Below are 144,179 nucleotides of genomic sequence, written 5' to 3' on the forward strand. Positions count from 1 at the left end.
AAAAGTCAAGAAACAGGATCCTGACCGTGCCTTTTCCCTTGTCCAGGTGTGAGTGGGCTCTGTGTAGGAGGTACAGGATGGCATCCTCCACACCGACATCTGCCTTGTAGGCGAACTGTAGTGGGTCCTGGGCATGTTGTACCTGTGGTCGGAGGAGGTTAAGGAAGAGCCGCTCTAGAGTCTTCATAAGATGTGACGTCAGTGCCACCGGTCGGAAGTCATTCAGCTCATTGGGCCGGTTCTTTTTGGGGACCGGGACGATGCAGGATGTCTTCCATAGGGCGGGCACTCTCCCCAGTCGCAGGCTGAGGTTGAAGACTCGTTGTAGCGGCTCCCCAAGTTCAGCAGCACACGCCTTTAGCATCCTCGGACACACCTTGTCTGGACCTGCCACCTTTCTGGGGCGAAGCTTCCTCAGTTGTCTCCTGACCTGATCCACTGTGACACTGGGAGATGATTGGAAGGGGGGGAGAGAGGCTGTCGTGCTGTTTAGAGAGGGGTTGGAGAAGGAGGAGGGGGGGATGTCATAGTGTCAGGGAGGGGGGGAAGCGAGGGAGGTAGGAGAGTAGGGAGAGGGCTCTGTAGTAAAGGTGAGGGTGGGGGGGTTGTGGGCTGGTCAAACCTGTTGAAGAAGTTGTTGAGTTCGTTTGCCTTCTCCACAGTCCCCCCCACTGTGCTTTTCTTGGTGTTGTGGCCTGTGATGGTTTTCACACCATTCCAGACCTCCCTCATATTGTTCCTCTCCAACTTCTGCTCCACCTTCCTCCTGTAGGTGTCCTTTGCTTCCCTCAGGCAGCGTTTCACCTCCCGCTGTGCTGCTTTCATCTCCTCCTTCACTTTGCTCCTGAAAGCCTTCTTCTTCATGTTGAGGACAGCTTTGACTTCCTGTGTTACCCACGGTTTGTTATTAGGATAACACCGTACTGTCTTAGCAGGGGCGACCGTGTCCACACAAAAGTTGAGGTAGTCCGTCAGACAGTGTGTCGCCCCCTCTATGTCCTCACCCTGTGGGCTCAGGAGCACATCCCAGTCTGTGGTGTCATAACAGTCCCTCAGAGCATCCTCCTTTTCTGGGGTCCATCTCCTAATGGAGCGTGTTGTGACAGGCTGCCTTTGGACGAGGGGTGTGTATTGTGGCTGTAGGTAAACCAGGTTGTGGTCTGACTTCCCTAGTGGGGGGAGGGGGGTGGCTCTGTATGCATCTCTCACATTAGCATACAGTAGGTCAATTGTCCTGTTGCTCCGTGTGGGACAATTCACAAACTGGTGAAAAGCAGCCAGAGTAGAATCAAGTGTTGCATGGTTAAAGTCTCCAGATATAATAATGAAAGCCTCAGGGTGTTGTGTCTGTAGTCTTGCTGTAACTGTGTGTATTTTCTCACAGGCAGCTGTTGCGTCGGCCCTCGGAGGGATGTAGACACACACACAGATCACATGACTAAACTCCCGAGGTAGATAATATGGCCGCAAGCTAACAGCTAGCAGCTCCAGGTCCGAACGACATACAGATACTTTAACGGAGACGTGTCCAGGGTTACAATATCTGTTGTTAATGTAGACAATGAGTCCCCCACCTCTGCTTTTTCCGCTGGCCTGTGTGTCCCTATCGGCTCTCACGGATGTGAAACCGCATAGGTCTACGTTAGCCTGCGGCGTTAGCTCGGTTAGCCACGTCTCCATGAAGATAAACAAACTGCACTCACGGTAGAGTCGGTGGTTGTTCAGAGCGCACAGTTCATCAATCTTATTCTGTAACGAGTTCATGTTGCCCATGATCACTGTTGGGATTGATGGTTTGAATCGCCTCCGGTGATCCGCTTTCCTCGCTCCAGCCTTGCAGCCTCTGTAGCTCCTCTTTAGCTCGGCCGGGATATTGTGTCTGATGCCAGTCTGTGCCTTTGTGTTAAGTGCCAGCAGCTCCGCTCTTGAGTAGATGAAGGAGCTGGTTCCAGAAGTTTTAAAAAGTGCGTTATCCATAGTATATCTAAGAGGTAGAAAGTAGAGTGACTAAAGGAAGTTAAAAAAAAAGTTTGAAAGACTAGTCTAAAACAGTTGAAAGTTAAGAAACAAGTTCAGTGTTGCAGAGGCTGCCGTCACTCCAGCGCCATCTTGGAGAAATTTGGAATTTCTGTCATTGGTGGCACCCACACCTGAAGGACATGGTAAATGGCCTGGTAAATGGCCTGCATTTGTATAGCGCTTTTCTAGTCCCTAAGGACTGGCGCCACCGGGCCCTCTGACCACCACCAGTAGGCAAACATGGGGTTAGTATCTTGCCCAAGGATATTTGGCATGCATCCAGGAGGCAGCCTGGGATCGAACCACCGACCTTCTGATTAGTGGCTGACCTGCTCTGCCACCTGAGCTACAGCCAGGTGGCAGTCCTCACATGCGAGAGCATGTGAGGACTTGCTTGATCTGTGGACAGTAGAACTCCAAACTAACAATGAAGCCTGAGATGGGTACGTTTCCCCTGCTCCAAAGACCCGGGCAGGAGATTGTAATCGATTACACAGACATGGGGATGTCCGCAAAAGGGTTCAGATATCTGCTGGTGTGTGTAGATAATCTGATAGGGTGGCTGGAAGTATGCTCGGTGAGGAGCGAAGACAGTAAGACAGTGATTAAGTGCTTGGTGAACCATTACATTCCTTGGCATGGTTTCCCCAAAAGAATCAGATCAGACAATGGGACTCATTTTAAAAACAGACAGATACAGGAGGTTCAACATATGTTGGGACTCCAACATAGATTCGGGACTGCTTATCATCCACAATCCCAGGGAAGAGTGGAAAAAATGAATTGAAATTTGAAAAACAAATTGGCAAAAATCTGTGCACAGACAAAAATGGATTGGGTTGATGCGCTCCCAATGACCCTATTAAATTCTGTTCTTTGTATTCTTTTGGCGGCCAAGAAAGACTCAAGGCTCAAAGTGGTCTAACTCAAAAATGATCTTTATTTTACATTCCTGGGAACGGTGAACTGAGCACATGAACACAAAAGCTCAGGTCTGAAAGCAGCAGCAGCCAACATGGTTATTTATATATTTCCGCTGCACGTCACACAATCTTAAGTTTCGATCCAAACACTCTGCTTAGTTTCATTTTCTGTCTGCTCTGCAGAAGCATGCAGTTTCCTGTCAGCCTGCGACCTACTTTACACTCAAAGTTGGCCCTCTCTTATTAAAATACATAAAACAATATAATCAGTAAATAAGCACTAAGAATATATATATTTCAATCCCAACAGCCCTGATGAGCATTAGATGCTCTGTAAATCAGTCTACTGGGTTCACTCCTTATGAGTTGCTCACGGGGAGACAATTTCCTGGGCCCACTGCAGGGGTCCCAGCTTTGAGGGAGGAGGCACCTGAGTCAGAACATTTAAGGCAATTTAAAGCAGTCAAGGCTCTTGTCTCGAGTTTTACATCACAGGTAAACGGAGATCAAGGACAGGAGCAGGGAGAAATCGGAGAAGTGATCAAAATGGGATTGTGGGGAAATTGGAGAGTAATGGGATTTTTAGGTGTCATTACTGTTGTTATTGTAACTGTGATTTTTCTTGCATGTGAGTTGCCCCGAGACAGACCTCAGATCACACCAGTGACTCTGACATCCCAGGCCACGGTGAGACTAATCAAGCGCAGCACATCAGGTAAAACCGACACCTGTTTAAATTACTATGGCGGAATAGAGTTGGACTTTATTACAGGGTCCACGACTTTGTTCACATTTGATCTCTGTGCAGTCATAAATTGTGGGGGCCGAAGCTACAGGATATATGATATTTGGGTGTGTTATCAACTCTTGGTCAATCGCTTCTGCCAACAGGTGTGGACACGCGTGAGCGGGAGATGTGTCTGGTCGCAGACCCCCAGCTCCCTGTCCCCCCAAGGGAGCTGGGGGGACAGGTTCTATATACAGCGAGATTTTAGCACCATGCAGAATCTAGTTCAATTCAATTCAATTCAATTTTATTTATATAGCACCAAATCACAACAAAAGTTGCCTCAAGGCGCTTCATAGATACAGAGAAAAACCCAACAATCATATGACCCCCTGTGAGCAAGCACTTTGGCGACAGTGGGAAGGAAAAACTCCCTTTTAACAGGAAGAAACCTCCGGCAGAACCAGGCTCAGGGAGGGGCGGCCATCTGCTGCGACCGGTTGGGGTGAGAGAAGGAAGACAGGATAAAATACATGCTGTGGAAGAGAGACAGAGGTTAATAACAGATATGATTCAATGCAGAGAGGTCTATCAACACATAGTGAGTGAGAAAGGTGACTGGAAAGGAAAAACTCAATGCATCATGGGAATCCCCGGCAGCCACGTCTATTGCAGCATAACTAAGGGAGGATTCAGGGTCACCTGGTCCAGCCCTAACTATATGCTTTAGCAAAAAGGAAAGTTTTAAGCCTAATCTTGAAAGTAGAGATAGTGTCTGTCTCACGAATCCAAACTGGAAGCTGGTTCCACAGAAGAGGGGCCTGAAAACTGAAGGCTCTCCCTCCCATTCTACTTTTAAATACTCTAGGAACAACAAGTAAGCCTGCAGTGCGAGAGCAAAGTGCTCTAATAGGGTGATATGGTACTACAAGGTCATTAAGATAAGATGGGGCCTGATTATTTAAGACCTTGTATGTGAGGAGCAGGATTTTGAATTCAATTCTGGATTTAACAGGAAGCCAATGAAGGGAAGCCAAAACAGGACAAATATGCTCTCTCTTTCTAGTCCCTGTCAGTACTCTTGCTGCAGCATTTTGGATTAACTGAAGGCTTTTCAGCGAGTTTTTTGGACATCCTGATAATAATGAATTGCAGTAGTCCAGCCTGGAAGCATGAACTAGTTTTTCAGCGTCACTCTGAGACAGGATATTTCTAACTTTAGAGATGTTGCGCAAATGGAAGAACGCAGTCTTACATATTTGTTTAATATGTGCGTTGAAGGACATATCCTGGTCAAAAATGACTCCAAGGTTCCTCACAACGTTACTGGAGGCCAAGGTAATGCCATCCAGAGTACGAATCTCTAAGAATTTCTAAGATTTTCAGGGCCGACTACAATAACCCCAGTTTTATCTGAATTAAGAAACAGAAAGTTAGCGGCCATCCAGGTCTTTATGTCTTTAAGACATTCCTGCAGTTTAACTAATTGGTGTGTGTTATCTGGCTTCATAGATAGATAGAGCTGGGTGTCATCTGCATAGCAGTGAAAATTTATGCTATGTCTTCTAATGATGCTGCCTAAGGGAAGCATGTATAGTGTAAACAGAATTGGTCCTAGCACTAAACCCTGTGGAACTCCATAATTAACCTCAGTGTGTGAAGAGGACTCTCCATTTACATGTACAAATTGGAGTCTATTAGATAGATATGATACAAACCATTGCAGCACAATACCTGTAATACGTGCAGCATGTTCTAATCGCTCTAATAGGATATTATGGTCAACAGTATCGAATGCTGCACTAAGGTCTAGCAGGACAAGCACAGAGATGAGTCCACTGTCAGAGGCCATAAGAAGATCATTTGTAACCTTCACTAAAGCTGTTTCTGTGCTGTGATGAGCTCTGAAACCTGACTGAAACTCTTCAAATAAACCATTCCTCTGCAGCTGATCAGTTAGCTGTTTGACAACTACTCTTTCAAGGATTTTTGATATGAAAGGAAAGTTGGAGATTGGCCTATAATTAGCTAACACTGCTGGGTCTAGAGATGGCTTTTTGAGTAAAGGTTTAACTACAGCCAGCTTGAAGGCCTGTGGTACATAGCTGATTATTAGAGATAGGTTGATCATATTTAAGATCGAAGAATTAATTAATGGCAGGACTTCTTTGAGCAGTTTTGTAGGAATGGGGTCTAAAAGACACGTTGATGGTTTGGAGGAAGTAATTATTGAAGTTAACTCAGAAAGATCCATTGGAGAAAAAGAGTCTAACTTAACATCAATGGTACTAAGAGTAGCTGTAGATAATATTACATCTGTAGGATGATTATTGGTAATTTTTTCTCTAATGATAACAATTTTATTTGTGAAGAAGTTCATGAAGTCATTACTAGTTAACGTTAAAGGGATGGTTGGCTCAAAAGAGCTCTGACTTTTTGTCAGCCTGGCTACAGTGCTGAAGAGAAACCTGGGGTTGTTCTTATTTTCTTCAATCAGTGACGAATAGTAAGATGTTCTGGCTTTGCGGAGGGCTTTCTTATAAAGCAGCAAACTATTTCTCCAGGCTAGATGATGATCCTCTAAATTTGTGACACGCCATTTCCTCTCCAGCTTACGAGTCATCTGCTTTAGGCTACATGTTTGAGAATTATACCACGGAGTCAGGTACTTCTGATTAGAGACCTTAGTTTTCACAGGAGCTACAGTATCCAGAGTCGTACGTAGTGAGGAGGTAAAATTATTAACAAGATAATAGTGACTCTGTCGTTGGGGAACTGGATGGCTCTGCCACGCACGGGGATCACCAATAGGGAGGTTTATTTTAGTCTAGGAGTAAATGTCATTGGGAGTGACCCATATGGGGTGATCAAGGTGAACTTTAGAAGTCCACCACAAAATTCGACCTTTTTGTCAACCCAAGTACCACTTTTACCTTTAACAGAGAATTTTACGGGGATTATTGAAGCAGATTACACTAAACAGAAACCCAGACAACTGATCTATATGGCTACTGGCTATAGGGATAGTAATTTGTGGTTAGATTGGCTAATTCAAAACTCCCAAGAGCAAAATGTGTGGCCTGTGCGGTGGCCACACCACATCTGTTTACTGAACCGGCACCCCTCTATCTAGAGGACAGCTGGGGATTTAAGTGTATGGTCAGATTAACTAGGGAGGCGGTTTCGAAGGGTAACTGTACCACACTAGCCAGCCTGTTTCCCCCAATTGATAATAAAACTGTATTAGGACCGTTCACACAGAGAAAAGCAAATTACACCTGTTTTAACTTTACTGTTTCTGGACTTTCCAGCCACAAGCATGATGCCAGTGAAATTCGAGCTGACTGGTGTGTAGAAGTCTATCCAGCCAGGGGGAATGCCTCACGGGACAATGACACGTATATTGGTTCATGGGCACGATCTGGTTTGTATTACTATTATGGAGAATATTGCTTGTTCGTGAATCCCAAGGGGAACATCTTGCCTGTGCGCGCTGGTGCTGTTGGGGGCCCCATTAATCCTAGTGGGTGAAAAGGGGGTGAGACTGGGTAAACCCGGCACTACCCAATTAACGGCGAGGTGTAGACGTCATGTTTTGAGAAAGTGTTCGACAAGCTTGTTTGTTTGACCTTTCTGTGGGTTCACCAACGTATATAGACTCTATTGGTGTGCCCAGAGGGCTGCTGAATGAGTACGAATTAGCTGACCCAATTGCGACTGGGTTTGAGAATTTGCCTGTAGTTGCGGGGATTATTCCAATAACTCCAAATAAGAATGTGGATCGTATTAACTACGTCCACTACAGTATCCTTAGATTGGCAAACTTAACCCGTGATGCAGTAGAAGGATTAGCAGAGCACTTAGGCCCCGCTTCTCTTATGGCTGTGCAGAATTGAATGGCATTAGACATGTTGTTGGCAGAAAAAGGGGGCATTGCGCGATGTTTGGCAATATGTGCTGTACTTTTATTCCTAATAATACAGCCCCTGGTGGATCCGTGACCAGAGCATTGGAAGGCCTGAAGACTTTGTCTAACATCACGCATGAGCACTCGGGAGTCAATAATCTGTTGGAGGAGTGGATGACCTCTGTCTTTGGGCAATGGAAGGGTTTTATTATGTCTATTATGGTTTCTCTATCCATTCTCTATCCATTTTTACAGCTATTCTGGTAACTTGTGGTTGTATCAGAGCATTATTGGTGAGATTGATAAACCACGCTGATACCAGGGCAGACAACATGATGCCGCTGTTGGGAAATGAGGAGAATCAAAATGCTGATATTATGTTTGATGATTTGCAGTAGTGTTGATCTGTCATTGGGGCAGATCAAAAGGGGGAATGTTAAAATGATGTTTCTGAAGTGCCTTAATGCTGTGCTTTATATTGACCAAAATGTAATATAATCATATAGTGTAGTATTGGAGTGGACGCGGCCCTGATAATAAAGGCATTAAACTATGTGTCCTTTAGTAGTAGAATGATGGAGACCACACTTGTCTGTAGCAGTAGATAACAGGGAACCATCTTTTAGTGGAAATTTACTGAAATGCTGTTGTTTAGACTAGAATGGGACACCTGGTAATAAAACTGTTAGGGGTGCACCGCCATTTCGAGATCTGTGGCAGCGTGTCATGCATGACGCATCTCCCTTCTAGAAGTGTTTTGTGAGAGAATAAAAGTGTTAAATGATCTACTGAGTAGTGTGTTGTTCTCCATCGGATGCCTATGAGGAATCAAAAGAACCTGGTGAAATGTTGATATTTAACAGTATGCAGTTGTACCTGATGACTTAAAGTTTTAAGGTCAACTATGGCTTGTGCAAGAGACTGAGCATTGAAAGAAGCCTCAGCTCACTCTCTCATCCCCAAACACATGGCCTTGTTTAGAAATGAAATGGTGCAATTCATTTTTTCTTTAAAGTTTGTTTTGTAACTACCTCACAAAAGGCTTTATTTCAAGAAACACATTTCTCTAATGCATGATCTTAAGTCATTTCAGATTGCTCAGTAAACAAGTGGCTGGCGAGCCAAAGAGCTGGGAGAAATTTCTTTCATCCATCAGATAGCTGACTAAAAGCACAGTGGAAAGGTATCCATCAGAGATCCCAGAGGTATACGAGAGAACAAGCTTTAATATATTAGACAGAAAATGTTTGGATCCAGCTGCAGTTACTCATTAATCTGTTTTTGCTGGCTAGTGAGGAAAAGGTCTCTAGTCCACTGTGATGGCATTGGACGTCTGAGTAGAATTTGTTAAACTGATTTGAGTTTTATTTATGTAGAGCCAAATCACAACATAAGTGGCCTCAAGGAGCTTAACATTATAAGGTAAAGACCCTACAACATGGGCGTCAAACATAAGGCCAGGGGGGCAGAATGGAAAATGTAAAGGAAGGCATACACTTTGGACTTTTAATTGTATAAAAATGACCAATAAACAACAGAAATTTCTATTTAACATTTGTTAATATATGATGATATTAGTTATGAATGCATTTTTGAAGTAGCCTCATGCTTAGTATGCATAGCATGAATATTACCAAGTGTTGGTTTTTTGTTTGTTTTTCTTCTCTTTTTTCCCCACCACAACAACAATAATTAAAAAAAAAAAAAAAACTAGCGGTATTTAAACCAATCCCACAGTCGTCACAGGACAAATATTGATCATGTTAATGACTTGATCATTCGGTGGCAGTTTCCGAAAAGCAAGTCTGTTGGGTCTGCGCTTCCACAGTGTCAGGAGTAGTGTCGTGGATGAGAGAAGGAGGACCCAAACGCTGGACTCACAGGTAGGTAGGTGAAGGTTGGTGTTTATTGTTGATGGAGTGAACAAACAGAACAGAGGTAGGAAATGGCTGGCTGGCTGGATGACTGACTGAATGACTGAAGGACTGACTGACTGAAAGACTGAATGGCTGGCTGACTGATCGCAGGCGGAAACGACAACATAACATCAATGACACGACAAGGGCTGAAGGGAAGAGAGGGCTTAAATACACGACTAACAATGACAACGATTGGAGACAGGTGAGTGAACAGCTGAACCTAATGAACTAATGATAAATGGGAAGAGGACTGAACATAATGCACACAGACCAAGGCTAACACAATAAAACAGGAAATGGAACAGGCAGTAGATAAACAGTGAACGTGAACTGAAAATACTGGGTCAACGACCCAGAAACCCTGACAGTACCACCCGACGGCCAAAAGAAAGAAAAACCAGAACAGGGCGGGCGGAGGGGGCCCAGGACGGAGGGACGGAGTCCAAAACAAAGACCGGTCTGGTGGGCGGCCACGTGGCCGGTGGCCGAGACGGGACAGTTCTGGCGGGCAGCCCCGTGGCCGGTGGCCGAGACGGGACAGTTCTAGCGGGCGGCCCCGTGGCCGGTGGCCGAGACGGGACAGTTCTGGCGGGCGGCCGCGAGGAAGACGGCGGCGGCCACTGAGCAGGTCCGGCGGGCGGCCACGCCGGCGATGACGTCCAGAACGTGGCTGGGGCGACGGCGCGGCAGCCGCAGGACCAGGCGAAGCAGAAGCTGAAGCTGAGGCTGAGGCTGGACCAGACGAAGCAGAAGCTGAAGTTGAGGCTGAGGCTGGACCAGGCGAAGCAGAAGCTGAAGCTGAGGCTGGACCAGGCGAAGCAGAAGCTGAAGCTGAGGCTGGACCAGGCGAAGCAGAGGCTGAGTCTGGACCAGGCGAAGCAGAGGCTGAGTCTGGACCAGGCGAAGCAGAAGCTGAGTCTGAGGCTGGACCAGGCGAAGCAGAGGCTGAGTCTGGAGCAGGCGAAGCAGAGGCTGAGTCTGAGGCTGGACCAGGTGAAGCAGAGGCTGAGTCTGAGGCTGGACCAGGCGACGGCACGGGAGCCGGGGGTGCCGGAGCCACAGCTGTAGAGCCAGCAGGCGCGGAAACCTCTGGCTGGAGACAGGCAGGGCCAGCGGGCGCAGAAGCCCCTGGCTGGAGACAGGCAGGGCCAGCGGGCGCGGAAGCCCCTGGCTGGAGACAGGCCGGGCCAGCGGGCGCGGAAGCCCCTGGCTGGAGACAGGCCGGGCCAGCGGGCGCGGAAGCCCCTGGCTGGAGACAGGCCGGGCCAGCGGGCGCGGAAGCCCCTGGCTGAAGAGCGGCCGGGCCAGCGGGCGCGGAAGCCCCTGGCTGAAGAGCAGGAGAGCTCACAGCTGGCTCTGGGTGCTGTGGCTGCAGGTCCGGGAACTGAACAGGATGGTGGACGGGTGACTGGGAGATAGGAGGCGACTGGATTACAGACTGGACAGGAGGCGACTGGACTACAGACTGGACAGGAGCAGACTGGACTACAGACTGGACAGGAGCAGACTGGACTGACTGGACAGGGGCAGACTGGACTGACTGGACAGGGGCAGACTGGACTGACTGGACAGGGGACCGGAGGACAGGAGACTGAACTGGAGGGGACCGGAGGACAGGAGACTGAACTGGAGGGGACCGGAGGACAGGAGACTGGACTGGAGGGGACCGGAGGACAGGAGACTGGACTACAGGGGACTGGAGTGAGTGAAGGCTGAACAGCAGGTGAGTGAACTGACTGGAGTGAAAGCTGAACAGCAGGTGAGGGAACTGACTGGAGGGAATGCTGAACAGCAGGTGAGGGAACTGACTGGAGTGAAAGCTGAACAGCAGGTGAGGGAACTGACTGGAGTGGAAGCTGAACAGCAGGTGAGGGAACTGACTGGAGTGGAAGCTGAACAGCAGATGAGGGAACTGACTGGAGTGGAGATGCTAAGGGATGAACAGAGGTAGGCGAGGCTGACGACGGAGCTGAGGTTGGTGTGGCTAATGGCTGAGCTACAGACTGAGCTAGTGATGGAGATAAAGCTACAGCTTGGGCTAGTAAGGCTGGTGCCTGGGCAGGGGACAGGTCAGCTAATCTAACTAGGGATAGTGCGAGGGCGTGAAAGGCTGGGTCAGGAGGTGGATGAAGTGGTGAAGTAGCAGGTGAACCGGTTAGCTCTTCCAAGCCTCTAGGGGGGTCAGGCTGGGTTCTGGCTGCCCTCAGCCTGGACGCTGGGACAGGCACGGGAGGTGGCTGGACACCAGTCACCCCCACCCGAGAAACAGAAGCGGGTGTGGAGGTAGACTGGGTTGCAGCTGCCCTCCTCCTGGGAGCTGGCACTGGTGTGGGTGTAGACTGGGCCCTAGCCATCTGAGGAGGTGAAACGGCTGAAGGGGAAGGCCGAATCTGGGCCGCCGTGCTGGTGGGAAATGGCTGAGTAATGGGTGTGGAAATAGTGACTGGGTGTGTGATACTGGCGGGTTTATCGGGGATTGTTCTGGTTTTTCTGCCACCACTATTTACAGTCTTTGGGGGAGCAGAGCAGAAAAACTCTTCCCAGTCCACGTCCTCGTCTAGGAGGGAAACTCCCCATGAATCAGAGATGAGTCTATTAGTTATTTGAGGTGAAGAATCAAATGAGGAGGGTGGAAAACAGTCACTGGAACTCACCACCGGGAGTTGCTGAAAATAGTCCTTGTTGTTGCGGCGTGTGCGCCGCTTTTTCCGGGAAGAGGAAGCGGGCGGGGTACACAGCCGAGCCTCTGGCGCGGGAGCCTCTGTTGAGCCGAGGTGGGAGGCGGAGCCGCTGTGCCATGGCGAGGTTGAAGGTCCGGTGAATGAGGCAGGTGGCGTGTGAGCGAGGAGCGGACCCGCGAGAGAGGGAGCCGCCGAAGCGTCTTCCCTGTCTCCGGTGCATGGGAGGTAGCAGGTGGGTGAACGCGGCGTCTCCGAGGCCCGCCCAGAGCCAAGCGAGTACCCTCGAAGACGTGCTCTCGCTCCGCGAAGAGCCGCTGTCTCTCCTTAAGCTTTTCCGCCCACAAGGAGAGCGCTGCCTCCTGCCGCTCAAAAAGGTCAGAGTCCGCTGGGTCCACAACGCGGGGTCGTGTGATTCTGTCAGGAGTAGTGTCGTGGATGAGAGAAGGAGGACCCAAACGCTGGACTCACAGGTAGGTAGGTGAAGGTTGGTGTTTATTGTCGATGGAGTGAACAAACAGAACAGAGGTAGGAAATGGCTGGCTGGCTGGACGACTGACTGAATGACTGAAGGACTGACTGACTGAAAGACTGAATGGCTGGCTGACTGATCGCAGGCGGAAACGACAACATAACATCAATGACACGACAAGGGCTGAAGGAAAGAGAGGGCTTAAATACACGACTAACAATGACAACGACTGGAGACAGGTGAGTGAACAGCTGAACCTAATGAACTAATGATAAATGGGAAGAGGACTGAACATAATGCACACAGACCAAGGCTAACACAATAAAACAGGAAATGGAACAGGCAGTAGATAAACAGTGAACGTGAACTGAAAATACTGGGTCAACGACCCAGAAACCCTGACAGTACCACCCGACGGCCAAAAGAAAGAAAAACCAGAACAGGGCGGGCGGAGGGGGCCCAGGACGGAGGGACGGAGTCCAAAACAAAGACCGGTCTGGTGGGCGGCCACGTGGCCGGTGGCCGAGACGGGACAGTTCTGGCGGGCAGCCCCGTGGCCGGTGGCCGAGACGGGACAGTTCTAGCGGGCGGCCCCGTGGCCGGTGGCCGAGACGGGACAGTTCTGGCGGGCGGCCGCGAGGAAGACGGCGGCGGCCACTGAGCAGGTCCGGCGGGCGGCCACGCCGGCGATGACGTCCAGAACGTGGCTGGGGCGATGGCGCGGCAGCCGCAGGACCAGGCGAAGCAGAAGCTGAAGCTGAGGCTGAGGCTGGACCAGACGAAGCAGAAGCTGAAGTTGAGGCTGAGGCTGGACCAGGCGAAGCAGAAGCTGAAGCTGAGGCTGGACCAGGCGAAGCAGAAGCTGAAGCTGAGGCTGGACCAGGCGAAGCAGAGGCTGAGTCTGGACCAGGCGAAGCAGAGGCTGAGTCTGGACCAGGCGAAGCAGAAGCTGAGTCTGAGGCTGGACCAGGCGAAGCAGAGGCTGAGTCTGGAGCAGGCGAAGCAGAGGCTGAGTCTGAGGCTGGACCAGGTGAAGCAGAGGCTGAGTCTGAGGCTGGACCAGGCGACGGCACGGGAGCCGGGGGTGCCGGAGCCACAGCTGTAGAGCCAGCAGGCGCGGAAACCTCTGGCTGGAGACAGGCAGGGCCAGCGGGCGCAGAAGCCCCTGGCTGGAGACAGGCAGGGCCAGCGGGCGCGGAAGCCCCTGGCTGGAGACAGGCCGGGCCAGCGGGCGCGGAAGCCCCCTCCCCTCTTCCTCCATCGGCAAAAGGGTTTACGAATTCAGAGTTGTGCACCGCTTTATGGTTATGTGTGGTTGTAAGAGTAGCAGTGGCATTAAAGACAAGTGTCTTGCAGGTGACAGAAATGTCATTTTAGTCTGCAGCAGTAAAACATCTATCTCATGTGGAACTAACAGTGTCAAAGGGTGAAATAAAACTATTTCCCAGAACATTGTACAGCTTGAGCCGCTGCACATACTGATCTCACACACGGAGGTAAAGCGCAAGTCTTACTGCAGATATCCAAGCTATCCATAACTCGTTACAGCTTAACAAATAGCGCCTTCTCTGACAACTAGGTGGCGATCCAAATGCGGCACAATCCTGGATGTCTTTACGTTGTCAAGTCCTATAATGGGCCACCATCACTATGACAACTCCCGGGTTTTTGCGGTTGACTGTAAATAAGCGGTAAAATCTCAGTAGGGTGGGTATTGTCCTACTGTTACATTGTGCATAATTGGGGTTGCTTATATCTCGCCTGTTGCTGTAAATGATTTTTTGATTCACAGCCTGTGCATTTTTTTAGTGTTTCAAATCACATTTTATCCACCATTAGATCAAACATTTTGTAATAAGCATGGCTGTGATTAATTTAAAAAAAACTTAATTTTAGACATGCTCGTCTAAGGAGCTTGGAAAGAAAACCGTCTGGACTTCTTTAAGTTGCTTGAAGGCGTTTCACCTCTCATCCGAGAAGCTTCTTCAATTCTAAGAGTCAAATGGTGGAGAGTCCCAGATTTAAACCCACTGCGCTGTGCACATTGAAGAGAATGGCAACCTCAACATTGAAGCCCCCACACACGGACCAGTACCTCCTCTTTGACTCCCATCACCCTCTGGAACACAAACTTGGAGTAATTAGGACCCTACACCACCGGGCAGAACATGTTCCCTCTAAGCCTGAATGGAAAAAGAAGGAACACACGCATGTAAAGGAAGCACTCAAAACATGCGGTTATCCTAATTGGGCATTTATAAATTCAGCAAAGAGGCACAGAAAAGAAGATCAGACACCAGCTAGGGAGAATAAGAAAGACAGACGCAACAACATTGTCATCCCCTATGTAGCCGGTGTATCAGAGAAACTCAGGAGAGTTTTCTCCAAGCACGACATCCCAGTGCATTTCAGACCCAGCAACACACTCAGACAAAAACTGGTTCACCTGAAAGACAAAACTCCAAAACACAAACTTAACAATGTGGCGTATGCTGCACAGTGTAGCGAGGAATGCTCAGACCTCTACATTGGAGAGACCAAACAGGCACTTCACAAGCGCATGGCACAACATAGAAGAGCCACCTCCACAGGACAAGACTCAGCAGTCCATCTGCATCTAAATGACAAAGGTCATTCCTTCAAGGATGCCAATGTTCACATTTTGGACAGAGAGGACAGATGGTTTGAAAGAGGAGTGAAAGAGACATTTACATCCACTGTGAGCGACCATCTTTAAACAGAGGCGGTGAGTTACGACACCAACTGTTTGCCATCTATAATCCAGTTTTGAGATCCTTCCCAGACGCCTTAACGCCCACTCACATCCTGGGCCATCTGACCTCAGGAAATCACATGATAGGGTGGGGCCAGGTTTCACAATGAGCTCACCCGAAACCCTGGCTGATTGTGACCCACACTCGTTTTCACACCTTGGCTCATGTGATTAGGTAGAGGATCACCAGGGTGTCCTAAATCTGGGACTCTCCACCATTTGACTCTTAGAACTGAAGAAGCTTCTCAGATGAGAGGTGAAACATCTTCAAGCAACTTAAAGAAGTCCAGACGCTTTCCTTTCCAAGCTCCTTAGACTACGATGACCCGGATGACTGAGAATCTTCACAGACATTTAGACATGCTCAGTGTTTTATGAAAAGCCACGATAGCAGAACAGGTACTTACAAAAAAAGCTATGCATGCTTTATGCTATGTTGTGATTAATACAAAATGTAAATAACTGAGTTTAGATATCTGAGGGGTTATTAAAAAAATTATTAGTTCTCTTTATGCATTTTATAGTGACCTTAGAGCATACCACCCTGAGCACACCCAATTTTGTCTGATCTCAAACGGAAAGCAGACAGTCAATCTTCAAGCTTGCAGGAGTTAAACATACTTAAAAACCCATCACTTGACTGTCTTAGGTAATTATAGGCCAATCTCTAGCCTTCCTTTTATCTCAGAAATTCTTGAAAAAGTATTTGCAAAACAGCTAACTGGTCATCTGCAGTGGAATTGTTTATTTGAACAGTTTCAGTCAGGTTTCAGCACTCACAGTACAGAAATAGCTTTAGTAAAGGTTACAAATGACCTTATGGCTTCTGAGTGGACTCATCTCTCTGCTTGTCCTCCTAGATTCGATTCGGGAGAAATATAGCCTTTCTACTTTTAAGATTATGTTTTAAACATTCCTTTTTGTTAAAGAATATAGTTGGCGCTGAATCAGATGCACCAATAGGTTTAGGCTGCTGGGGGATTCCCATGATACATTAAGTGTTTTTATTCTTCAGTCAACTTTTTCACTCTCTGCACCTCTCTGCATTTAATCATTATCAATCTCTGACTCTCTTCCACAGTGTGTCTTTGTCCTGACTCCTCCTCTCAACTCAACCTGTCGTAGCAGATGGCCGCCCCTCCCTGAGCCTGGTTTTGCTGGAGGTTTCTTCCTGTTAAAAAGGAGTTTTTCCTTCCCACTGTTGCCACTGTAGCTGGACGATTGCTAGTTTGTGCTATTGCTAGTTTTCTTGGTAGGCTGCCCTGGGCAGTCATTGTTTACTAATACTCTTTGTTTGTCACCATCATCAAATTTGTCAGACAAGGAGACTTCTTTCATGTCTCTTAGGAGAGAGAGTATTGACAAGAGTATTGACAATTTAGTGATCGTAGATCAAACATAAATTTCGAAGTTCAGGTATTTAGGGTAACTTACTTATTGTTTCTCACATTATTGTGGGTGAAGTTTGGCCCACTCATCTTTATGATGTTGCTTCAGTTCAGATCAGTTGAGGTTTGCTGGCATTTAATTCGGCTCTCTCCTGACACAGCATTTCAGTCAGGTTGAGGTTTGACTGGGCTACTGTAACACATTGATTCTTTTCGTTTTCAGTCATTCTGTTGTAGATTTATTGATGTGCTTGGGTTGTTTTCCTGATGTATGACACAGTTTTAGTCTGTGAAACAGATGGTGTTACATTTGACTCTACATTACTGTGGTATACAAAGGAGTTGGTTGACAGAATGGCTGTACAGATCCTGTGGGTGCAAAACAAGCCCAACAAGCTGTGTTAATGTGTCATATTCTTTTTAAAGAGAACAGGCTTTCTCCTGGTAACCCGTTGAACAAACCATAAAATATAATTAAGAGACGTAGGTCCTGGGTTTTTTGCTTTTTCTCTGATCGTTTTTCTCTGTCTTGAATCCTTTTCACTTGTGAGTAATCTATCTTGAATTTAAAAGTGAATTGAATTTCTCAGTGTAGAATTAGATAGTTCACATTTTTTCGATATGACCTTTTCCACAATGATGGGAACAATTACTTCTCTAAGATCACTGGTAATGTCTTTCCTTGTTGGTATAGTGTTTACTGAGTGCTCCACATCAGCAAACTACCAAAACTTTCTTCTATAGAAGTGCTTGCCGATGAGCAGTTAAACAAGTGCATAGCAGCAGCTTCTACATACCCTCTTAATTCCTATGCAAGCAGTAGGAGTCTGCTTAGTTTAGGGCTACATTAAAAAAAACCTTCTTTTTGACATGACTGTATCAGCTCATTGTGGAAAATAAGAAAGACCATAAGAGCATTAATGAATATAGGTAAACAAAGTAAGAACTAAGAAGTTGGCAGCTGTCTTTGGCTTTCTTAACCCCCCCGTACATTTTTATTTCAGTGTGACAACTCCTGAGTCTCTTTTCCTGTCTCACACTGAGACACACAAAAAGAAACAGGATGTTGTGAGCAATGTGAGCAAGGACAATTTATCCAATGAACAGGAGGTGGTGACGGGATTAAATATGTTCAGACAATCCCAGCTTAGGTTAATAATGTCAGGTAGAAATGGCTGACATTAAGTTAACCACAGTGGGACACCAGGCTAATATGGAACAACAAAAGCTTTGCTGAGCTCTGTTTTTGTCCTCACGGCTGGGTTTGCTTGGAGATTCCAAAACACAAACAACTGGACTTTCACATGCTCCTTTGTTCCCGCTGACCCTGCATTCCTAAGGTCCACTCTTCGCCCACAGGTACACATACTTGGAGTCAAATCAATAGATCAGAGTGTAATTCCTGCACTTTTCAGCAAAAAAAAAAATCACTTTGTCAGCTGTCCTGGCTTTATGTCAAGAAATGTTTCACTGCTTGACCCTGGGGCTCGGTAGGAGTGTGATAAGAAGGGTGGGTGTATAAAAATCAAGTCAACAGCACAGGACCACAGTCTGCGAGCCTGAGGAAACTATCTTACACATTTCCAGCAGAGAAAAGGTAAGACACAAGTTAGCGGACAGTAACTTTCAGAACGCTTGTAGGTGAATTTTATATCAAACTAAATTAAAACATGCATGATTTCAGGATACAGTCCTCCCATTCAGCTTATATTCTAAACTGATGGGGAGATTAACAAAAATGTGACAAAAATTTAAAATAGGAAAGTTTTAATCTGTTGTGTTTTGGCTGTGGGAGCTTTCGGAGTACACACATCTAGTGTAATAAAGTAATAATCTTTTTGTGTGTGTGGTTTTGCTGATTTTGTTTCTGACTCTTGTAACAGATGAACCCTCAAGTCCTGCCTTCCATCCTGCTGCTCATTTCTGCTGCCCATGCTTTCCAGTACACGGAGCTAGCGCAGTATGTTGACAGCCACCAGGACGAATATGTGGAGGTACAAATATCTGCTCCTTACTCTAGCAGCACTGAACTCTGAATGCTAGAACTGTTGTAATCTATGCCGTTAGGTGTATTGGGTTTAGACAATTTACTTTAATATCTGAGCTTGTGAGTCAAACAAAATCTCAATCATCATCAATAATGACCCTGGTGCCAGCCCTAATCCTAACCCTACACAGATTCAAAATATATGAATTTTGGTTTTATTAAATTATTCTGTCAAGTCGTCAAGGTTTATTGTCATTTCGTATGGTATCTACAAAAATACACAGACTGAAATTAAATGATTATTGCAGCCTATATACTGCAATAATCAGTAAAAAATAAAAGTACTGTATAACAATCAGCTTGCCGAGATACTCAGCAAACTCAAGTGTAAAACAATCACACTCATTCCGCTAGCAGCGGTAAGCTCAGAGAGGGATTCAGTTAGATCAGCTAAGTGTTTTTATGAGGAGAATGTTGTATGTGTGTGCCTGTCACAGTCCATTTGTTGGTCTTGCAGTGTGGCTTCTGTCTGTCAGTGTGTCATACAGTTTGACAACCTTAAAGACCTTGGCCAAAAAATGGCCTCCATCTCCAGTTCATGCAAATGCATAAATGTATCAATATTATCTTCAAACCAAAATGTAATTATTTTTATTTAAAAAAAAACAACAACAAAAAAAACACCACCAATATATATATATATATATATATATATATATATATATATATATATATATATATATATATATATATATAAAATCCATGTAGCTGCATATTTGGCAGCTACATGGATTATTTCAACTAACTTAATTTCTGTGGAGACTAGGACTTACAAACTGCATGTACACAGTCTCCAATCAAATGTAATAATTAGCATAACTAATAATAACAATCATGGAAAGCAATCTATGTTGTTACAAAATTCTCCCATTGATCTCAATAGAGCATACTTATAGTTCCATATTTCACTCTAGACCATTATTAGACAAGAAGAAAGAATATAATTTAATACCAATAGATAGTGCCATTAGAATAAGACACCAAATAAGAAATAAAAGTAAGGCTAATTTGCACCTAAGCGTGCTGTATATAATCACAAACTACAAAAGAATCTGCATGTGATATAAGTGTGACTCCTTGAAGATTGTCCGGGCTGAGGTCAAAAGTACACTGTAATGATTCTGGATCACTTTCTTTACTCAGCATCAACACGGAAAGACAGTAAGGTGAGGTGCTGACTCTGAAGTAACAACCACAACTTTTACCTGTACAATATCAGCTGTTGTTGAGAAAAATAATAATACTCTGACTACTTGAATATGAATGTGTGAAGAGAAAAGTTATTAGAAAGGCAAATGAAGTCACACTCAGATATCTAATTTTTTACATGCGCATGGGCGGTCAGTCCGATCTGCTCTGCTGTCAAAGTGCGCACAACAGATGTGACAGAAAAACCGCCCAGGGCTCTCAGCACATTCTTTATTTATACTCCAAGTGAGCTTTCAAGGAAGTAGGAGTGGTATGTTCAGTATACAAAAACGTTTCCATAATAGGAGAAACCTTTAGCTTGTCTGTTGAAATAGGAGATAGCTTGGTATGTATAGAAACTTAAACATTTCCTTAAAAGGAGAGTAAGAGAGGGGGGTGACCGTTAACTCAGGATGTAGTATGTATGTCACCGCATTCCTCTACACATCTGGTTCCACTTTCCTTTCCTGTGGTGGTTCCAACTCACAAGCTCTCCTATCTTAAATGAAGCTACAACTAAACAATAATCACAAAACTAAAAAATCTCTTATCAATATGAAAGCAGTTATTCCAACTAAAGAGACATTAAAATGTATTTTTGTCAAACTTTTGACAAAATGTAAAACAAAAACATCAAATAAAGGCTCAGGAGTTAGGAAAAAATGGGGTAGAGTTAGGGCTGCTCAATTAATCGAATTTTAATCTCGATTACGATCTGGGCTTTCAACGATCATTAAAAATGACTGAGCCGATTATTAGCCCCTCCCTCGTGCTTTACTCTCGCGCTGCTACCTGTGGCAAATCGAGCGCACCTCTCTGCATTTCGAACACGTGTCACAACAATTAAGAGCAGCGGTCCCCAACCTTTTTTGCGCCACGGACCGGTTTATGCCCGACAATATTTTCATGGACCGGCCTTTAAGGTGTCGCGGATAAATACAACAAAATAAAACTTGTACCGGTACCGAAAAAAGAAAATTTATTCATAACACACGTGAAAAGACCAAGGAAAACCGAGTAAACGATAAAAACGATAACAAAATAAAGCTGAAAACCGATAAAAACCCTGAAAACTATACATTTCACACCTGAGCCTCAACTCTCGCGGCCCGGTACCAAACGACTCACGGAACGGTACCGGTCCGAGGCCCGGGGGTTGGGGACCGCTGATTAAGAGGACCCGAGGGAAGCTCGGAAAGTGACTGCCGTTGGTTGAAAAGAGAGGTAAAAAAAACTTCAGTGGTGTGGAAACATTATGGGTTCGCGGAGTCAGACGTGGATCAAGTAGACATAGTGTGTAAACTTTGCTACAGTGTCGTAGCTGCACCAATTCAATTCAATTCAATTTTATTTATATAGCGCCAAATCACAACAAAAGTCGCCTCAAGGCGCTTCATAGATACAGAGAAAAACCCAACAATCATATGACCCCCTATGAGCAAGCACTTTGGCGACAGTGGGAAGGAAAAACTCCCTTTTAACAGGAAGAAACCTCCGGCAGAACCAGGCTCAGGGAGGGGCGGCCATCTGCTGCGACCGGTTGGGGTGAGAGAAGGAAGACAGGATAAAAGACATGCTGTGGAAGAGAGACAGAGGTTAATAACAGATATGATTCAATGCAGAGAGGTCTATTAATACATAGTGAGTGAGAAAGGTGACTGGAAAGGAAAAACTCAATGCATCTTGGGAATCCCCGGCAGCCTACGTCTATTGCAGCATAACTAAGGGAGGATTCAGGGTCACCTGGTCCAGCCCTAACTATATGCTTTAGCAAAAAGGAAAGTTTTAAGCCTAATCTTGAAAGTAGAGATAGTTTCTGTCTCCCGAATCCAAACTGGAAGCTGGTTCCACAGAAGAGGGGCCTGAAAACTGAAGGCTCTGCCTCCCATTCTACTTTTAAATACTCTAGGAACAACAAGTAGGCCTGCAGAGCGAGAGCGAAGTGCTCTAATAGGGTGATATGGTACTACAAGGTCATTAAGATAAGATGGGGCCTGATTATTTAAGACCTTGTATGTGAGGAGCAGGATTTTGAATTCAATTCTGGATTTAACAGGAAGCCAATGAAGGGAAGCCAAAACAGGAGAAATATGCTCTCTCCTTCTAGTCCCTGTCAGGACTCTTGCTGCAGCATTTTGGATTAGCTGAAGGCTTTTCAGTGAGTTTTTTGGACATCCTAATAATAATGAATTACAGTAGTCCAGCCTGGAAGTAATAAATGCATGAACTAGTTTTTCAGCGTCACTCTGAGACAGGATATTTCTAATTTTAGAGATGTTGCGCAAATGGAAGAAAGCAGTCTTACATATTTGTTTAATATGTGCGTTGAAGGACATGTCCTGGTCAAAAATGACTCCAAGGTTCCTCACAGCGTTACTGGAGGCCAAGGTAATGCCATCCAGAGTATGAATCTGGTTAGATACCATATTTCTAAGATTTTCAGGGCCGAGTACAATAACCTCAGTTTTATCTGAATTAAGAAGCAGAAAGTTAGCGGCCATCCAGGTCTTTATGTCTTTAAGACATTCCTGCAGTTTAACTAATTGGTGTGTGTTATCTGGCTTCATGGACAGATAGAGCTGGGTGTCATCTGCATAGCAGTGAAAATGTATGCTATGTCTTCTAATGATGCTGCCTAAGGGAAGCATGTATAATGTAAACAGAATTGGTCCTAGCACTGAACCCTGTGGAACTCCATAATTAACCTCAGTGTGTGAAGAGGACTCTCCATTTACATGCACAAATTGGAGTCTATTAGATAGATATGATACAAACCACTGCAGTGCAGTACCTGTAATACCTACAGCATGTTCTAATCGCTCTAATAGGATATTATGGTCGACAGTATCGAACGCTGCACTGAGGTCTAGCAGGACAAGCACAGAGATGAGTCCACTGTCAGAGGCCATAAGAAGATCATTTGTAACCTTCACTAAAGCTGTTTCTGTGCTGTGATGAGCTCTGAAACCTGACTGAAACTCTTCAAATAAACCATTCCTCTGCAGATGATCTGTTAGCTGTTTGACAACTACTCTTTCAAGGATTTTTGATATGAAAGGAAGGTTGGAGATTGGCCTATAATTAGCTAAGACTGCTGGGTCTAGAGATGGCTTTTTGAGTAAAGGTTTAACCACAGCCAGCTTGAAGGCCTGTGGTACATAGCCGACCATTAGAGATAGGTTGATCATATTTAAGATCGAAGAATTAATCAATGGCAGAACTTCTTTGAGCAGTTTTGTAGGAATGGGGTCTAAAAGACACCACAGAGCAACACTGCAACGTTCACTAAACATAGATTTTTACATTTTTCATTTATTTTTTATATTGCAAACATTTGCACTGTTATCAGTATTTGCACACTATTTTATATTATTTTTTGACAATCTTTAAAGTCATTATTCAATACATTGTTATTGTTAAATAAATATCGTCAAATAATCGAGATCTCAATTTCAGTGAAAATAATCGTGATTATCATTTTTGCCATAATCGAGCAGCCCTAGGTAGAGTAATCTCCAAATATCATGAATAGTACTTTTAAAAATTTTACTATCCATTGGTATCCACGAATACATCCGCTGAAGCACAAAGAAAGTTTGAAGAAGAAATTAGCCAACTCTCACATTCAGCTTATTCCAAGACATTGCAGGAGACTTGAATAAATCATCAACAGTATTTCACACTTTTTGTGTGTTTTTTTACATATTGAACGCAGTGATTTTCCACAGGGGGAAATGTAATATGTAATGTGGTGGCCAAAGTCAAAAAGTGGCAATATAGCAACTGACTATTTCTGAATGTCAGTGTTGCAAATAAAATATGTCTTTAGAATCAAGTGCACATTTTGCGAACTGGACACTAGTTGAGGGCAGGAGTATTAAATAACATAAAACTCAGTGGCAGGTGGATTAGATCAAGTCCAGTGACGATGTTTTGGATCTTGGTTGTGTGTTTCAGATGCTGAGGGACTGGGTTGCAATCAAAAGCGACTCCAGCAATGTCCAAAAGAGACCAGAGCTGCACCGTATGATGGAGACTGTGGCTCAGAAACTCCAGCTGATGGGGGGGACTGTACAGCTGGTGGATATCGGAGAACAAGAAGTCAGTGAAAGAACCACCTATCTTTGCAATATTACCCCTCCCTGCTCTTTAGAAGTGCTTGTTGATATTGGAGCTTTGTATCTAATTGTCAGTCTAATTGGCTGGTAAATGTGGTGGATTTCTCACAGAGGTCAGCTCATTGGCAAACTTCAAAAAAAGCAGGAGAGGGCTCAGGACTAGCTTTGCCTTCTTATTACTGACTGGGCCACAACAAAGCCGCTTTCCACACTCATTAAACACACTGTGTGTGTGTGTGTGTGTGTGTGTGTGTGAGAGAGAGAGAGAGAGAGAAAGAGGCCATACTAGAGGGCCTAGCTTTTCACCATTAACCATTAATTAGGTGCCACCCAGTGTGAACTGTTACTGTACTACAGGGAGTGCAGAATTATTAGGCAAGTTGTATTTTTGAGGAATAATTTTATTATTGAACAACAACCATGTTCTCAATGAACCCAAAAAACTCATTAATATCAAAGCTGAATGTTTTTGGAAGTAGTTTTTAGTTTGTTTTTAGTTTTAGCTATTTTAGGGGGATATCTGTGTGTGCAGGTGACTATTACTGTGCATAATTATTAGGCAACTTAACAAAAAACAAATATATACCCATTTCAATTATTTATTTTTACCAGTGGAACCAATATAACATCTCCACATTCACAAATATACATTTCTGACATTCAAAAACAAAACAAAAACAAATCAGCGACCAATATAGCCACCTTTCTTTGCAAGGACACTTAATAGCCTGCCATCCATGGATTCTGTCAGTGTTTTGATCTGTTCACCATCAACATTGTATGCAGCAGCAACCACAGCCTCCCAGACACTGTTCAGAGAGGTGTACTGTTTTCCCTCCTTGTAAATCTCACATTTGATGATGGACCACAGGTTCTCAATGGGGTTCAGATCAGGTGAACAAGGTGGCCATGTCATTAGTTTTTCTTTTTTTATACCCTTTCTTGCCAGCCACGCTGTGGAGTACTTGGACGCGTGTGATGGAGCATTGTCCTGCATGAAAATCATGTTTTTCTTGAAGGATGCAGACTTCTTCCTGTACCACTGCTTGAAGAAGGTGTCTTCCAGAAACTGGCAGTAGGACTGGGAGTTGAGCTTGACTCCATCCTCAACCCGAAAAGGCCCCACAAGCTCATCTTTGATGATACCAGCCCAAACCAGTACTCCACCTCCACCTTGCTGGCGTCTGAGTCGGACTGGAGCTCTCCGCCCTTTACCAATCCAGCCACGGGCCCATCCATCTGGCCCATCAAGACTCACTCTCATTTCATCAGTCCATAAAACCTTAGAAAAATCAGTCTTGAGATATTTCTTGGCCCAGTCTTGACGTTTCAGCTTGTGTGTCTTGTTCAGTGGTGGTCGTCTTTCAGCCTTTCTTACCTTGGCCATGTCTCTGAGTATTGCACACCTTGTGCTTTTGGGCACTCCAGCGAATTTCCCAGAGGAACCCACCCGAGGGATTAATAAAGTTTTATCTTATCTTATCTTATCTTATCTTATGTTGCAGCTCTGAAATATGGCCAAACTGGTGACAAGTGGCATCTTGGCAGCTGCACGCTTGACTTTTCTCAGTTCATGGGCAGTTATTTTGCGCCTTGGTTTTTCCACACGCTTCTTGCCACCCTGTTGACTATTTTGAATGAAACGCTTGATTGTTCGATGATCACGCTTCAGAAGCTTTGCAATTTTGAGACTGCTGCATCCCTCTGCAAGATATCTCACTATTTTTGACTTTTCTGAGCCTGTCAAGTCCTTCTTTTGACCCATTTTGCCAAAGGAAAGGACGTTGCCTAATAATTATGCACACCTGATATAGGGTGTTGATGTCATTAGACCACACCCCTTCTCATTACAGAGATGCACATCACCTAATATGCTTAATTGGTAGTAGGCTTTTGAGCCTATAAAGCTTGGAGTAAGACAACATGCATGAAGAGGATGTTGTGGACAAAATACTCATTTGCCTAATAATTCTGCACTCCCTGTATAATGCCTCCAGAAAAGCAGATCTTCTGGCCTCCTGGAGGAGTATCCCTTTTATAGTCTTACACACAGTGCATTGTTGAAATTTCATTGATATGTGAGAGAGACATAGACCAGCTGAATACTATTGCAAGCGTTTTGAACACACTTTAAAATCAAAATGATTGATAGATTGATGGAAAAGAAATTGTGTGTTGATCTTGACTGTACTGTTGTATGTGCAGCTTCCTGATGGCCAGACATTAGAGTTGCCTAAAGTGGTGACGGCTCAGTTTGGTAATGACTCCAGCAAACACACAGTGTGCATCTACGGCCACGTGGATGTCCAGCCAGCAAAACTGGAGGACGGCTGGGCAACAGATCCATACAACCTGACTGAGATCAATGGTAAGAGCCTTTAAGCTAATTAAAAATACAAAGGAATGCTATCCAAACTCACAAATTTCATTTGATTCTAAAAAAGAGGAACATGTCTGGGTAAATGTCAGGGCTCTGTGTGCGGGCAGGTGGATATGAGAATCCAAATGCAGGACTCGAAAACAGAATGCAACTCAAAACCTCAGCTTTATTGCTGGCATGAAAACAAAACATGAAGTGAACACGGAATGCAGAGACCAAAAACACACAGGCATAATCTGAGGGTACGACGCTACACTGAGTAAGGGCATACACAGTAAAACTGAACACATTCACCTGAGACACAGACCTTCACAATAAAACAGGAAACAAGAAACCACTAAACAAGGACACAGACTGAGAGGCAGACAGAATATAACACATGGAACTCAAACAAAACATGAGACAACAAATCCTTAAACATGAATAAACAGAAACATGGAACTCTAATAATTATCATCATCACTACAAGATAATAAGAAAACAATCCATAATGCAAAAACACACCAAAACATAACAACTCAAAATACTGGGTCAAACTGGCCCAGAACCGTGACAGTAAACTTTTGGTGAAGTACAAATGCTGGACTTGTTGCCTTCCTAAGATGATGACCAGAGGGGCAACTGGTTTCCTGTTCAACAATGTGTGGTGCTGTGATAAAGAATAGAAAAAGGGAGCTGATGTCAGTTTCATAACAGGAAGGTTTATTCTTCACAAGAGCTTCAGGTATCACCACACTAACTGCAAAGAAATGTCCTTATGCTTCAGTCCAATTTACAGTACATGGCCACAGTTTCCTGAGCTAGAGACTGTATTAATCTCTCAACACAACTTTGACAAAGCATAAACAAAATGTTGCTTAAATCCATCCACAATAAACACATTTGTTTTACAAAGATAAACAAAATACAATAGTGTACTTCATTTTTAACTACATTTACAAACATCATAAATGAACTCATTTTTAAACATTTTAATTCTCGTTTCAGCACTAAATTATTTATGTGAAATGTATTTCCACTCTACTGACAATGTAACTTCCATTTTTTATATATAACTATTTTACTCTTTACAAAAAAAATGTCTTTGACATACAACAAACACATTCACTGTTGTTATACAACCTGCAAACTATATAGAGTGCAATGCTCCTTTAACAGCGTTCACTACTACTATGCAGTCACCATTGATCCATAAGTTTCCTTATAACACTCTATAGTCTTTGGTATTAAACCACAAAATTTTTCTTCTAAACACAACATTAACCAGAAAAATAAAACACTGTATAAAACCCATTTAACAGAGAGCATAATACATTAATGGTTCAGGGTCCAGCAGTCTCTCAGAGGTTAGATTAGCTTCCCCACACACACACACTATTCCACGTCAGCCAGGTCCGCTAGCATTAGCATTATTTAACCTACAGCCTTAACCCATGATTCAGTCACAACTCAAAACGAACCCATTTCTTTAGCGAGTTGCGCTTATTAGCCACATAAACAACATCCTCTGTTTGTAAGGTCTGCAGTATACATTCATTTAAATGCATTTACTAACCTGTAATAAAGAATAGAAAAAGGGACACATGTTGAGCTGATGTCAGTTTCACAACAGGAAGGTTTATTCTTCCTCTGTGCCCCAAAACGCTACTCGATACCACTGCGCACAATACCCCCTATAGCGGCTGGATGGAGAATAGTGTGTTTAAATGACAGGTACACAAATACAATCATAATGTGTTGGGCAAGTTACTTTGAAAAAGTAATTAATTATAGTTACTAGTTACTTCTTCAAAAAAGTAACTGAGTTACAATATTCTAAAAGTAATTAATTACTTGAAAAGTAACTATTGCGTTACTTGCGTTACTACTAAAATGTTTAACCCTCTGGGGTCCAGGGTATAATTGGCCATTTTTGACTTCTTTTGATTTTCCCTCTATATTTTCCCTTTAAAAACTATTTACTTTGCCTTGTTTGGTATCATTCTTTTCAGCACAACCTCACGTGTCTGAATTTACAGTTATGTTTTCATTTTGACATACTGTATTAACACAATTGATCTAAAATCAGACAAAAAACATAAAATCCGAGTAGAAAGTTGTTGTTTTTTTTTACTGTAACAACCACAAACATGTTTATTGAATCAGATTTCATAACTTTAAATATAAATTGTCAATTTTAAAATCATATGAACAAGTTTTACAAACAACAAAGTTATTTGCAGCCATTTACCTTTTACCCTTTTTTAAATAACCATTTCAACAATCAGGCATTCTGCATTCAATAAGATGCCACACAAATTATTTGTGCCACTCCAAAAAAATAATTTCTGTCCACTATAAAGGAGAACATCACAGCCTGATACCTGCAGGTCTGACAGCAGCAGGTGTATCACTCCTGTTTTCTACCTGGAGACAGCAGTCACCTCATTGTTCTGACACACAACACAAAACTATCCACAACACTACACACTAACTACACAAGACAGCACATTAACTACACACTGCAAACACGCTAAACGTCACAAATCTCTCACATCTCAAAACTCGCTCTCTCTCTTTTTCTGCTCTTTTTCACTCTCTTGCCGTCACTCCTAAAAAATATCACGTTGCCATATCATTTTTGATTGGCCGACATGGTGCATTTTTCCACCAACACAAATAGGGTTTTTTGTTTTGTTTTTTTATTTTTTGGTCATAAGCAGAAAGTGCTTGCTATCGCTGTCCTTAGACGTTAAACGTGACGAAACTATTCAGAAAAAAACACACGGCGTATATATTGTTTATCATGACCGGAAGTAGACACCTTTCGCACATGCGTGGTACCGATCAGGTTTCCGGTACGGATCAGGTAGTGACAGCCCCATTAGCTCCAGGTGTTGTGCCAGAAAGTGATCATGATTGCCGTCCGCGGGAGCGCGCGCAGCTGCTTAAAGCTGTAGCGCTCAGATTACTTACAGCGACTTCCGTGCAACTGATGTAAGGTGCGGTAAGCTGAACACAACTTCAACCGTCTGTTTGTTGAAAAATAGTAAAGTGACCGCACCGATTTTCTTGTTAGTAACCATAACGGCGTTGTAACGATAGGAATAGTAATTAGTTAGATTACTCGTTACCAGTGTTGGGTAAGTTACTTTAAATTAGTAACTTAGCAGAGGTGGAAAGTAACGAATTACATTTACTTGCGTTACTGTAATTGAGTAGTTTTTTTGTGTATTTGTACTTTTTAAAGTAATTTTTCAAGTCTGTAATTTTACTTTTACTTAAGTATATTTTTTAAAAAGTATTGTAGTTCGCTACGTTTTCAATCACACCCGTTACTGAGTAAATTAAAAAAAAAAAAAACTAAAAAAGAACTACTTTGAGATTTATATCCCACTGTCTTTTTTTGCACTACTCAGAAGCGGCTGTCCTCCTGCTGACAGAAAAGTAACTATGTAACTTTTACTCTGAGTACATTTTAAATGAGCTACTTTTTACTTTTACTTGAGTACATTTTTAGACAGGTAATTTTACTTGTACTTGAGTAAAATTTCAGCAAAGTAATAGTACTTTTACTTGAGTAAAATATTTTAGTACTCTTTCCACCTCTGTAACTTAGTTACATTACTAGTTACTTCTATCAAAAGTAACTCAGTTACTTCAAGTTACTCGTTACTTTCAAAGTAACTAGTTACTAGGGAAAGTAACTTTGGTTTTACTCAGAATTCTCTTGTTAATGTGTTGCTTCCGTAACTGGATACCCAGCCAGACTGCCAGTCTTCTAGCTTGCTTACTTGCCACAAGTGCACTGTGCCACCTACCAATAGAAAGGAAAAAATAGTGTGCATATTTCCACGAGAGGAATCCCACGCCTGGACCGTCGTTGACTGCCGCCATGATTCTAGCCAACGTCACAGCGTCATGTGCGCTTTTTACATCCAACACAAAAACTGCAGTCGTGGTCCTTTGATTGTACTCCGAACTCGGAAATTCTGCCTTCCGAATAGGAAGATGTAGGTAACACCAGACTGCAGATGAGCTGCATACAGGGCTGGTCTGGGACAAAAAATCGGCCCGGGCATTTTGACTATAGACCGGCCCACCATTATAGAAAAAATCATAAAGCCTTTGAATGAAAACAAATGCTGTTGTGACAGTGATGTACACAGTTTTGATGGTATATATGTATCAATCTATCAATCGTTTGTTGTAAGATTCAGATAATTATTTTTTAAAAGCTAGATATTTTAAATGAGAATAAGAAAGAAAAGTATTTCTTTGTGCCCCCCTCGTCCTGTTAATGTCCTACCTGGCCCCGCTGGCAAAACTTTGCTAGACCCGCCCCTGCACAGTTACCAGCTGTGAGCGTAAAAAAGGATCCTGGTGTTATTTGTCTCTCAGAAACAGTTCATAACTTCCCTTCAACTCATTCATGTTAACTAAAAGGTAAACCTGTTTCTCCATCACCTGTTCAGCTCTGATGATTCAGTAAGGACATCTCCTGGTTTCATCTTCATGTTTCCCTCTCACCAGATAACCAAACCGACATCATGACCAGCAGCTTTACAGCTGTGGCTCCAGCAAACATCAGCTGATACTAGAAAGTAATATTAAATAAATTCTAACAACAGCTGATCAAGCTTAAACGTGCTGCTGTTGTTTAATGCGACCTCCACTGGTTTCTTCTTTCTGGCGCAAAGTGGGCGATACACAAACAAGAGAGACGGGACTTGCGACAGAAAAGCCGATCAGCTGATCATTGATCAGTTTCATGATTGAAGTAGAAACAGGAGAGGGAGGGGGAGAGAATGAGAGAAGAAGAGGCAGCTGCAGGGTAAAGAAACAGAATATCTCCAGCTTTGTGTCTTTTTCATTGTGGCTGAAGTACGGGACAAACTGTGTTCCTTTTCACCTCAATACGAAACGCATAATATTTTCTCTGAATACGAGACGATTCCGTTTTTTACGGGATGGTTGGTAACTCTAATAATTAACCGTATGAACAAAATAAAGTTCAACATCAGTAACATCATAGCACCCACCCAGCTGTATAGAAACTCCGTCATGCTAGCTAGCACGCAGTACGAAAAAGTCAGTATAACAAAAATAAACTCCACCTAAACTTGGTTTATATCTGACCCAGATAGACTGCAGGTCATAACTTCTTACCTGAAGTTCAGTTCACCTGACACTCGGACCGGCGGCCACCTCGGCTCTCTCTTCCTCCTGCGTCCCCTTTCTCTCATCCACCTGCTGGCCTCCACCACTTGCTAATGTTACAGAATCTGTGGAAGCTCCGCGACAGCTACCACACGAAGTAACAAATAACGACCCTATCTAAATCCCAGTAACGATTAACGCGTTACTGATTTTGGCATAATAACTAGTTACCGTGCTCGTTACCACAATAATAACGTAGTTACTGTAACGCGTTACTTAATAATGCGTTAGTCCCAACACTGCTCATTACTGAAAAAAGTAACGCCGTCAGTAACGCCGATATTCCCATCACTGATCATACCAAAAAACTTTTTCCCAGTCTATTTCTGATACCAGATTTTAATAGAAAGCTATTTCCAACTTTCTACACACTAAACAGCTAGAATATTCTCATGTGATGAAATGGTGCAGCCAAAAAAGCATAAGAGAAGCATGTACAAGGAAATTATGGGTGCTCCATGCCAACTGTGTAGGGATAACATACAAATAGTAAGACAGCAGGAATAAATAACAAACAGGATAAATATATGCAGTTAAGATAAATATATACAAACTAGAGGAATATACACAAAACGAGAAAGACACACATTGGAGTGCAAAGTTGAAGTAGTGCAAGAACTTGGTCTGAGTATAGTCCACATATGAGTGGCTTGAGTGATGAGGGTTACTCAGATTGGTGAGGTGAGTCGGGAGGGTAATAACTACTCATCACAACCAAGCTATGTAGAGTATATCAACCCGTAGGGCACCTTTGGGACTGTTCATCTAGATGTAGCGTTTTCAGTGGGAAAAACGTTTTGTCACTCATTCAACTGACTTCTTCAGTCTTAACTGACTGCAGCTTTCTCCAACCTTATAAACAGTACTTTTGCACAATGGCTGAAACTAGCACCACTGGTGAACAATGAGCAGTTGAGTTTCTTGGGGAAACCTTGAGTTGAGACTGAAGAAGTCACTTGGATGGCTTACGAAACTCTTCTCCCACTGAAAATGCAATGTCCAGATGAACAGAATCAACTTTTGGGGTTTTATGTAAAGAGTCAAAACGAATTGGAAGGTGATGCTTTTTTCATATGAGGCTTCATGGATGCATGTAGATACATTTAAAAAAATAGGATGAAAAATAGAATGCAAAAGTTTTATGTACATCATTAATAAATACAGTGATATTGTAATTTTTATACTTTTAGGCAATCTGTATGGACGAGGAGCATCAGACAACAAGGCCCCAGTTTTAGCCTGGATCCATGCTGTGGAGGCTTACCAGGCTCTCAGTATGGTAAGAGACTGAGTTCACCATATTGTTAGATAGGCTTTCATGTCCCAGCTGAATGGAAACATTTAAAATGCAAAGAGTGGGAACAGAGAGAGATGCCTTCGGCAGGCTAGATTCAAGAGATAACTTCTATTGCTGTAGCAGACTTTTTTAAGCTGAATGAAGTACTCAGCAGATATATGGGGAACAAAGTGCGTACCCTCAGGCTAGTGAGACAGCAGAGTCAAGTCTAAGGCAGACTAGTTGTGTGGAGTCACTAGAGCAGTCTGTTCCTGCCATCCATGCTGCTTTGTTGTCATGTTAAAAAATATGGCGCTATATGCACACATCAGAAGGCCTCAGCCACATGCTGAGTGCACTGTGGAAGGAGAAATGCGTTGGTGTGGACGCTGAGAAGACTGATTCAAACAAAGCTAATCACTCACAATGTCAAAAAGACAATTTAGGTTTTTATGGAAACAATAATTTTCTGCCCAGAAAGCCTGTTTGTTTGCTTCCTACCAAACATCATGGAGCTGTTCCCCCCATTCACCAGGATCTGCCAGTGAATGTGAAGTTTGTCATAGAGGGCATGGAGGAGACGGGCTCTAACGGCCTGGATGCCATGATCATGGCCCAGCGAGACACCTTCTTCTCAGAAGTGGATTATATCATCATATCAGACTGTGGCTGGCTCAGCAGACGCCCCGCCCTCACCTATGGCACCAGAGGCAACTGCTACTTCTTTGCTGAGGTGGTGTATTAAGAAGCATCCATCCATCCTTTATTCAAAGAGTCACCCTCCAGTCTTTGATTTGTGCTGCCATGTTTGCAGGTTGAAGGACCGAAGCAGGACTTGCATTCTGGCGTTTATGGAGGGACTGTGATTGAACCAATGACCGACCTCATTGGAATTCTCGGTGAGTCTCATATTTGAATGCGCGTAAGTGAGCAGCCTTTGTTCATGAACCGCATAATTCAGTCAAATGTATGAAGAACTTCTCTGAATGTCCAACACATCAGACCTTGAAGCAGATGGGTTACAGCAGCAGAACTGGGTGCCACTCTTCAACCAAAGAAAATTGGAAAAATGTTGCCAGTTCTGATGAATCTTAATTTCTTCTGTGACATTGATGGAAGTGTCTGAATTTGGCATTAACAACATTAAATGATTCTTAATCCTGCCTGTTATCAACATTACAGTACTTCAGTAGATACTGCCCTTAGTACCAGTGGAGCATAGTTTAAATGCTGATTTTCTGTACTCTTCTGCATAATGCACCATGTCATAAGCTCACATCATCTCATACTGGTGTCATGAACATTATAATAACTGAATCTTACTCAAATGGCCTCCAAATTCACTAAATCACAATCCAATAGAGCACCTTTTTGGGATGTGGAAGATTCACAACACTGTGAAATGCCATCATGTCAATACAGCCCAAAATCTCAGGAAATTCATGAAGAATTAAAGCAAATCTGGAGGCAAAAGTGGGTCCAACTACCAAGATTTACCTAATGAAGTGGCCAGTAAGGGTATATACTTACTGTAAAGGAAACTGTTATTTTAAAAGTACTCTTGGCTCATCAGCAGAATACCAGTTATCTCTCTCTCTCTCTCTCTCTCTCTCTCTCCCCCCCCCCCCCCCCCCCCCCCCCCCAGTTATCATGCAAATGTACTGTTATATGGTTGGGGAAACCTGCAGTCAGCTGCAGAAGTCAGTTGGATGAGTGACAAAAAGTTTCACTTCACTGAAAATTAACAGAATCAACTATTTTTTTAGGATTTACTTACCTAAATGATTGAGCATGCATCAATACATAGACTTAAAGAAATTGTAGAAGCTAAATTGTTATCAGAAAATATACCCAGTACTCTCAACATTGCATTTCCAGTTCCCTGGATGCAATAACTACAAATGGAAACTGGAGGAGCTCTCTGCAACAAGAAATCTTTTTCCTACCTTCAGATAACACAGAGATTGCTAATCAAGCGTTCTGTCTGTTGCTGACAAGTCGCTGTTTCATTGATTTTGTTCAGCAGGGTTTATATGAACCCAGTGGTGATAAGGTTAACCCTTGGTGCTTTCAAACATTTTGAACTCACTGTGATAAGGAATCCCACTATTCCAGCCAGAAATGTGAAATGAGACCACATTTCCAGAAAGATTGTCTTCTTAGGGTGCCGTTTTAGCTCAGTGCGTTGAGCAGGCGCCCACATGCTACATGGCTGAGAGCGGCCAGCCTGGGTTTGAGTCCGAAGTGCGGCCCTTTGCCACATGTCTCTCCCCTTCTCTCTCTACCCCCGCTTTGCTGTTGTTTCTTCACTGATCTATCTATAAAGCCGAAAAAGGCCAAAACAAAAGAATGTGTTCTTGGAAGGCTGTGCTATATCAGCATTAGGCAAAAACAGTTCTGACAGTACCAGATCTCCTGGAGACAGGAGATTGAGTTAGTGTGTGTTCATGGCATGCGATTTTGTACAAGCTACAGTGTGTGTCTGTGTGTATGTGAGAGAGAGAGGTGGTTGCATATCAGCATTCTTTGAGGTTTGCGCTCCTCTGGGAAATTTTCTGTTGCATACAAGCAGACGTTCTGATGGTGTAGATCAGAGATTCCTAAAGTGAAGGTGTCCCCTTGTGGGTTATGTAGGTACTGCATGTGGGCCGTAGCCATAACAGAAGTTTTAAATTAAAGCATAAAAGTATGTACAGTTCTATATTTTTATAAATGTAATTATTTATATAAAACATGAATTAAAATTGTTAACAGGAGGTGATTAGTTTGTGATACTAGTCATTTCTGTGACCTTCATTTATTGCTCTTGTATTAAGTTTGTGTCACAGTCACACACTGGCCTTAACACTTTACATGTGATTGGCCAGCACTAGCAATTTATTGCCAACAGCCTGTGTTGTTTATGTTTTTTTAAAATAAAACATCAGGGAAGACCGTCACATTCGCTTGCATTTTGATTAGACTGAAGCTTTAAGATTGGGCGTCTGTTTTTTAAGTGGGCCACAGCATTCTTGTCTGTGTAGTCATAGACTCGACTTTACATTAAACTGCTTACATGGTGAGAACTGAGCTTCTCAAGGACTTCAGTCCTTGAGCATCAGAGCAAAAGAATTGCAACGAGAGTTTTTTATTTACAGTTTGATAAATCTTTGTAGCCCTATGACAGGCCTTGGTTGCCTACTGCAGCCAAGGCCTGTCATAGGGCTGCTGCAACTTTAAATCTCAGTGAAGTTTGAAGTTTAAGTTTACTTTAGTAATTACAAACATGCATTTTTTAACCTCTGGCTCTAAGTTGGCTATTTTAAATTGAAGAAGATGGGGATTTTAATAGTAAGAAAATGCTCTTATTTCATTTCAGTTATCATGCACTCATTAATTTTGTTCATTAGATCGTATTTAGCACATTCACAAGCAAATTCATGTTTTGTCAAACTGACAAAAGTCAGGCGACAATAAGCAGTGCTGGTGTCCAGTCACATCTAACAATATATTTATCATCTTTGTCCTGTGTCTTTTCAACAATGCAAGACTTCCTTGTTGACAACTCCAGCTGACATTAAATTTAATAAAAACATTCAGTAAACTACATTCTCTTGGATCAGGCATAAGAGGCATGCGTAATAATCAGTGGGACTCAAGCATCAGGAGGATCGGGTCTCATCAGTACGTGTTTAACCCTGTGAGGCCTAAGTCAGTGTCAAAGATGAGAAGTAAACCAAATATAAATAAAATCTAAGATTTGGTTGAAAAATGTTAAAAGTGTTCACTGATTTGGGAGTGGGAGAATTTTGTTACATTTTCAAATGTCATATACAGTAATCAGTAATCATAATAGAGATTTTTTTTTAGTCCTTACAGCGTTGAAAGAATCTTCCCTACTGAAGTCCTTGAGCAAAGCATCAAATAAGTATTTGCAATAAACCAGTCCAGTCTTATCTTTGGAAAATCTAAGTTTAGTTCCATTAACAATAGCATCATCCTATTATTACTTCATTAGACACACTGATCAGCCCCAGTGGAAAGATCCTGATTCCTGGGATCAGAGAGGCTGTAGCTCCCCTCTCTGATGAAGAATGGAAAATGTACCAGGATATCCAGTTTGACATGGACAACTACAAGAATAAGATTGGTGTTAACCAACTCATGTACAGCAATAAGGTAATGTAAGGCATCCTTGGTGTCAGAAGACCATTAAGAGCAGGTGAGTACAATCCAGAATTTAGATTGTCATTACCCTTGCTTCCAATGCTACTGTGAAGAACCTTTTTAACTACTGTTTAAACAAGTCTCTCATATGGCTTTATTTCTTACGTAAAACATTACCAGAACTAGGATGATCCTGAAAAAATAGTTCATCTATTTGCTTCTCTCCATGAAAGTGCTTGGTCATAGGAGATCAACGCTTACAATCTCGTGAGATCTTTACAGGATAAAGCTCCTTAAAATGAGTGTTGTTTTCACTGACAATATATAAGTAAAATTATTAGTGAAAATAAAGAATTATATCCCTCTCCCAAAGGTGGACTTGTTGGCTCACATGTGGCGCTACCCCACAGTCTCCATCCACGGTATTGAGGGGGCCTTTTCAGACCCTGGGACTAAGACTGTCATCCCTGCTAAGGTTACTGCTAAGTTTTCAATTAGGCAAGTTCCTGACATGGACCCTGCTATGGTCAAGAAACAGGTAAAATACATGAAAAGTATGTACGTGCTCTGTTCTGTTGCATTTACTTTTTGTAAACTGCTTCTGCTGTTTTCTTGATGTGCTCTTCTTCAGGTAACAGACTACCTTCACTCTGTGTTTGCCAAAAGAAAGAGTCCCAACAAGCTCAAAGTCACAATGGTGATAGGAGCCAAACCTTGGCTGGCTGACACTCACCATCCACTCTACGAGGCTGGAAAGGTTGCTATTAAGAGAGGTATTGACCGTTCACCTTACTTTAATCACCGGTGATGTTGCTATCAGAATGTCGGGTCTCGGGTTTGATAAACTGCAAATAAAATTTCACCAAAACTGGCTCTTACAAGCCAGACAATTACTGACAGTTTTTACCCAAATAATCTTCATTTTCATATGTTAACATTACTAGGCAATTTTTTTCATTTTTCGGTCATTTGAATAGACTTTAATGAAACGATAAAGAATTGGGACATTGTGTTGATACTGATTTTCCCTGTCCCACAGCAGTTATAAATGACTTTTGTTGGCATAAGGCCACTCTGTTTTGACAGGTGTACATCCTAAACCTAGTGGAATTAGTAGTAATAATAACAACGATTTCTTAGTTATGATTATGATCGAATTGGTGTTTTGGATGGCAGTCTTCAGTTTCCCTTATATAACAGTCTCCTCAAGGCAAAGACTCTAGAGTATTAACGAAAACTGATGACATCAAAGAAGTGGGTTGGAACAGTGGGAATGAAGAACTCTTTTTAATAGGATGAAACTTCCAGAACCAGTCTCAGGGAGGAGCAGTCATCTGCTTTTTCATCATATTTGAAAATGATTCTTGGTGGTTATAGTTATTGTTTAAACTAGTGCTGTCAGCGTAAATCTCGTTAAAATGATGTTAACGCCATAACCGCGTTAACACGGCAAATCTCCGTTAGTGAGTTAACGCGGATCGCCCCGTGCAAGGGCTGCACGGCGTCAATGTGTTAGCGCAGTTAGCCTGTTAATCCGTTAGCGCTGTGCAGCCCCTCGCATGGGGCGAGCCGCGTTAACTTGCTAAGGGACATATGCCGCATTAATGCAGTTATGACCTTAACGTCATTTTAACGAGACTAACACTGACAGCACTAGTATATACACAAAGTATTGTAGCGTCTGTTGTATGACAGAGAACTAGGCGACAGGAGTTAGAAACTGACATGATATAGGTGTATGTACTAAAAATCTTCGATGAGATCAAATCCCAGTGACCTTGATCTCAAGGCCAAGGTCAGAGGTCATGTTTTCGAAAATCTTGCGAATGCAACAACGTAGGACCTAGGTGACTTAGGATTTAGAAATTGATACCATGGGTGTATCTACTAGGAGGCTGAGGGGTAGCACTATAAGGCCACCAGTATTTTACACCAGTAAAATACAAAACCTGGAGCTTTTAGTTTAGTAGAAACACAAGAAATGCATTTTCAGTGGTTTTGACACAGCCTTAAGATATTGGCTAACTTTTAACTTTTGTATCCTTTTATTATTATTATAGCTTCATTCCTTTGTAGTGTGCTTTGTTGCATGTATATCCTGCAGGAGTTTTGAAAGGTTACCAAAGAAACAGTGTATGTTTTCACCTGTCCTTAATTGTTTAGTATTATAGGAATATAAAAAAATGTGAGACAATGTAAAGAAAACAAGTTAGTCTTTCAATTTTCACAATTAGTCATTCAAACATGCCAGAATAGTTCCCACTTAGTGTTCATGTCCACTTTACTAGCAGAAAATATTCTGTCTTTGCGCTACCTTTAGTTTTCAACACGGATCCTGATCTAATCCGTGAGGGTGGAACCATCCCAATTGCCAGGACCTTCCAAGATGTGACGGGAAAAAGTATCATCATGATGCCCATCGGAGGCTTTGATGATGGTCTGCACTCTCAGAATGAGAAAATGAGCAGGTTAGACTGTACTGTCTGTACACTCCTGCAGTTTTATTCATTTCACAGGAATGTTTAAAGAAATTAGCTTGTACTGAGTCTTTCTGAGTGTTTAACACAATATTTAAGAGAAAAGCTTGAGGGAGAAAGCTTTGCAGTCTGTTAGAACCATCCACAACTGAAAAATAATTTAACTACCATAGAGACACCATACAGGACCTGGACACAGGAAATTATTTTAACACTGAAACATTAAGCAGACCCAAGTAGACAAATTTTAGGGGCAGATTTGTTGGAATCCAGCATAAGACAACAAGGGTAAATGGGCAGATTCTGGAGAAATCAGAAAAGATGGTTAAAAGCAGACTTCTCCGATTATAAGGTGGATGCTGTGAGACTTAAGCAGCAGATATAAAGACATACTGGTCTGTTTCCAGAGGGCTTTGTAAGTCTTACAAGCTGCTGGCAGCAGAAAAGTGGAACAATGCTTTGGGGACTTCTAAGAAGGTGTAATGTAGCCATCTATTGCTGCAAATAATAGTGTATGTGAATTTATTGTATTTATGTTAAGGAAACTTGGAAATTTGCAACCCAACAAACAGGACCTTTAACTCTGCCAACCATATTTTTTCTCTCTCTCCTAGGTACAATTATATTGAAGGAACCAAGTTATTCATCGCATACCTGAATGAAGTGTCCCAGATTAAGAGGACTAGTGTGTGATGTTTTATGGTATGATCATATGACCTCATCAAAAACATTCCAGCTATAGAAAAGTGTGTTGTGATATTTTTACTGTGCCTTTATCTTTATTTCATAAGGTTTTGAAACTTGTGGCGCATTTACTGATCTGCACCTCAAGTCTGTCTATCTATTTTTGCATTATCTCATGGTTATTTGGCTGTTTCCATCTCTTTTGCCAGTGTTTATGTTCACATAAACTTAGGCAGCACTGTGAGTGTGTTTGTATGTGTGTCATGTAGTAAAAGCTGGACAATGCAATATTACGAATACGTCTTTTATTTTATGAGAAATACAAAATGTTATTTTATGAATGTTAATAATACGAGAGACATATACAAATACTGTTTCTTTAGCCATTAGTCATTTATTCACTCCTGAAAAATTCACTCTTATAGTATGTCATTCCTTAATCAAATGATTAGTTCATTACCAGGCCTCTGGAGAACTCCAAAACATGTTGAGGAGGTAATTACGCCATTTACAGTCACTTTGGTGCGTTTCTCACATCACTATTAACATTTGCACAGCACTTAGTGTACTTCTCAAAACAATTGGTGCAAACTGCAAAACCTAGTGGATAACCTGCAAAAGCAGGTCACTTGCTCAAAATCGATAATCCATTCCTCAAAAGCAAGTATTCATGTCAATGAAACTGCCAGTGTCATCAAAATGAGAAGTCGTGACACCATCTTTATGAACAAGAAGTCAAATGGCTTGTCATGTTTTCATTATGACAGTGTACAGTATTCTCTCAGTGTTTTCCAATGCAAAAAAAGGTCAGAACTTGGTGACACTACCTGAAAATGCTCAAGAAAATGCTCCACCCTCTCCATGACTCTGCTGTGATGTTGTCACATGCTGCATCCATGGCTGCTAGCAGGGCCATTTGCACATGTGAATGCCAGTCATAAAACTTCCACCTCCAGGCAGAGAAAAACTCATCTATCGGATTAAGGAATGGGGAGTAGGGAGGGAGATATTGAACCAGCATTCTGTCATGTGCTGCAAACCACTGTCTGACCAGATGTGAGTAGTGAAAACTGACATTATCCCACACAACAACATACTTGTTGAGTTGGCCTCCACCCCTCTCATTCCCAGGGACTATGTCCCTGTAAAGAGTGTCTAAAAAAGTCAGGAGATGTTGTGTATTGTATGGGCCAAGAAGGGGAATATGGGTGAGAATGCCATTGTCTGAGATGGCTGCACACATTGTAACATTCCCTCCGCGCCGGCTTGGGACATCAGTGGTTGCTCTCTGTCCAATGCGATTTCTTCCACGCCTTCTGCCTTTGGCCAGATTGAAACCTGCATCATCAAAGTATATTAATGTGTGCAGTGGTTCCCTGGCTTCCAGCTTCAGAGAGAGAGAGAGAGAGAGAGAGAGAGAGAGAGAACTGTAACAACTTTTCCTGTGTAACATAATGCATTTTGTATGTTCTGTGAATATATATACAGAATTGCTAGTCTACTGCATGAAACTACACAAAGTAAAACAGTTTACAGTGCTGAACATTAGAGTATACATTGAAGACATGTTTTACCTATACATACTGGTGACGGATGTCCTTCACTCTTTCACTGTTCCGTTCAAATGGCACTTTGTACAATTGTTTCATGTGTATTTCTTTTGTCTTGAGCACTCTGTCAATTGTTGCAATTGACACAAATCTAATATTGCCAAATACACCGTTATCCTCTATGACAGCGCTTTGAATTTCTTTCAACTTTATTGCATTGTTTGCAATCACCATTGCACAAATGGCTTCATCTTGCTGCGGGTTAAAAAAGGGCCCTCTTCTACCTCTGCGAGGTTGTCTTTCAATCCGTTGTGGTGCAGATTACAGTAAAATTACAATAATGTACACTAAACATGAGATATTAAGAGATGTTGGATTACTGTCCAATACTATACATACCTGTTCTCCCTACGAAATGTTTAAATGATTAAATTCACAGTGGTTCTTCCAATACCCTCCGACCAGCCTCATCCATTGTGAGGCCGTGATTGACAACATGGTCAACAAGTGTTGCCCTAATTTAATTAGGAATCTGCCTGTATTTGGCATCTTTTCCCTCTTCCCCTGTTTTGTCCCCCCCGCATCCTCACCCATCCTCCACGATGCTGACCTTACATTTCTGTGTGACAGAATTGTAGAAATGGTACACACTATGTCCTGCTCGGTTCATATATGCTTGCCAATTGAGGGTTCATGGGATTGATCCATGAGTGACTGTGAACAAGTGGCTTGTCATTGGTTACAACTAATACTTTCCACACCTCCTCATCAGTGAAAGCTGAAGTTCACCTGAGAGAAATTGTTCTATTTAGGAGACATTTCCAGGAAAAATAATAACAAAAGGTATACAATTTTCTGGGCAGAATTTGATAACTAAGTCAACAATTTTGTATGTAATGACTCCAGCAATGAAATGAAGTCTATTAGTTTTATTGGGAACGACTATTCAGCATCCGAAAGTAGAGTTCATTTTGACTGACATGACATAAGCAAATGATAATGTTATAAAACGGCAGAGAATTGTATGAAAGCAACTGATACATGTACAAGAGCATTTGCAATTTGTTCAGAGGAAGGAGAAATTGCAACTATGATGTGTACAAATGACTAAATGTTGTGGAGGTTGCACTAATGGTTTTGAGAATTTTCTGATCTGAGAAAAGCACCAAAGCAACTGAGAAAAACTGTAAATAAACTGTGTTGGATCAAGGACACATCTAAAACCTGCAGGACACTGGCCCTTGAGGCCTGGAGTTCCCCCGCACCTGGTCTAGATTGAGAGTGGCTGCAAAGACACATGCTCTGCTCCAAGCAGTCGATGTGCAGACTGACAGTCCAGGCATTGTCTGAAGTTCCCCATGAGTCCCGTTGAGATAAATGCACATTCTTCATGAATCTGACAGCTGGCGTTGTTCACTAAGATCGCGGCAGATTTGCTTAATGACTAAGACTATGTCTTAAATGTAACATTTAAAATGTGTTTGTTCTTCTGCTAGCACAAGAAACAGTTATGATATTTTTTTCTTTATAGTTTTAGAATTTTAAAAAAATTAATGTCAGTAGTTCACTGTAAAATAGACTCAATAATATCCAGTCAAATAGATTGGCTTTATTAATTAGACACATGGATTTGTGTCTTAAATCTCTAGTACATATACAGCATATCTGGCCCACCAGAGCATTAAACCACAGGTGACACAAATAACACCAACTATCAGCCACCTACTCTTGAGATGCCTTTCCAGGCACCTCAATCCCCATTCACATCTTGTGTCAGGTGATCTGAATGGGTCATATGATAGGGTGAGGTAAGGTCTCACAATTTCTTCACCCAAAGCCTCTGCTGATAATGACCCACACCCTTTTTCACACCTTGGCGCATGTGGTGAGGCACATGATGAATAGTGGGTCAATGACCCTCTTAAGGGACAACTCCTACTAGGGATTAAATACCTGGGACTCACCAACACTGGGTTTCTGATCCAATCAAATCAAATCCAACTTTTATAAAGTGCTATAAAATACCCAGTACAGGACCAAAGGGCTGTACAGTAAATAAGTTAAGAACAATAGAATAAAACAAAACAGCAAAAAATAAAACACATAATATATAAAATTAAAACAGCCCTTTATTAAAAAACAAGGTAAAACAGCATGGAATCAACTTAAACAGTTGAAATAATAATAAACTAAAACCAACATCTCACAAGGCGCCAAGGCCAAGGTGAAGAGATGCGTTTTCAGAAGCGATTTAAAAGCAGGCAGAGAAGAGCCTTTCTAATCTCTACAGGCAGATCATTCCACAGTTTTGGAGCTGCTACAGCAAAAGCATGATCTCCTCTAAGTTTACACTCAGTCCTGGGTACATTCAGGAACAGCTGATCATCTGATCAGAGAGCAGGTGGGCATATAAGGCTGTAGCAGTTCAGAGAGATAAGATGGGGCTAGGCCATGGAGGGCTTTAAAATCAAAGGTTTTAGAACTGAAGAAGCAGACAGAGAGGTGAAATGTTTTCAAGAAACTTAAAGAAGGCCACTCGCTTTCTTTCTTTCCCTTATACCAGGGGTGGGCAACTCCAGGCCTCGAGGGCCGGTGTCCCTGCAGGTTTTAGATGTGTCCTTGAACCAACACAGCTGATTTAAATGGCTAACTTAGGTCCTCAACATGTCCTGAAGTTCTCCAGAGGCCTGGTAACAAACTAATCATGTGATTCAGGTGTGTTGACCCAAGGTGAGATCTAAAACCTGCAGGACACCGGCCCTCAGGGCCTGGAATTGCCCACCCCTGCCTTATACTGTCCAGTGGTTCCCAATCCCAGTGAACAGTAACACACACACACAAAAAAAAAAAAACTGTTGTGGTTGGTTGTAGCCCCACTGTGCATTATGGTCAACCACGTCCACTTGTCTGTCCAAACATTACTGTTCCAGAAATCTTGTTAATTGCAGATGTAACAGATGTAACTTTGCAAATCTAAGCTGTATTGCGATCTTCATTTTTAGCGAGAACAAGCATCCTGGAAACCATTCCTAACAAGTCAGTTTAGTTTTTTCTAATTGCACTGTCATGAGCTTTAACATTTAATGTGTTAACTGAGGTCTATAGATGACCAGATGAGTTTTTATTGTGCCTTGATATGAAAACTCTTAAAACTGACTTTCTTTATGCCATGACTGTACTGTAGCAATACAAATTAAATGAAAAGACAATACAAGACTGCTATGAAAGTAAATGCTGAGGAACATGCTTGTCTCTATTCTAAGAAATGTTAAATGTGAAATTGATTGTCTTATAGTAAATGAAAAAAGTAGAAAATGAAAGAAACTCCCAATGACTTTAGATCAATTAACAAATGAATTTGTTCAAAATCATTCTTTTATTCTTTACACTCTTATGCAATGCTACTTACACCAGGACATTCAGAATAAACTGACAGTCTTGCATGAAGCAACCCTACAAGCATTTCAGAGAAGAAAAAAGAGTTACAAAAATATATACAAAAAGTCTCTAGCCACCCCTCATTTCCTGATATTTTGCTTTCAATTTGCTAGACTTCCATTTTTGGTTTTTATTTTTTTATTTTTATTTTATTTTTCTTTCTTTGTTTTCCAGGCTTTCTGAAAGTCTCTCAAAGCTTTTCTTCAGACATTGCACTGGATCATTTTCTGAATTTTTGGATTTCTGAATTTTTTGAATGTTTTTAAGACACTTGTCTAAAAAGGTACAAGTGAAAAACCATTGTTGTGTCTACACACAACAGACAACTTAGCAATGAACCTATTTTGCGCAGACATATTATTATTATAACCTCCCACCCTGTTTCTTTATTGAAAACTATGAAAAATGCCAAATAAAATACAATTTGACAGACAGAAAATAATATTTCCAGAGGTGGTGAAAGCTTGACATGAGAGGCGGTAAAGTGTGTCCTGTAAAAATCTGAGGAAACTGGACAAGCAGAGCACAAAAACATAAGTGGCAGGGCTGAAACAGTTAAACTGATTCTGAAAGTCATGCCCTTAAATAACTGGAACAAATCCAACAAAGACCTAATACAGAACCTGAGAGATGCACCTGACACCTGGTGATCCATCTACTGTTCACTGAAGTGTGGGATCATGTTGAAAGAATGATAGTGCAGAACAAAAGACAGCCAGCATCCAGAGAAGAGCTTGTAATGTCATTCAATGAGCCTAAAGTTATCAACAAATGACAAGAAAGCTTGTCTAAGAGAGTTCATGCTGTGTTGAAGAATAAATGTGCTCAAAGCAAGGATTGACTTTCAAGCTTGTTAGAATTGCAATGAAATGTAGGGTGGCCCAAGACTTTTGCAAAGTCCAAAAGTTGTAAAGTAGATTACGATCCATAGTCTAAATAGTTTAGTGTGTAACATGGCAAGAAAATATACCTATATATATATATAAAAAAAAAATTTTCAGTTTCAAAAGGGCACAACAGTGTAGATGATAGTGATAATAGCAAACTGTTCCAAAGCTGGTAGGTAACACGATACTATTGGTAATAAGTCACAAGTTAATAGTTATTTACTGTTTAACAATGAAATGACATTCCTTAAAAACTTGTTAGTAACTCGTACATTTACACTTTGTGTTTTGCTGTATTCTAATGTACAGCATTGTGCAGAGACATGTGGTGGATGTGTCCTAGCAGGAAGTAGTAGGGAGGAACCCTGGTGTTGTGAAAAAGCCGTGCGTGACACTTCAGCGGCCTGATTCACAACACCAGCTGACCCTCCCCACCCATCAGTGCTGTGGTAGCTAATGGAAGCTAATCTTCAGTGACAGGACCAAGTCAAACTGTCAACCAGTATTTTTGAAGCTTTTTTGTTCATCACACTGTGGAGCCATTAAAACCATTTATTTGCACGAGAAGCTGGTTGACTGAGAATACTCACCTTTCCTCTCCACTCTTGCTATACAACTAACTGCAGCAGCAGCAGATGGTGATTAACTAACAAACACTGAAAGGAGAGTGGGGAGCACTTTGCACACAGTACACAGTCTCCACCGGGGGGCACCCAACATCTTTCCTTCTTGCCCCCACACTTTGAGGACAATGATCTGATGCTGGCAGCTTGCACACACCACGACTTAACCTGCAGATAATGAGGCAGAAACAGGAACATTAATTTCATGCTGGAGGATTAGCTTTCAATGCAAATGTAGTGTTTGAGAATTAAAGTTGAATAAGCAGGTTGTGACCCAAGGACAGCCTTAAACATCACACAGGACTCAGCTACATAAACACATCTTTAGCCAAAAAAAAAAAGTGTGTGACTGCAAAGTGAAATGCTAAGCAGGGTCCTTGGATGTAACAGTGCTCTATTTATTGCCTATTTTTAAAGTGCTTTGGAATTGAGGTTAGGGCCATGATGGAGCTGAGAATAACTTTGGTTTCACAGCGGCAAGCCTTAATCCACCTTGAAGCAGCCCGCTGTGTACCAAAGCTCAGAGTAATGTCACTGTAAAGTAGGTTTACAGGAAAATGATCTGCATGCAGGGCTTCAGTATAACAGGGCATGTTAGGAAAATCAGTTTCCTGGTATGTCTGTATGTTGGAATTGTTAACAGAATTGTGTACAGGCTTTGTGCAATTGTGCAATGACCGGGTCCTAAAGAGTCATGACATTTAAGAGCCAGGAGCAAAATAGAGTTAGATAGAATTTGTCAGTCTATGAAATATGAAGAATGCCATCCAATTTGTGTCCTGATACTTTGGTATCAAAATCCAAAACATAAAAATATTACTGTTAATCAAAGTTCAGCCATTCGGGCATCAAAGGGAAAAACCTGAACTCCTGACCACTAAAATGTGGGTGTTTGGTGAGTCTGTCATGCTGTGCCAGGCTCTTTTGTTCCTCTTTTATAACTGTGTGCTTGATTCTTCTTATTTATGGCAGCAGCTAGTCAGATCTGGGATGTGTCATGTGCAGTATTTATATTTCTGTTATTAATGGGATGCCTTTAGTCAGCTCTCCCACAGAGCTCTGTTAAAAATCCAAATGCTTGCCATCTTAAACGGCACTTGGGCACTTTGGCAGTTACCCAAAATATTTCGCCTAAGTAGGCACTTCACCCCAAGGCTTCATACTGTAGAAGGAAGTATCTGTCCTCATGATGGTGTTCACTCAATTAAACTGTGTGTGTTGTTTTATCTGTCAACTTGAGAGAATTTCTTATTTAAAAAGTGCTCTGATTGTCTTGTTGCTACATTAACTGAAGTGTATCAGTTTATTGTGCTAACATAAACGTGAATTCTTAAAATCTTTGTTTCCCCCTATACTGTCATTTAAACCGCTGGCTGTCCTAACAGACAGGTTGCCTTTATTCCTGGAGCGGACTAACATTTATAACAAGATGTGAGCTAAATGAAATCTTTACGGCACCTAAGACCTGATCAAAACCTCCACATTTCCTGGTACTATAAACTTTTACAAAATACTGTACCAAAGTTTTAAAATCACGCTCAAAGCCCAATCATTGTAAAAAATGTTTTGGTTATTACTTGATTTACCTTGACCAACAAGGGGCAGGTGAAAAACCCAAATAGACCGACGATTTGTCACCTAGCCTAAAATGTTACACTTTGGGAGTGAGAACGTGTTGGACATGCATTAAATAAACAAATATCAATTTTACAAATATGTGTTTCATTGTTTAGAAAATTTTGTTTCTCTGTTTAGGAATAAATATCAAGTTTACTTTGTTATGATAATTATAGCTGTTCATAAATGTGTGTTTTTGTATTCTAATTGTTATATATTTAAAAGGTAATAATTTGTTACTGTAATGCATGTAAAAAAAAAGTCATAATAAAATAATGTGGCAAAATAATAACAAAGTATAGAACATGCTGTTGTATTATAATGTATTATATTAGCCTAGGTCACCATCAGTGTGTGGTAACTGTGGACCTGGGCACTGCATCTATATTGTATATTTATCCATATTGTAAATCTAATAGAACAATGTGATTTATTGAGGATGGTCAAATCTGATCTTTTCCTGGACCATCCATGTTGGCATAAATCATATTTTGGTCTGGGGGTGGGGGCACCTCACTCCACCGGTTTGGGCCCTGCTGACTGGGGCTGACTACACTGGGCTGTTTGACGTAACAGATTTTCCTGGCAACCTGACTGTGTCGCCCCCTTTAGGCCAAACTCTGCACCCTCACAGCGGGCGACCTCACAGGATGAAGTTGCCCCCTGCTGTTCTGAGGTGCTGTGCTGGACAGCAGTCGAGAGGGACAGTTTACAATACCATGGGAGGTGTGCAGGAGGTGTTGTGAAACTGGGTTGTAAGTGTAGCCTCTGACCACTCCATTAATCACAGGTTTGTCCTTTTGCCTGACTAATCCAGGACGTGTCAGGCCTGCACTAATTCTCCCACAAGCGGCCATGTCACGCTGAACATAATATCCCAGCATTTTTTCTAATCCCTTTTTATCAGGTCTGCTGGCCTTTCTGGTCAATCTAATTGTGACAAAGCACACATAAGGGCTTTTGTGCCAAAAGAAAGTTCTTTTACGGTTTCAATTAAACGCCTCGGCCAGCCCAGCGGAAGCCTCTTGGCTCAACGCTAGTGTCCTTCAGACAAATAATGTCACTGCGCATAATGGATAGAAACACTTGAGTGAGGAAGGAGGAAAAGAAGTGCAAAATGTGGGGGGATTTTTTTGTCTTTTCAGAGGGAAGGAACACAGAGATTTAAGTAACAATCAAAACTAGCCTGAGGGATTAGGAGCCGGAGAAAGCTGTGTGTGTGTGCGTGTGGAAATAGAGGGGGAAGCTCAGTCACAGTTCAGTCACAAAACGCTATTGGAGGAAACACAGTTTAGATCTAGCATTTCAGTTTGAAGATTTTGGGCAATGACTTTTTTAAAAGCTTCCATTGATTTCTGTTTTGTTTTATGTTCCAGCAAGTCTGAAAACCTTTCATATTTTACCACAGCTCACAGGATCTTTCCTTTTCCTTTGAAACATCCAAGTGCATGACTCCAGAACTCTTTCCTTCTCTGACTGTCCAGAATGATTTTAAGCTTTACCACCCAACTCTCTCAGCAGCCTTTACATCACCAGTTCATTTGGACCGAGTCACACATACGACTGCACAGAGCTTGTGAAAAAGTGGATCGCAGTGCACTTTGTCAGAAAAGGCTCATATGTATTTGTCCGTACACATCAGTGTGTGTACAGTTGTTCAGTGCCAATGCTGTTAGTGTGTATACAGAGGCAGAAAGTGAGGGTGGTGGAGGTTTCCCTGTAGTGAATGATCCAGTGTTAAACCAATACTTCGTTGTAATATTAGGAACTTCTAATATTTTGACATCTGCTAAGAATTGAAACAACAGATGCATTAAGAGAGCAGCAAACAGAGCTGCCTCCCCCCCCGCGCGCGCACGCACACGCACACGCACTCACGCACAAACACATCCTCCAACCACACACACCCATGTTTTGCTCCATTGCGGTTTATTTCACACCTCAAACATTTAGTAAACAATTAAGCAAATACAAGAAATCTGCAATAACTTACAGGTAGTAAGAAAATAAACTACTAACTCTTTTACACTACGTCCACACCTACACGGGTATTTCTGAAAACGCAGCTGTTTCGTCCACACGTAAACAGCGTTTCGAATCACCGAAAACTGAGATTTTTTAAAACTCCTTTTATGCGTTTACGTGTGGACGAGGAATACAGGGTTCATCACGCAACGTCAAAGGTATGTGTCTTTTTGCACGTCACGCTGTGCACACGTTATTGTTTACATGAGATGAATTGCAGAATGGCAAATAGAGACAAAATACTGTTACTGTTAATCTGATTATCTTCAGTTTTTACACGCTTACATATACACACGCAGTTACTGTCCCTCTGTTTAGAAAGGCAGAGGCGTCACGATGTAATTATTTTACGTGTAGTTGTTTTTTTCCTGTGTAATAATATTCAACATTGCTATCAATACATTTTTCAAAAAATGCCTCTCTGTGCAAAATGGGTTTAAAAACATAAACAGCTGTAGGATACTGTTTGTCCGTGATTTAGACAGGGGGAACAAATCGTGGCAGGATCAGCCTGATATTATTTGTATCCCACTGTAACTTTACTGTATAAAGAGCTAACATCTCCAAAATGTCAGGAGTTGTTAGTCATTATAAGAAGTGTTTGTGAACTAAAAATCAAGAATGTGGGATACAGTTTGTCCGTGATTTGGAAAGCCCAGCGCTGCTCCCGACGAAGGAAAGACCAATTATGCAGGGGAGACCTACCTTGGCACTTGTGCAGGTGAAGCCAAAGGGAAGATATGCTTCACCATATTTTCTAGTCTTTGGCTTAAAATGAAGTTGGTTTGGAAACATATTCAGCTATGCTTCATCTCCTGCTTTGCGTTTATGTGGGCACAAGCTTGTTTTTTGGGTTTTTTTTCCTTTCTCATGTCTTATTACGTTTTGCTGGGGGGTTGATGGTTAGAATGGGAACATTTCTTTAATAGTTTTCTTTACTTTACATATCTAATATGCAAAGTAAAGATATCTAAACAGCTTTAGTTTTATATATCTAATATTTTTTCTTCACATTATTTATTAAGCTTTTCTATCATGCCTTTTGTGGCAACACACTATGCCTCCACCTGGTGTAAAATTTGCTAATCACTGGAGTCTTAAAAAAATGTCTGTTTATGACAACAATGCCAAGGTAATTTACTGGTTAAGACAGGTTAAGACCTTAAATATCTGAGTGATAACTCTAGTGATGAAACAATTAGAACCCCTGGAAATGGTGGGAAGGAAAAACTCCCCTTAAACAGGAAGAAACCGCCACCAGAACAAGGCTCACGACGGGTTGCCTTCTGCCACGATCTGTTGGGGGTGATGGGAGGAAGGACAGGACAAAGACACGCTATGTAAAAGAGCCAGCGACTACTGATAACTAATGATTAACTGCACGTGTATAGACACGTAGTGAATGAAGAAGAAACACTCAGTGCATCATGGGAAGCCCCAGCAGCCTAGGCCTATTGCGACGTACACCATAAAAAAAAAAATCCTAAAAAAACATAATATTCCAGCAGCTGGGGCGCCAAAATAATACCATAAAATAACAGAAAATAACTTTCCCATGAAAATACGGTTATTTTCAGTGATGACAATACAGTTTGTTGCCCTAACTTTACATGGGATTTTGCCTTTTTCAAGTGCTTTTAAATATTAAATTAGGAACAATTTAATGTGATTAAACAATGAAATTACCAATAAACAAGGTCAATGAATGTGGCAATATGAATAATAATACTTAAATGTACAGAAATATACAGTTAACAGTTGGTTTAAATAATAATGGATTGCATTCATATAGCGCTTTATGAGACCCTCAAAGCGCTTTACAATTCTACTTTATAATTCCCCTCTGGCCATCACCAGTAGGTGGCAGGTGAAGTGTCTTGCCCAAGGACACAACGACCGAGAGTGTCCGAGCCGGGGCTCGAACCGGTGAACTCCCAACTCTTGAACCACGCTCGCCCTAAATAACAATAATAATAATTATTATTTGATGTAAAAAAAGTTTATACAAATCATTTTATATATTTTTCCATAGCATTACATTTGAATTTAACAGTTCAATCTTTCAAATAACGGACAAATATTTATGAAATTATGATACATTTGTGAATGTATTTTAACAATCTAAATATGCAAATGTACAGACAGATACATTTAAAAAACAAGAAAATTATGTTTTATTACATTTACAGTGATTTTACGTTAATTTACATTTGAAATGTAAAATCACAGTCTATTTATGTGAATTTAATGATATTCTAGAAGAACAGTACAAAACTGTAAAATACACAGTAAAATACTTTTATATTACAATTTGTTTTACAGTGTATCTCTCTTTATATCAAGCCTCAGCTGTCTGCCTGAGGTGGTCACTGACGTTTTGCTGGGGGGTTGATGGTTAGAATGGGAACAGACAGATACAGAGGACAAAACCCTCTTGGTGCCTCTCTTCTGCAAGGCTGGCAGCTCTTCTGTGGTTTTCATTTTTATATTGAATATTCCTGATTTTTTTTGCATTTAAACATTTTACTGAATGCAACTAACTTCGGTTTTATGGTCTGAATCCCAGGCTTTGAAATTTCCAGCCCTTGACAGAGCTTTAGGTCAGGCAGGCCAAAAGGTCAAGCTTCACCACTGTCCTGACAGATCTCAGTGCCAGCCCACAATGCAATACTACTGACTGACATCCTACTAATAAATCTCCTAGTGGCTGTGTTATTTAAGCTCCCTCAGTCTGTCCACTGCTACAGCAGGTGTTTGCATACCACTTTGCAACCCAGCTCCTCCCTTTCTGCTGCACCTGACTTAATCAGAATAATTAAGGACAGTCCTGTTGTGTGCTGGGGTCTATCTGCTGCACTCTCTGCCTTATGCTTTCCATGGAAGGATGGGGGCGGGGGTCCCAGAATAGAAATAACAACCTGCCTTTGACAGATGGGTGGTCCTGACTGAACTTAACTTTAGAGAAAGATTTCCCATGGTCTAATAGGACAATTAAAGCTTTGGTTATTAAAAATACCGCGTAGGTTCATGTTATCATCAAAGTTGTTATTAAAGGTTTGGGCTTAACTCTTTCCCCTGTAAACTAAAGACAACAGAGACAACAACTCTGTGTCTTTAATAACGAGTTGTGACACCTTCGTATGTATTAGTTAAGATGTGGTTTGACAACCATCAGAACAGTTTGCAGGTTAGCTGCAAAGGCAGAAAGCACCCTCACTAACCTCAGTACCACTCAGTTGAGAAAAGAGCTTCAAGTGATACTTCTGATAGTCTTTGAAGAGGTAGAGTCCAAGCCTTCCCCACCTCCTTCCTTCTTCCCTCAGCTCCTGTAAGAGACGTCTATCCTTCATGCTGCTTTTAGACAGCTGTGCTTACGCTGCATTACGCAGAGGGGAGTGTGGGGAAGACAGAAGATGGAGAGGAGAAACAGAGAGTGCCTGCTGGATAAAAGCAAGCTTTTTGTTTCCTAATGGATCCTTGCCCATTTTATTCAGATCAGTCATGCAGGCAGTGGCTGACATTGGCATCACTGATTTAACATCATTCATTTCAGAAGGAGGAGGAGGAGGAGAACGAGGAGCTGAAGGTAGCTGACACTTGTGAGAAATGAGGAGAGCAGCAGGAATTCTGCATTAACCCAGTCATTCATTAAGTCGCATTCTTTTTTATAAATATGTCAGTTTAAAGCATAACCAGAATCTTTTGATTCCAGCGTACCGCCATTAAAGGCCTGTTCATTGCTCAAGCAGATGTTTTCCTATTTTAAGATTTAACTGTGAATCAAATCCATTATTCAACTTTAGTGACAGGATGAGAGTGTAGAAACAAAACTGTTTCTCAGCTATGAATTCAAAAAAATTAAAAGAAAAAAAAACACAAAAGGAATTTACAAACAAGCTCGTTCACCCTCATCACGGCCGACTGAACGACAGTGAGAAATCTGTAATCTGGTTTGTGAGAAGACAGAGAGGCTAGGCGATCGGCACGCAGCCAGACTGAGTCCGGTATTTTCAGCCTCAGAATAAACTCCAGTCTTATCACAGGCGGAGCAGCTGGCTGCCGAGCAGGACAGGTGACGGAGACAGATACTGACAGCAGCCCGACCTGCCAATCTAACGTCTTTTCAGATTCCCAGAGCGAGGAGGGAAACGTGGAGGTGAACTCCATTGCTGCTTGAAAGGAGCTGCACAGTTAAAGTTGCAGTCTTCTCATGAGTCACAGAAAAATGTAGCTGATCTACAGATTGAGCTGCATTTACAGCTTAGGAAATGCAAAATGTGACTTCCTGACATGCGTCATCTAATAGGATCGAGGAATTTGGAACAATCCCCGGGCTGAGTGACTGGTACCGCATGTTCAAAATGTAGTGACAGAGCCTGATCTCAGAGGAAATTCCTTTTGATACTCACCAAAAATATGTTTTTGTCACTATGATGTTGTAGAGTTTGACACCAGAGGGCTGTTTCCACATCTTCATCTGCTGAAGAAGGGAACATTCCTCTGTGCTCACCTCAACTCCGAGTTTGACACGTGGATCTGCAAGCAGGATTTTGTGACATCGCAGCTAATTTTACAACATTCATGCTCCAGAATTTGGGGAAGGTAATTCAGCTTTTATTCACAAATGTATCTGCAGGGAATCTTGGAAAAAAAAAAACAGGCATTAAGCAAAACTATATATTGTTTTTTAGCCTCTCCCAGTGGATGTGTCTGTTTCCTGGCGGTTCATTTTCAGCATCCTTATCTTGTCTTTTCTGTTCATTTAAACTGTGTTTAAAACGCTTTCAGTGCTGCAGATCATCAGCGCAAAGGAGCTCTTAACATTGATGTGGGAAACACCTGGAAAGAGCATTAATGTAAATGCTCTGAAAAACACCAACTGAACTTTTTGATATTTGTTTTTCCTCGAGTCAGAATCAGTTTTCAAGGTCAGAAAGGTTTCATTACTTTATGTTTAACTAATTAGAAAAAAGTGACCATTTAAAACCATAAATAATTAAACTCTGAATGTTGCACTTAAGGTATCACAAAGACTACACAAAGCATAAACACACACTCTTGATAATTCCATCAAAACTGCCACTCACACGACAAACGTGACAACCTAATGCAGTGACTGGAATTAGAAGAGGTGAATCCCCATAGAGGGGTAACTTGTGTTTGCATCCACCTGTCAGCTTTGTTTAAAACAGTCAGTTAAACATAAGAAAGCTGTTTTATGGAGCAAAATTAGCTATACATGCTAAAATTTAAGCAGCTGTTTGGTTTTAATACTTACCTAACCCTTCATTTTCTCTCCAAAGTAAATGTGGCAATATCTCCAGGTCATATCAGGACAGTGGCAGAGCTTCAGGAAGATTAATTAACACCTATCAACAGCAGACTGTCTCTTTCTGTGCTGGTAGATCTGGTCTAAACTTGAACCAGGTCTTACCAGACTCTATGACTGCAAATGCAAATGAAACATAGGAATGAAATTTCTGATTTTTTTCCCATCCCCCAGTAGTTTTCTTTGACTTTGCATAAAAATCTGGACTTTCTTGTCAAAGAAGGCAACTTTTAGTGCTTAATTAGTTCATAAAATCTTGCAATGTGTGCCAGCCCTGAAGCAGGGTCCCCACGGCAGACCAACAACAGTCTGCTCATTAGAGGAAGCCATTGGTCTGTGTCTGTTGCTCTGCATGGGCTGCTATCAAAGTCTCTGTGGTTTAGAGGATGCTACAGGAACACACATGCTCAAATGTAGGTACATGTGCACAGCACTCTGAAAACTCTGAGATTTTTTTCTTTGTGCCTACAAATCCTAAGAAAAGAACCAAAACCAACTAACAAATATATCTTTTTCCATTTTGTGCTAGAGAGCTCACAAAAACATGTCAAATCTTTAGTTTTTAAATTTGTACACCACATTGTATTTATATTAATGCCTTTACCATCTCTAAAAAATTAAATTTAACTGATGTGGATATCATACTGATTGTTCTGTCAGTTCAAATATAATTTACAGAGCTACACTGAAGGAGGACACTATTTTGGTTTAAGTTAGGAAAATAGCTCAGCAACAGGGCTGTTTCTATGCAGCATAGCACAAAGAGATTAAGATAATGCAAAAGACCTGGAATATTTTACTATTTTAACACTGGAAACAAAATAAAAATGGAAATATACTGGATAATAAGATGTGAAATATATATGCTATAAATGCAAACAGTTCCAAATTCTGCAAATTATAAGCATACTGTGGACTTAAATAAATATAGTGTTCTAAAATGTTTAAATATATATGTACACTGTAAAAGAAATTGTAATATAAAAGTATTTTACAGTGTATTTTACAGTTTTGTACTGTTCTTCTAGAATATCATTAAATTCACATAAATAGACTGTGATTTTACATTTCAAATGTAAATTAACGTAAAATCACTGTAAATGTAATAAAACACAATTTTCTTGTTTTTTTAAATGTATCTGTCTGTCTGTATCTGTGCATATTTAGATTGTTAAAATAGATTCACAAATGTATCATAATTTCATAAATATTTGTCCGTTATTTGAAAGATTGAACTGTTAAATTCAAATGTAATGCTATGGAAAAATATATAAAATGATTTGTATAAACTTTTTTTTTGCATCAAATAATAATTATTATTATTGTTATTTAGGGCGACCGTGGCTCAAGAGTTGGCAGTTCGCCTTGTAATCAGAAGGTTGCCGGTTCAAGCCCTGGATCGGACACTCTCGGTCGTTGTGTCCTTGGGCAAGACACTTCACCTGCCACCTACTGGTGATGGCCAGAGGGGAATTATAAAGTGGAATTGTAAAGCACTTTGAGGGTCTCATAAAGTGCTATATGAATGCAATCCATTATTATTTAAACCCACTGTTAACTGTATATTTCTGTACATTTAAGTATTATTATTCATATTGCCGCATTCATTGACCTTGTTTATAGGTAATTTCATTGTTTAATCACATTAAATTGTTCCTAATTTAATGTTTAAAAGCACTTGAAAAAGGCAAAATCCCATGTAAAGTTAGGGCAACAAACTGTATTGTCATTACTGAAAATAACCGTATTTTCATGCAAGTTATTTTCTGTTATTTTATGGTGTGATTTTGGCGCCCGAGCTGCCGGAATGTTACTGTTTTTTTAGGATTTTTTTTTTTACGGTGTAGATGACTGTAAAGAAAAGCTGAACGGCAGTATTAGCTTTATTTAACTGGAAAAATCTGGTATGTTGTTATCTTTTCTTGAGCTTTGCTGCCTTAATGTTTTGACATGTCACCTATATTAGTGCCTTTTTGGTAGGATGAGCAACCTTTAATCTAAACCCTGCTGCATCCTGTTTAATGAAATTAATTTTAAAGCATCTTATGGGTGTGGAAATGGAACCGGACTTTGTATTTATATACTGCTCTAGTCTTAGCGTCCACTTAAAAGTCTGTAGGCTGTACAGAACTTTACTGCACATCCTGATTTAGAATCACCAGTTAGCCTAATGTGGATGTCTTTGGGATGTGGGAGGAAGCTGGACTACCTGAGGGACTCCCACCTTTTGCTTTAAGAGGACAGCGCTAACCAGTATTTACTGTCACTCTCATCCCTCTCCCTGCTGTTTTTCTTTTCCTTTTTAGGAACCGTGTGTCAGCACTCTGACAGAGAACACCAACTATACCACCATCTGTGCCTGCAAGTAAGAGGCACAATGCAACAAAGTGGTGTGTCACGGTGTCGCAAGGCGAGGCCATGGAGCCACTGATAATTTCATGATGGGGGAGCTATTCTGTTGCAGCTGCAGAGAGGGGGAGAAAAGAGAGAGGGACTCTGGGCTGGACACTTCGCAGGCGTGGCACCACAGCAGCAGCAGCAGAAGCTCTGAAGCAGCTGGCATCCACAATTAGAAAGACGGGAACAGAAAGAGACAGGAAGGAAGCTATGAGACAGAGGTGAAGAAAGGGAGGGTGAGGGAAGGTTAGGAGGGATAGAAAGGAATGGAAGACAAGCACTCTTGTCACACACACATGTGAGAAATGTTCACATCTGGTTCTCTCCTCTCTGTGTACAGAGCACCAAATTGAGTTGTCATCTGCAAGAGCCTGTGGTAGCGAATCACAGATTAAATTGTTGCTTTCCCTAATTAGCTCCAGTGTGAACTCTGAGGCCCAGCATCCCAGAATGTGTGTCACTTTTATAATCCTTCCCGCAGAGCAATTTAAAATGGGAGGTAACTACCTTTAGGCTGCACCGTGGCTGGAGTCATTTCCAGGCCACATTAAATGATAAGATCTGTAATAAGGCTGAAATATAGCTTAGCTGATTGAGCCAGGTGAAGGAGACAGCTTTTGTCATATTAATCCTAATGTGAAAATGATGGAAGAAAAATGAAGTCAGGGATGAAAATGATTAATCGTGCAAGGAGCTGGATGTGCCAGTTGTGTAACAAAAAAGAGAAAGGAAAAGAAAAAAAAATACATTCAAGCATTTAAGCAATTATGTAATTTGTTCCATGCTTCGAAGAGTGCAAATGCAAATTGAATACAGTGACTCATAGCCACGAAGCAGGTGCACGCAAGCAGAGGCAGGATTATCTGATTGAATCCAACCCAGAACTCAAAACTAATTAAAACATTCTCAGACACAAGAGCATTATCTCCTGGTCTTTATGAGCAAGTTTGTTGTGTGTTTAGTGTCGATTTTTCGAGCAAAGGAAGAACTTTCAGGGATAAGAGTGTGGGATTATTCGGAGGAGAGAAAAGGTTGCTATGGCGTTCCTCAAGAGCTGTGCAGACAGTTTGCTTTATCCCTCTAGTTAACTGAGTAGGATGTCTGCCAAGCTCCCCAGGGATCTGTGTGTGTGAGAGAGAAAGAAAACAGAGCTAGAGGAAGGAGAGTAGTTCCAGTGGGGCATGATTTGCTGAATGGACTGACAGGCAGAGACTTTATGAAAGTGGTCTGTCACAGCGGACACACAGCTACGCCAGAGGACAGCTTGACGTGAAGCTCAGCCGGCTGGCAGAAACCATTTTCGTAGTGTACATGTTAGAACTGACCAACACTGCATTATGTAGCTCACACTGTGTGTAAAGAACCAGAGCCTATTCATCATATTTTGTCACTGTAGACATCAGGGTGTGTTGACAGAAGAGAATTTAACTGGATTTATGTCTGCCAGCAGGTACAAGTAATAAACTACTCCACCACAAGTCAAAGTAGCAGAATATATCAAAATTCTAAAAAGTAAAAGACGTCAGCGTGCAGTAAGGCAGTTGATGTCTGGTTAATTGAGGTTTAATGCTTTTGGAGCAAGGCAAAACTGACTTGCTCCAAAAACACTGGAGCAAGTAGATTATAATATGTGTGCCTGTGAATCATTACAAATAGAACATGCGATAAAAAGTTGTTTTAATGTGAGAAAATATTATTTAAAAAATAAAAATAATAAAAATACAAGGTTATTATTTATCTTTATTCTTCAAAGATGCTTTGCTGGACATAAATTAGTCAGCACTTAGTATGGCCATCATACACCCCAACCACCTCCTACTGACTGTGATGAACTTTATGAATATGTTGCTTCATTCATTCATGAAAAAAATTCTCCAAAAACCCATTTAGTTAGTAATTACATTTCTTATCACAGAGTAATTGAAAAACAGTTTATCCATATATGAAAATAAATGATCACCCACTCATTTTTATAGACATGTTAGGAAATAATGGTCCTTTGTTACTGTGTCACTATGTCTTTTTTGTATATATATAAAACACAATTTATAAGACCTTAGCATAAAAATAAGAGACTCTAATTAAAATAACTGCCTTTTTTTATCATTGTCTTTGGAAAAATATGGATAATTCCGAATGTTAGAGTCGCCTTTAAAATAGCTGCCTTGGTGCATTTCAGCTGAATCATTGAAGTTTCCAGGACGAGGAGTCGTCCTGCTGCCACCTCACACTATCAGCCACAGTGGCCTCCTAATCAGCAGTGGAACCAGCCCGACTGAACAAACAGGCAGTTTTATACAGAGGAGGCATGCAGAGTGTGACCTTGACCTGACTGCCAACCAGAGTAACCAGTGGAAACCACAAAAAAGCAAATGCTTTTCATTGATTTATGGAGCTATACTTGTTAAATGTAATTTATTTTATTCAATTAAAATATAATAAAAATAAAAATATAAAAATAAAATATAATAAAAATATTATTATTCAATTTGGACCCATGATTAGGTGCAATTAAATTCAGACACGGGTGGAACATTTTTTTTTCTTTTCTCACACAGAGTTTGGTTACAAGGTGTCACTGCAACTGTTTACATCTGAAAAGGAGAAACTTGAAGTATAAATTTATTGCAATCAAATGAGTGCAATCAAAGCCAAATGAAAGTGACCTTCATGTTCACACGGCTGAAGCAAACAGGCAGTAAACAGACTCATTTGCAGTAATTCCTACCTCTCAGCTGATTTCAGGTAGTGTGGAAAAGCTTCTGCTCTCCAAATAAAGGCTGACGGCCGGCCTGTGGGAGGAAAGCAAATGTCAGAGTAATTAATTTGTTTTCCTTTAAGAATAATAATAGAGGGCCAGTGGTGTGTGCTAAACAGGCTGGACTGGGACTCCTCACACATATAGAATCTTTGTATTAATTAACTGTAATAAATCACATAAGCATGGTCAGCGACTGCACACAGGCATGATGCATGTGCTTTGCATCCGTGTGTACATATACATGCACCTCCCCGTTGACCATGTCTGTCCCAAGCAGCGCTGCGGCGCTGAGGTCCGTTTTGTGTTGATAGCAGTCTCGTTAATCATGCACACGCACAGCCTGCAGCTCCATACCTATGATTATCAGCATCAATTGGCTCAGAGAAAAAGCAACTGCCGTCTTTGGACCAATGGAGGCAGATGTTGTTGGGGTGTAACAGAGTGGATGGTTATTGATTTAAGTGTGAGAGGAGACTAAATGGAATCTGAATATTTTTCCTCAGAGATGAGAGTTATTGGTGGTGCTGGGTGTGTCAGCAAGACACAGTCCCCAAAAGGATGGATTCAGTTTCGCACTCAGGATATAATAACTTCATATTAATTAAGAGTCTATAATAATTAAACAGCTTGATCACAAAATTCCCTGCAAATATGTTTTTGTACTCTTATTCAATTCTGTTGATTTTATTGTATGCATTAGATTCTAAACCAGTCTTGCAAAAGCGGTAAAACATCACTGAAAAGTTCCAAAATAATACACCTCATCTGGTTGTTTTTTTTGTTTGAATTAATTATTATTATAATTTTTAATATAACAAAAGTTGTGCTGTCATAGCAGGTTACAAAGGGCTAAAATATATTTACCACAACATGGAATTAAAGATGGTAAAAAAATATCATCAATTCAATTCAATTCAATTCAATTCAACCTTATTTATACAGCGCAAAATCACAACAGCAGTCGCCTCAAGGTGCTTAATAATGTAAGGTAGACCCTACAATAAAAAATATTGTGTAAAAAATTTGAATTTTTCCATGATTTCTTCATAACAGGTATCTGAAAGGTGATTACCTGCTTCTGTGACAGGGTGCAGCTGCAGACTGTCATGATATCAAATTTCCACAGCATGATTATTGCATCCAAAATGACTCACAATAATGATTTCCTTAAAATGGCAGTAGAAAATGTAATTACTATATATACACTTATACTGTGTAAAACTCATCTTTAATATGTGTTTGTCTATTTTTTGGCAAATGAATTTACTCAGAACTGTACGGAGGTGGAAAAAGACAAGAACTGTGCAAAAGCTATAGAATAATTACATAACTATTTACAATCTTATCAAGTATTAATATTTCATTTTTAACAACAAACTAATCTGAAAATGTTACTTGGAAGGAAGAAGCGTCTAAATAGAATTTTAAATTTTAAGTTTCACATTATGAAGTGAAAAGACTGTATGGTGGATAATCTTTACATTATGGAGCTACTAAAATATAAATTCTTATGTTAAATGATAAATACGATTCACTTTTTCATGCTTACATCATGCCATGTTGTACTTGATGCAACTGATGCAGGGATTTATTTCTTTTTTATCTTTATTGTGTTTTATGCATATTCTGTTTATGTCATTCAAAATCCTATGCAACAGAGTTATTCTTTCAGGGTGAATAATAATAATGAACTATAACAATAACAATAAATAATAAAAGTCATTAATGTAGTTTATCGTTGTTTGTAAGCACATTATAAAGTGACTGTTTGCTATTATTCTTGTGTATGTTTGGAAATAGGCTGCAATCACAAAAATCGATTACCAGCATTAACAAAATGGATATATTATGCAAATAACATTCATTTAAATACATAATCACCTATTAGGCTTCCATACATTGCGCTTTAATTAATTCGGCTTACAAATGCATGAATGAGGCCCATTTTGCTCATTGTCAGCTCAAAGTCATATGCAGATCATCTGACTGATCACACAAACTGATATTAGTATTTGTAAAAAAAAAAAAAAAAAAAAAAAAAAAAAAAGAAGAAGAAGAAGAACCAAGAAGCTGTTTAAACCATTTATAATTATCAACAACTCTTAAATCCATGGTTAGGTTAATGCATCCATGTGGATAATGTTGCTTTTATCTGACTTTGCTAACAGTGTTGTTTGTATTTTAGGCAAACTGAGCCTTTAATTCCTGTGAAAGCCTGAACTGTATCAGTCAGTGAAATATAATGAGGCGTCATATGGCGCACTCAGGGGTGCGTTATGTTCACATGTATCTCTGTTACCATCAGAGTGAATGCTGTACTTTGTGCTACAATAGTCCCTCACCTCCTCTACAAAAAAACCAGGATATGGAATCAGGGCAGCCTAAAAAAGAGATGGGAATAGAAAAGATGAGCACAGAGGCTCCAGGGTCTGGTCAAAATTACCTCGGTCTGCTCCTCAAATGAAAGCAAATGTGTCCTCAAAGCCCCGCTAAAAGCGTCAGACGGAGGCTGCTGGAGACGCACTCACACAAGGCCTTGAATAGTATTAGCTTTCAACTGTGGCAAAAACTTTTTGAGCACTGATTAACAAACTCGGGACTCACGTATGTCCGTGTATGAGAAAAGGGTCACTTTTGCTCTTTCCTGGAGGTGATTCGAACTGTGTGAGAATCTGGAGATTTCGACACAAATCACAGCATCTGAAGAGAAATGACGTGCAAGGACGTTCACATCTTTTAAAGCCTCCCCTCCAAGTGGCCTATCAAAGCTCTCTGATTTCAAGTTTCTGTTGGGATCAAGAGGCTTTTGAGACAGCTGCACACGCTGAGGAAGGAAGCGGCACCTGGTTCACCTATCCTCGCTCTCACACCTCCTGCCTACACACCGGGCTCCTAGGAATGGCCCAAAACCAGCAAACCAAAAAAAGAAAAAAAAGAGAGACTCAGTAAGACCACACAAGCATAAATCCTCTTTTTCTCACAAGCCTGCACACACACACACACACACGTATCCTGTGATAAAACCCACTAGCAAACTCTGTCACTCAATTAATGTCTCGTTTTATCTGGTTTTAACATACCTGCCATCCTCAGCTGGAATTAAAGCCTCACCTCTTTCTCCCCCCTCTCTCCCCTCCCCTTCATGCACACACTTTCTCTCTCTCTCTCTCTCTCTAAGTAGCTGCACACAGTGTGCAGGATTAAGCGCTGTGGTAATAACTTCCATATTGAAAAAAAAAATGCAGGGTTGGGCTTCCTCACGTTCACAAAGACTTCTTAGAAACAGAAATGCCTTACACTTTGTATATACCCACAGACTTCGTGTCCTCTGTGGGTTTTACTTCTGGTTTTATCGTGGAGAAACACCAGCTCCGTTTTATGTTTCAAGTTTGTTTTTTTTGTTTTTTTTTAAGGATTCCAAGGGGGGCTGATGCCGTGAACTATCTTGTACAGTGTCTTGTACACTGCAAAACACTGTGGGAAACCACAGTGTTTTGCAGTTCAAATGGCGGATTGGAAAGTGCTGACATTCTGGTGGCAGATACTGCTCTCTTGCCCGCCAGCGCCATAAATCCCCTGTTGCGAGGAGTGTGGTGTGAAATCCATTTAGTACAGATTCCTGCAGAAAGCTTGTCATCTCATTGAAAAGATCCCCCCTGAAATATGGAAAGAAGCCTTAACTACAAAACAGAAAAAAAGTAGGATGTTCTTTTACTGCCACAAAATCAGCCCCACCACAACCCTCGAGACCGAACCTTTGTTTCTTCTTCAGTGTAATACACAAAAAGAAAAGCTGGTAGTAAACAAAGATGGCTGCCGCGTCTCTGTCATGGTGGCGTTAATCTGTGTGCGGCACAGTAGCAGAAGGGCACAGTAGCACTAACAGGTGTAAGTAAAGCTTTAACATTTCATTTACTACTGCACTTCTGCTCCCGTGCCCCGACAATGCAACGGTGTTTAACCTATGGCTGATTTCATCAGACACGCACGCTGGTGCACCAATCACTTTCATGCCGGGTTATCACTGAATGCCCCTTCATCGTTCAGGCACCATATGGAGGCAAAATGCTGCTCTTACTCACGATCCATATGCATCAAACCTTTAAAAAAAAATCCTACCCACAACAGACACTCTGGCTTCTGTTCTGAATACAAAACTGGAAGATGAAAAAAAAAAACATTGATCGCTGAGAACTGTACATTCAGTGTAATGATTCATGTCGGGTCTCTGCGAGGATACCGGTGACAGTCGACTCGCATCACCTCAGGACAGGAATGGTCTCAGAGCGAGCTGATGTGCTCTGTAGAGTCAATAGCTCCTCTTTTGTCTGAGGGGAGACAAAGGTCTCTTGCAGCTTCTCTTGGAAGCAGCTTCATTATTAGTGCATTTTATAATGTCAGAGAAGAAGAGTGCAGACGTTTGGAAAGAGAAATGCAACCAGAAGCATTGTTTGATTATAGAGGCAACCTCCAGCATCAGCACGTTGTTTAGTTTGAGCCAATCAGAAGTGGTCCTGATGAGAGTGTCTGACTGTGTGTGTGGAGGGGTGTACTCTCCATTGCTACTTCAGGTCTGAATGTCTTTGTGTGCAGCTATATGTCAAACAAAGGGCCGCTATGCCTGCCCCCCACCCCCACCCCGCCAGCCAGTGGGGGTGGGGGGCAGAGATGTAGTATGTGTGTGTGTGTGCATGTGTGTGAGATTTTGGAGTGGAGGGGGGTGTGCTGTCTGCAGGGAGCAACCAGGCGTGTGAAATTACTCCACACTGCCTGTCTCTTTCCTCTTCCTCCTGATGCCTTTGTGCTCTGTTTCTTTTCTTTCCACTGTCCTTTTCCTTCATCTCATTCACGCTCGCCTCATCTCCACGACCCCTCTACCTTTCACCCTCTACTCCCTTCTAATTCTCCCACCTCCCGCTATGCTTCCTCTTCCTGTCTGTGCCTCAGATGTCATTCTACTACACAGCCAGGAGCTAATATTAGCCCGCAACAAATGATTATGGAAAGTTTACCGCCCATTACAGCTCCTTTGATGGGAGACAGTCTTTGATATGGAAATGCCGCCACTGCCACCATGTAGGATGCACACATATGCACTGCATTTGTGTGCTTCTGTGTGTGTGTGTGTATGTATGTGTGTCAGACAGAGCGAGACAAGCGTGGGAAGACAATGAAAAATGGAAGGTGTATCCTCGGGGAACCCTGTCGTAAACCGTTTGGACAAATTGGGACTGAGGGTAAACTGTCTCAGAGGGTTTGTCGCAGCCCACAGCTAATATACGCACACATGAAACTGACACATGACAAATGGTAGGTGTGGATGATGGAGTTACTGTGAGCCAATAATCTCTTTAATATGTTCAATCCCACTTAGACACACTAAGTACCTAAGTGCTCAAAGTGGAGAGGCAGGCAACGTGAACAAAGAAAGATGAGCATACAGTTAAGACATGTTAGGGTGATAGATAGGAGTCAAATATCTTCCAGGTGTGTAGAGAGAATATGAAAATTAATTTCAAAACATTCTTAAAGTCCGTAGACTGAAGGAGTCCACCAAGATAAAGAAAAAGGGCTTACCTTTCAGTTCCACAGCCACATGTGAGAGTCCATCACCCTTCACACACACACACACACACACACACACACACACACACAGTCATCATGCATGTGCTCCCACGCGCTCATACACACTGTGTGCAGGGAGGGAGAGACGAGAACCCATCATTGTTCTCATAACCCCTCCCACACGGCTGCGTAGCTCTGTCTGGATGGATACATGTAGGAGTAGCACTCTCCCACACACACACACACACACACACTTTCTCACAGTGTCTAGTAAAAAAGAAACATGCAGCATCAACAATCTATCTTCTTGTACCCTCTCTTTACTCTAGGAATTCCAACACATACACACACACACACACTTCCTCCACTCTATATGCTTACAGCACACAAAGACTCCCACTCACACACCATGTGATCATGTGATGCGTGTGATGCACAATGCTTGTGAGAGCATGTGGTATATTTCCACAGTTACTTTGTCTACATTTTTGCACCCTGCTGTGATACAGCAATGTAGGATGTGTGTTTTCCTCGCACGTACACACTGTGTAACATGTGACTACATAAGCACGTATTTGTGTGTTATCCACTAAAGGCATTATGGGTGAGGATAAACAAACACACACCCTTACAAACCTTTGTTTGGCGAGGCCACTTGGGTGAGGAAACTGCTCTCGTGTCCGTTCTATTAGTCCTGAGGGGCAGTAAAGCTACCTGTACTTACCCCCACTGCATTATTGATGGATGTAATGGTGCCATTACAAGGATAGGAAGCTGCTGGTGTTTTAACACAGGGCTAATGAGGAAGCGTTAAGGAATTAAAGTCCGCTGGGCCAACTTTGGCATTTTAAAGGGAGAGGAGCAGGAAGCAGAGTGGAGTGTTTTCACAGAGAATGAGGGTTACTAAAAGAATGGTGGTCCAAGCCCTAACACAGCTCAGCTATTTTCTAGGCCTTTATAAAAAAAAGATAGACAGCTAATTAATGTTCTAAGATATGGCAGTTTGGTGTGATAGTACTGGTCTGAACTGAGCCACTGTGGTTTATATCCTGCTGACCGAGGCGTTTGAGTCCAGCCAAGTCGTCAACTTAGCCGTCTGTATTTTTTGAATGTGCAGACATGGTGTAAATCTTATAGACGTAAATCTTAAAAACAGCAGACGGCTACCTTTTAGCAAAGTGGTTGTGTGTGACAAAAAGCCGAGCTGGCTTCCTGTTCTGATCCGCATACTGGCTGCATTTGTAGCAGGCAGCACTGCTGTGGAAACAAGACAGGTTGTGAGGGTCAGGATTTTATCCAAGCAACATTTACAATCTGTCTTACTAATTAGAAAAAAAACACACACACACACATGCAAGAAAAGACACTTTGCTCTCCCATGAACACACCATACAGTGTTGATCCAGCACCAAAGTGCATTATGGGTTTTTTTTCATGGTTTTTATTTAAAATAAATCAGAACACACCTGCTGAAGTTTGTAAATCGTATTTTTGCTTTGGCTTGATTTTTTTTTAATTATAAGATGAAATTAATTAACGTCCTATCTGATAAGCCTTTGTACTTTCCTCAGCAGCTTTGTTAAACAAGTTTTCAAATGAAGTGTAATTAAATAAAATAAAAGGGTGCAAATGAAGTCACATTTGTAATTATTAACTCTGCAGTGAAAGTGAAATTTAGACAATTTTGCAACATGTCTGCAAGTACAGATGTGTTGAAACACCCATTTAAAAAAAACTCTAATTGGATTTGTGGGTAAGTGTCTTTGTTATCGACTCTGTGATGGAGAACAAAGGATTTCAGCAACGTGCACGAATACACGTGCATGCTCAAGTAAGCGTTGTCTGATGTGCCTTCTACTCTGTTAACTGTACAGTACTTACACCTACCTGTTGGTAATTTTCACTACTTTTTCTTGCAGGTATTTTCTGCAAATGATGGAAACATTAAGAATGAATGAACATTTTTACTATTTTAAAAAGGCTTACATTTCATATCCATATTTTCTGTATATTTTAGCGTTTTCTTATGTCTAACTATTTCTTTTTAGGTCAAGCTTGTTATATACATTTGAAATAACAAATACGTATTAGTAGGAATTGGGTTTATGGTAAAGAAACAAAAACAAAACAAAACTATGGACAAGGATGTGAACGGGAATGAAGTGGAGTAGAGGATTTGAGTTGCCATTTTCACAAAGTTCACTTAGTGCAGCTTATATATGATAATTATTGCTCGCTCTATTACAGATACAAATGTTAGTTTGTTCTCAAGGAAACTTGACCCATGTGTACCATTGTCCGTTTTTTATAACCAAGATAGATTTGAAAAATCTATATAATTGTAATTGTCCTTCTACTAACTAGTAGGTACTCTTTCACTTAACATACATATATTACCTTTTTGTTAAAGATCACATGCAGGTGAAATCCAGTGAGCAGTGAGATTTCATCAGTAATGTAATCTTTGAGTATATTTCTTAAGTTTATGTTATTCGTTCATAATGTGTTTTCACCTGTAGAGAGCAGTGCAGAAGCACTTGTCTACTGTCTGGGATTTAATGTGAACACAATGAGATCTGACTTTGGAGCCATGAAGAGTTAAAGTTTGTCACACAGACATTTCACCTGCAGGCCTTTATACGTAATGTGTAAAAATGTTTTAAATGAATAGTATTTATTAACATCAGAAAACTTACTTACATTTCCTACTTTGAAAACTATGAGGCACAATAATTACTGTTAAATGTCAGGAACTTCTTTGATAGACTGAAAAACATTATAAATATATTACAGCCTTTAATTGCAACCATAATCAAGCAGCGCTTTAAAATAATGTATGAGTATGTGAGAGAGCTTCTTTGATGGTCTGCGTTTTCTCAGCTTCAATGCGATCCCGGTGGAAGATATGACTCTTTATAGTACACTGTGTTCCATTACACATGCCTTTCCACCACTCCATGTCATTCTCTGAAAATGCTTTTAATAAAACTAACAAAGCTAAAGGAAAAGAAAAAGGATGCAGACAAATTTCGAGAGGATTAAACACATCTGAGTGGCACAAAGGCGTTCAGTCAGTGAATGCCACACCCAAGGCCCCTCACTCAAGCACAGTATATGGATACCCACTCCTTTTCCTTCAGAGGCCATCTCACTGACACACACAAACACACACACACAGCAGCAGGGTCAGTGGCCAGTCTCAGTGAAATACAAGTTTCCCCGTGTATGATGACACCGCTGTATTCTCTGAGATGGCCTGGCCACCGAGGCTGCCGCCTCACAGCCTCTTGACAAGAGAGCACAAGGATGACCAAACAGTCAGCGAGACAAGCAGGCTGAATTAGTGCAGATCGAATCAAATAAATCAAACAAAACTAATCAGATTTTTTTAATATAAATGCTTGGTTTGGATTAATTTTTTATTGGGTTTTAAAATTGAAATGCAACGTTTTTAAACCAGCTTGGAGCTCCGCTCTGGTTCCAAACACCTGTCACGACAAAGCAGGGAAACAATAGGAATTAATGAGAAATATTCAAACGTTTTCCAATAAGTGTTTGTGTGATTCACAGAAGAGTGGAGGGGGTTTGCAGTACACCGCTGCATACAGCAACTGCTCCGTGTATTTCAGATATTCAAATTATCTCTCGCTTGTGCTCGCTGGCATGTGAGAGCACAGAGGCTTCATGGCATAAAAGCTGGCCAAATATACAAACTCATAAGCTATCAGTATCAATGCTTTGGGCAATTATTAGCACATAAAAGAAGCTTTTAGATATATGGGGGGATGGGGGTGGGGGTGTAAACTGATCATACTATGATAGAGTATGAAAAAGAAAACAGGATAAGAGAAAAAATATGTTTTTGCGTGTGTGATATCAGCTTAGATAAACGGAACCTGTGGGGGAGGGCGGCGGATGAGGCAGGGTGGGCTGGTGCCACATGTACAGTACCTGCTCTATCTTGGCATAGTAATGAGCTACCCAGCTCTGTGTACTCCTCTCTGTGCCATTCTATGCAAATAAGGAGATCCCAAGCCCACGAACACGATCATTTAAACATCTTTGAGATATTTTACTTCACCAGAATTGACACTCAGCTCAGTTTAAAGGATGAAAAGACCTTGCGGGGTTTTTTTAAAAAACCTTTTTTGTTTAAAACAGCTTTCTGAATGCATCTGACACCAGCAGCTCTGAGCATGTGCAAGGCTGAATTTATCTGTGGATTAATGAATGAAGCACATGGTGTCAGAGCTGCGTTGATACTCTGTCAATATCAACACAAGCTGCAAGCTTGTTTCCAGAGCTTAGACAAAAAACCACTGACCCCGCCTTGTCTCTCCAGTCCTGCCATGTTAACAGCTGTTTCTTTTACTCTTGGTGAATAAATAATAAACATTAAGTATTAAGACTTTCAGAGATACTAAACCAAATAACAATGTGAATGCTTACATTGTGAATAATGAAAAAAGAAAACTGCTCCAGGTAGAAAACAATCATAATGATCTCACTAGACCAGGTGAGCCTCGTCCACAGGGTCCCCACCCACTCAACTTCATCAGAAGCACATGCACAGTCTCCATGACAACCACTTACCATGACGCCCCCCCCCATCCCCTTTCACCATGACGACCTCTGCCACCCAGCTGTCCTCCTGAGGCCTGTAACTGAGCTAATATGGCTGCTGCTGCGGAGCGCCCAGCGACACTGAGAGCACCAGCCCTCTCCTCCTCCTTTCCTGTAATTCCTCCACCCCAGGGGGTTAAAGCAACTCAATCCAAGGACTCATTCAGATAATAAAACCCACTCTATCCTTCAATTCCACTGGGTTTAGTGACCCATTGCCTGCTAGCATAGGAATCAATTTGATGTCCAGTGCTGCTAACTATCAGCCTAACAACTCCTTAGAACTGGCAAGCCTCTCTCACATGAAAAACTCTACCCATGATTCCTTTCCCAGCCAGAAAAATTTCTAAATGGCTTCTGTAACCTGGTTTGGGTCTTGCTTATTTTGAAACTGAGCTCAAATGAGAGGTTGATTGTGTGCTACAGGAATGTGTAAGTGCACTACAACTACAATCCAAACACACACACACACAGCTTTTTAAAGCATCTCTTTGTGTCGGGGGGGTTGCATAATGATTCCATGACAGCCTGTCAAACATCATATGAAATTGATTCCATGCAGCCAAAGCTCCCCTCACTCTCTCTACACCATTGTCCCCTGATGACTCCGCTCTTGATCAATCCTATTATGTGATAACATGCTACAGTATCCTAACAAAGGCAAAGAAAAGTACAGATCACAAATGGAGGCATCATTAATGTCCGTTAAACACTGTCACAGTTGATTTTGCGTGCAGAAGTTGGTACCTTTCAGGTCTGTGAGATCTTCCTTCGTTAAACGCGCGATAAAGCTTCTGACCTGCAGGGCTGGCCACATCAGGAGAATGTTCCTACCGACTGGAAAACCGTTTAACCTGACTGGAACAGCATTTAAGACTTTGTTGAAAGATTGTCAAGTGTCCACTAGGTATGAAATGTAGCCTTTAGGCCTTTCTGAAAGGGGAGCATATCCATACACTGAGATGCTGTAGTGTGTAAACGCCTGAGTGAAAGTGTGTGTGTGTGTGTGTGTGCGTGCGTGCGTGTAGAGCGGTGGATGTCGAATGCATGCATGTGCAGCAGAGTAGTGTGTGACTTACCCCTGGCTGTCCCTGAGGGCTGAACATGCTCTGACAATGCTGACGCTTCTCAGCGTCCCACTCCTCCGACAGCTTTCATCTACAGTATGTTCGCTATCACTCAAAACTCCCTCCTCTGCTTCCTGAACACTCTTTTTTGTTTCTATAGTGTTTATCTTCCCGTGCTATATCTTCATACTTCCTGCCTCTTTTTCTACTACGTTCTTCTTCTTTCTCCTCATCTTTCTCTTACTCTCCTACTTTCCATGCTCTGCATTTGGAAACTCTTTATTCACTTTCTCACTCACTTTCTTCTTTACTCATCTCCTTCTTTTTTCCTCCCGCTCTTCTTCTCCTCCTCTCTGTCGCCCTCATCAGTGCTCCAGGAGCTTGGTATCGCTTGTCTCTCGGCTGGCACAGAGAACAGGCAGACACATGGGAGGGCTGTTTTGTAATCCAGCAGGTCATACCACCCTGGCACAGGAAAAGGGGGGGGGGGCTGATGGGATGCACAGAGGGAGGGGAGGGGGGAGGGAGGACTTAGAAGGCCTATACTACTACCTTCCAACCTATACCTTTTCTGCATCCCTCCGTCTGCGAGCTGATGGTCTCTCCCTTTTTTTTTCCCATCGATGCCGAGGTCTCGCCTCACTACATCCTCTCTGCGAGTTTGAGGTTTTAAGAAGGAGATGAAGGAAGGAAAGAAGGATGAGGGAGAATGGGAGTGGAAGGAAGTGTGGGAATGAAAGGAGGGATGAAAAGGAAGAGGAAAAGATACTGATGAATAGAGGAAAGGAATGGGAGATGGATGCCTCGAATGGTTGTAGACTGAATCAATGAAGCCTCTTCAGGAGATATTTTTTAAGTATAGGAATCAAATGTATGATAAAACGGGAACAAGGAGAGCAGTCATGATTTGGTGATGCAAGGAACAAACAGATGAGCAGAAAGAGAGCGGTAGAAAGACAACCAAAGAAAAAGACAGAGGTTAGGACTCAGTGGCTAAGCGGCTGTCTGCCTCGCTGTGAGCTGTCATCTCTCCTGCAGTTGGTCAAATTGCTGTCCATTCATCCTCACTTTCACCACAGTCAGTTCAGGAAGATGCTGCTCTTCTGCAGTTACAGTGTGATTGATATGACAGATTTGCCAGATCCTGCTACCATTTTGAGCCTGGACATTATACCTGCATTTAACACTACTTATGGAGCAGAATTGGGGAGAAATTTCCTTATCTATTATCTTTAAGTGATGGCGTATGAACCCTGCTTCCGGGTCCAAACTACTCTGCATTTATTAAGGCTGTTCAGTTTTTGTCTTATTCTATTTAATCTGAACAAGCCCCTGAAAAAAGTCAGTGATCATTGTCGGCCTCTCTCGGTTTTTATTACCAATATTCATCAGCAGCATGTTTTAAAGCTCAGTTTTTAAAACCTTACGCTGTAACTACAGTCCAGACCATGCAGCAGTATTTTACTGACTAACCTCGTATTGTGGATGGATTATCTCAGTTGTTCTCCTGACTGAAGTTTGGTCCATTTACAGGATCCTGGCGATCGCATTTGTCCCTAACCATCGAGAACCCTCATGTTAATTTTTATCAAGTTAGCGTTCATCCTCCAGCTTCACTGAGCTAATGTGTTTATATAATAGCAGAGCTGTACGTTTTAATTTTTACAGAAATCCCTCAGTCACAATATGTTATATTATCTTAAAATGGAAACTAGCAAGCTAACTCCCTGCGAACTTATTAATAAGTTAAATTTCACAAATTCCGTTTCTCATGGATGCCTGGATGTTAAACTCACCTGGTAGAGCAGCCACACTGATCATTTTATTAAAGATTAAAGAATTTAGACACTTTGTAACTCTCAGTGATACTGCAGTGTTTGTTTCACTTTGGGACCTGAAGAGGAGTTTGGACCCAGAAACGGCTAATGACGTCAGACTGATAGGTGGATAAATGCCATAGTGTTAACTCGTGGCAAACCACAAAGTGCAACTCAGTCTCAATCCCTATAGAACAGCTGATCTCACCAAAGCCAACATTAGCTAAGCTAATATCCTTTTGCACATCCAATTGTCACACCTTGATTAAATGTATAGAAACATGCTATTTAAACTGCTTTGGGCTGTCTACAGTTGCTGTGCATCTGCAAGCTGCTTTGCAACCAACCTCCATCCTAGCTGCTCATTTTCATGCTGCACCTGACTTAATGTCATATGTGGTCTTATTCCAGCAGGTTTAAAAACCAGACACTGTCCATCAAAGCCCAAGATGTGAGCTGTGAAGAGGGTTTCATATATTGTTTAATGATTCATCAAACTCTCACACACCTTTATCCTTCACTGATCAGATTCTGCTTGCGAGACTACTCAGACAGAACTGAATACAGTGATTATAAATAGGCATAAAAACTGGACTACATGACAGTTGACAGTTTTATCCATTAGATATAATTTTAATCTCATATATTTGACCGTATTTCTAATGACCCAACCTGTTGTCTCAATTATCTCAGTTGTGTAGGCACTCTTTTGAACATAGACCACTTGAACATAGCATTATGTCCTCAGTGTTGCTTTATCCTTAAAATACTGATTCTCACATTGATATGCAACTGCTTGTATTAATTAATGTAAGCATATTTTAATCAGTTGTTAATGACCAAGCTTTGCCTATATGTTACAGTAGGCTGGGTTTAATTGCTGGGGTGAGACATGCTAATGTGTACAGTGTGAATGACTATGTGTGTTTGGAAGAGGGAAGGTGGTCTGATTGAATGAATATCCACCAAACCATGAAGGAAGGTGACCAGAGTGTGCATGTGCTTGAATAAAAAGTCTTGAGCAGGAGTATTTCTACAGCTGGCTTGACATCTGTGCCCAGCTAAGGGTTCACCTCCTCTCTAAATGAAGAGCAGCCTTCCAGGGTGGATTGGAATAAATTTTCTAATCTAATTCTTATCTATTGCAAATGCCTCATTATTACTAATATAAATTATTTAAAGATAATAAATATGAATAGTTTTCAGAGGCGTAAAGCTGTGACAACACTACAACACTGAAGTACAGTCAAACTATGTAAAAAGGAGACAATAAAACCATATATTTTTATTTAAGAACGAGAAAGTGAAAGGGATTATCCATGAATGTAAGATACAGTATGGTGCTGAGAACACATAAGCAAACATTATTTAGAGCAAAGCTGTTTACTTTTATGGTGGTTAAAAGGAAAAAGCTCCCAGCGTCCGCGGCTCCATCCTCCTTTTACATCTTAAGCAGAGACGAATGCAAAGATGAAGGCAGCATTTTGACTGAAGGGTTTTTTTCTTCAACCATTTGAAAACACTCATTCCAATTCATTTGTGCCACCTATGGATTGATGCACATGCTCAGCTATGGATGAAGTCAGTTAGTTATGCCTGTGAGAGGAGGTATCGATCGTCATCCACATGCAATCACAATGGACTGGGAAATGAGCCTAGCCCACACCACACTAACTGACATCATTCAGACCTTGTATATACATATTAGACTTCATAATTTCTTTTATTACTTGAGATCCTAAAAAGGTTTGCACCGCTGTAATTTTTATGCTAATGTGTTCAAATTAAAAGATCTGATGACCAGTGTTGGGTAAGTTACTTTAAATTAGTAACTTAGTTACATTACTAGTTACTTCTATCAAAAGTAACTCAGTTACTTCAAGTTACTCGTTACTTTCAGAGTAACTAGTTACTAGGGAAAGTAACTTTGGTTTTACTCAGAATTCTCTTGTTAATGTGTTGCTTCCGTAACTGGATACCCAGCAAGATTGCCAGTCTTCTAGCTTGCTTACTTGCCACAAGTGCACTGTGCCACCTACCAATAGAAAGGAAAAAATAACGTGCACATTTCCACGAGAGAAATCCCACGCCTGATTCTATCCTAGCCTGCTTTTTACATCCAACACAAAAACTGCAGTCGTGGTGCTTTCGATTGTACTCAGAACTCGGAAATTCTGCCTTCTGAATAGGAAGATGTAGGTAACACCAGACTGCAGATGAGCTGCATACAGAGCTGGACTGGGACAAAAAAATCATCCCGGGCATTTTGACTAGAGACCGGCCCACCATTATAGGAAAAATCATAAAGCCTTTGAATGAAAATAAACACTGTTGTGACAGTGATGTACACTGTTCTGATGGTATATATGTATCAATCTATCAATTGTTTGTTGTAAGATTCAGATAATTATTTTTTGAGTGAGACATTTTAAATGAGAATAAGAAAGTATTTCCTTGTGCCCCCCTTTCCCTTTTAATGCCCTACATGGACCCCTGGCAACACTTTGCTAGACCCGCCCCTGCACAGTTACCAGCTGTCAGCTACTTAGAAAAGGATCCTGGTGTTATTTGTCTCTCAGAAACAGTTCATAACTTCCCTTCAACTCACTCATGTCACCTAAAAGGTAAACCTGTTTCTCCATCACAGCTCTGATGATTCAGTAAGGACATTTCCTGGTTTCATCTTCATGTTTCCCTCTCACCACATAACCAAACCGATATCATGACCAGCAGGTTTACAGCTGTGGCTCCAGCAAACATCAGCTGATACTAGAAATTAATATTAAATAAATTCTAACAACAGCTGATCAAGCTTAAACCTGCTGCTGCTGTTTAGCACGACATCCGCTGGTTTCCTCTTTCTGGCGCAAAGTGGGCGATAAATAAACAAGAGAGAAAAGCCGATCAGCTGATCATTGATCAGTTTCATGATTGAAGTAGAAACAGGAGAGGGAGGGTGAGAGGATGAGAGAAGAAGAGGCAGCTGTGCAGCGTAAACACAGAATAAATCCAGCTTTGTGTCTTTTTCATTGTAGGGACAAACTGTGTTCCTTTTCACCTCAATACGAAACGCGTAATATTTTCTCTGAATACGAGACGATTCCGTTTTTTACGGGACGGTTGGCAACTCTAATAATTAACCTTATGAACAAAATAAAGTTCAACATCAGTAACATAGCACCCACCCAGCTGTATAGAAACTCCGTCATGCTAGCTAGCACGCAGTACGAAAAAGTCAGCATAACGAAAATAAACTCCACCTAAACCTGGTTCATATCTGACCCAGATGGACTGCAGGTTATAACTTCTTACCTGAAGTTCAGTTCACCTGACACTCTCGGACCGGCGGCCGCTTCGGGTCTCTCCTCTTGCCTCCCTTTTCCTTCATCCACCTGCTGGCCTCCAACACTTGCTAATATTATTGAATCTGTGGAAGCTCCGCGATAGCCACCACACGAAGTAACGAATAACGAGCCTATCTAAATCCCAGTAACGAGTAACGCGTTCCCGGTTTTGGCATAATAACTAGTTACCGTGCTCGTTACCACAATAATAACGTAGTTACTGTAACGTGTTACTTAATAACGCGTTAGTCCCAACACTGCTGATGACTGAGAGAAATTAAGGACTAAATTTACTGAATTGAAACAACCGAAAACTGTCACAGTCTCTGGTTCTTTGACCTTCGGTTTGGATGTTTTTATGAGTTTATGTTTTCTTTTGGTTTCGAGAATGATTTATCTATTAGTTTCATTTTCAAAGAATTTATGATTCTTTTGATTGTTTTTCTTTTCCTTTTTCTGTTTTAGTTTGGGGTTCTTTATAGTTGTCTTTATAGTTCTTCTATATAGTTCTTAATAGTATAGCCTTTATATGAGTTATGTTTTCGTTCTGTTCCTTCAGTGTTCCCCACTTAATACTGCTAGCAAAGACCCAGCCTACAGGCATTTTTTTCATCAAACTTGGTACAGTTAAAGCTTAAAAGTTAAAAGGAACATATTCAATTATTACCAATTTCGAACCACTTGAAATGCAATAGGAAGATTCAAGTTATAAGAAAAGACGGAATGGCAACAGCCTCACCCCACATGTGGTACATGTGGTCATCAGCTATTTGAACGATGACTGTTATACATATCTTTCTGCTCAAGGTCAAGGTGAAGGTCAAGTTTATTTATATAGCACATTTCCTACCAGTCCATGCTGCACAAAGTGCTTAATAGAGATGTGCAAAGCAGCCGGTATTTGTATCTGTATTTGTATTTGTTGAGGAGGGAAAAGTATTTGTATTTGTATTTGTATTTGTATTCGAGTAAAATTCAAAATAGGCGTAAAAATCCAGTTTTTTTGTATTACACTAGTGTAAGTATTCTTTAATTATATTCATTATAATAATTATGGATATGCAATATTAGTTGATGTTTTTCCATAAATCCAGCACTGAACATGTAACAAGGAACGTCATTGAAAAGAAAATAACATAACATAACATTGGCTGTTATGTTATTTATGTTATTGCCAGATGGCTCAGCAGCAGCAACACTCTTCTATTTGGTTCCCCAAATCCATGTGGGGAGTTTCAGCTAAGTTAATGAGTGACAACTACACAAGCATTGTTTTAACCTTTTTAACCGAACGTTAACGTTACTCTGTCAACAGCCTATTGTCTAAATTACCAAGCTAACATAGCTACATAAACGGAATGAACATGAGAGCACCTGACTGCAGAGGTCAATAATGCAGCGCAATGGAATAATCTTTTTTCGCTCAGCCGAGCCTTCTCTTTTGCTGTGTGGAGCAGCCCGTGTCAGTCACCTCTTTCACACGCCACTCACTCATCCGGTCATGTTCTGCGGTCTCATAAGGAAATTTAGCTTTTTGATATAAAGTTTTTCCTTGTTCCCGAATACAAATATTTTTGAAATATTTGTTTGACACATTATTTGTGCCTTTCCGAATACCGTATTCAGGTTCGGCTCTACCCCTAGTGCTTAACAATGTAAAATGCCACTAAAGTAAATAAAATGCAAAACAATGATGCAGGAAAATATAGAAAGACAAATAAGTCAGTAAAAACACCTAAAACAACAACAACAACTAAGGCTGTTAAAACCAAAATGTTTAGGTCAATGTGTGTTTAAAGCCAGACCTTAAAAATGTGTCTTTAGTAATAACATGTTCGAGTGTTTGTGCAGATCTAATATTAAGAGGAAGGCTATTCCAGAGTCTGGGACCTGCCACAGAGAAGGCTCTGTTGCCACCAGACTTAAGTTTAGTCTGTGAAATAGTTTTGACAAGGACCTCATGGTTCTTTCTGGAGCATAAATAAATAGGAGCTCATATCTTTCTGTTATTTTTAAATATTGAGTCACCTATAAACCATAAGCCTAAATACATTTACACTGTCACCATGAGAGGAAAAGACTTTCAACACAACAGGTCAGACACTTTAACCCCCACATTAATATCAATTAGGACAAAAACAACTGACTGAAAAGAGGAGGAGATATTTTACCTCAATGGAATAAACAGCCACACCCGCTGTTCAGAACAACTATTTGTGGCCTTTTGTGTCGAACACGGTTCTTTGGATATATATAGTATGCAAAGATTGCCTTCTATACGGTGGCTGGGAAGTGCAAATCACATTTACAACATCAACAACAAAATAACATTTCCGAAAACACTTTTACATTAAAAAAAACCCAAATAAATAAATTGACAACAAAATAACATTTCAGAAAACAGTTTTACATAAAAAAACAAATTAAAAAAATGACAACAAACTAACATTTAAGAAAACACTTTAACAAGTCCGCAACAAATTAACAAGTCTGCAACAAATTAACAAGTCCGCAACAAATTAACAAGTGGCTCTTGACGGAAAGGGATTGTCTGAAATACCGGAAGTGGCTTACTCCATATTTGTAGTACAGAAAAGTGATTTGTAGTCAGCTAAACGAGGGCTTTTCAGGGAAAGTAGTGTTCAGTTAATGTTTGAAGAGATTTTACAAAAAGAGTATGGGTGAGATAATGATGTTCAGATTTTTAAATGTCACGGGGATTTTCTTAAGAAAATATCCAGGCCTTAAAACCGTCATGGTCCACACTCCAGCCCAGCAGGTAACGGTAAAGCGCCTTTAAATTAGCGGCAGAAGAAGAAGCAGTAGGATGTCAACAACTGTCTAGACACTAACTCCTCACAGCGCTCTGTTACATTTATTACCCTGACGGTGCTCGCTGCACTACATGGATAAATGGAAAATGTTTTGCCCGTTTTGTGGCGTTAGCTTCAGCCTCTTCAGTCCTTTTTGTGCATCCCGCGTTTAGCTGCTGCTGCGTCTTCTGCCGCTAATTCAAAGGCGCTTTACCGCCACCTGCTGGGACCATGATGGTTTTAAGGCCTGGATATTTTCTTAAGAAAATCCCCGTGACATTTAAAAATCTGAACATCATTTTCTCACCCATACTCTTTTGTGAAGTCTCTTCAAACATTAACTGAACACTACTTCTCTGAAAATCCCTCGTTTAGCTGAATACAAATCACTTTTCTGTACTAGAAATATGGAGTAAGCCTAATCGTTGAGTCACTTCCGGTATTTCAGACAATCCCTTTCCGTCAAGAGCCACTTGTTAATTTGTTGCGGACTTGTTAATTTGTTGCGGACTTGTTAAAGTGTTTTCTGAAATGTTATTTTGTTGTCAATGTTTTTATTTGTTTTGTTTTTTTATGTAAAAGTGTTTTCGGAAAAGTTCTTTTGTTGTTGATGTTGTGAATGTGATTTGCACTTCCCAGCCACCGTACTTCTATCTGTAATGGAGTGGAATGGTAAAGTCACACCAGATAGGAAATAAAAACTTGGCAATTTTTAAAACTGAAACCCTGTGGCGTGTACATGCAACGTACATAAGAACATGTGATGTACTGTGATCATGTAGTTTCTATATACGAATACAAATAATAAGGACTTTTTATTTCAAGTACGTATTTTAATCAACCACCATATTATCATAGTATTACAATTGTGTCGCTCTCCTGTGTTAAGTTCAGTGATGTTTCTGCATTCCCCATTTAGTTACAGTTCCCGCTTCCTGTTTTATTTTGATAGTCACAAGTTGCTGGTGTTTTGTATTTAATTTTGTTACCTTGTCTCGTTGTTCATGTGTCTTCTCCTTGCTGGGCTTCGTCTAAGCTTTCTAAGCATATTCTGGGTGTTAGGAGTCTTTGCTATGTTTGGGATTTTGGATTTTTGGACCACAAAGAACTAAAGCTTGTTTAAAGATTATTCCTGCATTTGGGTCCATTAAACTTTCCTGCCATTCCCATAAAAAGTACTTAACAACTTGAATAATGTCAGTATTGAACATATTTCCAATTTCACATTCACCAATCTAATCATGTTTGCTTATGAAGTCATGTGTGCCTAAATATCTGCAAGCAATTGTGAAACTTTCCTAACCATATGTGTTAAACTGGGTTACAATTCTGTGTAGCTTTGAAGACTTTTTTAAAACAATTTTTTTTTCTGTGATGTACACAATTCTATATTACCTCAAGAAGAGCCAAGTTGTAGACAACAGAGACTGGCAGTTTTGTTAAAAATATTGGACTTGTGGCCTTAACTATAGACAGAGAGGAAAATCCAATGACAATTCAATAAAAGAATCCAAAGTCGAACAGTAACCATCCAAGAACCATGAAAGCTCACCTTTATTTCCTGGCATCTTAGTCCCTCCCCCAGAGAAGCGAGCGGATGAAGAAGAGACATGAGGGGGTCCATCATTATAAACATGACATTTGACAAAACTGCATCATAAACATTTATGCTTGTTGCCCACCTATAGCTGTATTTTTTGATCTGAGACATAATAATGTAAAACTGACAACATTCACAACAGCGGTTTTATACTGTTACATTTCGCACATGCAGAATCACGGAACAGTACAAAGTCTGATTAACTTAAATAAATAAACCAGCTTATGAATAAAAAGCCATTTAAAGAGGCCTCCTCCTGCCATAGTTTGTATATTCCAACAGTGTGCTCTTTTGCATTCTGAAGATAATAAAAAACTCAACAAACTCATCAGCAAAGGATACATCTTATGCACCCTCAATAATAGTTCCTTTGAATTCAATTCAATTCAATTCAATTCAATTTTATTTATATAGCGCCAAATCACAACAAAAGTCGCCTCAAGGCGCTTCATAGATACAGAGAAAAACCCAACAATCATATGACCCCCTATGAGCAAGCACTTTGGCGACAGTGGGAAGGAAAAACTCCCTTTTAACAGGAAGAAACCTCCGGCAGAACCAGGCTCAGGGAGGGGCGGCCATCTGCTGCGACCGGTTGGGGTGAGAGAAGGAAGACAGGATAAAAGACATGCTGTGGAAGAGAGACAGAGGTTAATAACAGATATGATTCAATGCAGAGAGGTCTATTAATACATAGTGAGTGAGAAAGGTGACTGGAAAGGAAAAACTCAATGCATCATGGGAATCCCCCGGCAGCCTACGTCTATTGCAGCATAACCAAGGGAGGATTCAGGGTCACCTGGTCCAGCCCTAACTATATGCTTTAGCAAAAAGGAAAGTTTTAAGCCTAATCTTAAAAGTAGAGATAGTTTCTGTCTCCCGAATCCAAACTGGAAGCTGGTTCCACAGAAGAGGGGCCTGAAAACTGAAGGCTCTGCCTCCCATTCTACTTTTAAATACTCTAGGAACAACAAGTAGGCCTGCAGAGCGAGAGCGAAGTGCTCTAATAGGGTGATATGGTACTACAAGGTCATTAAGATAAGATGGGGCCTGATTATTTAAGACCTTGTATGTGAGGAGCAGGATTTTGAATTCAATTCTGGATTTAACAGGAAGCCAATGAAGGGAAGCCAAAACAGGAGAAATATGCTCTCTCCTTCTAGTCCCTGTCAGTACTCTTGCTGCAGCATTTTGGATTAGCTGAAGGCTTTTCAGTGAGTTTTTTGGACATCCTAATAATAATGAATTACAGTAGTCCAGCCTGGAAGTAATAAATGCATGAACTAGTTTTTCAGCGTCACTCTGAGACAGGATATTTCTAATTTTAGAGATGTTGCGCAAATGGAAGAAAGCAGTCTTACATATTTGTTTAATATGTGCGTTGAAGGACATGTCCTGGTCAAAAATGACTCCAAGGTTCTTCACAGCGTTACTGGAGGCCAAGGTAATGCCATCCAGAGTATGAATCTGGTTAGATACCATATTTCTAAGATTTTCAGGGCCGAGTACAATAACCTCAGTTTTATCTGAATTAAGAAGCAGAAAGTTAGCGGCCATCCAGGTCTTTATGTCTTTAAGACATTCCTGCAGTTTAACTAATTGGTGTGTGTTATCTGGCTTCATGGACAGATAGAGCTGGGTGTCATCTGCATAGCAGTGAAAATGTATGCTATGTCTTCTAATGATGCTGCCTAAGGGAAGCATGTATAATGTAAACAGAATTGGTCCTAGCACTGAACCCTGTGGAACTCCATAATTAACCTCAGTGTGTGAAGAGGACTCTCCATTTACATGCACAAATTGGAGTCTATTAGATAGATATGATACAAACCACTGCAGTGCAGTACCTGTAATACCTACAGCATGTTCTAATCGCTCTAATAGGATATTATGGTCGACAGTATCGAACGCTGCACTGAGGTCTAGCAGGACAAGCACAGAGATGAGTCCACTGTCAGAGGCCATAAGAAGATCATTTGTAACCTTCACTAAAGCTGTTTCTGTGCTGTGATGAGCTCTGAAACCTGACTGAAACTCTTCAAATAAACCATTCCTCTGCAGATGATCTGTTAGCTGTTTGACAACTACTCTTTCAAGGATTTTTGATATGAAAGGAAGGTTGGAGATTGGCCTATAATTAGCTAAGACTGCTGGGTCTAGAGATGGCTTTTTGAGTAAAGGTTTAACCACAGCCAGCTTGAAGGCCTGTGGTACATAGCCGACCATTAGAGATAGGTTGATCATATTTAAGATCGAAGAATTAATTAATGGCAGGACTTCTTTGAGCAGTTTTGTAGGAATGGGGTCTAAAAGACACGTTGATGGTTTGGAGGAAGTAATTATTGAAGTTAACTCAGAAAGATCAATTGGAGAAAAAGAGTCTAACTTAACATCAATGGTACTAAGAGTAGCTGTAGATAATATTACATCTGTGGGATGATTACTGGTAATTTTTTCTCTAATGATAAAAATTTTATTTGTGAAGAAGTTCATGAAGTCATTACTAGTTAACGTTAAAGGGATGGTTGGCTCAACAGAGCTCTGACTCTTTGTCAGCCTGGCTACAGTGCTGAAGAGAAACCTGGGGTTGTTCTTATTTTCTTCAAATTTGGCAAGAAGAAGGAGACAGACAAAGGACAGAGGAGATGAAATAATGTGGATTCACATGAGGGAGATGCAGTGACAGCAACTTGACAAAGACTGAGCGATAATGCACATTAAATACACACATTAGGAAGTGTAGAGACACAAGGAACAGACACTAATGTGGGTGGGAAAACAACAAAGGAGGGAAGTAAAACACAGAAAACCACATAAGAAACTAACCCTTTTGGAAGTAAGCAAAAGGAGGGCCAAAAAGAAATGAATACACTGCAAACACGGAAGAACACACAGACACACTCAGCAGAAAAACACTCCGCAAAACAATGCATATATGATTAAAAACAGAACGGCAAATCAGTGAACTACAACTGGAAAACAAAGAAAATTCCTTCTGTTTTAGAAACATGTCTACATAGCTAGTAGACATGTTGTAGGCATGCTGTAGGCATATGTGTTATGCCTACAGCATAACTATCTATCATTCTATCTACAGATATATATCAGTGTTGTACTCAACACACAAGAGAAGTGCATACAGCAGATTCCTGCAGTTACTGGCACCATAAGGCAAGGCTAATGGGCGCCGGGGCTCATATCGACAGGCTGTATGATTGACAGGTGCACAAAGAAGCCCTGCAGTCAAGGCTGAGCTCGCTGCAGCCATATTCTTCACTGCCCCATTTACATGCCGCCATGTGGAGTAACTTGCAGCTCGGAAACCGATTTTAACCACTATGCTTGTGTAACAAATTGTATCATTAACCTATTTTAGCTTCATGAGCCGCATGTTAAGCTAAGTAGCCTTCTTTGACGAGGATGCCGCTGCTAGATGCCACTCAAAAATGTGAAGTGTTTTTCTAAAGCCTTAATTTCAGTCACACTGCATCTCTGTGACATTCTGTTGCAAAAGAAGTGCTGCGGCTCAGGCACAGATATCAACATCTTTCTATGCTGCATTTTAAAGAACATATGACAGAACGTGTACCATCCAGTTATGTTAATGTGCACATTATTATCCATGTGCATTTTCACGTAGCTGTGTCAAGAGTGCATCAGTTGATGTCGTGTTCTGTACTTCTGCCTGTGTGTCGGTCAGGGAGAATGACAGAAGCGAGACAAAGCACTCATGCTCGTATCCACAGACAGTTTGTAGTGTGTTTGAGACGTTTCGTGAGTGTGTATACTTCTAGTTGTAAGTGTATTGTATGCAGCACTGTATGTCTACGATATCCATAAAGCGAAACATTGTATGAGAGCGTCCAGACGTGATGTGGTGTGTCTGCTATTCTGATTCCTGAGCTAACAGATGTGGCATATCTGCACATGTACAGCCACCACATAGTGAACATGCTATGGCAGTTTTAGGGATCCTCATTTTGTCTGCAATATGAAAATCAGCTGTTGTTATTTCCTCTGAAAATTATTTTTTTAAACAATATTTAATTTTGTTGTTGTTTTCCTGCTCCTCACATACAAGGTCTTAAATAATCAGGCCCCATCTTATCTTAATGACCTTGTAGTACCATATCACCCTATTAGAGCACTTCGCTCTCGCTCTGCAGGCCTACTTGTTGTTCCTAGAGTATTTAAAAGTAGAATGGGAGGCAGAGCCTTCAGTTTTCAGGCCCCTCTTCTGTGGAACCAGCTTCCAGTTTGGATTCAGGAGACAGAAACTATCTCTACTTTCAAGATTAGGCTTAAAACTTTCCTTTTTGCTAAAGCATATAGTTAGGGCTGGACCAGGTGACCCTGAATCCTCCCTTAGTTATGCTGCAATAGACGTAGGCTGCCGGGGGATTCCCAAGATGCATTGAGTTTTTCCTTTCCAGTCACCTTTCTCACTCACTATGTATTAATAGACCTCTCTGCATTGAATCATATCTGTTATTAACCTCTGTCTCTCTTCCACAGCATGTCTTTTATCCTGTCTTCCTTCTCTCACCCCAACCGGTCGCAGCAGATGGCCGCCCCTCCCTGAGCCTGGTTCTGCCGGAGGTTTCTTCCTGTTAAAAGGGAGTTTTTCCTTCCCACTGTCGCCAAAGTGCTTGCTCATAGGGGGTCATATGATTGTTGGGTTTTTCTCTGTATCTATGAAGCGCCTTGAGGCGACTTTTGTTGTGATTTGGCGCTATATAAATAAAATTGAATTGAATTGAATTGAATTGAATTGAATTGAATTGAATTGAATTGTTAAAGAAAAAAACCTTATTACCACACTGCCACTAATTGGATACAACAGTCTCACATAAACATATGAAAAATAATGCAGGCTGCGCATTGTTCCAGCAGTGGGGGTGTACAACTGACTGCAATATTTCTCTTTGCATACAAACTGACATGAACAATACACACCATAAATATGCATATTATGGTGCATTATGCCACATGTCAGTTGTTGCTCCTACAAAAACGGCATCAAGTGAAAAAGTGGGGTCAACTGCATGATCAAACTATGTGCATGCACACAAACACAACAGCACTTTATAGAACTGTGCAGCACACTCTCAGATTCTGAAACAGCTAGTGTTCTTTGCACCACCCCCCTAAGTGGAGCTTCTTGTAGCTATCTTATGTTACAAAGGTATATACACACAGATGGCACACTGGTCGCTGCTGTACATTTGAGTGATGTCAAAGCAGCCACCATATTGTTTAAGAGGAGCTGGACTTGGTAATGCATTTATGTCTATATCTATACATGAGCAATAGTCACAGGTCCACAAATCTTTCATAGTTTTTTTAATAGGTATTTTTAAATGAATGGTTATTAATGCTAATGATTAAATTTGGCATACTCATAAACATTTTTGTGTCTTGTGTTGATAGTAAAATACTAGTTCTAAAATAGGTTCAATTAGGTTAAACATTGAAGTTAACTGTTGCTAAAACTGCCAACTTAGTGCCGTGTAACAGATAGTAATCTGTTAACAATCCAAGATTACAATGCTGAATGTAACAGTAGTAAAACTATAAAACCTTTCATCTCTACTGCCTTTGTTGCTTGTTTATGATGGAGTAAATGCACTTTGGCATGGACAGAGCCTGGGCATATGCAGGGCATTACCATGGCTCTATCCATAACTGTGATGCAGCAGTGTTTGAAAAAAGTAATTGTCTTGTATTGCTAGTGTAACCTGAATGTCTGTACTTTGGTAAGGACCAATACAAATCCTGTTTTCCTCATTTTTTCTGGAACTCTGATGTCCGAATTCTGAGGCTTCCAGTATAAATACCTCAGCCTCTTCCTCGGTTTTTATTACTAGACCATTCTTAGGTCAGAATCTAAACCTCGAACAGAACATATGTGTCATGTGAATTCTTGAAGGTTTGAAATGGTTTGGGTTTGTGAAGCGCACTGAGGAGTGCTTAGACTCTACATAGGAGAGACCAAACAACTCCAAGCGCACTTCACAACAAAACAGAGCCATCTCACTAGAACAAGACTGAGCTACACATCTGCACTCTTTTAGTGATACTAATTTTCACATTTTGGAAGAAGACCGATAGTTTTTTGAGAGAAGTAAATTGGCTCGTTTCCATTTGTACCCATTTTCCATTAGCTGGTAGGACCTGTTACCAGGTACTTTTTTACCTGCTCAGCTGGGGTTCCACGTGGGATGAGTCATTCTGAAAATGTGACGTCAATAGACTGCATGCCATTGATTGGCCAGTCAGTGGCATCACTCGATGAGACATGAGAGGGACTCTTTTACTAAAATTAAAACCGCAATTTTTGAAACCGAGGAATGAGTTAAATGGCTGCAGACAAACCATTTCCCTCTGTGGTCCACTGATGAGGTGGCAGGTATAGCATCGCTTCAATGTCTTCTATTGTTGCGTTGTTTCTTTTGCATACAAGTGATGTCAAGTGACCTAAGTGACCTACAACTGAAACCAAGTTGAGTCAAGCTGAGTAGGTACTAGTGGAAAAGAAGCTGAGTGACACTGGAAAACAGTAAAAAAAAAAACACCTACAGCAAAAATGATTACTGCATGATCATGTTTGGTAAATGCTACTTTCATTATCTGCAAAGGACATAACAATGGATGTAATCTTTTTAGTCAAAAACTGTATTTTGTCAGTATACTGCATGTCTTAGTCAATAAGTGTATGCATGGAAAATAATGTGCTAAAATGCTGACTGAAGTAAATTCTGAAGGTAATGTAGCACGTAGCTAGTGCTGTTACTTTGTGACTGCATAGTATCACCATTGCTCATCCTTGTTTGGACCTCTCAGTATTGTCTTATATTGATGTAATAGCCCTGTCAATTATCTTTATCCTTGCCAAATGTTTCTGGCTATCAGTAGCAGTTTCCACCAATAACCTGCTGGTCAGTCATACCTGTGGCTGTGATTGTTAACTCCAGCCGCCACCCATCTAGTATGAAAAGATAATCCGCAAAGTTGTTTATTCAAATATTTTATACCAATTGCCCTTCTTAATGCAACCCTTCCTATTTATCTTGGTTTGGGACCAACATTAGAAGTGCACCTGCTTGTAATCCCCACTAGTGATGTTCGATTCGTGAACGAATCGTTCAATACTCGAGAATCACTTTACTGACTCGTGAATCATGATTCACAAGCCCAACTGACTCACTGACTCATCCCTGTTGCTGTTAGCAAACTAATTCCATTAGTAGAAATATATCTAGCTTATAATTAAAATTGTGGGGAAAAAAAACAACAGCCAGTTTCGTAACAAAAGCATTTCTGCTCTGAACTGGAAGAAAAAACCCTGAGTAGAAGCTCACATCAAGAAAATAGCTCCTCGGTTCAGAGTAGCATCGCGCTGCTAACATGCTAACAACACATTTGAGCTACTCACCCCCTCCCTTCCTGTGCTGAATCGTAAGCATAAGCGAATCACTCAGGACTCGCTCACCCCCTCCCTCCTGTGCTGAATCAAAGAGCGAACGAATCACTCAGGACTCACTAACCCCCTCCCTCCTGTGCTGAATCAAAGAGCAAACGAATCACTCAGGACTCACTAACCCCCTCCCTCCTGTGCTGAATCATTGAGCGAGTGAACGAATCACTCACTCACCCCCTCCCTCCTGTGCTGAATCATAGAGCGAGCGAACGAATCACTCACTCACCCCCTCCCTCCTGACTCACAGCTTCTTCTTCTTCTTGGTTGGCAAACAATGTTAAGGCGCATTACCGCCCCCTGGCTCACAGCGCAGTGGACATTTAGATGAGAAAATATATATTTGACACACTTAAGGAAAATACTAATAAAATACAAATAAACAAAATAAATGTTTATTAAGCAATTTTGATAGGAAATTGCTTAATTTTAGAAATGTTTTTGCTCTTCTTTTTTCTCTATAAAATAGTTGTTGTTTTTTTATTTTTTTGAATCATTCATCTTAGCAGTGGGATTTACATGAAAAGGGAAACAAATTAAGTTTGAGTGAAAATGTAAAATTTTTGCACTCTCTGGTCAACTGACTCAGTGAATCAAATGACTCAAAAAACCCGATTCACTTTGGTGAGTGACTCATTAACACTCGATTCAGTAAAAAGAATCAAATTTACCATCACTAATCCCCACTGACTAAGTTCAATTTACTCCACAAACATTTTTTGGTTATCCTCCAAATCTTGAATAGTACTCATAAGTAGAGCATAAATATTTCCAAATCTGATTGAACATTAACAGGAGGGTCGAAGTGCTCCGCCAGCACAGTGAATTACCTCCAGTTGGCATCATCCAGGCACAAGAGATGAAACAAAAATCACTTAAAATCGAGTGTTTAGAGAAATCTCAAACTTGGGCATTTGGCTTACAGGTATTACTTGTACATATTGTGACCCCATTAGTGGAAATTTAGCCATGTTTAATATGAGTTTCCGTTACTGTAACAGTACCTTTACAAATGTTAGAAAAAAGCAGAACCAATTAAGTTCACTTAAATTACAATTAAGGCTGTGCTAGTATAACAGATTGTCTTTTTAACTGCTCAACCTCTATACACAGCTATACCAAAATGAAACCACCACAGCAGTTTTGTGGGTATTAACACCAAAATGACACCTACAACCAAATTATAGACTATAGAGTACATGAGTCCATGTTAGCAAACTAGTCTAAGTATTAAGTTATGTGCGTTAATTATTTTCTTCTCAGTGCAGTGCATTAGCTTGTGCATGTACCCACATTTCATCTCATTATTATCCAAGAGATTAACAGTGATGAGGCCATTAGGAGGCTGTAAACCCACTCCTCTGTCTGTTATGATTACATAAGCTAGCGGCTATATTATCATACCCAACAATGCTAATGGGATGGAGAAAAGAGTAAGATGCAGAAAGATTCTGTGAATGCTGAAATGACAGCTGAGTTTGTGGTTTTCTTATATTTTCCAAATGTGGCTTTTAAGTAAACAATTAAGTGTGTTGGTAAATTGGTCACCCTCGCTTTATTTCCTTTACCACTGTGCAGCGTAAAAGGCTTTCTTTCATAGAAAAGAACCATTTGTACCATTAAAGACATGCAGCAGTTTTACTGGAGCCTTAGTGCAAACACAAAATATCTGCTTTTAGAGGGAGCCTTCCACATCTGTTTACATCTGCTGGTGTGAGTTTATGCAGTTGACTTTTTCCCTACCTGTCTTGCTTCAGGAGTGAGAAAAACATGGGTGCTTGAGAACATTATTACTATTATTATTAACCAAAACAAACGATGGTAATTAAATGATATTAATGAGCAAATCTGTCTTTCTATCTTTCCACTCTTGTCTTCATTTAACACACTTTGGTCTTATGGAGCCATCATCAGAAAGGGGTTGCAGTATGGTAGTTTTGAAGGAAATTTTTCTCATTAATATGCAAATGCAGGCATCAGGGTGATCCAAAATCTAATCAGATTATCTCCTCTATAGGGAGAGAATTTCTTGCCATGCAGTTTTCTGGAGTTATCTTGCACGTGATGTGTATGTGTGTGTAGATGTCATATTACAGATGTAATGATTAAGAACAATTAAGCCATGCAGTTTAATTTTCAATAACTTTGTGGCATACTTTATAAACTTAAGTGTGTGTGAGAGACAGAAAGAGTGGCCAACTGTCCTTAACTTAAACCACGTCCCCTAATCTCTATTTTGACCTTGTAACAAATGACTGGTGGTAAGTTCAGTTCAGTTAGATTCAGTTTTATTTATTGTATACAGTACTGGCTGACAATTCCACCAATTGCCATTTCGTATTGAAATACTATGGAAAGCAGGAACTCCAATTTGCACAGCACCAGATGCATTTTTATATATAATGCTTAGTTAGTTTTAGCTGTTAGCTACCTTCTTAGCTAAGGTTAATCCTACCTCTATGGTAGAAGATACTAATCTAAAAGGGTAATTGTTATTACCTGCCTAGTAACACTGACTGAATAACTATTTGGCAAAATCGGACATGCAATATACAATAAGGTTGAATGGGAAAAATATTTTCTTACAGAAAGACAGAAACAGAATGGCTTTCTCTTGGCAAAGAAGCAAAAGCTTCACATTTGGATGTGAAAGTGACAAATAGTGGATTTTTATACAGGGCACTAGGGTTAGAGTATTATGTTAGACCACTTTTAAATTCATGTGTCTGCTTTATTTAGTTTCAGGACTAATACCCAGTCCATACACGGGTTCTGCTCAAGTGACAGTATGCAAATGGGCTAATAGTTATAAAGCACTTTTCTACTCTAATTGAGCACTCAGTATGTTTATTTACGACACATCTCATTTACACACATTTATATAGAACTGTTATTCTGTCCCTAAGTGCTTTACCTAACAACCACACGCACTGATGAATGGATCAGAGGCATCACCCTAGTGTACTTTGACATACAGACTTGAGCAGCCAAGCTACCAACCTTCTGATTAATAGAGTACCAGCTCTCAACCAAACAAGATCCAGTGATTTGTCATTGTGACAGATGTGTTTCACCTTGTCCAACATGTGCGATGTAGAGAAGGTGGGGTTTGGAAAACTTGTTTAGAACTTCTTTAGCACATTAGGAAAGAACGCTCTGACGATGATGGAGAGGGGATGATAGCTCTGACCATGTCTGACTGGTCTAATAAAACAGAAAAGCTCACCAGGTGCAGGCTCAACAGCACTTTCAAATCAGCAACTATGAGAAATGACTCAGTTGAATAAATACAATACATTTAATTGTCTGTTTTTCTAGCACTCCACTTACATTTTTCAGTAATATTTTGAATCTCTCTGAAGAAATTGACAGTTAACTATGTGGCACAATGCTTAAGCTGATCCATCGATCCATCCATTTTCTGCCACTCATTTGGGCCGTGGCAGCAGCAGATGAGCGCAGAAGCCCAGACTCAGCCCTTCCAGCTCATTTTCTGGGGGGAAACTGAGTCGTTCCCAAGCCACCTGAGGTATATAATCTCTCTGGCAAGTTCTGGGCTTGCCCCAGAGTCTCCTCTCTGAAGGACATGCCCGAAACACCTCTCCTGTGAGGTGTCCAAATCAGACGTGCAAACCAGCAGAACTGGCTCCTCCCGATGTGGAAAAACAGTGTCTCTACTCTTAGTTGCTCTTAAATGACCAAGCTTCTCTCATCTCTAATGGAGAGCCCAGCTACCCTTTGAAGGAAACTAATTTTCATTACTTGCATCTGCAACCTCAGTCTTTCGGTGACTACCCAAAGCTTGTGACCACAGTTGAGGGTAAGAACACAGACTGACTGGTAAATGTATCTAACAACTTTTACGCTCTGGCTGCTCGCCCAGGACCAATTTGCCTCAGGAGCCCTACCAGAGGTAAACTGCCCCAAACAACAAAGCTCCTGAGATTACTGAAACACATAAATCCCTCCACCGTGATAAGGTGGTGATTCACGGAGGGGATTTAGCTGATTATTTTGCTAATTAATGTCTGACTTTTTAAAATCAAGATTTTGGCCTGTGTTTCTGAGTTAATGAACAACTTTCTATTTCAGAGATATGGTGTCCTCACAGGACAGTACAACAAGCCTGTGATATGATTTATATAACTTGATGCTGTATAAAAGTATAAAGCATTCAAAATGAGCTCTGCCTGAAAGGATATGCAGCACAAATATTAATTTATTTAACATTAATGGTAAACATTTTTCTCTGGAGAATAATTTGTAATCATCATCATGATCATTAATTATTTAGTTTTACTTTTGACACTTTTTACAATAATATAGTTTTATTTTAGTGTCTTCATGTTGTTTTCTTTTCCTGTAGAAAGTCTTCCACCACTAAAATTGTTTTGGTAATATAATAGATATTTATTCACCTGAAGAAGTAATGATATTTTACAGCTCTTCAGCCAGGAAGGAGTGCAGAAAGGTGAAAATTTCCACATAGAGTGCTGCAAGGTGCAGGAGTCTGCAAGCTTATTTAAAACAATAAAGGACAGGAAGCACAAATGGTATTTTTTTGCATTCTCTTCTTGCATTTCTTTGTGCATTATGTTATCTTAAAGTTGTGATTACAAAATTTTGTCTTTCCCCCCATATAGATAACATTTGACAACCTCTCCAGTATCCTTAAAGATGAGATTTGATACTTCATTAGATATCAATAAAGACATGGTTTGCTGACCATTAGAATAACTTCGGATTTTTCAAAGGGTAGCTGCATAGGCAGAAACCACCCTCACTAACTTCTGATGGATATTTTGGCCTGAAATATGGCAGAAAACACTCAGTTAACAAAAGAGCTTCAAGCTTTACTCCTGGTAGGCTTTCAGTGGGTAAAGATTTATGGTCTTGAATTTTTCGATATAAAATGTTTAAGATTTCTTATTTTAAAAGTCAAATTATTTTTAGATTTGAGACCACACTGACATAAAATCAGATGGAATTTGTCTCAAGTTAATTTTGAGCCTTCTTTATAGGGTTCTATATGTTTGTCCTTGTTGTATACAGCTGCCAGCTCTCATGATTCTCCCTGAAGGAAGATAAATAAGTAATATCAAGGACTCTAAACTGAGGACTGAGGCTGTGAGTAAAGCAAAGCCTTATTATGTCTGTTTGTTAGACTATAAAAGTGGAGAGACAGACTGCACACAAAGCAGCAATATGGACGAACCTGGGCAACATTTTAGTACTAGTCATGACCACAATTTGACACTCAAAAAGGACCCTGGAAGAGTCACATTACACGTTTTGAGGTAATAGTCATCTGCACATCAAGAGGTTAAAAGAGAAAATATGCAGAAATAAAACCTCATCACTGATATTCATCAGGGCTCGAGTATGAACCTACAAGAGGCACTTCACAACATTTTCACAGAGTGGCTGAGTCATACAGGACACACACGAGAAAGACTTGTAAAAGCTCCAGTAGGGGGTTTCAGAAAGTCGAGGCCACTGGCATACCAATTAAAGATAAGGAGAGACCAACTGTAGCACCATGAAGTGGATGTCTTTGTATGTTTTCAGATTGTCTCATATCCAACATGGCCGCAGGCAACAAGCCACTAAACTTGTAATTACTTTCTTTTGTGAGGCAGATTGCATGTTTTTGTATTTTGCTAAATTCATCATCTCCAAAACCACTGCTATGTGGACGTATGTTAGCATATTCATATTATTCTGTGGAAGACAAAATGGTGAATCATGAAATGTATATTGAAATGGCTGGATATGAGGCACTGAGACAGGGAACATTTAGCTGCAGCTGCAGTATAAGCTAGCAGAAGGCAATGTGAAGGTGTGTAGTTATTCATGATGAATAACAGATAATCAAACTCAGTCTAGGTGGTGCCAGTGACATCTTACATCTTACTGACTGAATATAAATTAGAGATGGAATTTATTTCATTTTTGTTTAATTCAAAGTGTATTATTAAATTGGAAAAAAAATTACATATAAGGGACAGGATAGAATATACCATAGTCCTGCAGAGCTGTAAAAAAAAAAATCAAAGCACATGGTTGGCATCAACTGACAGTGCTAAATATATTCTTCAAATGTGTGCACAAATGAATGGATAGACAACAAATATTTCAGCTTGCCTTTTTATGGACACTGAGACAACCACCACTTGACTTTAGTTCACGTGAGACACTTATTTATAACTTCTCAACCATAAGGGGAGAAGAATATGCAAATAAAAAGCACATTTACTCAGTCCAGAATCCATAGTTCACTGCTGTGGACACAACATCGAAGATCTACAAGCACCTGCAAAAGACATGCTATTTTACACACTGTCTATGATCCTAACACAAAACTAGCAGCTACACACCCCCAGATCCAGAGTGACGCTCAAGTAAAGTATGAAAATGTGAACCATATTTAGGAAAACAGCATACCTAGATTTGTTAAATAAGTAATGACCACGTGGAATATGTTCTATGTTTTTGCTCATCTGAGGATCTATTTATCCATTTTTAAGACTAAGGACTAAATTGAGTAGGGTGTACTTTTTAAACCTTACCTGTACTTATTTGTACTTTAAAGTAGCACCAACAAGTTCACCATGTGGCATTTAGCCTTTAAGGCAAATCAGCATGAAAAAATATTCATCTGGTAAACATAAAATTTGGTAACATCTTGAATAACATTTTTAATCAAGATGCATTTAGTACACATGCATTTAAATTATACTTAATTAATTATATTTAACTATAGTTTTGCTGTACTTAAAACTGTTGTTACTGAATATTACTCAGTATAGCTGGCAGTTCAGTGTGACTGGAGACTGTGATAAAAAAAATACGCAGTGAGGTGCAGACAGTTGCATCAGCAGCATCCTTTCACAGGAGGAGCTGTTACAGGACCCGAGGCTGAATTCCCCTGGACTTTAACAGCGAGTCACAGCTTCCTTTTAATATTATCTGTGTTTGTAACTTTCTGTTACACTAGCTGTGCCTGCCAAAGTGAAATGGCTTGTGCACAGTCGTGCTTTGCAAACACCCCTGTGCGAAGACTGCAGGTGGAAAGTCCCAGTATCTCTGAGTCTCCGTAGTCATTAATATGACAGCCACCAGACACCAGTCACCAGCTGTCCACTTGTCATCTCCCTTACCTCCTTACCTTCGGGTGAGTCAGCCTCCCCTCTCAGCCTGTATCTTTTCATCTCTCGTTCTCTCTTTCTGTGTCTAAGAGCACTGAATATTTTATCATTATCAGCCATACACTGTGATTCGGCACAAAGGCAGTGATCAGTGTAATTTAGCATTGTCACTATAACAATAATCGGTCTCATAATCATCAACAAAAAAGAAACATCGTCATCATGACTCAGGTCACGATGACAAAAGGCTTAAGAATACACTTGGCCGATTTGGCCGTTGTGTAATTAAATAAAAGTAGGATATACTCATACTTGCAGGAGCATTGCCCCACTGTGACATATGTAGCGAATCCAGATGGGTCAGACAAAGATCCAAACCATGTGCTCGGTATGTTATCAGCTCATGCCCACGTGGCCCTCGCTACATTTCATCTCAATGAATTCAAGCCTCAATATTCTGACATGTTGTTCTCCCACAAAAACGGACAGGTTTGTAAGTATAAGAATTAATTATTTATCCTGGTAGATAGCACTGAATTATTCAGAGTACTGGACTATTTGACAAGTCAGTGTCAACATTTACCAATGTAAAATAGTTTGTTTGTTTTTTTCTTTACTGTCTGACTAGTCTTTGCAAAAAAACGGAGTAGATAAAAAATGAATTATAGCTGAATTTTCTTTGCATTGTTTCTTTTTATCACAGGATCATGGCGAAACTAAAGCATGTACTTTGTGAAATCATTGATGATGATGATGGTGACATATTACGAGCAGCAGTGGCTAAAGCTAGCAAGCTAACTAACATGTTAGCTAGAGCCGATTAGTCACAGAGCTTTTCGAGCTCATAAATCAAAGTTAAAGTCAGAGTCTGCCATAATCTTACTTCACACTCTTGCACGTTGATGTACTGCCCCTACACTAACAACTGAATAGAAAACATTTGGGCTAAATTTTCTCCAAAGAACATCATCCCAACTCTCTGTGAATGTACCCATGGCCATTGATCAGTGGTCTTTGATCAGTGGGTTTTGATCAGTGGTTGTTGATCAATGGTCATGAGAATTTGCATAATTAAGATTAAGGAACTGACCTCCCAGCCCATTGTTCCTTCAGTGGGCTGGTTTCAGTCATTATGCAAATGTACTGTTTATAAGACTGGGGAAACCTGCAGTCAGCTGAGACTGAAGAAGTCACTTGGATGAGTGATGAAACTTTTCTCCCACAAAACGCTACATCCAGATGAACAGAATCAACTTTTGGAGATCATACTACCTAAGACACATAATGTTAAAGGATTAAGTGCTAAAAATACTATAAATGCTTGAATTTAGCAGTATTATTCAGATGTAATTGTGGAATAGTGATATGAGGTTTAAATATACAGTCCTCATTCAATATAGCACTCTATAGGACACTCCTGTCATTCCTTAGTTCTTTTACTTGGAAAAGGTGAAATTAAAATAAACATCACAGCTGATTCTTGTGCTTCAGCACAGCTACCATATTGTTATATTGCAGTCCAATCTGTGTCCGCCAAATATCCTTAAAATGCCCAGGGAACATTTTTTTCAGTATATACAGAATCATATGAATTTAAAGCTTGACGTAAATCCATCCATGAACATGAGCAGCCCTCTACTGTACATTACACAGTTTTGTTTAATATCAACATGGTGGAAAATAATTGGGCCTAATGTGAAGTTTAGTGCTTCATTAGAGTGATTATCTTTCTTATGTGTACACACGCATCATAATTGCAGTATATAGTTATGTATACAGTGTTCATTGAGAAAATCAATTTTGGAAAGAAAAGGCTTTTAGTAATGTGTCGAAAGTGCTGTGCAAATAAAGAGTGCTCATTAATTCTACCAGAAACACTCTGTCCCTAATGTGTATGCATAATCAATGAAATCAAATATTTACATTTAAAAACATAGCATAAAAAATATTTTGTTTTAAAAACATTTAGTTTTGCTCTTTGAGGGCAGTCGTGAATTGAAAAGCCATCATAAACCAAGAGCCGCATGCTTTCGTGACATGTTATTTTCTCTTTAACTGCAGCATTAAGCAGTTGCAGCAATCAATGTCATTCAGCAACTTGTGATATTTTGCATTTTGCTGTTTCATGCTTGAATGTGCATCAAGAAACACCATGGAAACAATCAATCAAGTCTGGCAACACACAGGGCTGCAAATTACCCCACTGCGAAGCACACTGAGTTTGACTGCATCCATATTTTTCATGATCTAAACTGTCAGTTCATTTTAGAGAGACAGCAGCTCCATCCCTCAGCTATTGTGAGCACTGAATCATGCCTAAGGCTTTACAACAAGATAACCAAAAAATGCAAATGAATAAATTATTAAGATATTACTGCAAAGAACATTTTTTTTATTTGCCTTCACCACTGAAATCATGGTACTTAAAGGTTTGGGGACGCCAACATTTAGAAGCTGCGCACAGTAATCCATCAAATGACTAATTTTCTGGAAAAGCATCATTGTCAGTGGATGGGAAACTGACTCAACAGAGAGCACAAAAAGTTGATCTGCAGAGTCATTGCAGGCAGCACAGATTGAATTTCTCTTGTTTTGTTCTGTAATTTAATATACCATATTAAAGCAGCACCACATGTACATTTTATTAAGGAATTTCCCCTGGTGTTGTGTTTCATCTGTTTGTGATTTTGAGAGATGGGAATGCTGGATCAGTGCAAAGTCTGGCTCCCTGAGAGTGAGAAACGACTGAATCACTGGGCCATCTCGGTGGCACAATCAAGTGTTGGAAAACACACACTCACACTTACAAACATGCATATAGTTTGTTAATATGCATGCTACTCTTGTAATGAAATTCTTAATTCTTACCTTCTCCAATTCTTATCATTACATATAGTAATTCTTGAATTGCTCTATGTGGCTTTGTTATGAGGCAAATTTTGTCATTGTTTATCTTCTTCTAGTCTTTTGGTTTCTGTTTCTGTGTTCCATGGTTGCTGTTCCCTCCTAGTCAAGTCCGCGTCTGTTATGTTTCCTGTTTTACTTTGAAAGTCTGTGTCCTATGTAAATGCATTGAGTTTTGCTTCCCCTGTCTCGTCTTGTCAATTACTCCCAGCTGTGTTCTCCTTCTGTGTCTCATTCCCTCATTATCCCTCTCTGTATTTAAGCCTTGTGTTTGCCTCTGTTAGTTGCTGGTTCATCTGTGTAACGCCCTCTGTCATCCTGTGTGGTTTCCCCTGTATCTTTCTACATCTCCCTGCATCTCTGTTTCATGTCTCAAGGTTTCAGGTTTGTTTTTGCTTAGCTTTTCCCAGTTTAGGTTATTGTTAGGTGTTGGTTTTTGTCCACCACATTCCTGTTTGTTTCACCCTTCATATTAAAAAAGAAGGCTCACTTCGCTCACTTCAGAAGCTGCCTGCATCTTGGGTCCTTTAATAATTCACACACGGCTTGCCCCGCAAACCGTGACAAATGCACTTATACATCTTACTAATTATTCCCCAACAGAGCTGCTAAGCTAAAATCCAGTTCACAACTGGATCCAACTCACAACTGGATTTTAGACTGATATATGGTAAAAAAAAATATCACCCAGGCATATGTGTTGCATGGACAAAGAGAAGCTGGTCGATTACCTGGTTCATTTGATGTCACCCAGCCAAATTTCCATGTGTGTTAATTTAATACGATCACAAAAAATGCATCAAAATGGCAATGATTTGATAAGTGGCAGAAAGTACATTAACATGTGTTTGTAGACCTTTGGACTTACTGTTTGGACTACCAGCATATGGTATGGCACTGAATTTTATTTGTTTGTTGTGTGAATCAATGATTATCATCAATACGGAGCTTTTACAGGAGATTAAATGATATATGAGATTAAAATGATGATGTATGTAAAATGTTAAATTCCACAGCTAGTTTTGTCTTCTCCTCATGCCAAACTAAAAAATAACTTAGAGAAAAAGACAAAATAAAAAACTTCATGAGAATCACCTGCTTCCAACTCCTGTGAGTCATAAGTAGCTTCCTCTTTGTTGTTGCAGGATTTCATTTGCTTTGCAGATTCATCAATCAAATTCCACTAAAATCTGCACAGCTTGTGACTTTGTGGTGACTCAGAGTTTTTTGGGTGTAGCATCAGCAGCAAGGAGCAATGACAGAGCCACTGGAATGACTTTTGAAATCTGGCACATAGTAAATAAAATAAAAATATGAGACAATATTTAATATACAACATATGGGCTCAGATAAACAGGTCAAACCAAATTTTATATCCTGTGGAAGATTCTCTACTCTCTATTTTGTCACTAAATGCTTGGATTAATACTGAATGATGTTAAAAACTATCTACAAGCAATTTGGTTTGGTTTCACACACTAATGTTGCAAACATGAGGCCTGCAATGAGTGCTAGCTTTGCTAGCATTGATAACCGAATGTGTCATCTGGCATATGGTATATGTACATAATAATAATATTATATATAATTGTGTAATTGTTGTTTTTGTATTCAGCAAACATTTAAGCATTAAATAATGGTCCGTTGGTCGTCTTTTCTCGACATCTGAGTTATAAGAAATTGTTCCAAAAAGTACTGACCTCTAGATTTCAGTTCACTGCTATCTCTTAACTGCTAACGCATTACTTCAACATTTCTTAAACATGTTCAACTTTCCACGAAAATAAAAGGTTATATTAAAAAATTGTTTCACATAATAAGTAGGTCAAAAAAACTAGACAAGATATTGTGCGGCTTCCTGTTTACTAATTAGTGACCAAATTATTTGTCAATCAAATTTCATTAGATTAAAATTGTAGTATACATGGAAACAACATCAACATCAGCCCATCCATGGTTCAGTTTTTCCAGTCACATCTTAACCAGTTCTGGCCCAGGTCGCTACTTCAACCATATTTATTGGATATAGTTACAGATTCTCTCGTTACCATAATTTTCATTTGTTAAACCAAAAGCATCTACTAGCTGCTCTGTTATTCACAAGGAGTCGCCACAGCTTATGTTAGTTAGCATGTTTTTATGCCACGCGCCCTTTCTGACGCAGCCCTCCCAGAGATTATATCACACAGGGATACATATAAAGTTAGTGCATGAATTTAAATGCTAAACGTCAGCAAACGTTGAGTTAGAAAAACAAATTCGGTGACAACAATAGTCTACACACAGTGGCAGATGTCATTAAAGTAATAACATGAACAACACACAGTCAGGGAAAAAATTATTTGAACCCCATCTGATTTTGTTAGTTTGCCTTCTAACAAAGAAATGGTCAGTCTATTTCAATGGTAGGTTTATATGAACAGTGAGAGACAGAACTGTAATTGAAAAATCCAGAAAAATGCATTTCAAAACAATATATAAATTTAAAAAACATTATAAATTAATTGCTGTGACAAAAATGTGGACCCACACACACACACACAGCTTGTACATTGCTACATGCTTTGCTACAGGCGCTGTTGATGTTGCTGGACCAGGAGCAAATTTTCTCATGCCTCTTCCGTGGAGTGAATAACTGACAGGGACCTCCACAGATTTTCCATGGGTCTGGAGACCGACTAGGCCACTCCAAGACCTTAATATGCTTCTTCTTGAGCCAATCTTTTGTTGCCTTGGCCGTGTATTTTGGATCTTTGCCATGCTGAAATACCCACCCACGACCCATTTTCAATGCTCTGACTGAGGGAAGGAGGTTCTCACCCAAGATTTGATGGTACATGTCCCCACCCATCCTCCCTTTGATGCAGTGCTGTTTTCCTGTTCCCTTGGCAGAAAAAGACCCCCAAAGCATGATGTTTCCACCTCCATGTTAAATGGTGGGGACTTCTTCCTGCTCCAAATACGGCAAGTTGAGTTGATGCATTCTCATTCCCAACATGTAATATACCGACAATTAGTCACAGCCCGAAGAGTCTCATAGTAACGTGAAAGGTACCCTTTCTCCGGATTCTCAACTGAATCTAATAGAATGTCGGTTGCGGCAGTAACACATGCTTAGAGCAGAGACTGACTCCAGCTGTCCGTTCCATCCCTGACCATAACCTTAACCCTATCAGACAGTGTTCTACAAAGTGATTCATGATCAGAACGTAAAACACATTTACATGTATAGAGTCATTCCAAACGGCTGTCATGCCTCCAAACACGTAACATACCGACGAAACATAATTAGACTACTTTGAATAGGTGAAAATGACTAAAAACTAACAATGCCTTTTATGAGAGTATACAGGTAATGAAGGTCATACATTTGATATTTTTATTTTATTTTTTTCAACACAACTTATGTTCTGCAGGGCGTAGAAATGTTGATAGGAGCAACATCTTAGCGCAAAGAAAAAGAAAGAATCCCCATCCATCATCATGTAGCTTAAAATCAAAACTCCATTCATCACTGCTAAAAGCCAGAAAGTGTAGGGAGTGAGGGAGACGTTAACACAGAAAGAGAAGGAAGACAAAGACGAAACGTTGATTCACAGAAAGAGAAAATTCGAGCAAGTAAAGAAAGAGACAAGGGAGAAGTGGTAGACACAGAGATGAAGAGAAAAGGAGACACAAAGAGCGAGGGGGGAGGTGCGGCAGACTTTAGGCTGAAACCACTGCGGTGTTTAATTGCTGTAAAATAGGCAGTAAGCTTCTTCCCACCTACTCTTAGTGTTGTTAATATGCTGTTAGCCTCTTCTCCTCCTCCTCCTCACCACCAGTCCCCTGACACACACACACACACACACACCCTTCTTACATCCATCCCTTAATGCACACATGTATGCAGAGACACATTTAGTAGCTGTGACAGCACTTACACCTCTGTTTATGTGTGTATTTATGGAAGGTCAAAGGGTTCATATCCACCTGCTTAGGCTTTTAGCTTTACATAAACAAATATGCACATATATGTGGTTTCTTGGCACGTGTGTTTCTGTGTGGCTCTAGCATTAAGCAACTGGGGCTTTGAGAAGCTCTTGACAAGTTTAGTGAGGAGGCTGCTTCCTGGCTGAGAGCAGCCGTTATGCAACGGAACTGCCGCTCCTGTCTGCATCCACCTAAAATCTCCTCCCCACTCTCTGACTTCCACAAAGACACACACATAGACGGATGCACATTCATGCACTTGTATTCAGTTTTTTCATTCCATCTGTCTCCTGTCTCCTCCTCAGGTTGCCTCTCCTACCCTCTCCTCACTCCTGCCCGCTCCCCTGCATGTTAACTGAGTGAGTGGATGCTGAAGGCTTTAATCAAGGCAGCACAATGCACACCGGGCTGCGTTGAAGATCACTTTCCATCAGCAATGCGCCGCTCTCTGTTCATCTGTCGGGCTACTGTTCCCGTTTTGCTGGTTGAATTTTTTTGCCTTTTTGTCAGAAAGACTCAAATCTTCACACCAATGGTGCAACAGCATTGATAACCTGAAGGGTTGTAAGCTACTGTGGTGATACAGCCATTTATCAGGAAGAAAAATGGGCTCCAAATAATGAACATATTGAACCATTTATCAACGGCTTACAGTTCTAACATTTCATTAATACATGACGGAAAACATGAAAAGTGCAAATCCTTTGCTGTCCCACCTCTACACACACACACACACACACACACACACAAAGATGCTTCACTGCATTATCTTTATTTGTAATTTGGGTTGTGCTTTTAAAATAGCACACAAAACTATTTTTAGACAACTTCACTTTCAGGAAGAGCCTACTACAGAGTCAACTGTCATTCATTGTGATTTTCTCACCATGACTTCTCTTTGTTCTTTTTTTCCCTCAACTCTACAACCCCTAACGCAGTCTTCTAAACAATTAGGCATACAGGCTACTTTTTAGTATATACATCAAATACATTTTGAAACAAATAAAAACTAAGCAAAAATAAATAAATAAATTCACATATGTGCATGATGTGCTCAGGGTTCCTAGTGAACAATATAATCAATATGCAAATGAATGACCAATTAAAGGAAAAAAGCAACATGAAGTGTTCTTATTGCAGGGAGTCTGTACTGCACAATGTGCTGGGTGAGGACTCAGACATCGGACAGACAACCAGGGATAACGCCATATTAAACTAGTGATAAAAGTATAATAACAGTGATGAAATCTGTGTTGGTGTAAAAATTGTCAGCAAAATAGACAATGAAACCTCGAAATGATGGTGTAAAGCCTAGATTATATTCCTTTGTGGACATGGTCACAAAAATCAGACATTACAGACCTTTGCACTAACCATTTGATGCTAAAATTTACATCACTGGGACCTAAGCAGAAGCTAGTGACTTGTTAAGTATCCCTAGTAGTAAGTAGTGCCTGCGTAAGTGTGCACACTTACGCAGGGACTATTTAAGTGTGCACACTTAATCCTGCGTGCTTAAGTGTGCACATTTAAGCATACAGGATGTGGACGGGGACCTGAGCTGCATCTATAAACCTGGAGAAAACCCACGAGTACAGAAAAATGTTTACTAGCATAACAAAGCAGTAAGATACATTAGTACAGTGCTTAATCATAACACTCCTTGTGTGTCTGCTGGATAGTTTAACTATTGTCTCTCCCTCAGTCTGCTGTGCAGATGTCCATGTAATTTGCAAGCGATAACCACAGGCATCACACTGTTTATATGGTTTTATAATGCAGTGCCTTCGATTATAAAGCCTCACTCAAAATGAATTGCCCATCTGGTTTCATGACAGTTTTTTATTTTGAATTCTGCTTTGTGTAAATGATTCTGTCATTTCTTTTGTGGCTTAGTTTGTCTACATAATTAAAATAGCACTTGTTCAAATTATTTACATATTACATTTTTAAATATTTGTATGCAGTTTTGTATTATTAGTTTTGTCTTGTATTATATGTCAGGAATAAAAGGAAAACTGTACCCGTATTTGTAATTTTACCACAGATTTTCTTCAAAATTGCGCCAATCACAAATTATACATGAACAGCTGTATAAAACTAACTATACTTTTAAATCAATGATCGTCACTTGTACCCAGACACCAAACAATTCACTGAAAGAGTCCACAGTGACAAGTAAATCTGTAGTGTTTAACATAGTGGGTTCAGGAATCCCACTGGGAGGTGCTTGTCATTTTGTTACACAAGCAACCAATCAAACAATGCTTGTTTCATGCCATACATGCCAACCCTCCCGATTTTTCCGGGAGAATCCGGAATTTCAGTGCCCCTCCCGGAAATCTCCCAGAGCCATTCTCCCGAATTTCTCCTGATTTTCCACCCGGACAACAAAAATGAAAAACCATATCCCAGAATTCATAGTTCGGCCCAGCCAATTCCAGTTTGTGTGTACCTCAACTGTGCGTAGGTTGAATGGTGATAGGTTGACATGATGGCCGGAACAGCGATGCCACACCATGTAGAAGTTCACCTGAAAAAGAAGAAAAGCATAAAAGATCAAAAGTACAAAAATATCATACAAAGCACAGAGTGGCTACAGTGACACTTTTTGTTTGTTTCAACCTTCAGTTTTTCTTCAGTTCTTTCTATGTTATAACTTTCTTCTTCTACAAAAGCACAAGCAAGGCTACTCTTGCTTGAGACACTGTCTCCATCTAGCAACAGATGCTCACTACAGGTAGACAGGCTGTTCGTAATTCCCTACAGTCTCCCAGCGCAGGGCCAGCAGAGAACCATGTTGATCTCATGAGGCATCTAAGGGAGGACAAGTGATGCAACCCAGCTTAACTGTGGTGCTCACCGCCAGCCCTAATCCATTTGGTCCCTGTGACTTTGTCCCCCACTATGAAAAGAAATTCAAGGTGGAGGGTTACCATTTTGACAACGTAGAGGAAATCCAGCAACCATTTGAAAGTGATCAAAATGGTACTTCCAGCTGAACAAAGGCATTTTAATAAAGGAAAAGTGGCTAAACCTAAATCTATCCAGAGTCCAGAGCCAGCTACAAGCCAGCAGTGATGGCATGATCAAAGGATCAAAGCAGTTATGAGGAAAATTATGGAGATGAGGGAAAAAGAGAAAAGGGCTGGTTTCCTGTTACCTGGCCAAGTTATTAAAGTACCAAAAAAATGATGTAAGTAACCGACATTTGTTTTGTTACATAAATATGCTGCACATGTGACTTGGGTGTATAGTGCAGCTTGGGGGAAATTGTTTCATCATTTCATTTATTGTAAAAATAACAATAAATTTGCATTGAAAAAAGTTGTCTTTTGTTTTTAAATGCTGTCAGTTACAGTTGTTTGTATTGTATTGGCAGGTCACCCTGGAATTGGCCAAGAAAATTGGAAAAATAATAATTACAATTTTTTTCATCCATATAATCATTTTTCCTCTCCTCTACTGTGGGTTTCAGTTTTTCATGTTTTATTATATCTTTCACACCGTGAATATTGCTTTTTATGTTTTAGGCAGATAATTAATCAGAGCTTTTTTTCTCTCTCCGTATAACGCCCATTGTCAATTATGAAGTTGAACTAGTGCAATTATTAGTGAATAGAAACTTCAATGTCCTTGCAGTCTTGTGGAATATAATATAACTAATTAAAGCGGCTAAAATCCCCAGTGAGGTGACAGCTGTGTATTCACACTGTACTGCACACAAACTTTTGCTGTTCTTCTGAGAGAATATTTGAATTTGTGTTAGTAAAGCACAAAAAGTTTCTTTAACCAACTGGCGCGGCTGTAATCTGATCTAAAAGTTCGAACCGGTGTTTTCCATTCACGGTCTGTTCTACATTATCTACGACATAATAACATAAGACTGAATGACAACTTAGAATTCATTTGCTGATGCTGCATGGCGTGTCCTGGGGACAGGGAGTAATTCCTGTGTCATTGTGCTTTTGTGACACTTCATCTTAACCTAAACCATGTGGCCATTTGTTGCACTCATCAGTGTCTAACCTCCACTTCTTTGCCCCAACGCCCAATACATCTACTATCTCTTTCTGCTCTGCAGCCTTCACTAACTTTTTTCTCATCTGCTGCTGTAACAAAAACAAGCCTTCCTTCTGAACAGAGAGCCATTTCAGAGTTAAGTTCCAGTTTTTAGTGGACCTCTCCAGGGACAAGCCTCTTATTGCACTGTTCCAAAAAATAGTAATGTCAAATTATTTTACTGTGTATTTTACAGTTGTGTACTGTTTTTCTAGAATATCATTATATTTACATAAGTAGACTGTGATCTGACACGTCAAATGTAAAATAACATAACATCACCGTAAATGTAATAAAACACAATTTACTTGTTTGTTAAATATATTTTGTTGTACATATGCATATTTAGATTGTAAAAATACATCCAGAAATGTCTCCCATCATGCCTTGGGACATGTGCTGCTGTTTAGATGTTCTTGTTTTATTGTTTATGGTTACATTACTTTTAACTGTTATCTTGAATGTTGTGTTTACGCCGTGGTGCAGCGTCACTGACAGTTGTTGTTTTGTAGAGAGAGTGCTGTACCATGAGTGACTTCTGTTGTGCTGTTTTTGAACCTTGAGGCACATTGTTGCACCAGCAAGTGTTTTAATAAAGAGCTCCCCCTACCAGCTTGGGGTTAAATAACAAGCTCAATCTCTCTCTGTGTGCTTCTTTGTTAAGATTTCTCTGTATGCCACAATGTAAAACATTGCACAGACACGCTGTGCTAATTATATATTTAGAAAAAGAAATATAGAGGTAGGATTGCAATTAATATAAATAACATGACGCTAAGCATCGGCCAATGAATGTGAACTAACAACAACAAGGTCGCGGGTATGGCTGCGACCGTAGGAAAAAACCCTAATATGAAGGTATTTTACTGTGCATTTTACAGTAATGTTCTGTTCTTCTAGAATATCATTAAAGTTACGTAAATAGACTTTGACTTCACATTTTGAATGTAAATTAACGTTAAATCACTGTAATGTAATACAACATAATTGTCATGATTATTAAATGTATCTGTCTGTACATATGCATATTTAGATTGTTAAAATACATTCACAAATGTATCATGATTTCACAAATATCTGTCCGTTATTTGAAAGATTGAACTGTTGAATTCAAATGTAATGCTATGGAAAAGTATATAACATGATCCCTATAAGCTTGTGTTACATCACATAAGTATTATTATCAGTGCTAGTTAGGGCGTTCGTGGCTCAAGAGTTGGCAGTTCGCCTTGTGATCAGAAGATTACCGGTTCGCGCCCCGGCTCGGACACTCTCCGTCGTTGTGTCCGTGGTCAAGACTCTTCACCTACCGCCTACTAGTGATAGCCAAAGGGGCCGATGGTGCGATATGGCAGCCTCGCCTCTGTCAGTCTGTCCCAGGGCATGCTTTCAATTATTATTTAAACCAACTGTTAACTGTATATTTCTGTACATTTACGTATTATGATTCATATTTCCACATTCAGTGACCTTGTTTATAGGTCATTTCATTGTTTGATCACGTAAAAATGTTCCTAATTTAATGTCTAAAAGCACTTGGAAAAGGCAGAATCCCATGTAAAATTAGCACAACAAACTCTATTTTCATTACTGAAAATAACTGTATTTTTATGGGACAGTTATTTTCTGTTATTTTACGGTCGTATTTTGGTGCCCCAGCTGCCGGAATATTACCGTTTTTTTATGATGGTTTTTTTTCCTATTTATAGATGATTTCATTGTTTAATCACATTAACATGTTCCTGATTTAATGTTTAGCGGCACTTGAAAAAGACGAGATCCCATGTCAAATTAGCGCAACTAATTGTATTTTCATTACTGGAAATAACCGTATTTTTATGGGGAGTTATTTTCTGTTATTTCACGGTCGTATTTTGGCGCCCCAGCTGCCGGAATATTACCGTTGTTTTAGGATGTTTTTTTTAACAGTGTGTGTAACATGCCGTCTGCTGTTACACAGCTCTGTGCAGGTAGAATGCAGAGGTGCAAACCCCATTCAATGTATGAATGTTTCAAGAGCCCATTAAAAAAATACTCCTGTGTATGTTACCTTTTTTTAAAAAAAAAAAAAAAAAAATTGATCACAGAGTTGATGACTTGACACTAGAGAAGTGGAAGGATGAAGGGATAATGCACAATAGTGGTGTGAGCTTGGTGGCATCTGCCCAACAAACAGGAAGTGACATTTTTAAAGATGCACTTCTCTTAAATGATAAATTCTTAAATGCATCACAAGGACTGTAACTACATAGATAGTTTTGATTTTACGTGTTTTGAAAATGTTTAAAACTAGACTGTACCAAATTAGACGAGCATATATTAATGTTCTTTTTGAGAGTTATGGTTTCAGAATATGGCAGTGCAGTTAGGCCTGGACACAAAACTAGCCTGTAGTACTGTGTAGATGCTGTACTAAAAGGCAGTACCAATAACAAGCTACAAACACAGGCAAAGGATACCAGTAGCCAAGAACCACAAAGGGAGGGGGAATAAAGAGACAGACACACGAACACCAAACTTCCTAATACCATATCACCCCATTAGAGCACTTCGCTCTCACACTGCAGGCTTACTTGTTGTTCCTAGAGTATTTAAAATTAGAATGGGAGGCAGAGCCTTCAGTTTTCAGGCCCCTCTTCTATGGAACAAGCTTCCAGTTTGGATTCGGGAGACAGACACTTTCTCTGACACTATCTCTAATTTTAAGATTAGGCTTCAAACTTTCCTTTTTGCTAAAGCATATAGTTAGGGCTGGATGAGGCGACCCTGAATCCTCCCTTAGTTATGCTGCAACAGGTGTAGGCTGCTGGGGGATTCCCATGATGCAGTGAGTGTTTCTTCTTCAGTCACCTTCTTCAGTTTCTCATTCATGTGTTTAAACACCCCTCTGCATTAAATCATTACTTATTATTAATCTCTGGCTCTCTTTCACAGCATGTCTTTTGTTCTGTCTTTCAGGGGAGGACGCGACAGGGAGTTTCAACTTCCCACAGTCGCACAAGTGATTGCTCATAGGGGTTCATATGATTGTTGGGGTTTTCTCTGTTGCATTATTGTAGTGTCTACCTTACAATATAAAGCACCTTGAGGCAACTGTTGTTATGATTTGGCGCTGTATAAATAAAATCAAATTGACTTGAATTGAAAACTGAGTGCAGTGGTATTTTAACCCAGTCCAGTTTATTATCTATGTGTATCTAAGTGGATCCTGATGTGAGCCGACTATAGGTCTGAACTGCTCAAGGGTGAGTCTTTCCAGGGTCTTCATGGCAAGTCAGTACCACAGGTCTGTAATCCTGGAGGCCACTGGGATGTGATGTCTTTGGTACAGGAACGAACTCAAACTCTGCAAACTCAAACTCATTATGAACAGGTTATCAAAGACTTCACAAAGCTGGGGGGCACAGGCCTGGAGACAGAGGAACTCAACCGGAGTCATCTTCCCATTTGTTTTTCTCATTCTCATTAAATTCTTCTCATTAAAAGTTAGACTGCCACCTGAGCCAGATGATACTAGTTATACCCATGACCAAGTGAACAAGGAGTCCACCTACAAAACTGCAGCTATGCTATAGCAACGGCAGGCTAGACGATGGCAAAAACGCAAAAACGCAAAAACGCGAAGCAGGCAAATCAATCAGGCAAACACTCTCAGGTAAGACGACAGCTTTTCAGGAGGACAGATGACCAAAATAGTGGTTGCTATGGGTTATAAAGCCATATACAACCTTGACTGAATTTGATCAAGACTGCAGAAGGTGTCGAACGTGGGCAGCTGACAGGGTGCAGCCATGTTCATCCATCCGTACATTTTCTATTGTCTATCAGACCAGTTCCTTGGGGCACCTGCCTCAGCAGAGAAGCCCAGACCTCCCTTTCCCCAGCCATCTCAAACTCATCTAGGGGAACACCGGAGCATTCCTAGACCAGCTGAGAAATGTAATCTGTCCAGTGTATCCTGGGTCTGGAACTGGCTCCTTTCAATGTAAAGGAGTCACACAGCCATGTGTCCATTAGTTTTACGCTCCCCATTTTGAAATGTCAAAATTATTATTTTTGCTGCTAACTTGTTTTAGTCACTGGAGCCAGTAGTGACTCCACTGAATAAAAGCATGAAGTGCAAAGTTTATAGCTAACATTAATAATCTTGTACAGGTCTACACACATATCTGCCAATTAGTTTTAAGTAACTTAAATGTACACTAATTTCAACAACCAAAGCTCGAGAGGAAACATGTTACTAAACACCACACCTTATATTTGTCAGATAATTCTATTAAAAATGCTCCCAAAGGTACTAACAGCACAAACAGTAAACAATGACCTAATGTCCAACTACATGTCTAGCTTTCCCCAGGTGCAAGATAGTCTTATTTTAATGGAATCAAGCATTCCGTTTTTCTTCATCACAGTCAGTTTTTCTAGTCTCTAGTTTTTCTTCTCCTTATGTGTTTTAAATGTATGGCTGTTTTTTGGACTTTGCCTTTTTGCTTGCCTTGATTGTTTACTCTAACGATGACTGTGTACCTGTGTAAGAGCTCTGGCTGAATTGAAGGTTTGGATTGTATTGCATTTGGCTCCTCTTCTCTTGTTTGTTACACAAACTGTCTGCTGACGCCAACATAGTTTTTTTTGTACCAGCCTGGAAACATCCTTTTTAATTAAGCACATAAGAATCTGTGAGGATTCATTTGCCTTTGGAGCCAGCCTCGAGTGGACACTAGACGAAGTGAAGCTTTTTAATGTAACATTGTCCAATATAGTTTCGCGCAGAAGTCTTTTTGGCTGACTTGAATATCTCCTTCTTACTCATCTGCAGTACCCCTGACAAAATAGATACAACAACAACTTGGTCTGAACCAGTGGAACACAAAAACCATATAGTAATATTGATCATTTTCTTATGTTACTAAGAAGCTACAGTTTCCTTCTAATCTCATCACTAGTGTCTAAAATGCAATCTGATATTCTAGCCTGCTTAGTCAAATGTATGTCAAGCTGATGGAACAATGCTTAATACAAATACTAATTTTCTCCTGCTCTTTTCCCACTCAATAATGGTCAACTAGTTTGATACAAAAGATTGTAATCATCACTATAATGTCTAGGGACAGGCACTGAGCGTGCAGAGCGACTGGCGGGGCTGCTGCTGCAAATGACAAGACTCATTTTAGAAAATAGGCAGCCTGCCATCCGCAGTGAATCCTATAAGCTTATCAGGCTCTCAGAGGTACGGATGAGTCAAATTCTTTTTCATCCATAAGAGCTTTGCCTTTGTATATCATAGTGTTGGTGTATTCATGTCTGCATTTGCGCTTATGTGTATCGTTTTATCTCTAATCCTATCACGGGTGTGTGTCCACCTCAAAACAGCTAGATCACGTTTACACTCTGTAATGACCCCCAGACCAGCACTTCCTCCCCTCTTTAAAGCCCCAGCACTACTGCCGACATATTGGCCTGTTTCCGGCCGCATGTTACGGTCACTATAACACCACTTAATGTGATCTAAATGCTGTTAATGACAGGGTGAGTATTCCCAGGGTAGAGACAAAATTTGACACTACAAGCCCTACTCGGATGGAAAAAAGTGCAGAGGAATTGTTTCTGTGTTGTTGAATTCTCTCCAAGCTTTCTATTTGTTCTTTATGATAGTGATGCGTGATGGGCTCGGCCTGACTTGAATGAAGCACATGTGACTCACAAATGCACAAAATGGGCTAGAGCATCGCAGTTCCTCTCGGAAGAGTGGTGCCTGGACCTCAAACAAAGCCCTAACAATGCAATCAAAACATCATTGCTTGCTTCAAAGCCAGCTGGTATCAAATGCCTCATCGCCTCCATGCCTGTAAGTCCTGTCTAAATACGTGCTGCCGAACTTGCTCCGTTTTTTTTTTTTTGTTGTTGGTTGGTTTTTTTATGGCTCTCCTCTTTCTTTCTCACATTCTCACTTATTCACCATTTGCATTTAGTGATCTGAAGGAAGATAAATAGAATATTTGGCTCCTCGTCAAAGCTGTGGTGCTGAGCGAGCTGCGGCAGTACTACTGCCGCTGCCGCCACCACGCCCGTGATTTGTCGCCATTTCACAGCAGCCGGGGTAGCTATTTTGGTGAAATTATGGGGCTATTGATTGCAGAATGAGAGCAGTTTTACTGAGAGCAGCAGAGCAGGACCAGAAGCAGGCTGGGAGAGCAGAGTACTGCCACTTTATTAGCTTATAGGGTGTTAGCTCACTGCCTCCACCTCCTCGTCTGTAGCCTCTTCTTTCCTCTTTTATCTTCTGTTTTGCCTTTTCTTTCATTTTCTTTCTTTTTTACCTGCCATCTTTTCTCCCTCTCATTTGATTTGACCTTACATAAAGTTTCACAGCATATTCTGGCCTTCATTTTCTAAAAGATCTTCTTTGAAAAGCCATTATGATTCATTTGAGCCTGGGGACATCAGCTGTGTCTGTCTCTTTTCTCTCACTGTTGCTTTCCTTTTCTTCCCTTTTCTTTGTCTACTGTCTTTTAGTCAAAACACCAAAGCTGCAATTTGTGCATTATTCCAAAATAAATGTTATCTATTAAACCGAGTCTCTTTGCTTTTTCTCCGCCTTTCTTTTTGTCAGGGAACACAATTTCGCATCACGCCTCAGGGTCAGCTGAATCGCAGAGACACAGACTGATGAGAACCCTCACACAGAGCCAAACACTGGAGGTTATTACTCCCATATTTTTTTTAGAAAGTGCTCCAACCCAATCACAGTGTGTGGTGTTTTCTGTTAGGGGCTGGAGGACTGCTTAGGGCAGCAGGGAAGCAGCCAGACAGACATGCTCCGTCAGTGTCAGATGCTGAAACTCAATTGTCTGTATCCTCCCCGATATTGCATAACATGCAGTGAGAGAGCTGGAGCAGCCGCAGTAATTAGCCCATTAACCCTAATGTGTCTAAATCATCTGGACAGGGAAATGGCTTACTGTAGAGCACAAGCAGGCTATTTTGTGGAGTAGCCTCAACCTGAAAACCCATATTATAATAGGGATAAACCACTCTTTGCTCTATGTCAATTCCTGTTCATTATTCCTCTACAATTGCTAGAGATGATTAATTAGTCAAGCAACTAGTCACTTAATGTGTAACGACACAATTATTTTTACAACTTCTGCAAAATAAAGAATTATGTCAATGCATCTTTCAGTCTTTTCTGACTTCTATCTACTGCTTTAAAGCCCACTTGTTCATAGATGTATTGTTAGGGATCCTTTTTGGTCACAGATTGAGACTTTGTGTTGTAATTCTGGTGGCATGATGGTGTGTTTGGGATCCAGTGACTAGTGTTCATGACTGTAAATGAACATCAACATCAGGCAAGGCAACAAACACTGTTACTGGATTCTCAAAGGTATGCGTCTGTACCTTTCAGCATCTGTGTCATGATGCATTGGTTTTAAGCAATAGTGAGACGAGACTTCAGTATTGACTATTGACTGTATTAGCAGAAAAAATCTATTTAAAATGCGACAAATCCAAAGTAGTTTTTGGTTAACAAAGCAACAAAACAGCTTTAAACCTTACCAAAAATCAAACCGATACCTCACTAAAACAAAATGTAAAAAAATTGTTGGTTTTTATGGTAGGTGAAACTATCCATATGTACCAATTTTTTTAAGCATGCTTTGTAATGCTGTCACAGAGGACAATTTTACATTAATATATTAGGGGACATTAGAGGTACTGCAGATTTTGGCTTTAGCTTCTTTCATTTTTCAACCCTACAGGTTGAAGATTGGATGAGCTTGTCTTTGGATTTGTAATGTCAAACCTTAATTTATTCTCCCTCAAGTTCCTCACCATTCTTAACAACAAACAGTTTTAGATAAGGAAAAAAAATCCTGGGACTGATTTTTGAGGAAGGCCCAAAACCAATACCGCTACTTTAAAATTGCACAGATTTTGAGCCCTCATTGGCTTTCTGTCTCCATTAAACTAATTTTTGGATCTCAGCATTGCAGTTTCAAGAGGATGTTATTGATAGTGACCAAGAAAAATCAAACTCCTGACTGATTGAGCAGCAGACGCAGTTTAACGTATTTTGAAGGTAAAACTTCAGCTGTAGTTTACCCACAAATGTATTTTCTCACTCAGATTAACAACTGCATGAACCTTTAAGCCGTTGTCTGAAAAGACCAATGAAGCTATTTCCCTGCAGACAAACAACAAATTGGCAAGCTTTACCCTGAAATAGATGCAATATGAAATCTGATGGAGTTATCTAAGCAAATAAATCCTATTAGCTGAATGATATAATCAACTTTGAATTGCATATTGATCGGCACATCAACAGTGATGTAGGTGCGTCTACTGTAGCAGAAAAAAAGATGATAGTAAAACCTATTTTCCTTTAAGTATTATTGCACTATAATCCCCCCACCCTTCTAATATTACAAGCATGCACACATTTCCCCCCTCTAGTAATGCATCCATTTCCTCCCCCCCTCATCACGCTCCTCTTATTTGGGGTGTGTCCATCCATCTCAGCGTCTGGTCGGGCTTTTGGCGAGTAGTGGGGGGTTTCCCATCGCACTCGGCGGCGGAGCTGACCAGCCAGCACTCTCGCTCATTACCCCCATGCTTCTTCTTCCTGAAAATGCATTTTTAAAGCACCTTAATTGCATTGGGGAGATAACCCCGTGGGCGCAAGACAGGAAGCCTTAGCCATATAGAGCTTTAAGGAGCTGGATGGGTGGAGTGTGTGTATTGAGATAGGGAGGGTGGAGGGCTGATGCTCTTTGCATCAAATCAATGGCCCATCCAGAGGCTAATGCAGCTCTGGGCAACTCCTCAGGAAGCATTAAGACTATTAGTGCAAGCCTGGCAGGAACACACACACACAAACACACACACTATTTTTCTCTGTCTGTGATGCACACACAGAGATGCATTCACACTATTTAAAGATACAGATGACCTGAAGCAATTTGGATTTTGCTCATATGTTATAGTCACATCTGCTCATGCTCGATGTTGTGCTGTATCTATGTCTATGTGTGCATGTGTGCGTTTGTGTGTATTTTGTTTGTGTGTACAGTGACATGCAGACAAGGCAGTGAGGCCAAAACTCAGCACACCAGAGCAGCTTTACATCTGCAGGGTCAACACTCACAGCAGGGAGCGGGCTGTAGTTGGACTTGTATAAGTGTGTGTGTTTGTGTGTGTAGCTATCTTGGTTTTGTGTGTGTGTTGAATTTGCCTGTATGAGCAGAATTATAAAACCTAGCAAATTGGTGTGCACTCACGATTGAGTGTTTCTGAGCCTTGCAGTAAACTCAAAATTGAGCACGCATTGATGCCATGTGTGGGGGAATGTGTGTGTGTGCTGAACTTGCTACCAGCCAGCGTTTTAGTGTGTGTGTGTGTGTGTGTCTGATTTAGATCCTGACTGGATTAACCTCCAAGGGGGACGATTGTTTTTGGGGAGAGCCTCAGTGCAGTTCAGTTTCATTACTTTCCCACATAGCTGGAAAACAAGCTTCACTTTAAAGCTGAAATTATGTAGGCTGACAAAGTTTTGGCAATATTTTTTGATAGTTGCATAATTAATTTTGTCATTTTTTGAGTGGCCACTCAGTCAATTTAATGTTTACTTTTTGGCTTCAAGGAATAATTGTTCAATATTTTCTTACAACATCATTGTCAAAAAAATTCCTCTGACATATAGAGAGCTTGGGAATCGCAATGCATTCTGGGTAGTTGTTGTTTACACAAAGTCAAACAAAGATGTACACCAGCAGGTAATAACATAAAAACAAACACTGAGAAAACTTCCAAGTGACCCTTGACAGTTTCAGCAGAAAACTGCACTGCAATAACATCTTTAAATGTTTGACCTTGTAGCTGAAGCTGTACTGTGACCCTTACAAATAAAGGTCATTCAAACGTTAAGCATTTTACAATATTTACAATTTTGTACAATATTTCATTACATCACTTTGAGTTCTAGTACAGAAACAGGTGCAGAAGTCTCTTTACTCTCCATTAACACTTTTCAGAGGTAGCAACTTCTGAGTGTCCAAGGTGTAACGATGGTACCCAGTCACACGCAGTTGGATTTCTTAAGGTTCCCCCTCTCCCGCAAAAAAAAAACCATGTTAGTTATGTTGCAGCATGCCTACAGCAGTCATTCTACCTCACAATCGTCCTGCTTATATTTTCCCCCAAACCCTAGGATTAGGATTAGGGGTACGGTTCAGACTTTGGGTTGGGGTTGTTGCTGTTGACTTACTCTGACTTGGATCTCAGAGGGTCAGTTGCCTGAAACTGTCACGGCTGGGGCAGCAGCCATGTGATGTGTGGGAAAGAGGACTCAAATGCAGCACTTACTGAGTTGCGAGGGTGGTTTATTATAAATGGCTGAACACAAAGAGGGGATGGCAAAACAGAACTTAGGATAAACTAAACTGGGAGAAACTAAACTATAGAACGACAAACCTGAACACGAAGGGAGGACAGCAGGGAGAGCACACAGTGGATTGACAAAGAGTTTCCAGGAGAAGAACACGGAGAAATACAGATTGACACGGAGTAACACAGACGACGCGACGAGGAACACAGGCAGACAAACACTATAAATACACAGAGGGACACTGGGAAATCACACACAGGTGGAATACACAGCTGGACCTGATTAACCTGACGAGACAGGGGAACACTAACACCAGGGACCAACAGAGGGAGCACCAACCCAGAAACCCAGCATCCAAAAACCCCAAAACACAACCATGTGTTTTGGGGTTTTTGGATGCTGGGTTTCTGGGTTGGTGCTCCCCAGGGCAGCTGTGGCTACAATGTAGCTTGCCATCACCAGTGTGTGAATGGGTGGATGACTGAATGTAGTGTAAAGCACTTTGGGGTCCATAGGGACTAAGTAAAAGCGCTATACAAATACAGGCCATTTACCATGATTTGAGTAATTCTGCTAAGACACAACCCATACCAATCACACAACCTCCTTGGTGGAGGTAAGAAAGATCGTAAACCTGGAATAAACGGTCTCAAGATGCAGGGCCTGCTGATATTCTACTATAGTTGTGCAAATTTCGTACATTTAAAATTAATTATGCATATCTAAATGATAAGCACTCTTGGTGGTGCTGTCACTTGGTGTTCGCTCGCTCTGTGGTAGAGTATCACTTCCTGTTCCTGCTCAAACACAGTGGTGTTTCTGAGTAGCTTATCTGCTTAGCAATTTAATTAAAAACTTTTAAATACATTCTTTTTTCATAGTATAATCTTCACGTGCTTCATCCGAAGCACACTTTCTGTGTACTCACTACCTAATTTATAGCCAAAGTATTCACTCACTGTCTCTGTACTGTTTCGCTAGCTTAGCTTAGCTCGTAGCCGACTCGTTAGCACCATGGCTACTTCACCTGTCCCTCCTGCACTTTCTTGCTCATTGTGTCAGATGTTTAGTTACTCCTCGGCCTCCTTTAGCAGTAATGATATCTGTAACAAATGTAGCATATTTGCAGCTCTGGAGGTCAGGATTACTGAATTGGAGACTCGGCTTCGCACCCTTCATTCACCCGTAGCTAGCCAGGCCCCTGTAGCTGGTGCAGCCGAAGATAGCGTAGGCCCCGCTAGCTGTTCCCCGGCAGACCCCAAGCAGCTGGGGAAAGAGGGCGGCTGGGTCACGGTGAGGAGGAAGCATAGTCCTAAACAGAAGCCCCAGGTACACCACCAACCCGTTCATGTGTCTAACTGTTTTTCCCCACTTGGCGACACACCCGCCGGGGGTCAAACTCTGGTAATTGGTGATTCTGTTCTCAGACATGTGAAGCTAGAGACACCGGCAACCATAGTCAATTGTCTTCCAGGGGCCAGAGCAGGCGACATTGAAGGAAATGTAAAACTGCTGGCTAAGGATAAACGTAAATTCAGTAAAATCATAATTCACGTCGGCAGTAATGACACCCGGTTACGCCAATCGGAGGTCACTAAAATCAATATTGAATGGGTGTGCAACTTTGCCAAAACAATGTCGGATTCTGTAGTTTTCTCTGGTCCCCTCCCCAATCAGACCAGGAGTGACATGTTTAGCCGCATGTTCTCCTTAAATCGCTGGCTGTCTGAGTGGTGTCCCAGAAACGATGTGGAATTCATAGATAATTGGCAAACCTTCTGGAGGAAACCTGGTCTTGTTAGGAGAGACGGCATCCATCCCACTTTGGATGGAGCAGCTCTCATTTCTAGAAATATGGACAAATTTATTAAACCCCCCAAAATATGACTATCCAGAGTTGGGACCAGGAAGCAGAGTTGCAGTCTTACACGCCTCTCTGCAGCTTCTCTCCTCCTGCTACCCCCCCAAAAACCCATCTCCATAGAGACTGTGTCAGCTCCCAAAAGACAAAAAACAAACTAAAAACCAGCAACAAACAACTTAAACATAAACAATTACAAAGAAAGAACAATACAGTATCCACATTGAACCAAAGAGTAAAACAGTGAAATGTGGATTATTAAATATTAGGTCTCTCTCCTCCAAGTCTCTGTTAGTACATGACTTAATAATTGATCAACAAATCGATTTACTCTGCCTTACAGAAACCTGGTTGCAGCAGGATGATTATGTTAGTTTAAATGAATCAACACCCCCGAGTCATTCTAACTACCAGAAATCTCGAAGCACAGGCCGAGGGGGCGGTGTGGCAGCAATTTTTCACACCAGCCTATTAATTAATGAAAGACCAAGACAGACTTTTAATTCATTTGAAAGTCTGATGCTTAGCCTTGTCCACCCCAGCTGTAAAACTCAGAAACCAGTCTTACTTGTTATCATCTATCGTCCACCTGGGCCTTACACAGAGTTTCTGTCTGATTTCTCAGACTTTTTATCTGATTTAATTCTCAGCTCAGATAAAATAATTATTGTGGGTGATTTTAACATCCATGTAGATGCTAAAAATGACAGCCTCAACATGGCATTTAATCTGTTATTAGACTTAATTGGCTTCTTCATGTAAAAGAACCCACCCACCACTTTAATCACACTCTAGATCTTGTTTTAACATATGGCATAGAAACTGAACATTTAACAGTGTTTCCTGAAAACCCTCTCCTGTCTGATCATTTCCTGATAACATTTACATTTACAATAATTGATTACACAGCAGTGGAGAGTAGACTTTATCAAAGTAGATGTCTTTCTGAAAGTGCTGTAACTAAGTTTAAGAATATAATCCACCCACTGTTATCATCTTCAATGCCCTGTACCAACATAGAGCAGAGCAGCTATCTGAATACTACTTCAACAGAGGTCGATTATCTTGTTAATAATTTTACCTCCTCACTACGTACGACTCTGGATACTGTAGCTCCGGTGAAAACTAAGGTCTCAAATCAGAAGTACCTGACTCCGTGGTATAATTCTCAAACACATAGCCTAAAGCAGATGACTCGTAAGCTGGAGAGGAAATGGCGTGTCACAAATTTAGAGAATCATCATTTAGCCTCGAGAAATAGTTTGTTGCTTTATAAGAAAGCCCTCCGCAAAGCCAGAACATCTTACTATTCGTCACTGATTAAAGAAAATAAGAACAACCCCAGGTTTCTCTTCAGCACTATAGCCAGGCTGACAAAAAGTACGAGCTCTTTTGAGCCAACCATCCCTTTAACGTTAACTAGTAATGACTTCATGAACTTCTTCACAAATAAAATTTTTATCATTAGAGAAAGAATTACCAATAATCATCCCACAGATGTAATATTATCTACAGCTACTCTTAGTACCATTGATGTTAAGTTAGACTCTTTTTCTCCAATTGATCTTTCTGAGTTAACTTCAATAATTACTTCCTCCAAACCATCAACGTGTCTTTTAGACCCCATTCCTACAAAACTGCTCAAAGAAGTCCTGCCATTAATTAATTCTTCGATCTTAAATATGATCAACCTATCTCTAATAATTGGCTATGTACCACAGGCCTTCAAGCTGGCTGTAGTTAAACCTTTACTCAAAAAGCCATCTCTAGACCCAGCAGTCTTAGCTAATTATAGGCCAATCTCCAACCTTCCTTTCATATCAAAAATCCTTGAAAGAGTAGTTGTCAAACAGCTAACTGATCATCTGCAGAGGAATGGCTTATTTGAAGAGTTTCAGTCAGGTTTCAGAGCTCATCACAGCACAGAAACAGCTTTAGTGAAGGTTACAAATGATCTTCTTATGGCCTCTGACAGTGGACTCATCTCCGTGTTTGTCCTGCTAGACCTTAGTGCAGCATTCAATACTGTTGACCATAATATCCTATTAGAGCGATTAGAACATGCTGTAGGTATTACAGGTACTGTGCTGCAGTGGTTTGTATCATATCTATCTAATAGACTCCAATTTGTACATGTAAATGGAGAGTCCTCTTCACACCCTGAGGTTAATTATGGAGTTCCACAGGGTTCAGTGCTAGGACCAATTCTGTTTACACTATACATGCATCCCCTAGGCAGCATCATTAGAAGACATAGCATACAATTTCACTGCTATGCAGATGACACCCAGCTCTATCTATCTATAAAGCCAGATAACACACACCAATTAGTTAAACTGCAGGAATGTCTTAAAGACATAAAGACCTGGATGGCCGCTAACTTTCTGCTTCTTAATTCAGATAAAACTGAGGTTATTGTACTCGGCCCTGAAAATCTTAGAAATATGGTATCTAACCAGATTCGTACTCTGGATGGCATTACCTTGGTCTCCAGTAAGGCTGTGAGGAACCTTGGAGTCATTTTTGACCAGGATATGTGTGAGGAGAAAACTCTTAGGAGGCAAAGAAACACAGACTCAAAGATTTTACATGTACATGGGCGATGCCCCGACACTATCCGATCTACTCTGCACCAACGTGTGCACTGTGTGTGTGTCACAGAGGAATCGCGCGAGGCATCAGTTCATCCTTTATTTATACTCAAACAGCTTTCACAACATTAGTAGGTGTGGCATGTATGGAACTGATAACAACTCCTTAAAAAGAGGGACCGTTAGCTTATCTGTTGAAACAGAAAAAAGGCGTTTAACGGTCATAGCACATATTCTTTGCACACAATGTCTCACTTCCCTTTCCTGCAGTTGTACAACTCATAAGCTCTTCTTCCTTTAAATGAAGCTACAAAATAAACATAACACAAAACCAAAACTCAAAATCTCCCAACAATATGTCCTTCAACGCACATATTAAACAAATATGTAACACTGCGTTCTTCCATTTGCGCAACATCTCTAAAATTAGAAATATCCTGTCTCAGAGTGACGCTGAAAAACTAGTTCATGCATTTATTACTTCCAGGCTGGACTACTGCAATTCATTATTATCAGGATGTCCAAAAAACTCGCTGAAAAGCCTTCAGTTAATCCAAAATGCTGCAACAAGAGTCCTGACAGGGACTAGAAAGAGAGAGCATATTTCTCCTGTTTTGGCTTCCCTTCATTGGCTTCCTGTTAAATCCAGAATTACCGGTACCGGTACTAGTTTTATTTTGTTGTATTTATCTGCGACACCTTAAATGCCGGTCCGTGAAAATATTGTCGGGCATGAACCGGTCCGTGGCGCTTGGGGACCGCTGTGTTAATAGACCTCTCTGCATTGAATCATATCTGTTATTAACCTCTGTCTCTCTTCCACAGCATGTATTTTATCCTGTCTTCCTTCTCTCACCCCAACCGGTCGCAGCAGATGGCTGCCCCTCCCTGAGCCTGGTTCTGCCGGAGGTTTCTTCCTGTTAAAAGGGAGTTTTTTCCTTCCCACTATCGCCAAAGTGCTTGCTCATAGGGGGTCATATGATTGTTGGGTTTTTCTCTGTATCTATGAAGCGCCTTGAGGCGACTTTTGTTGTGATTTGGCGCTATATAAATAAAATTGAATTGAATTACGGACTAAACCTGGGACTTTTGTGGCCCCAGTGCATGTGCCCTATCTGCCTTGTTGGTGTCCTTGATTTTTAAAAGTAAAATGTCTTATTATGCTATAAATAAAGCCAGAGAGTGAAATCCAATACTCCTCATATAGCAATTTAAGCATTTTTGGCTTCTAACCCTTAAAGACAAAGCCAAGTCACAGAAAGAAAAAAAACACTGTCCAGTTCCTTTTACTGACTATTTTTCTCAGCCTAGAGTGGTTCTGGCAAAGTGTAGACCAGTTAGATCCGAGTGAGCAAAGAGCAGATAGGTAGACTTCTAGCTGCTGTGAAAACCACAGCAGTGGAGCATTTAGCAGCAAAAAGTCATGCTTCCCTCAGGAGTTAGCAATGACCAAAAATGGGTGCTGATCCAAATACAAATACCTGAAGACAAAGTGCCTTGGTTGTTTTCAATTGTTCTTTTCATCAGACATAATAACTACTCAGATCTCCTGGACTTTTTTCTTTCTTTCTTTCTTTCTTTTCATTCCTGAAGACATGCACGTCTTCAGGAACAAAGCTACAACCCAGATGACATTGTCAAAAGTGTCTTTAACTGAGCTTTGAGAAAAGGTGGACTGCTGAATGAAAGTAAGATTTGCATTTGGTTTGGAAATCAAACTCCTCGACCAATACTTAATATTCCTTTTCCATATTTTCTAACACACACACACCAACAGATATTGTGTATATATAAATGGTGAATGCTCATATCGAACATGGGCCAAGTTTCAAATAATGAGGTCAATATATGCACAAGTAATCCCTGCTCCAAGCACAGAAGTACCACCCACCTGCTGTTCAAAACTTCTGAGGAGCAGCCAATAAGACAAAAGTTGGCTCAAAGAGAGGACAGCTAAACTGGCATATTTAAAATGGAAGATAAATTGAAGGACTGCACCAAGACTCAGTATAGGATAAATAAGCATATTTTCAGCTATGAATCACACAAATTTGCTGTAGTCCACAAATTAAAGTATGGAGCTGGAAATAAATATAATTAGCCCTCTTTAAGGGACTGAAACATCTCTAGATTGTATTTTGAATAGATCATGAGTGGTCCATTTTTTAGTCATTTGCTATAATAAAATCCCCCTCATAATGTAGTGGAGAGTTGCCAAGGCAATCAACTGAGAATCTATCTGCAGCCGTGGTTTTTAAGATGCGGTACTTTTTAAAATACACACAGTGGGACACTGCCATAGACTGGTGACCTGTACAGGGTGTACCTTGCTCAGTCTGTGACAGCTGCTCCAGCCCTTCATGATCCTGAATCAGATACACCATTAAAAAGGGGGTGGGTGGATTGACAGGGGATCAGAGGTATGGTGGACTGTAACTAAATAATTAAATAGAAAAAAAATAACTGTAAAAATAAATCTGTTAGGGTGCCTGGGTTCGTTGACCCAAAATTTTGAGTTTTACATTATTATTGAACTTTGATTTTGCCATTATTTATCATTTCTAGTCTTTTGGTTTCTTAGAGTTCTGTCTTCTGGTTTCTGTCTCTGTGTTCCATAGTTGTTCTGTCTCCCCCTGTCTGCTGTATCCCCTCGTCAAGTCCGCGTTGTCTGTGTTATGTTTCCTGTTTTACTTTGAAAGTCCATGTCTCATGTTAATGTATCTGGTTTTGCTTCCCTTGTCTCGCTACCCTTATTTGTCCCAGCTGTGTTTCCCTCTTGTCTCCCATTCCCTGATGGCTCTCTCTGTGTATGTAAGCCCTGAGTTTTCTTTGGTCTTTGTTGTGATCTCCCTCATCCTATGCTGTATGTTCTGTCTGGCTGCCTGTGTAAGTTTCTTTTGGTATTCTTGCTTTTGTTACATTTGTGTTTAGCGTTAAAGCTGTTTTGAGTTCACACTTTTGCCTCCAAGTGTCTGCACATTGGGTCCACAGTTCCTGCCTGCACACAGCACATGACAAAATCATTGTGTAAAAACAAAACAAAATGCTGTCTTCTTTGTTGACCATTTACAGTCAAACACATTTCAACTATAAGCTTTCATCAGTGCAAACCAAAGCCACATCCCCAGATATAGAACCATGGGAGGTTTAAACACTAATTAGTGTGAATGCTTGAAAAGTAAAATCAGAAGAGCAGGCTGTCTTTACACTGTCACCACGTCCATATAATAAACTCCACAGGCATGAAAAGTAGACTAGACATTGCTGGTGCTCACGGTGAAAGAATTTTGTCAATACGTGTACTTTTTATTTGGGAACGATTTGTTTCGGGCTGACTTTTCTGTTCATTTTAAGCAGCAAAAGTGAGGTGCATGTTTGTGTGCGTGTGTATGGAGCCATTGGGTGCAGTCACTATAGCAACCAGGCTCACACCTGCCTGCTTAACGAGCTCTGTCGCTCACTGTGCCAAGATTCATCTTAAACACTTCTCTTTCAACTGCTGCTGTGTCCTCAGTGTTTGCTCTACAGGTATGATTTTACCCTCAAAACGTTGCCATCGTTGTTCTCTTTCCAACACCTTGTCTTTCAAAGCTCAGACATTTAAAATTTTTAAACTGTGTGGATCCAAGTGGAGGGATCACATTTTAGTCATTCAGTGATTCAAAGAATATGAGCTTTTAATAGTCATTCAGAGGTTTTCTGACTCTAAATTTTCTTTTTTCATTTCTAAGGTTTTTCTAATTTACAATTAAAACATTTTCAGCTTTTTTCCAACTTCTTCTTCTGTGTAAACGTCAGCTTTTAGCACTTCAGCACTTTTGTTTTCAGATTAAATTCTTTTTCTTTTAATCTCATTCAAACTTTTTAACTTAAAATTCAGCAATTAATTCATTTCAGTGCATATATTCAGATTCAAGCATTCACACTGCAGTTTCTTCAGAAAATGCACTTTCTAGTTGACAACTAGAATACATACATCATGTATGGACCAATGAAGAGGAAGCCATGAATCAAGCCAAAGTTAGAAACCTAAGGAAACGTTTTTTTTCCCTTTTTTTTTTTTTTTTTTTTTTTTTTTTTGCCAATGTTTGTAATTAGGGTGTAGATAGGTACACAAAGCTACATCATCTGGGGCTGAAAAAGAAAAGCAGCACTGAGGTGCTGAAAGATGCAGTTCCAATAGTGGCCACTTGAGGCTGGGAATCATGGGTGTCCCATGTTAAAATGTCCAACTTTAAACATGGATAGTTTCTGTCTATGATAACTGAACTCTTTCTCAGAACTAAACTGCTTCAGTTTTCCTGAGGCTTAAAGTTTGGGTGCATGTCCTCTTTGATGAACTCTTTGGCTTCCACTAATACACTGTGGCTGAACTGAACCTCTCAACTGTGTTTGTGCTCATGGTGCCTTTTGCAGTATTTTTTTTTTTTTTTTTTTTTTTTTTTTTTTTTTATGACAAATAGTCTGGCTTACTAACTGCTACAAACCATCCACTTCAGTTTTGCTGAGTAAAATGCTAGTATTTTATTCATCTGTTTCTTTGCTTTAAGAAACAGATGTTTCTTAAAGAAACAGATGAGATGACTTTAGTCTCATGAACAACATTAACTAATTGTTATTTACTAACTAATCTTAAATGACTGTTCAGCAAAGAAATGAAGCCCAACAATCATGTTTTACAGTCCTGTGGTCTCAGCCTCAGATACTCAACTAATCAAAGTGATGTCATGACAAAAATGAATGACCAACAAAACATTTTTCTCCTTCATTTCTGTCAAACAATGCTGTATGTAACGTGTCTCGCGGTTAGTATCATGGTTGCTAGGCAACCTGAACAGTGCGACGAAGCGTATACTGTCCCATTTCACAAGCCTCTCACTTCCGCACTTCTCGTACTTATAGTACGCACCGTACGTAGTGCGCGTACTTCAAGCGTGCAGACCCTGAATTGGGACACAGCCAGAGATTTAATTTAAATGTAGATAAAGCTGCCAGCGAAAAGTATGGCTCACAAGTCCCAAAATCCATAGTTTCTCTGAATGCAGCTTGCTAACGTTAGCCCAGATTTGTGACTCCAAAAATCCAACACGGTGGCCATGTTGTTTTCTTTGCAGGGTCCTGAAATCAGTTTGAGATGTCCATGTGGCTACAAACACATTTTATATATAGTCTATGAATGATAGAAAATAAAATCTAAACCATAGCAACATTACATTACACCTGTGATATCTTTAGCATTGAAGGTGTCTTTATTTGGTATTCAGTAAATGTATCTCCTCATCTTTGTTAATGCTACTTTTTTTTTTTTTCTTTTTTTTTTTATCTACCATTTGTTGTTACCATGGCAATGATTCCCTTCCCTAGGTTTCATACTGTATGTACATTGTGTTACTGTAAAAACTGTGTTTGTGTGGATCTGTATGGGTTATGTGCACTTGTATACCCATCTAACAGTGTGTGTGTGTGTGAGCGAGAGAAGGAGAGTGCTGGGAGCCTAATTGGGGCCAAACTATTAATTGTGGAGCAGCACTATAGTGTCTCATTCTCTGTTTAAGCTGGAATTCTCACTGTCCGGTAAGCACTTCATAGACACTGGGCTGAGTGAATAATTTGTTTCTGCACGTTGTGCTGGTGGGTGTTAGTCATGCCATTTGCAACTGGAATATTTCACATGTGCTCTCTGTTGGTAGATGATCACTCCTTGTCGGAATCACAGCTCAGTACTCCTCAAGTCAGGGGTTGTGACACAGAAAAGTACACAGCTGTTAAATATGGACACTGACTCACCAGCACGTCAAGTTAATAGTCTGGAGCTTGCACACATAAACCTATACACACAATTGATGGCGCTCAGACACTGTCTATGGCTGTGTCCGAATTCAGGGGAAGGATGCTTAAAATGCCATATTTGGATGCAAAATGTCACAGCGACGCGACGAAGGCTGTCCGAATTCAAAGAGTACTCAAAATATGGCAACAAATGCGTCCTACATTTCCCCAAATTTTAAGGATGGGTCCAATGTATCCTTTGTGTCCTACTATATCCCAGGATTCATTGCGGGTCATAGAGGAGATTTGTTTCTGATAACGATGGTGGTCGAAGCAGGAGAGGAAAACACTTTCAAATGTAAGTATATGAAAATCTGGTTGTACAAAAGTTAAATTGTTATAGCGGTCGTGTTGTTAAGCTTTGGGCATCTGCATAGACATGTTTCTTTTATTTAAATAACTGTAAACCAGCTTGTATGTCGGGTCCCGCGGTATTGCCGCTTACATACAGCTAATTTTGATTTTTTTCGAATTGGTGATATGTTGTGGGGAACAAAGACCAAACGGCTTAATTTATTAAAACGTGGAGAAAACGATCATCTCTTCACTGGGATGACGAATTGGGCCGCTACGGCGTGGAGGTACAAGAATAAATCAATGTACACATCATATTCATATGAGTACGGTCCTATTAACCTTCATGCTGTACAGCAGCAGTCCCCAACCTTTTTGCGCCACAGATCGGTTTATGTCAGATACGGAGCAGCCTTTAAGGTATCGCGGATAAATACAACAACATAAAATGATAAAAAATAAAAATGGAGGCAACTTTGCCTGTGGTAGAATGTACACAATGTATGAAAAAATCTTTACTGCAGATACTAATTTGACTAATTTACTAATACAAATTTTGTGTTGTAAGATTTGAGTTTCATGCTTGACATTTTCTCAGGTGGTACACGTATGGACTCCAAATGTGGTCATAAATATTTTGCACTTGTAAATCAGGATTTGTGTGTGTGTGTGTGTGTGTGTGTGTACAAAAAAAAAAAAAGCGCCCCTCTGACAGCCAAACCCATCTGTTCTCTGATTGGATTATTAAATTTGTGATTGACATGAATCAGATGAAAGGAAGAAAAATAGAGTCAAAATTCGTACTAGTAACTTGCAGAGATTCACACGTTTGTTTGTTTTTTTTGGCTAAGTCCACACACAAATCTTTTTTACACACACACAAATTCTTTTCACACATACAAATCCTGATTTACAAGTACAAAATATTTATGACCACATTTTGAGCCCATATACACACTGTAAAAAGTTTGAGAAACACTGATAAGTGTATGTGTGCTTTTGGACAACATTTAAAGCTGCTGTACAGAATCTTTGAAACAAGCTAGCTTAAAACATTTTTAGAATATAAACAGAGCACGCTGCTTCTCTTTACAGCTCCTCACTCCACCAGGGCACCATTTGCAACTTTCTGATAGTGCGCAAATGTGGCGCACGTACTGCGGCAGTCATACAGACAACTGGACGGTCCAAAAGTTGGCCTACCTATTACTGGCTGAGGTTTTAGTAGAGTTGTGGCTGAACCACATAAAATATATCATTAATTTTAATCTCCCCAATCAATGATAACATTATGTTGGAATGTTGTTAAAGAGGGTCAAAAATGTTTCAACCCAGTTTGTTTTGCAGATTCTGTATAGCAGCTTTAATATAGTGAGGACACAACTTCCAGATAGTGTGAGTAAAATCTGTTTTTTTTCTCTTTGTCAGTTTAACAGTTTCTGTTGTGCCTGTCATTGTTCCCTGTCTGTTTTCTTACCTGGTTCTTCCTGACCTTGTACTTTCTCCTCACGTTCCCCTCTTTCCTCTCTCCCTCTTTGGACTGACAATCATACACAAATAGATTCAATTAGGTGAAAAATTACATTAATATGAAAAAAAATACAATTAAAATCACTAATAAAAAGTCCTCTCTCAGTGTACTTTCAACCAAAAGGCAAATAATCAAACCACATGAACATCTAATAAAAGATCTAAATATTGAAACACTGATCCAACATTATTCTTGATTGACGGATCATTTGATTTTACACTTTTACCTAAATGTGGCTCCTTTTTTCTTTCTTTCTTTTTTTTTTTTTTTTTTTTTTTTTGAAAAAACTTCCTTATATCCATTATGAACCTGGCTGTCACTCTGTACCCACACACACACACACACCGGGAGTTATAAGGTTAATAGGAATTCAGTCAGTTAGCCAGTTAGTATCCATTTAAAACAGGACAGTGGTAACAACAGTAGGCTACGGACAATTTTAAAATTCAGATTTTAAATAGCACGGAGGCACGGTGGTTAGCACTGTTGCCGCACAGCAAGAAGGTCCTGAGTTCAATTCCAACATCAGGCCAGGGTCTTTCTGTGTGGAGTTTGCATGTTCTCCCCGTGTTTGTGTGGGTTCCCTCCGGGTACTCCGGCTTCCTCCCACCGTCCAAAGGTGGGATAGGTTAATTGGAAAATCCAAATTGCCATTAGGTGTGAATGTGCCAGTGAATGTAAGCGCGAATGGTTGTCTGTCCCTGTGTGTTGGCCCTGCGACAGACTGGCGACCTGTCCAGGGTGTACCCCGCCTCTCGCCCTATGACAGCTGGGATAGGCTCCAGCCCCCCCGCGACCCTGAAAAGGAGAAGCGGAAGCGAATGGATGGATGGATTTTAAATAGGCTATATACATTTCAATGGGAGCAACAGGACGGTCAAATGTTGCTGATTTTACAACAGAGCAGGACGGATTGTAGGGTAGCAAACATCGTTGGAAAAGTTTTCAACACTGCAGGTTACCTGGGTGTAATGTTTTTCAGCTAAAAAGAAACATGGCCTGACTCCTACCTAACTACATAAAGAGTAACTGAAGGTTAAATGCAGCTAATATGTCCCGTTTTAAGCCAGGCACTCACACCTCCGCTCCGCTGCGTCTCAGCCACCATCGCTCTGGTATAGTGATGCGCGAATCATGAACGAATCGTTCAATACTCGAGAATCACTTTACTGACTCATGAATCATGATTCACAAGCCCAACTGACTCACTGACTCATCCCTGTTGCTGTTAGCAGCAATGTATCTAGCTTATAATTAAAATTGTGGAGAAAAACACAACATCCAGTATCGTAACAAAAAAATTTCTGCTCTGAACTGGAAGAAAAAACCCTGAGTAGAAGCTCACATCAAGAAAATAGCTCCTCGGTTCACAGTAGCATCGCTCTGCTAACATGCTAACAGCACATTTAAGCTACTCACCCCCTCCCTTCCTGTGTTGAATCATAAGCGAATCACTCAGGACTCGCTCACCCCCTCCCTCCTGTGCTGAATCATAGAGCGAACGAATCACTCACTCACTCACTAACCCCCTCTTTCCTGTGCTGAATCATAAGCCTAAGCAATTCACTCAGGACTCACTAACCCCCTCCCTCCTGTGCTGAATCATAGAGCGAAGGAATCACTCACTCACCCCCTCCCTCCTGGCTCACAGCTTCTTCTTCTTCTTGGTTGGCAACCAATGTTAAGGCGCATTACCACCCCCTGGCGCACAGCTCAGTGGACATTTAGATGAGAAAATATATATTTAACACATTTAATGAAAATACTAATAAAATAAAAAATACAAATATATTAAAATAAAATAATAAGAAATTAGTTTGAGTGAAAATGTAAATTTTTTGCACTCTCTGGTCGACTGACTCAGTGAATCAAATGACTCAAAAAACCCGATTCACTTTGGTGAGTGACTCATTAAAACTCGATTCAGTAAAAAGAATCAAATTTACCATCACTACTCTGGTAGCAACGGTGCTGGAGCCAGAGTAGGGAAGAACTGGAACAAACCATTTTGGGGGGGGGAGATCTATACTTTTGTTGTTAAAATGTTACATCTCAACCAAGTACTGTATGCTTTTTATCATTTTAGTAGCATGTCACACAAACAGCAATTATTGTCAAAAAAAAGTAAGAAATCTTTGAGGGTGCTTTGATTCATTTTGGGCTAAAATCACCCCTGGTACTGTGTAATTGTGTAACTTTATTAGCAGCGTCCTCCTGAAAATGTGCCAAATTGAGAGTAACATCTTCCTCTCTGCCGCTTAATGCTCTCTGGTCGCTATGGTAACGTGTAAACATTTCTTTCAAAATGAGACTCACAACTACAACAAGGGAAAAGCATTTTAATTTAAAAACGGCACAAATGGGAATTTCTTCTGAATGGGACGAGTGTCTGCAAGTGTTGGAGGATGACTTTTACGCTGAAAATTATTACAGCATCAGAATATTGTGCTATAATAAAATAATATTAGCAGGTGAGACTACAAACTTAGTCTGGTGGTTGCGCCTGATAACAAAACAAAACAAACAAAAACCTATAAACTAACCCCTTGTTTAGAGGTGATTGTCAGTTTGCTGGGTTTTTTAGAGACGCTTAGAGTGAGAGAGATCATGTTCTACATTACTTAAAACTGATTTTCAGAGCTGTTGATATATGAAACAGTGTCCATAGAGACATGGATCAACTCTGTTTATGGCATTGAGTGTTAAATTGTGACAGTTTCAATAAAGCCTGCAAAATTCTTGCATTTATACTGGGGAGCAAAGAAAAGTTAGACGTTGGTTGAGTTTAGTGTTTTAAGTCATCTATTTAAAAAAAAAAAAAAAAAAAAAAAAAAAAAAAAAGAACTCAACACTTGTTTCTCTCAGCAGCATTACTGAAGTGACACTTTAACAATGCTTCATATCACAGTCTTTATGATGAAAAAACATGTTCTCTCATTAGCAGATGTAGCAGAATACATTTATTGCAGTGTATGAGCTACACTTCTTGTAAAAAAAAAAAAAAAAAAAAAAAAAAAAAAAAAAAAAGCTGATTGGAAATGCATTAAAAAAAAAAAAAAAGCTCCTGCCTTGACCTTCCTTCGAGGAGCACACACACACACACACACACACACACACACACACACACACACACAGTAACACAAACACACAGAGAGAGAGAGAGAGATCATTAATACAAAGGATTGCAGCAGCTTTTTGGATTTTCACTCTTTGATGGATTTAATATGAACAGCCACATAAAATTCATTCCAATTTCTTGCCTTTGCTTCAGTTAAGATGTGTCTTTAAAGCTACGATACCTTTCTTGTTCAAAATGTTTACTGACACAGTAAAGACGTAGCTAGGGAACTCAATAAGTATGAGCAGCAATAGCTTAGGGACACTTTCTCAAATAAAGAGAAATCATCTGCAGTTCGTGAAAAAAGTGCCACATTAAAAACAAATCCGCAGATCCGCAAATTATGGATACAGACTCTTTTCAGCTATTGAGGTATACTTTATGCACTTATCAGCATACAGTTTAAAGGCTTGCATTAGAGTGCATTGGTGCACAGTTGGGCATCTTTTATGGTTATACCACTGTGAATTTTGCTATATAAATATGCTCAAGAGTCTATCATATGTTTGACATCCAGCTAAAAATTCGAAAATATATATTTTTAAATCTGTATACTGATTTAAAAGGGTTTTTTTTATATTTTAAAAATATAAAAAACCTTTATATAAAATTTATAACTTTGCAAATTTAGAGGAAGTGTTTTTGGGACAACAAATGAGTCCCGTTTTAAAAAACAGTTTGAATAATCTGCGCTGACAGACAGACATTTATGAAGTGCCAGGTATAACACACATGCTTACCGTGTGAAAGGACCGCGGATGTCTTGGAGCAGAGAACCGCGTTGTATTCTTTTCTCTTATGCATAAGCAATGCCCGCCTGTCAGAAACGCTCTGTGTGGGTAGAAAATGGTCTGCACCGGCGCTGATCCTGACGCGAAATGGCGAGGGTCTCATGCCCTGAGGAACGCTTCATATAGGACCGAGGGCTTCCAAAAACAATAGATGGGGGGGCCGATAAGTCTGGGGCGATACACCTGCAGGGCATCACCTTGCTGTGCAAGTTTAAAACAATGAGGGTGGGGCACGCAGTTGCTGAGCTCCGGTGTAACTGGCCAAAATAGGCCTAATGGTCCGCTGTTGCTGGCTACTTCAGAAAATAGGCGAGACCCTGCTCGACTGGTACATCTGCGGGGCTTTTACCTTGTCGAGGAATTACAAAAAGAGCTGATACCGGTCACTTTAAACAATAGGTCGGGTCCCCGCTCGACTGGTACACCTGTCGGCTTTTACCTTTTCCTAAGGAATCCCAACAATTAAATGATACCCATGGCGGGCTTTTGCGTTCCTGAACAAATTCAAAAAATTAACCGGCTGTTGAAAGACGGATGGGGCTTGCACGACTGGTTTTAGAAGTATCACTGCAGCATTTATTTCTAAAGGGACTGAATGTTATTTGTGACCATCTATTGCGTTAAAAACTAGCAGACTCTGGGTGCAGGGGAGGCACTCCCCCTCTGTCCCCTTCTGGCCGCCTGTGCCTCAATTTTATTCTGCAACCTAGACATCCACATTACTCACACTCTCACATAACACATACATATAGGGCCTTGGGGGTGGGCACGTTTTACAGCATCCAGAGGATGGTCGGTGTATTCCAACCCACCTCTGGCGCTGGTGCCCTACCCTCAATTTTAAATGCATATAGACACTAAGGGTTTTTGGGAGGAGCCGTGCTGCTCTCTGAGAGGAAGCAGGAACCATGCTCTCCTGTGTTTTAAATGCACTTTAGAACAGCACACAGCAACACTACATATGAGCGGGCGTAGGGAGGTTTGGGGTCTTCACTCACCCCGGTTCTGTTGGCCGTCAGGGCTGGGGGGCTGGGAGGAGGTGCTGGCCGTCAAATTGGGGTCTGGGATGTGGGACCTCCCTGCTACTGCAGATAAGGAGGTGGTCCGCTTGCCTCCACCCCAGAGAGGAGAAGGGTTACATCTCCTGGGTTTAGGTGCGGCTTGCCCTTCTGGGGGCGGGGGTACCTGGACCTGGGATATAGAGTATGTTTGGGAAGTGCGACTGTCTGTGCAGTGTCTATTTGTGTCTGTCTACACGTTGGGTGAGTGCCGAGTATTTGGTTGTGTATATGGGGTGGGAATGCACGTCTGTGTCCGCGTGTGCCTGTTCATCTGTGTCTATATGTCAGGTTGGGTCTTAGACTCAACCTCTCTGGGTACATCTCAGGCCCTCCAAAGTATGGAGGCCTATCTCCCCTAACCACACTCCCTGCCGGTGGCTGATGCCCTCAGACGTTGGTGTGTTGGTGGTCCTTGTCGACTGGGGCTGGGCGCTCATTTATGTACCGACTCACTCCTGGTGGCCGATTGGCGGGGCCTGGCGCCTGTGGCCCGGCTGGGCCCCTTCCGGGGGATGGGATGCCCTCAGGCCTCTGGCCTCTGGGCCTGAAGCTCGGTCCTCTCTGGCACAGCTGGCTGCTGGCAGAGCCCGCGGGCACGCCACTGCAACCCCCTCTGACCTCTGCTCCGTAGCTGCTGGGTGACCTCTCGTTTGGGGCTCTACTCAGCTCTTCCCAGGAGGGTGGCACAGTTCCCCCCCCTTTTGGTGGTCCTCCTCGGGTCCTTGTACTCTGGGGCCTCTGGATATCTGGGACCTGGATCTCCTCCATACCTGCTTCATACCCTGGGGGACGGGGCTATGGCTCCCCACACTCCTAGCAGATCGTTACATGGAGAAACCTTTGGAATACAAGCATGCTGATCCACACAGGTATGCACACAGGTGTACACACGGGTGTTCACAGACGCGGAGACTACACCTTTCTTGGCTGCTGCCTCAAAGCACATTGTGCGCTGTCTATCTTGCGTGCTGCACAATATCATTTAATATTTAGTATCTACTGTTATCTACTGCTAGCTAGTTTATTGTGATGGTGCTGTATTTATTATGTTGCTCTTTTTTTGTTTGCTTTCTCTTCTGTTTTTTTTTTTTCTCCATAAAGGTGATCCAGGTGTTTTGTTTGTTTTTCTTTCTTTCTCCCCCCCTTTCTCACCGTCTCTTCTCCCCTCTGGTTTTCTTTCTCTCCCTCTCTTTCTTTCATTCTTTCTCCCTGTCCTATCCCCCAGTCATGTCTGTCCCGTTTGTAGCAACCGAAAATAAAATCAATACATAATTATAATAAAGGTCAATCAAATGGACCAATATGGCAAGGCCATGATGATCCACTTGGTAAAATAAATCCGCTTGGCATCTTTCTTGGCCTTAAGACAACAATTCTGATGGCTAAAGATCCAAACGGGACACAAAAAAAAGAAAAAAAAGAAAAAAAACTAGCACACTGTCTCCCTCTTGGATCAACATTCCGAAATCCCAATTTTTAAATAAAATGATCGCATCAACCCGTGAAAGAAACCCCAGTAGATGCGTAAAAACTAGTTAAATTAAAACTAGTGGTTTGATTACATGAAACGTTTCTGAACAGTCATGAAGGCTGAAATTACCCGTACATAAGAAATTCCCACTTGTGCCATTTTTAAATAAATAAAATGCTTGCATCGCTGCATGCTGTGACATCAGACTCATAAAATTAGTGTAATTAAGACACAATTAGTTTGAAAGAGCGATACTGCCTGCTTATAGCATTTATTTTCTAAAGGGGCTGAATGTTATTTGTGACCATTTACTGTGTTAAAGAACTAGCTGGCTCTGTCTCCCTCTTAGTTCAACATTCCGAAATCCCGATTTTTAAATAAAATGATCGCATCAACCTGTGAAAGAAACCCCAGTAGATGCATAAAAACTAGTTAGATTAAAACTGCCTGTTTGATTAAATGAAACGCTTGTGAACAAGCTGACATTGCCCATTCAGAAGAAATTCCCATTTGTGCCGTTTTTAAATTAAAATGCTTGCATCACCGCAAGCTGAGACATTGTCAGAATCACAAAATTAGTGTGATTAAAACACTATTACCAACACTTTTAACTAGATGTAAATAAAAAGCATTCCAGCTCTGTTAAGGCGCACTGTGTACCAAAACGGCTTCCACCCCTCCACGCAAAAACAAAGAATTGCTTTTAAGAACACATATGTCTGCATAACTGAATGTTGAGACACGCCAAAAAACCCTATGGTTTGTTTAAATTAAAACCCAGTTACCACACATGAACTCGCATTCCCCCGAGCACACCTGAACGCGCATGCGCACACGCACGAAACCGGTCAAACTGGTTGTCAAACCGGTTTGGTTGGCCGCCATATTGGACTAGTGCCATCGTAATACTACTCACAGGGTTTGCAGGGCTGGCTCAATCAACGGCTGCCACACCACTACAGTTTTTCTCAAATGCTAAAACACATGTCACAAACGTTACCACCAGGTCCCCCAATGTCCATACACAACACCCTTCTCTAAAGCTACATAAACACAACCACACCTTCCCACTGCAAAACTCAAACTCCCACACCAAGAGAGCAGCTCGAAGCTGTCAAAACTGTAAACACTATACACAGCATTACACACTACAGCAAAACAATTGAAAACACAATGCTCAATTTGTGAGAAGGTTCTTTGGTTCATAATTGCTATTTTTATAAACTGTACAGTAACGGATCGTCATAGAACCCTGCAGAGGATTAGGCATTTAGATTTGTGAGTTTCACATGAAGACTATAAATCTATAAAAACATCCTGCATGTACGTACACTACTGTAACACAACTCAATGCAAAAACAGAATCTATCGCACACAACAGTACTCTCGGAAACATGATCAGGGTGTGAAGTCTTTTTTATTGTCTACACGGTCTTTTTACAGTATTACACACAGTCACTGTGCGGCATCATGTCGCCGAGCTGCATTGGGCCACATCACCTCATCCACATCACAGGCTATATTGTCCCTTGCTAGGCACCGCGGGAAAAACGCCCTGGAATGGCGAATCCATCCCTGGAAGGCCTCCGCTGGGATGTCAGCACAGGCCAGCTCCATTGCCCGTACGAGGTTCTCTCTTGTGTATGGCTGTCTGTCATACACCTTCCATCTCCATGATGAGAAGAACTCCTCTATAGGGTTCAGGAAAGGGGAGTAGGGTGGCAGACAGACGTTTAAAAAGTGGTCACTGTTGGTGGTGAACCACTCTCTGATTTGGTGTGTTTTGTGGAAGCGGACGTTGTCCCAAATGATCACATACATGTGATGTGCTAGCCTAGGATGGTGTTGTTGACGGTCCAGGAGGATGTCTTTTAGCTCCTCTAGGAAGGTGAGGAGACGTTGGGTGTTGTAAGACCCAAGGACAGCATGCCGGTGGACAAGCCCCTCCATACCCATAGCTGCACAAAGAGTAATATTACCCCCCCGTTGGCCAGGAACCTCAGTGATGGCTCTTTGGCCAATGATGTCACGGCCTCTTCGCCTTCGTTTCTGGAGGTTGAAGCCAGCCTCATCCAGGAAGAGGTACTCATGGGGTCTGGCCATCGCGTCCAACTGCATTATCCTCTGTGAACATGGAAAAGCGTACAGGTGTTCAGAACGGTCAATCAGGTAGCACAGAATTGTCCAGAAGTAATGTAGGCCACTAAGCAACACAGTATGTCCACTAACTGTACTGTGGACATGGATGTATACGTACTTGCACATACTCGTAACGTTGTTCTATGTGTCGCGCTGAGTTGCGCTCAAAGGGAACCCTGTAGACCTGTTTCATCCTCATCTGTTGGCGCCGGAGAACTCGGTCTATTCTGGACACGCTGACAGCATCAATGTTCTCAAAGTTTACATTATCTGCAATGACTTTGTCTCTGATCTCTCGGAGTCTAATGCAGTTGTTCTCACGGACCATATCTGCAATGAGGGTTTCTTGTGCCGCTGTGAATATGGCAACCCTCCCACCTCTATGTGGCATCCTTTCAGCTCTAAAGAAAGAAACATGTGTTGTCAATTGACTGATTTATATGTAAAACTACATGTAAAGTAACAGACCACTTTCACAGGCCTGTAAAACTGTAGTGTGACAAAGAAAGCAATAGCGTACTATACCTGTTGTGTTGTCTAAATGCCTTGATAATGGTGGCCACGGTGAACCTACTCAGGTTTGGATGTACTCTTCGTCCCGCTTCAGCCATTGTCATGCCATGGCCAATGACATGATCAATTACTGTTGCTCGCATATCATCTGTTATGATGGTGCGAGGTTGTCTTCTTCTCCCACCTGGACCTTCTCCTCTCTCTTGTTGGCCTCCTTCTCTTCCTCCTCTACTCCGAACTCCTCTTCTTCTTAGGCCTTCACCTCTTCCTCCTCTGATCTCAACCCCTCTTCCTCTTTGGCCTGCAGCTCTTCTCCTTCCGCACGCTCGAATGCCTTCATCCATTGTGATTGTTTGGCATCTTCACCAAACTATGCTTTTATAGGTGGGGTCACATCATTAGCAACAGGTGTCTTCAATTTTGAGTCGTTGTGTGTAGTGACTGACGCCAGGTGTGTTCCCTGTGTTCAAAGATTGGTGACTGTGGCAAGCATTTTGCATCACATGGGCTTTCATTTGAGAATATGAGCAGAGTTGTTTTGCAACATGTGTTTTAGCAAGGAAAAATGTGTTTAGATTTATGAGTACAGAGGGTTGTGTTTTGTGAATTGTGTCTTCATGTGACATGTGTTTATGGTACTGGAATATGGTGGCTACATTTAGTAAATGTGTTTAGACTACTGGTCATTTGGGTTACAGGATTGGCTTTTGTGTTTTAACATTTGAGAAAAACTGTAAGATGTTTTCAGAAATATGCAAGCAGAAGATGGTAGACGCTATATTATTAGTATAATACTTGTAACTCTGTAGCAGACAACAGTTTGATAAAGTGCTGTGTAAAAAAACAAACAAAAGATTAGATTCTATACGTTTCAAAGATATTTAGTTTATATATTTTATATGATACAGTACATGTGTAAGAATGACCAATGTGCCAAAAAATGATCGTCTGCCAAAACTGATTTCCGGTTTTTGCCCTAAACTGCAAACTAACCTGCCTGCTATGAATAACTTGTTGGTCTATAATACATGAAACATATGTCAAAATGTATCCCTCATTAATGATATCAAGTCACTTTGAGCCACCAGCAACATTCCTGTAACAGGGTAGAAGCTGCAATCAGTTTTTGGCAGTGACTTTTATATATCCTTTGTTTCTGAACTGGATAAATAATCTTGTTGACATTACTCTTAAAAAATAAATTTCTAATCTGGTCAAGAGGACAGCAGACAGTGCAACAAATATATCAATTGTACCTACATTATAACCAGAGTTATAAAGATACTTGAACAACAGGTAATTATTGTATATATAAAACCCCTTTGTAAACCATGTTCACCGAAGTCTATTTACCAACATACATAAAGATATTACACACAGAAACATTGGAAATCAGTTTTGGCAGGCGAACACTTTTTGGCACAATGCTGGCAATAATTCAATTATCCGTGTAATTAGCTAAGTAATTCCTAAATGCATGTACATTAAAGGAAATTATTTTACCTGGATATGATTGTCTCTGATGAGCCTAAGGTACAAAACGTGCGGGCGACGACGATAAGGTTTTTCTAGCTCCTTGAGAATTAAAATTGTCCAAACAATGGAGTAGGGGTGGGTTTTGATAATCGATTTATCGATTAAAATCGATTCTGGCTTGGATAACGTGATATCAATTCATTAAAATCCTGAATCGATTTTTTTAATATTAATTTATTTTGCCAAAACGCCAGAATCTCAGGTTAAACCTCACAAAATTTCAAGAACCACCAAACAGCTAAAACAGTAAATTAGAGCAGGTACACAGATTCTGTACAAAGACGTAAACACAAAGCTCGGACCGCAGATCAGAATCAGTGAGATGTCGCCTTTCTCACCCGACCGCACGGACACGGTCGGGGCTGAAAGCCAAAAGCTCGCTGATTCTAATGTTTCGGCGGGTCCGCGCTTTGTGTTTACGCCCTTTTTGCGGTGATTCTAAAGCTGTTAGTTTTATCTCTCTCCAAACAATATTGACTGAACCAGCAGCAAAAGAAGATCCAAACTACGCTTCACAAAAACATCGTCATGAATTCCCTCTTACTTTTGCTGTTTTGCTTCCACCACGATAAAATCACACTTCATGCACAGCTCTCTCTCTCTCTCTCTCTCTCTCTCACTTTCTCTGTATACTTCAAGAACAGTTTCCCATCTTAAAATCTGTTTTCTGAATTATTCGCTTGCTTGTTACGCACAAGTCTACCGTTGTTTACAGCGCTGTCGGCCGCTGTTTTTTTTCCTTTTACTTACTTCCGAAAAAAAGCCTAATTTCTGCTGTTCAATAGGCTTCTGAACAAATGTAAACTTTTTAAAATTATGCAAAATGCAAAACGCTTAGCTGTGTCTCTAATAAAACCGTTGTAACTTTGCTCTGCTTCACTTCAGCAGCATCAGGTAATGTTCATATGTTGATTAATGGTTTTCTTTCGTTTTTGATGTACTGCAGAATATTTTTATAAAATCCCAGGCCAGGAAAATCACCTTCATGTTTTTCTGTGTTTTATCTTCAGCTACTTTGACACAAAGGCATCTGCTGTGATGCTCACACCTTTGATAAAGTCTTGCCAGTGTCAGCTTCCTTTTTATAGATACAAAAATATGTAAATGTACTGATCTGAATTATAATATTTCTGTCTGTCTGAGGCTAAATTTCCCAGATTTAAATCGAATCAATCGAATTGAATCAAATCGTGGATCGAATCGATTCGGGACCTTGTGAATCGGAATCGAATCAATTCTAGAAATCAGTGACGATACCCAGCCCTAAAACAGAGCAACATTTCTGGGTCTATTTTAAAGCTTTCGTGCTGTGGCGCTAGCGACCGCAAAAACACGCAAGTAAGGGCGGAGTTGAAGGCTAGGAGGCTGTCCACAGCCCATCTGTTATGTTGGATACTCATTGTTTGTTCAATAAAGTTTCTATGGGGAAAAAAAAGGGGGGCTGTCCACAGCCGCTCACCTCCTGACTACCAGTCCATCTAAGGACACTACCTTGTGACGTAGGTAGGTAGTGTCCTTATTAGCATCCTTCCCCTGACTTCGGACACAGCATGTAGCTATTATTTCACTTTCCTTCAAGTGTCTACTTTTTGAGGTTTTACCTTAAAAAAAACAAACAAACAAAAAAACCTCTCAGTCAACAGTTCCCCTGTCATATTCTCTGTCTGTCTCTCGAGGAAGGTTAATTGTGCACAATACTTTCTTTGCTGCACATTTGCAGCCAGTGGAGTGAAATTTAGTCACACATTCATTTGATGCAGCGCTGCTGTGGATGGTGAAATCATAACCTCCTGGTAAGTGTAAAGCATATACAATTCATATAAATTTAAAGCGTTTTTTAAAAAAAATATACAATGTAAAGAATCAAAACGAATAAAATGTCATATTTCAAATTCACTTGAATTATTATCACAACAGTCAGGAGGTAGTTGCTCTACCACTCTCCTCCACCTCCAAAGAGAAATATTTGTCATTCAACCTAGAAAATAGGAGGAAGCCAGTATATACTGTAAACTTGAGTATTAAAATATTTACATGGATGTGAGAAAGCAACTTCCAAAGTTACAGCAAACTGGCCTACCACCACCTTTGCTTCTGGGCATGATCTGATCTAAATTAATATCGTTTGACATCACAGCTATTAGACCAGCCAGAGTAATGTTGTAATGTTTCTGCTGCATGAGATACATGAAACATCGTGTATGGAAGCAACTTTAATATTTTATCTTGTGTTTTTTGTTTTTGTTTTTTAGTTTTTATTAATTTTACTCTTCCTGAGCACTTAAAGCACTTTATGCAACTTGCCTCTTTCGTCCATTCAAACAAACACTTTTTTTCTACGTTACTCTGATGGATGCATCCGATAGCAACTTGGGGTTAGTATCTTTTCCAAAGCGCAAACCACCAGCCTTCCGATTAGTAAATGACCTGCTCTACCTCCTGAGCTACAGCCTCCCTATGATAACATAAAAGATGGGTGGTCAGCGTATTCCAGAAAGTGGACACATAGTAGACATTACAAATGTGTGTCAAGGAAGCCTGGAATTAAACATTGAGCTATTACTGTGGAACCCATTCATTATTTTTGCTACTCACATGTATATAATTAAGTAGATCTAAATCTAAATAGAGAAGTCTATGTTATTTATAAGGACAGACTGTGTGTTATCCTGTTCCCATTTTGCTCACTGAGGTAAATTTGGGATTTTGAGATATATAAATAATACTATCTCGACCTGTTGTTGGGAAAGCAACCTTATTTTGTTTGTTGCCCCCTCCTGCACAGCACATTGGGTGTGTCAGTCCAATAGAGTGCTACCGTTTTACCACAAAGATAATATTTTTGTATCTGCTTCACTGCTTCACTTTCAGTACACCCTGCCCACCTCAGAGGCAATTCTCTCTGATAGGGATAGTGATCCCGCAAAGGCCCAGAAAAGATTAATGTTGATACTTTCCAGTGTGTTGCATCCATATAGAACAGCATTTCCCTTTTCAGGTGATTACCTATCTGTTCAGCCATCTGAACAAGATGAACAGGTATGTGTTCCATCTGCCGCCTCTAATGAGTGGCACACATTGTCAGACCATTGTTACACATGCCAGATCCACTGGTGAACTTGGTGATTAAATCCCAGGCAACCAGTAGCAGGCCCCTGGACAATAACCTCATGGACTTCTGTGCTCTCACTTGCATTGTTTATATATCGATTCACTTCTCTGCCCACCTAAACACAATATATTGTTGCACAGCAGTGCATCATGGTCATTTTAAAGTCAAGACACTGCTGAATCTGTTTGCAACATTTATAGCCTCAGTAAAGAATCTGTCCAGAATGGCTGGTGGCCTAAATACTAATGAGCATCTGTGTCAGAGTAATAAAAAGCATTTCTGCTTACATTTCTTTTAGTTTGCTGGCTTGAATGCTCTGACCTTGTGATATGCTGTTGATGATCAATGCATTCTACATCTTTTTCAGCATACTGTTTTGCATAATAACAAACAGGTGCAACTGATGTTAAACATTAAAAAAGGCTGAGTGTATATTCTACGCAATGTGCATAATAAAGTAAAATCATTTAGTACATATGAAGACTGTTTAAGATTTTTAGTTCCTGACATCCCTTTAAGTTGTGAACAAAAAGAAGCGCATGAAAATAAATCAAATAAAGCCAATCTCCCCTTCAAGATCAACTTCTCGGGCTTGTCCATTGTGC

The 144,179-nt window shown here is 40.7% G+C and overlaps 1 protein-coding gene and 1 long non-coding RNA gene across 2 annotated transcripts; one reads left to right on the forward strand and one right to left on the reverse strand.

Moving 5' to 3' along the window:
* The first annotated feature begins 18,288 nt into the window (after positions 1-18,288).
* On the forward strand, positions 18,289-40,609 carry cndp1 (carnosine dipeptidase 1). Its single transcript, XM_084943121.1, has 12 exons — positions 18,289-18,403; positions 18,690-18,800; positions 23,999-24,142; positions 26,365-26,527; positions 32,929-33,017; positions 33,550-33,747; positions 33,829-33,913; positions 37,012-37,172; positions 37,534-37,698; positions 37,792-37,933; positions 39,481-39,628; positions 40,252-40,609. The coding sequence occupies exons 2-12, from the start codon at positions 18,690-18,692 to the stop codon at positions 40,328-40,330; spliced, it is 1,485 nt and encodes a 494-aa protein (XP_084799247.1). The 5' UTR covers positions 18,289-18,403; the 3' UTR covers positions 40,331-40,609.
* Positions 40,610-40,611: 2 nt separating this feature from the next.
* LOC146377117 (uncharacterized) lies at positions 40,612-72,601 on the reverse strand. The gene is made up of 4 exons (XR_014801606.1): positions 72,216-72,601; positions 60,916-60,979; positions 46,787-46,987; positions 40,612-41,708 (listed from the first exon to the last, which is right to left on the reverse strand). It is a non-coding gene; the product is annotated as an uncharacterized LOC146377117 (long non-coding RNA).
* Between the last annotated feature and the right edge of the window lie 71,578 nt (positions 72,602-144,179).

The sequence above is a fragment of the Perissodus microlepis genome, chromosome 11, assembly GCF_051167445.1.
Source record: "Perissodus microlepis isolate ML-2025 ecotype Zambia chromosome 11, ASM5116744v1, whole genome shotgun sequence".
Classification (NCBI taxonomy): Eukaryota; Metazoa; Chordata; class Actinopteri; order Cichliformes; family Cichlidae; genus Perissodus; species Perissodus microlepis.

Coding starts and splice junctions, on each gene's coding strand:
- cndp1 (XM_084943121.1), top strand. CDS start 18,690: ATGAACCCTCAAGTCCTGCCTTCCATCCTGCTGCTCATTTCTGCTGCC. Junction 18,801..23,998: donor ACCAGGACGAATATGTGGAG/GTACAAATATCT, acceptor TGTGTGTTTCAG/ATGCTGAGGGACTGGGTTGC. Junction 33,748..33,828: donor ACTGCTACTTCTTTGCTGAG/GTGGTGTATTAA, acceptor CCATGTTTGCAG/GTTGAAGGACCGAAGCAGGA.